The 122,140-nt window shown below is 45.3% G+C and overlaps 3 protein-coding genes across 3 annotated transcripts; 1 reads left to right on the forward strand and 2 right to left on the reverse strand.

Moving 5' to 3' along the window:
* Window positions 1–1,955: 1,955 nt before the first annotated feature.
* nenf (neudesin neurotrophic factor) lies at window positions 1,956–10,707 on the reverse strand. Its single transcript, XM_028820740.2, has 4 exons — window positions 10,496–10,707; window positions 9,217–9,277; window positions 4,343–4,446; window positions 1,956–2,292 (listed from the first exon to the last, which is right to left on the reverse strand). Exons 1-4 carry the CDS (start codon window positions 10,646–10,648, stop codon window positions 2,116–2,118), a joined length of 495 nt encoding a protein of 164 aa, XP_028676573.1. The 5' UTR covers window positions 10,649–10,707; the 3' UTR covers window positions 1,956–2,115.
* A 1,800-nt stretch (window positions 10,708–12,507) lies between these two features.
* On the forward strand, window positions 12,508–27,275 carry pacc1 (proton activated chloride channel 1). The gene is made up of 8 exons (XM_028820562.2): window positions 12,508–12,751; window positions 14,334–14,433; window positions 15,428–15,643; window positions 18,825–18,979; window positions 19,220–19,362; window positions 22,104–22,248; window positions 25,134–25,241; window positions 26,176–27,275. Exons 1-8 carry the CDS (start codon window positions 12,716–12,718, stop codon window positions 26,335–26,337), a joined length of 1,065 nt encoding a protein of 354 aa, XP_028676395.2. The 5' UTR covers window positions 12,508–12,715; the 3' UTR covers window positions 26,338–27,275.
* A 9,742-nt stretch (window positions 27,276–37,017) lies between these two features.
* On the reverse strand, window positions 37,018–106,791 carry ppp2r5a (protein phosphatase 2, regulatory subunit B', alpha isoform). The gene is made up of 13 exons (XM_028820561.2): window positions 105,968–106,791; window positions 74,934–75,130; window positions 71,511–71,612; window positions 66,618–66,710; window positions 55,439–55,569; window positions 52,975–53,034; window positions 50,837–50,945; window positions 48,315–48,368; window positions 45,957–46,007; window positions 44,884–45,003; window positions 42,039–42,166; window positions 38,854–38,955; window positions 37,018–37,937 (listed from the first exon to the last, which is right to left on the reverse strand). Exons 1-13 carry the CDS (start codon window positions 106,113–106,115, stop codon window positions 37,811–37,813), a joined length of 1,422 nt encoding a protein of 473 aa, XP_028676394.1. The 5' UTR covers window positions 106,116–106,791; the 3' UTR covers window positions 37,018–37,810.
* Window positions 106,792–122,140: the final 15,349 nt, after the last annotated feature.

Here is a 122,140-nt window from a genome sequence, read left to right on the forward strand (position 1 = left end):
TAAGTCTTTAAAATCTTTAAATTTCTCGTAGGCCTCCTGGATAAAAGCGGAACCAGCCGGACCCTCGAATCACACAGCTGAGGACACCTAGTGGAGACTTGTGGGAAGTGCACTCGAGGCCAGAACAGGGAAGCATTTCTTGATCCAATCTAATATATAAAGCACAGTCTATGTATGTATGTATGTTTGTTTGTTTGTTTGTTTGTCCGCCATACAAATCTGCACCGGGCGTCCGATCGCCACCAAACTGGGGATGGGGCTCCTTTGTGACCAGGAGGAGGTCATGGGGTATGTTTGGTTGGGAAAAATGGTTGTGGTGAAGCGCAGGGCACCTTTTCACTGACACATCGTTCGGCACCCGTCCTCATACTTATCATCGACAAGATGGCCGCACGTTGCAACAGACGTTAACGGCGGTGCCATCTAGAGGCACGTTTGGTCCCTGTGCATCGCTCTTTACCAATGTTTGTTTAAATTGCCAACAGATGGCGGAAGTGTCCAAGTATGAGAAGGCCGACTGCTTTCATCGCATGAAGGGGAACTGGCGTATGGATGTCAAACATGAATGACCCAGTGCGCGTGACTGGCTTTCCGTATTTGTGGTGCTATTTGCTCGCTTTCCGACTCGCAGTACGATTTCAGTCTTGGTCTTTCTGACTGACTGGTGCTATTTGTTCACTTTCCGACGTATTGTAAATAACATAAATTCATCTCACTCTGGTGCTTATCCCATACGTAATACCATGTAACACATTATAATTGTCCTGCTTTTCGCTAATATGCCCATGCCACCGAAAAAAAGACATAAAATTAGAAAGTCCACTTCCGATGCCAGAAATAAGTCTACTTCAAGGGCGTCTGAAACGTTGCGCAAGATGTGAAGATGTTTTCATACCAAGAATTCCGCTGATTCTGAGTGATTTACCCTTTGATTTCAAACGGCTACAATTTCATGTTCGTTTGGTTTTGCTATGTCAGTTAATAAGAGTCAAGGGCAATCACTGCAAGTTAAACGCATCAATTTGGAAAATCCATGTTTTTCACACGGACAACTCTACGTGGCATGTTCTAGAGTGGGCAATCCTTAGAATTTGGTCATTTTCGCACCACAAGGCAAAACAAAAAATATAGTGTATCCAAAGGCTCTGGAATGAGCACTTAGATTACCTATGACAATAAAATGTTAATCAGAAAACTGTTTGTTCTATTTCTATGTTCTGTTTCTTTCTGGTTACAGATTCCCGGGCAACGCTGGGTACTCCTGCTAGTGGTTTGTATAAATCTGAAACCCAGCAGTGTGACTAGAGGTTGATAGGCTCTAGTGCAAAAAAAAAATAAATTAAATTTTAAAAATGACCACCATTAATGAGATATGTCAAGCACATCAGCCACACTGAGGGCAGCCGTATGGCGCTTTGGGAGTGAGTGACCACACCATTAACATTGTTGTTGAAAGACCAGTGTTGTATTTTTTAAGTTGAAGTTACTTCTTCACAGACATGGCATACTGTATATGCATTTGCCACACAAAACTGCATTGTAAAGTTAAGTGTTTTCATAAATTAAAAAAAATATATATAAAACCAGTCCTGGCATTTTATAATGCAACCTATGAGGCATGAAACGTCACCAGAAAATAAAAGCCTAAACTTCCCAAATACGGCCTCTTTCAAGTAGCAAAAGCTTTGAAATAAGAAAATGTGCCTTCTGTGTTTCCGACGTGTTTGTGACAACAATCGTGGTTAATAACCATATTCCTGGTACTATTTTTCTCGAGGTAAGGATACGTTTTCTATTCACTTGTCTGACAGAAGTGGCCTGCCTGGGTAGAGTTCTCACGTAAATACTTCACCTACAAACAACACGGGGTAAGTAACGGATAACAAGGTCATTTCTGGATGAAACATTCCTTTAAGGAAAATTACAATACAGTGCGTCACACGTGGAGGCATCTGTTGGAAAAAACACACCTCCATTTTAATAATAATAATAATAAAAATCTATCAAAAGGTACCAGAAGAAAGTTAGTGAAAGACTGGCCAGTACATTAGCAGCATCTACCGTCAGGCTGTGCGTTTTAGGACTCCCAGCCTGTCAAAGTGTAAACTGAATCAATCAGAACTCGTCTTTGACGTTGAACTCAGGCTGGTCCTCAGGTTTGAAGTTCTCGTTTGGAGAGCCGTCTTCGTTGAGGATACGCCGTGCCGTGTATCCAACGATGGGGTACTTAGCCTTGTACACACTCACAAAAATGTCGTCGAGGGACTTGAGCTGATCACTCGTCAGTCCGGTCTGTAAGAGAGAATAAAACATAAAGCTGCATTGAAAAGCAAGGTTGGATACCTCTGGACCTACGAAAACAGAACGGTCTTTGAACATTTAACGACTCGTCAAAGAAAAAGTGAATAGCAAAAGGCAAGGCAAGCAAAGGGCAAAATATGTTTTGCCTGGAAGGAAGGAAGGATGGATGGTGAGATAGATAGGAAAGGCACAATATAATTAATATCTAGTTCCTTTTTTTTACCCAAAAGGGGAAATTTAATTTACAGATGCTCAAGAGATATAGAAATGTTGTAACAAAAAAATAACCTCCCTCAAAGCTACACAAGAATTAAACAAACAAAAACAAGATGGTGGGGAGAAACGCCAGTGAGGTGCTATAAAGTATGAAGGAGCCCAGTCGCATTTCTGGACGCCCTTCTGCAGAAGTCCTCGATGCTGGTGTGTCAGAGGATGTGCGCCATCGTTCATAATGGTTTTGTTTTATTTCCTGCTCCACCACTACCTCCAGCGGGTCCAGAGGGCATCCCCGAACTGAGCCGGCCTTGTCGATTCAAAGTGATGTGACTGGCTGGGCACACCACACTGACTGGCACAACATGTAAAGGTCAATTATGACAACTTACACTGCATTGCTAGCGCCTCCCACGTCTTATCGTAGAATCTTAACCCACTTGTCTATCATAGCGCAATGGAAAAATGACATCCTGTTTTACTTAAAATCAGAAAATCACTTCACAAAAGGGCCGCTCATCCATTCTTCAGAGTGTGTCGAGTGTTTACGAAGGCCTCTCTGAGCCTCCAGACCCCCTGCTATCATTATTACCTCTGAGAGGTTACTTCATGGCTGACTCATCTGTTTCCAGTACAATGTAAAACTCTAATTTACTCGTCATAATGGAGGTTTTAAAAATCAATCAATCATTTAAACTAGGTTCATATTACATATTTTAAAGAAACAGATTGGTTTTGACAGGGCACCATATTATTTTAATGACTGTTACCGAGTAATTCATCTGTGGTTAGCGTCCTGAGCTTTCTGCTTTTCTCCATCTTCAGTTCTTGGTGTAAACCTGACAAGGTGGCTCGACCTGCTCACATCAACACTGAAACGTCTCCCAGTTCTGCTAGTTGTTGTTGCTGGTATTTCTAAAAGCAACTGGCAAACGTACATTAAAAATCTAAATACCCAGACTCACACTGACCTGGTAATGGAGCTCTTCTTAATGTATATTATTGTTATTAATAGTTTTTCTTATGTACAGTTGTAAAGTATGAAGTGCTTACGGCTTGTGCACCACTGCGTCAAACGATGTAAGTAAAAGCTCAAACGAATGTGTGATTTGAAGACAGCGGGCCCACTGCCCCCCATTTCTTCATTTTGTGCCATTCTTTGATGGATGTGCCAGTGTGCTTTGCAACACTGTCGAGTTGAGAGATCCATTTCCAGTTTAACTTTCAGTACAATGCCTTCAAATTCTCTGCAAGCCCACTTTGATATGATGCAGCTAACCATAACCCTAACCCTAACCCCTGAGGCTGCAAACAACTCCAGAACATTTCCACCAACACCGCGCTTCACAGTTGCCATCGGGTTCATCTCCTGAAATGCTGTCTTTGGTTTGTGCCAAACATGTCTACTGTTACTGTGGCCAAAAAGACTCTTTATCTTTGATTCATCTGGCCAGAGGACATTGTTCCAGACGTCCTGGTAACTAAAATGTTAACTTCTGTATCAATGCCCGCTTTTCAGTACCAGTACCAAAATGGTTCCAAAGCAACTAACTCCACCGCCTCCCGTAGTGCGCACTGTGTCCCTCTTGGCTCTTGAGAGTCGTGAAGTCCTGAAAACTCATGATGCCAATTTAGAGTTGCTAATGAAGTTAACACGGGGACTCATTTGGAGAACCAGAGAACTCTGAGAAAACCCAAAAGGAGACCGGGCCATGCCAGCCTTACTGATATTCAAGGTCGCCAACTCAGCATGGAGCCAGTCTCCTCAATAGATCTGCTGGTGGTGCCACTCAAGACCCCCAGTTTAAATGTCTGATTTTCAACTTACAGTGTCATGGGTCAGATCTTCGGGTTCAAGGGACATCTTCGCCACCGCTCTCGTGGAGTCTTTGCCAGCCAAAGCATTATATGGTGCTCCTCTTCCATAGTAGTCTGTAATGAATTGGAAAACAAAGAAAGCTTTCAGAGGTAAAAACAGATGGTCAGTTCACAATACCTGAACCTCCAAAATGTGGGGGGAAACTTCAGAATGGGAAACCCACCCTTGGGGATTCACGGCACAGTGGCAGCCATTCAATATTAATCCTCGTTCTTTATTTCTTTAGTAGAATTGTCAATTAATAATATGCTTCCTGCTGCCATAGCTTACTGTATATAATATAATAGTTTGTACCTTCTGCTATTGTCTTTGTACAGTAGGTATAATTATGCTTTCTAAACTGCAAGGGTTAAATGAGTTTGCTAAACAATATTTTTTCCTTCATATTGAAAATTTAAGCTACTGTTTCTTTTCCTGTCCCATCCAGGTTTGGTTCCCCTGGCCGTGCACAATGCTCTCGAGATGGTCGCTGAACTGGACAGACAGGAGAGGAGAGTTTGGGGGGCCTGCACTAACACAGTGTGTTACCGCACCGGCCACGCGATGAACCACCTCAGGATCCTAAATTAGGACCCCAGTGCAACGGGTGACACCTCGGGACCACAGCAGGCTGGTGAGGAAATGAATGATACTTCTATTTACACACCCAGCATACAATTAAAAAGGAAAGGTGCTAACAGCTACTCGGTTATCATTTCCAGACATGTGCAGCGTTTCGTGTGGACCCCATTAACTAATCAGTCGTTCACTAAATCAGACTTCACCGTATAAACTGTGGCTCCTTTTACAGGAACCTCCTAAAACGTGGAGCCCAAATCGCCAGCACCTCACAAATAAGCAGTTCAGTGTGTGCTAATTTGTAACACGATGACCAGCCGCTACAAATCTGTAAGTAATTGCCTGAAGTGACACACGACGTGACGTGAAAGTCACTTACAAGGATAAAAGTGTCTGCTCGGCAAGTAAAAATAAATGACAGCTAAGTCACAACTGCAAAATAAGGAAGAATACAACCCAAAATGAACAGATCCTTATTTAGCAGACACTTTTATTCAAAGTAACATACAAATCACAGGAGTTGCATACATTTGCTCCAACTATGGAAAGCGTGTCTCGCTAAACGTCTCACTTGGTGGTGCAGGCCACGTTTCTTGTGCTTTGAATTGAAGACCTGCCTCTCACTCGCTGGTCGTCAGCCCCGTCCGCAGTCTGAATTTCCTTCACTTCCTTCCTCTACACTCATTTTCTGTATTAAATATTTACTGAACAATATTTTAGGGAAAGAGAATGTGTTTTAGTCTTTGTGAGCATTCATCTGGATCACTGATGCGCGGCTTGTGGAACACGAGTGACATTTTAATATCGTTTGCTGCTGTTCAGCTTTGGCCAACATTGAGGTCCACTCGATCACAAACGCTGTTCTGTCCGTCCTCCCAAGACAACACGAGATGTCAGCCATCACTTCAAACAACGCGGGGTAAGTGACAGATACGAAAACAATCATTTCTGGGGGGAGTATTCCATTATGGTCTTTCACGGCATCTAGAGATGGAAAAAAGTAAATCTAGACACTGTGCCATGCAGCCATCAGAAGCTCTTTCTAGGCGCTTGGCCACCACAGGAACTCTTTAGAAACTCCGTGTAGCAGGAACTCGGGCCAGGATTGTTCTTTTAAACTCCTTCTCCAGGGTATGTGCTTCTCGTTCATCCAGGAACGATGGAGAGTGGGGCTCAGGTGTGTGCTGATTGGTTGACCACAGGCACTGACGCCATCTTACAAATCTGTTAGTAGTTTGGACTTTGGAGAGTTAATCAGTGAAGATGGAGTGCTGCACTTTGGACTGCACCGCTCTTCATAGCCGCCTCCCTGCTGCCATGTGCCATAATGTGCAATAATCTCCTGCATGAAGTTGTGGCGACAAGGTGTGTTTGGGTTGTTCCCACAGTTCTGCAGCGAGTACACAACACATAAAAGTGCCACAGGGCCCACATCACACAGCAGTTCACTGGTTCCTGAAAAACAAAGTTCCTGCATTGGGAAAATGCTATTTTGAGGGTCTGCTTTTGTCCACTAGGACCTTCTACCATCCGTGGCCAAGAAAGGACCTCACTCTTCATGTCTATCATCCAACCTGCTTATTCAGTCCAGAGTGTCAGGGGCATCAGCAGCACCGGGTTGAAGACCAAAACCAACCCTGAATGTAGAGCCAGTCCAGTGCCGCCGGGCCCACTCACTTGCTGTCCGGGAGGTTAGTTCTCCTAACTAGCTGCGAATTTTCTTCACCCCTTTGGGAAATAAAACAACGGCTTTCTTCCGGCATCCACGATGAAGTGTAACTTATGTTAAGTGGCGCCTCCAGACTGGCCTGACTCACACCTGATGCGGTTAGGGTGGGCTGCTCCATGCGTATCTACGGTACAGTCAAGTGAAGTTTACTGTTGTGTGTACATCGTGCCATGAGACTCTTGAGCTGGTGTCACATTACACGACATGCCGGCAGAGGGGATTTCAAACTTGACAACTGCAGTTGCCGAGGATGTCAAATTAAATGACACAAGTCGGAATGGCAGGGGCTGGCACACGCCCCGATGACCCTCCTGCGCCTGTTTGCATTTCACAGGAGTGCTGGGCCTTCACCAGCAAGTCTCATCAGGACAGCTGACAATAACAAGAAACAAAGTACAATCCGCAGTCGACATGTACAGTAAATACTGTATACTGTACATAAACAGGCCATTGTTGTGCATGTAATGACATATTTAAGACCACCTGAACCCCACCTTATTAATCCAGCCCCCTCCATCCCCACCCTTCACCTGCTGTATATCGCCTTTCATTCCTGTGTGGGGCGGCACGGTGGCGCAGTGGTAGCGCTGCTGCCTCACAGTTAGGAGACCTGTGGTTAGCTTCCCGGGTCCTCCCTGCGTGGAGTTTGCATGTTCTCCCCGTGTCTGCGTGGGTTTCCTCCCACAGTCCAAAGACATGCAGGTTAGGTGGATTGGTGATTCTAAATTGGCCCTAGTGTGTGCTTGGTGTGTGGGTGTGTTTGTGTGTGTCCTGTGGTGGGTTGGCACCCTGCCCAGGATTGTTTCCTGCCTTGTGCCCTGTGTTGGCTGGGATTGGCTCCAGCAGACCCCCGTGACCCTGTGTTCGGATTCAGCGGGTTAGAAAATGGATGGATTCCTGTGTGGCTAATCATCTTCCTCTGAGGATGACACCTGGCAGGTTGTGGAAGGTTTAGGAATAAGAAAAACTATTTTAGGATACGTGACTCCTTCTCTCCCTTTGTGAGTCTCTTACTACAGTCGTGCAAAGCGTATCGCAGACATTCGCTTCTGTTCATACACAACTTTATACAATAAGCATTTCATTTATACAGGGTGGTCTACATCTAATGATGCAATTATTGCATTGCATTACAAGTTGCATAGTTAGGTCTGGACCACCCTATACATAAAAGTGACACACATTTAGACAGTGTGTTTATTGATTTACTGTATATCTGAATATGCAGTGTGTCTTCTGTTCACTTTGTTTGGTCCTGCATTGTTTGAGCAGAAGGAGAAAGGCAGCCTTACAGAATGGTGGAGCTCTCTGATCATCCCGTTTGTCTTTCTAAGGCCGTGACTGTTGTGTATGTCCTGAACAGAAGGCAGCAGGGTGCCATGCCACCTTCACCACAGTGGGCAGCACTGGATGTTACAGTACGTATAAAAGAACAGATCTTAATGCTTGGCTGCACTCGGATTGTAATCCGGGTGGTTTGCCATGTGGTGGGTATGGCAAGGCGCTGTAATCGGCACATGCTGCCCATCTCTCTCTCTCTCTCTCTCTCTCTCTCAATGCTTCCCTTGCCTTTATTAGTGAACCAAACATGGTGAGGATAAGGAATTGAGCTCCTAAAGTTACTGCACAGTGCACTCTTTATAGACATGCAAGGGTGGTGTGGCGTACACCATGAGAAGTGACACAATATACAAGATTAACATTTGGGAATGCATATTGCACTGAAATACTGAAAATCCATCCATCCTCTTCTGCTTATCCGAGGTCGGGTCACGGGGGCAGCAGCTTGAGCAGAGATGCCCAGACTTCCCTCTCCCCGGCCACTTCTTCAAGATCTTCCGGGAGAATCCCGAGGTGTTCCCAGGCCAATCGAGAGACATAGTCCCTCCAGCGTGTCCTGGGTCTTCCCCGGGGCCTCCTCCCGGTTAGACGTGCCCAGAACACCTCATCAGGGAGGCGTCCAGGAGGCATCCTGATCAGATGCCCGAGCCACCTCATCTGACTCCTCTCGATGCGGAGGAGCAGCGGCTCTACTCTGAGCTTCTCATCCTATCTTTAAGGGAGAGCCCAGACACCCTGCGGAGGAAACTCATTTCAGCCGCTTGTATTCGCGATCTCGTTCTTTCGGTCACTACCCATAGCTCATGACCATAGGTGAGGGTAGGAACATAGATCGACCGGTAAATTGAGAGCTTTGTCTTATGGCTCAGCTCCTTTTTCACCACGACAGACCGATGCAGCGCCCGCATTACTGCAGACGTCGCACCGATCCGCCTGTCGATCTCACGCTCCATTCTTCCCTCACTCGTGAACAAGACCCCGAGATACTTGAACTCCTCCACTTGGGGCAGGATCTCGCTACCAACCCTGAGAGGGCACTCCACTGAAAATAGAAACGTTTTAATAAACTTCATAAAAATAAAATCCTGGATAAGAGATAACGGAGTCATCTGCCCAGTCAGGAACCCGAATGTGTTTGCTGAATACCAGTGGATAGAAATGTGGCATTGTGGGAAATCGGTGGCGTTTCCATTACCTTTACCAGAAGTGACGTCAAACACAACTCCTTTCACTGCCATGTAAATCGGACTGCCATCCTAAAAAGAATAAGAGACACCAAGTTAAAGTTCCATGTGTGCTTTTGCATGTCCACTGTCCATTCTTTACAAGACTTTCATTTTTGTTTTGTTTTTTTTTTATTCTTCTTCAAGGCAATTAATTTATGAGGACGATGTTCTGTGAGATAATACAGTAGTTTACTCTCGTTTAAATAATGACACCCACAAGTCAGGCCAATGTAGCCCAGTGCTTTTCAGTCCCAGTTTTAGGATTGCAGTTTTTTAGGTTTATTCGCTTAGCAGACAGTTTTACTAAAAATAGACCTAAAAATGAGGTCCACATAATCGAAGGGGTCTGTTTGGCAACACGTATGACAGGAGGCCAGTGTTACAAAATCGAAGAGCTAAGAACAAAAAATACAAGCGAGTTACAACTTCTTGGTGACAAAAACCGAACAACAAATATTAAGACAGAAATTCATTGAACAAGAGGCTCTTCAAACGCTCCTTAAGTCCGAATTTCGAGCGGAGGTGTGCGCTGAGATCTCCACATGAAGAGCCGATCGCCTCGTCTGAGATCGGACACCGCGCAGTACAGCCGAGTGGGCGACCACACAAGTGCTGACCCCCTGTAGACGGCATCAGTGAGTTGTAAGCCGTTATTATCAGACTTTGTTTTATTGTGACCGCCACTTTAGGGAGAAAAAGAATAAATGTGAAGCAAATCAAAGTGCGGCCACCAGACTTGAGCGGCCCTCTGCTGGTCTTTGTGACAGACTGGGCTAACAGCATTTAAATGGTAGACATTCTACGAAAACTAAACTGTGGGCATCAACACATGCAGTAACAAGAACAGACAGACAGTTTATGTATTGTATGAATAGTTTTATTATATGCAAGGCAAGCCACTTGTATCGAGTGTTTCTTGGGTGCGGCATCATAAACCACTGGAGATAAACGAAACCCCTTTAATAAACCTTCTACAACGGGCCACTCTGCCCGGTGACATCCTAAAGAGATGTCACAATGAACAGCCGCTGACATACTAAATTAGTAAAACGGACTCGCTGGAGATTCGGTGAATTTACTTCATTCGCTGAGCGACTACTGCTGCGTCGGTTCTTATTAGAATTTAGTAACATTTTGTCGAGGTTGTGATTGGCCACTGCCGCCTTGTTATTAAGCGGATACCCAATTTGATTCGACGGGGTTTGGCGCCGGTAAAACATGCAGGGATCTTCCCGGCGGCCGCCGTACCTGCTGCCCGTTGTACTTTACCAAATCCTCGTCGGTGAAGAGGCGGACGGGCTTTTTCTCCGCTTGCTTGTATTTCAGCGTTACATACTCTGAAGAGTAAACCACCACAATAAAGTTCAGTAAAGCGAAGCAAACGCTAACGGAGGAGCTCATTTTGCACGTTACGTTTAGACACCGCAGCTTCCTGGTCCCAGCTTGACATCAAACGTCAGTCACACAAATCGATTGCCGTTTGGGCTCATTGTTTCTCTCATTTCAGAAATGCCTGATCCTTAAAATATTAGGAATGCGATGATATGCAACTTAATCTTTTATATTTTTTTTTCCAAGCATAGTGAATGTAAAATTGCACAAAATAAGAACCTGAGTAGGGTTCTAACTCGACGCTCAACTAGGTAAGTCTGAGTCCGCCTCGGGAACATGGGAATTGCAGTTCAAATACTTGACTTCGGACTCATCTTCTTCCCACCCGCCAGTCCTCATTCGCTCGCTGTGGAATGATGAGGTCGATCGATTGCTTAAAACTAGAAAGAGTGCCTTTGAGATGTTTCACGAAACTGGAGTACCCTGAGAACTCTGAGGATTTGAAGGATCATTCGAGGTCCATTACTTTGGGATCTGCCTCGAATCGGGGGCACAGCCGGCATTTGCGCCAAACAACCCACGTTTATTTTATAAAGTGGCACCGATCCGTTATTAAACCAGAAACTGCTGTTAACAAAAAAACTGCAGCCGCTGCGGACCTCCGGGACCAGTGTTGAATACCCCTGCCCTAGACTGATGTGTTACTCGATTATGTTCACCTCCTTTGTAAGTTGCTTTGGAAAAGAGCATGTGCTAAGCAAGTAAAAGTAAAACTTGAAAGCAAATGTGAACCTTATCTGTTTTGCTTATCATTATCACGTATTGCTATATTTGACATAATCAATGAAGTGTAGTTGGACAGTAGCTGCATGATACTTCTGTGTCCACCACAAGCCTGGATTAAGACCCCCACGTGCCCCCGGTTTGTTTAAAGCTCCTTATGGCCACACTGTCAACAGTGCGGAGCGGTGTTTACAGATCTCGCTTCGGGTGCGCGGAGACTCCGTGGTTTCATCGAGCGTGGGGTGCATGTGTTTGGGGAGAAGGGCCCTTCCCACCCCATCAAATGGGACAGTAAATCTGAGATGAACTGATTACGCCCTTTTTTTAAATCATTGAGTAGCCTTGCAGTGTTTAAAAAGCTAATACTGTGGGCCACCTGCAAATTGTCATTAGTTTGGCAAAACCAATTAACGTAAGTACCTTTTGAAGTTAAACAAATAACACGACAGAACCGAACGACAAGTCGACAGAATGAAGCACGTTATTTTTTTCTAAAGCTGATGGTGATGCTGTGGTCGGAAGAGAGCAGGACGGAGCTTTTGAGTGAGTAAAAATAACTTTTATTTGTATTTTTTGTATACATTCAAATCATCGTATACTGAGGGAGTACGGATTTTAGGCTTTGATGCTAATGGGGAGCCAATATTTGTAGCACTTTTTACCTCTGACTGAATCAACCTTAAATTGCTTTTGTAACTTTCCCGAAAACCGATGTATTAACGGAGTTCTGCTGCTGTCTTTTTCACACCACCAGGGACTGCATGTAGCAGGTTCAAAAGTAAGCAACTCAAATGAATTAATATTAGCCCTCGGTTTAAAAAAATACAAATTCTGTATATAGAAAATGACTTCCACATACACCCGATTAACCGACGGCACTATAACGGAGCTGCGGTGGGTTGGCACCCTGCCCGGGATTGGTTCCTGCCTTGTGCCCTGTGTTGGCTGGGATTGGCTCCAGCAGACCCCCGTGACCCTGTGTTCGGATTCAGCGGGTTGGAAAATGGATGGATGGACTATAACGGAGGCCCACTGTCTTAGAAAACTTCCAACACGGTTAGTTAATAAAACCTCGTGAAGCTGCCGTGTTCTCCCTACAGTAGCGTCTACTACATTTCCCAGAATTCCTTGCTCGTTTCCTGTGTGGCGTCCTCGAGGTCGCCTATTGGCTCTCTCCGATTTGCCAGCCGTTCTCGCTGTCCCAGCGGTTTCCATCCGCCTGCCGCTATCCTGAACTCCGAATATGAGCAACACCACAAGTGTGCAGGCACCCTGACCCTCACTCGACATCGCAGGGGGCGACGTTTAAAACTTTCTTCAGAGTGTTGAAGTGGCATTCAGTACCTGGTGGGGATGATCAGGAAAGAAACCAACCGATCTTACCAGGAGGTATGGTGGCATCGCTTACTCGCCGTTTATCTAGCTAAGCAAATGGAAAGGCAAACCTTTTCGCACCCCCGGAGGTGGATTATTTCAGCAGAATCTAATGGTGTGTTTACTCGTAAGGTAAAGGTTTTGTGCGCCTCTTCAATGTTGCAGTATTTCCTGCGGGGTGCCGCGCAGCGTCTTTCGCATCATACAGTAAAACTTCGCCATCCATCTATCGCCCCGACCGGCCGGAAGAAGCACCCCTGTCACTTGACAGGACGCCCCCGCTAACACCCATGCGGATAACAACACATCGTCAGCAGTCTGGACTCTCGCTGCAGACATTCCGCACTTTAAAAGCGCCCGATTGGTGACTGAAAGAAGCGAAAGTTATAGGGGGCAATTAAACGCATTGCAGAGGTGGACGTCCACGCGCGAACAGGACCCGTGCGCACGCGCACATCGCGAGTCTCGCCCACGACAGGTCAAGTAGGCAGTTTGCACGTCACGCGGGAGTTTTGGTCGACTGTGTAAATCGGGTTAGCGGAAACACTTTTTTTCTATTAACAGTTGCATCCTTTCTCGGGTTTCGTAGATTTCCGTGGGAGTGGAATTTTAGGGATTGATGGAGTGAGTTTGGACAAGCGGAAGTCGTCGTGCCACGACAACGTATTGACTGGGGCGTCTTGGTGATAATCGCCCGCCACCAATGAGGCGAGTGTGACAATGGTCATTCTTTATAGACATGCCAGCCTTGTAGAACAGAATTCAGAGGGGTTTGGGTGAGGGGTCTGCATGTGATGGGCACCCTTGGCAAGGGTGGTGGTACTGGTTGGTGGGTCGGTCATCTCCCTTGAGGTTTCTGCACCATTGGCGGTGATACTGGTTGGTGGGTCGGTCATCTCCCTTGAGGTTTCTGCACCATTGGTGGTGGTACTGGTTGGTGGGTCGGTCATCTCCCTTGAGGTTTCTGCCCTTGGACTTTGTAGTCTGCACCCTTGGGGTTTCAAGTAGGGAAGTTAAAGGATTTCAAAGAGACTGCGATTTGCTAATTGATAATCCCAGATCTTGGGAGATATTCTGTCTTTATAAATTTCTGGATGGTTGGCCATGCGTGTCTGTAGAGCGCTCCACCGAGACTGATGGCCTGTTTCCATTTCGGACAACGAAGCAGATGATAGTGGATTGTGGTATGTTAGCCAAATCCAAAGAGTTCTTAAGAAATCGCACACCCTATTTCAAGTTGTAGCAAAGCTGGTGGGTTTCAGTTTCTGCTGTCACGCCAGTACACAAATAGTCAGCAGTGACGTCTGCTTTTCATAAACAAGTTTCGTTGAGTTGACTTTCAAGGGAACTGCATTTCTGCAAAATAAAACTTGGAAAAATAGTTTTAATTATGAATAGTCATTTAGTATTTACATTCATGAACATTGCCAGAGATCAAGAAATCCAGATTTTAAGACCTGGAATGGCTGACCCAAGTTTCAAGGGACTTGTTATTTAAATAGCAAAGCTTTTAAAGTGCTTTGGAATATTTGTATTTATTAGAACTAGTTCTGTCCTATCAACTGTTAAATGTTTAAAGTCCTTTATTGTATTTTAGCTGAGTGAAGAAGCAGAAAGGGTTGCTGCTACTGAGCGCGAGCTACTAGACAATTTGGAAGAGCTCGATTCAGTGTGTGAGGACGGCAGCACTCGGCCAGGTAAACCTTCATTGTACTTTTTCTTTATATTTCTTTGAGTCTTGTTATATAAGTGGGCTTACATCTTTACATGCCTAGTTTAAACGTTTGAGGCTATTTTAACAGAAAAGGTTAAGTACAGTAAACCACAAAAGTACTTCACCCTTCAAACATTAAAATGTGACTCCATGCGTACTTGTCCACTCTTGACTCCAAACATCTCAATGTCTGTTAAGTTTATTCCTTCTCTTCTTGCATGGCGACTCTTCAGTGTTTTCACCACATGCAGATGGATGGGATAAATTGTATTTTATTTGTCCCAAGAAGGAAATGTAGCTTTTACAGAAGCTCAAGTAATATAGAAATATAATAATGAACATCAGCGCTCCTCAACCACTTATAAAATCACAAAAAAAAATCTTAACAAAAAAGAATAAAACATGCAACTTGAGTGAAGATGAGCGAGTAGTCCGCCATTATGAAGGCACATAGCCGTCTGAGGCAGTTTTAGTGGAAGTACGATGAGTGAACTTGTTAGACGTGTACTCCTGACTTTCTTGTTTTTGGTGGTACTTTCAGTCGGTGTCGTTGTTATTTATAGCCCAGTGTTTTCATAATTTATAGACTTTGCATGTTTCTTTTTACTAATTTGATTCATACGCATGTTAATAAATTATAATTTACTCTCTAATTTTACTCTGAAGGTTTTTCAAGCAGGACAGCTGGTCTGTTTGAAATGATATAATACCACGGCCTAGACATCTCAGTAAATATCATGCTATGTTTGACTGGTATTTTGTACAAAAACCCACCAATCCATTTTTTTAACCTGCTTATCCAGTATATGACCATAGGAAGCCACAGCTCATCGTGGTGGCATTGAATGCACAGTAAGAGCTAGCTGGCTGTCTTTGGGATGGCAATACTGTACACCGCTTCCAGGAGTGTTACATGACTTACATTTAATAAATACGCTCGACAGTATTTTAACCGGAGTTGTTTTCATGTCTTTTAGCTGAGGATGATGAAGGAGGGAGCAGCAACCCTTCATTACGATTCAGTAAAGCATGTCTGAAGAATGTCTTCTCGGTGATCCTTATCTTCATCTATTTGCTCCTGATGGCAGTCGCTGTGTTTCTAGCCTATCAGACAATCACGGACTTCATGGATAAACTCAAGCATCCTGTAATGTCCGTAACCTACAAAGAGGTTGACAGATTTGATGCTCCAGGTTTGTGTTGGCGTACCGAAGTTGGGAATTAAGGGCAAGAGCATTTAAGGCTAAAGCCGGGAAGCACTTCTTTACACAGAGTTGTGGAATCTAGAAAACAAATACAGAGTCGTAAAGTTTAAACGGAAAACCTGACAACCACTAAGAAGTATCTGGGTGTGATACGGAGACAAATGAGCTATTAGCTAAAGACTTGAGCCCACAGCACTCAGTTATTCATTCCTCCTCATTTGTTACATTTTTTATGATCTTATATTAAACAAAGTATCCGTTAGTAACTTACAACTTGAAATATCTTGCATTTGTGATTTATACTGTACCATTTACTAAGCTTGATTAATCTTGGCAGGGCAGTGAGGGAGCCAGGCGGCTATCCCAGCAAACACTGAATGTGAGGCCGTGCGAATTCCTGGAGAGAGTGCCAGTCCATCACAGGGTCAACACACACAGTCCCACTAGGGCCATTTAGGCAGCGTCAGTCCATTGAACCTGCATGGCAGGAAACCAGAGCCCCCAGAGGACACCTAGTTGGTTTATCTTCTGGGAAATTACTCTGAAAGATGTCAACTAATGTGAAATGATTAATCAATAAACAATAAAATCAAAGTAGTAAAAAATAAAATCAATATTGTGGAAAGCAGCCCGGACACAGACAGGCGGACATCGTTTTAAGCACCCAACACACGTTTATTTACAGTATTTACAGTTAGTATGAAGCACACACCCAGTGCCACAGCGCCAATCACCCCAAAGTCCAGGCCTCTTTCCTCCGTGCCTCTCTTCGCCGCCTCCACTCCTCTGCTCCAAGACTCTCGTCCACTTCCACCCGACTCCAGCCATCAAATGGAGGGAGGTGGCCCCTTTTAAATACACCCAGATGTGCTCCAGGTGCTTCCTGGCAATCTTCCACCGGCACTCCCCAGTGTGGCAGAAGTGCCGGCTGCTATTACCGCATTTAATTCCCTTCTCCATCTCTTATTTACATAAATATTTATTTCTCCCTTTCTTTTGTTTATTGTTGCCTTATTAAAAAGCCCTAAGCAATTCTCCTTCGGCTAAGCTCTCCTTCTCAGGGGTGGGGTTTGATTTTGTCTTCAATTTTGTTGGGTTATAAATTGATCTATCTGTATGGAATGATTACAATGAAAATTAATAAAATAAAAATAAAATTAAAAAAAAAAAGAAGTGCCGGCTGCAACCCCAGAAGCACTCCGAGTGTCCCTGCTCCTCTTCCCCCTTCCGGGTGTGTTGGAAATGCTGAGGTCCAGGGCTCCCAAGGCACTGGGGCGCCCCCTGGTGGTGACCACGGGCCCCTACAAGGTTGAGCTTCAAAGCTCTGTACCCATGGTCCCCATAGCAACCAGGGCGGTCGCCCCCACATGGTCTGAGGAAGGCATAAGCCCTGTTCTGGTCTTCCTGGGCGTCCCGGCCGGGTCGCCCCCCCAGCCACCTGCTACAATAAATATATATAAATATAAATGTGTGTATGTGAGGGTGTGTGTGTGTGTATATATATATATATATATATATATACACACTGAGAAAAGCGCTATATAAATGTAATGAATTATTATTATTATTATTATTATATATATATGTATATATATAATATATATTTGTGTTTGTGTATGTTTGTGTATATTTGATATATAAATCCACACTCGCATCACTCACACCGTATGGTTCAGTGCCGTTCTTCAGTTCCTTAACACATTTGTTGCAGAGGACAGTGTGCACTGCTGTAGGCCCGGTGAACGTTGCTGCGAGTCCAAGGACTGCTAAGATAAAGCCCCCTAGAAGGTGGGTGGTAGCGTTGGCTATTTCTGGGTCGGCCCACTCTATCTATTTAAGAGCATTTTTTGATGTGGTATGTTTATACAAATACTTTAATTTCTTATTTAATCTTCTCCAATTATGTCATTATATAGGTTTCCTTTTCATCGCATTTCTTGCTAATATTTTGTTTTTTTTTGACCAAGACCCAGGTGGTCAGTCACCCAGAGAGTTTTAAATGCTGGGATGTTGCAAACTGTTCAGTTGAACTGATGAAGCCTCTGAGTTGTGATTTTTCTAAAAGTGATCCAGCAGGTCCAGTTGCCTTTCAGTTATTAATAGGTTATGCGCTGGATCACTGAGAACATTCATTAACACGTAATAAAATGTATTTTTCACAGCTAAGTACTTTTAGTTTGGACTTTAATATCAGTGCGGCACACTACGTATGGACAATTGGTTGTTCCATGTTTACTCCAAGTTAGAGTAGATTGCTTTCTTCCATCCGTCCATCCATTTTCCAACCCACTGAATCCGAACACAGGGTCACGGGGGTCTGCTGGAGCCAATCCCAGCCAAGACAGGGCACAAGGCAGGAACCAATCCCGAGCAGGGTGCCAACCCACCGCAGGACACACACAAACACACCTACACACCAAGCACACACTAGGGCCAATTCAGAATCGCCAATCCACCTAACCTGCATGTCTTTGGACTGTGGGAGGAAACCCACGCAGACACGGGGAGAACATGCAAACTCCACGCAGGGAGGACTCGGGAAGCGAACCCAGGTCCCCAGGTCTCCCAACTGCGAGGCAGCAGCACTACCCACTGTGCCATCGTGCCGCCAGATTGCTTTCTTATTGTTTCCATATTGTGAAACTCTCCATTGCAGCGAGTGCTCCTGTGGTGCAGCGGTTGTGCATGAAGCCCACCTTTAGGACTTGGTCACGCTCCAGTTGGTTAGCCGTAAGTGTATCTTGGAGATTTGACTGACTGCGGACTCTCCTGTCTTTGTTCATTTTGTTAAGGTAGATGATGTAAATACGCACACGTCGATACATTTTTTGCTCTGAATTTGCAACCTTAACATGAGGAAGCATCCAGGATTTTTGAGACGTTTTCAGCGATCGAGTAAATTCATTGTGTGTTTCCCAGATTGCTTCCCTAGTAAAGTTTCACCATAAAAAAGATAATGTTTGGTGCTTGGTGTGTGGGTGTGTGTCCTGTGGTGGGTGGGTTGGCACCCTGCCTGGGATTGGTTCCTGCCTTGTGCCCTGTGTTGGCTGGGATTGGCTCCAGCAGACCCCCGTGACCCTGTGTTCGGATTCAGCGGGTTGGAAGATGGATGGATGGATAGATGGATGGATGTTTTAAAGTTTTTTCCTGTCGTTTTATTATGTAACAGGGATTGCTCTTTATCTTGGTAAGGCCGAACCCCTAAGCTGTAAACATCACTATCATGATCACATTCCTCCTCTGGAGAACCCAGGACAGCAGGGTGCGGTCGAATGCCACACGGAACAAATCAACTACACGGACCCCTTCACTAATCACACCACGGTAGGTGAATTCGCGTCACTGACACTTTTCCTGGAGCCTGTTGTACGACGGCTTTTTAATTAACCTCCTGGTTATGAGTATCTCTCTTCGTTTTGATCTCCCTTTCATTTTAATAAGATCTTAACTGCTTATTCTATTTTTTCATTTCCCTTTGTAAGCATCGCAAACAAATACTGCAAACGTATCACACACTGGGCTTCAACTGGTTTGTCTTTTCTGTTGATTTGTTTTTATTTTTAGAAGCAAGCGTTGATTGTCCGTGGACCTCGGGAAGTTAGGAAAAGGGAGCTGATTTTTCTACAGTTTCTGCAAAACAAAACCGAAGAAGACTTCAGTGCTATTAGCTACTTGCTCTTCTCATCCTTCCAGGACTTTCTGTTAAGGTATGGCGGTGATTTCTAGTATTCTGCATACACAGTTGGCGTAGTGTGAGATATTATCAGTGTTTCCTTTTGTGTTCTATCACCAGAATACTTGAAATCAGCAGTTTAAAGTTTAAAGTGCCCACTGTGAAGTGTACATACCCAGTACTGTTGTTTCACACTTTGGTGTAGTCGCTGTGTTTTCCATTCACCTTCACGGCAATCTCCTCCTTTCTAAAGAGTCATTATAACTAGAGAGTGAGAGGAGGTTGGGAGCTGGCGCAGAATACGGTGTGTGCCACCCCCACCACACGACGGGCCACCGGCATTGAGATCCGAGTGCAGCTGTACAACGGGCGACACCTCCGCACCACACTGAACAGTTTACAGTGGCCAGGGTGCCAGTCCTGCCACCAACCCCCAGGTTTTCCCCGTACGTTTGGAGGACCCACTGGCAGGGCTGGACGTAAGTTAACCCATTAACTGCCACAATCCCCATTTGGGGATCATGTACTTTAAACCGGGAGGAAATCCTTCTCCAAACCAGCCAAGAGTCGTGTTCCTGTTGATATCAGAACCTTTGGAACTGGTCACTACATTGACCGCACAGAAATGGGCAAACAAAGGAAGTGTGCAGTGTGTAAGACTAACGCAAGAAAACAGTGCTGCAAATGTAATGTTGGACTACATGTTGAGTGTTTTCCAGTATGGCACCAAAACTGGGTAGTATGTGTCATGATCCCCATTTGGGGATGGCCAAAATTTTGAAATGTTTGGAAAAAGTACAAATGTTGAGATTCAAAATATATGTTTTCCTTATTAAGCAGATGTTAATCTATAACAATAAAGCGAAAATATTCAGAAAAAAAATTGGCAGTTAATGGGTTAACATCATACCCAGGACGGAGCGACTGCAGGATCAGGGTCTACTGCTCAGGGGGGCGTATTACAGGATTTGAACCACCAGCCTTCTCTAGCCTTAGAGCCACCACTCTGCCTTAATATTAAAACCTATTGTGACATAAAGCGCTCTATAGCGCCCCGTTGAACCATCCGACAATACGTCAGGCACCAGGTAATCATCCAAATATTTCAATTTATTGTAATAAATGTGCACAAAGCACCCTCCACTCCACAATACTCAATAACCAAGCAATAATAATAATAATCACAATCCTCCACTCCCAGCAGCTCAGTCACCCTTCCTCCCAACTCGGCTCAAAATGCTGGGGTGTCCCATCGTCCTTTTAAAGTCCTTGACCCGGAAGTGCTTCTGATCCCTCAGTCCATGTGATTCTTAACTCTTCTGGGTCAGGTGAAAACTCGTGACGGGTTATAGGGCAAACAGCAGTCCCCGGGCCTCCCTGCAGCGACCCCTGGCGGCCCCCATGGTATCCAGCAGGGCTGTGAAGGAAAACTCCAAGGTCCATGATGCCCTGCTGGAATTCGGGGCATCTCTACGTCGCAGGGAGGGCTCCACCTGGCGGCTTGGGGGTATTGGCCGAGATAAGCTGCCGGCCATAGTTCACAATATTTAAAAAAAAAAAAAAAAGAAAAGGATGTGTACAAAACAGAAACCCTGTGCTGGCTGGGATTGGCTCTGGCAGACCCCCGTGACCCTGTGGTAGGGTATAGCGGGTTGGTTGGACAATGACTGACTGACTGACAAAACCGAAATGTCAGAGTTGGAAAGTCTCTCTCTTCTTCTAAGTTGACATTCATTGGAAGTCCCCTTTGTCGACTGCCACTATGTATTCTTTGCCTCAAGCCATGTGTGCCATCTTTGTTGTTGGTGTAGTGGGCTTCTCAGACTGCCACCCTCAAGCCAGACCCTCTCTCTGTTTATTTGACTTCGCTGCTTCAGTGTCTCCTGCACTTCTCTGGTGGGCTCACTGACGCACGTTCTCTCGGAAGAAGGCGCACTGTCTTTGAGAATGCAGCAGTAACGGTGACGTATTTCTGTAAGGTCCCTAACGGTATAGCATGGGCTGTGGACAGTGGGGGGGTCGAGGAGCCGACGGGCTTCCAGCATTTTCACAGCAGGCCAGGGGCCAGCACTCCGTCAGCTGAGCTCTGATTCATTTCGTTTGTTAACAGGCACACTTTGCTGGTAACGATGTTTCTTAGAACAAAGATGTGGGGGGAAAAAAGCGATAAAAGTTAAGAAGTGTCAGCCTCGTGCGATGATTGGAGACACACACAGATAGTCCTCTTAAATATGCCGCGTGTCCCTACTTTGCTCTGGCAATCTGTACAATTGTCGTCCTGATGTTTTGTAAAATGGGTCTCTCTCTGCCAAGAGCAGGCAGTTTAATTTTTAGACTTTCAATGTAACGCCTCGCAGTTCATTTTGACGACGCGTAATTCAGATGACCCGTTGAACACTCGTTCAGTAAATTGAGTGAACACACCGCAGTTTTCTCCAGACACACGTTCACTTTTCGATGAAGCAGCTTCAGTTTCAGATTATTTTTTTTTTCTCTCTCTGAGCCTCCAGTTTTGTTTTTATTTTGATTAACGTGATACTCTTTTAGCCATTTAAGTTAACTATGACAATCTCCAGGTCTGTGTCATCATGAATCTCAGCTCTGTTCCATGGACTAAAAATGTAAATAATTGTCAATGCATCAACCGTTTGAATCCTCGTTGCTGTCGACCTTTTGCATTTGTTACTTTGTTGTTGTGTGTGAGAATTATTGAAAGAAGCTAAGCAACAAATTGAAAACCGTTAAGTAAAACAGAAATCACGATTACACTTTCAGCCAAGATAAAGCTCAGTTTATGAAGAACTGTGAAAGCTCCTACTCCATTTGGACTTTCTCTGGTGGATTTCGAACCTGGGTGAAGATGTCCTTGGTGAAGACGATGGAGAAGGACGGCAGTAAGTCGGTCGAGTTTAGACAAGAGGTAAATGATCAGAGTAACAATTTGTGGTTTTAATTTATCAACATTTTAGTCAAATAAAAAATGAATAAGTGAGGGGGGTTTTGGAAGCATAATTTATAAGCCACATTTTAAATGTATTTAATGTTTTACCTGTTTGTGTTACACTGCAGTTGCTTTTTTATTGATTTTATTAAAATCAAATAACATTCTATACAAATAAATTGAAGTTTTACAAAAATAGGTTCAAAACAAATCAACCCCCGTCTTTTAATGAGATGCAAAGTTGTATATAAATATTAAAATAAAAAGCTGTGCAGTAGACAGAACAGGGAGAAAATATTTGGATGGTAATAATTACAGTTGATACTATGAGGATGACGGTAATACATTTAGAACTGTGATGTTTTACATACCAACTAGCAAATGTCTGGAAACGCTAGCAGCAGCACTAGGCCTGTATAGCGCCTCACGGGCATCAAGACTGGCAAGGCAAAAGTTTTCATACTTTGTATAATTTCTTCCTTTTAGTCGGTTTGTGTTCAGACCATAGTGTGTGTGAATCTATCCATGTATGGAATTCTGACAACTACGCTATCAGATAGAAAGATAGTGTAGTTGGCAGGATTCCATAGATAGAAAGATAGCGTAGTTGGCAGGAGTAGAGAGATAGATAGATTGAAAGAAAGAAAGATAGATAATCTATGGAATCCTGCCAACTACGCTATCTATGGAATCCTGCCAACTACTCCTATCTATCTATCTATCTATCTATCTATCTATCTATCTATCTATCTATCTATCTATCTATCATATAGTGCCTTTCACATCTATCTATCTATCTATCTATCTATCTATCTATCTATCTATCTATCTATCTATCTATCTATCTATCTATCTATCTATCTATCTATCTATATGCACTAAAATGTTTTTCCGTGCAGAAAACAAACGTAACTTGTAGTGCTCCTCTGTCTAACTAAATATTAAACAGTTCATTCAAAATGCAAACAACATTTACTGAATTTACATTTCTGATAACTGATGAAGAGCTTCATATTCTAGGTAGTTTTAAAATGAAATGCTGTCTCTTTAAACTTTATGATATTCGTGTTTTGCACGTCAAGCCGCTCAGTACTTTAGATATCCAGGTATAGAATAGAAGTTTTTGTCCAGTAATATTCAAGGAAAGCTCAAGCACCCGCTAACTGCCAAGCAGCTGTTCTGTCCTACAGACGCATTGTCTTGTGTTTTGTCCACTTTGAACTCTCATTGTTGTTGTCCTGGCTGACCAGTCAATGTGTTTATAATGTTCAGTTTTATTGATTTAATGTCAGTGACACTTGTTGCTAACTGAGTTTCTGACCACTGTAGAACACCTTGTCCCCAGCACAGTCATCCACACAAGTATCTCTGAGGTCCTCCTCAATCTAAAGAAAAACAAGTAAGCAAGTAAACGTGAATTTAAACTCCGTCCTAGTAATAGCAGCAGCCACTCCGCTGTTCCTAGAATGAATGGTGTATATACGCTCTTTCATTTTTCTCTCTTATTTTTTCTTTCTTTAATTGACAAAACAAATCAATAATTCGTTCTGAAGGAAGCTGCAGGGTTACAGGCACAGGCCTAAAAACTCCCAGATCCTGAGCATGTTAACAAGGCACAGATCCAGGCATACGATCACGAGGCTCGTCTATAAGAGCACTGCATGTACAGCACAAGGTGTAAAGTGGTGAGTGGTGAACGCTTTCGTGTTTCTTCATGAACCTTTGAGGTGCACCTCACTTTTCCTTCTGTTTTAGCAATAATGAAGTTTGTCTTGATTCGAGTTTTGTCTCGGCTCAGTGGCTGAATATTCTTCCTTATCCTCCATTTTATATCCTTGAATTAGACATGAAGTACAAGGCTGTGTTCTCAGTCTAACCGTACCCAGTGGCCCGCCGTTGTACTGCTCCACAAGTGTGCACAGGAGGGGAGTATCGAGCTTGTGGAGCTCCGCTCTCGCAGACGTGTGGTGTAGTTGTGTCGACGTGTCGGACATCTAAATAGCAAAGAGAAGAACACGGTGAGGCACGTGAAAGAGTCCCACAGAATGGACATTTAGCTCAGCTCGGTGTTCTGAACCCTGCACTCCACTCACCTTCTGTGACTCACTTTTTTCAGATGAGTTTTTAAACCCTTGTGGGTTTCTTTCAAGAACAAAAACCTAAATGGACGTATCGGCTATTACTAATGTCAGGCTACTGCACACAGTTGAAGCAGTCAAAACACTTTGGCTTACTACGATTGGTTTCTACATTGTTGAGCGTTGACATCTTGGACGTTCTAGCAGTGATCCTCGTGACACGGGACTAATACTTGATGTGTGACATCACCATGAAAAACATCTGCTCTGTCTTGGCCAGAGTGATGTGGAGTAGAGGACAGAAGATAGCAGTCGCCCCAGAAGAGAGACGCGTTTAGGGAGGAGGAGATTGGAATAAGGGGTTTATTTTATAAAGCAGAACAGTCAAATGAAATTTGGGAGCAAAAAATCAGTGCAAATTCCAAGTGGGTCTCGTGTCGACAGGGTGTTCAGGTGTTTCAAATTCCGCTTGTTCTGACCTGAGGGGGATGAAGCATAAGAGTGCTCATTGTTTGGTTAAAATGCCAAGAAGAGAAGTTACTCATCACCTTCATCAATTATATGTCCGCTTCGAATTCCATACAAAAACCATGCATGTGTCACAGAGGCTGCAACTGAACTCATTTCAAGGTGCCACCTCAAAGTGTTGTGCGGGATTCAAGGTGGGCACGTCTGTACTTGGAGGTGTTAATAAAAGTTTGTGAAATTTACAGCCGCAAAAGAGAACAGGGAGGAACAAGTGCAAACAAGAGGACTTTGGTGTAACAGAATTCTCTTTCTCCGCAGTCCAGCGTTGTAAAGTACAACGACAGAAGACCGGAATTAGAAAAAACGGATCAGCTGTTTTTTGTGGTTTTTGAGTGGAAGGATCCCTTCATCCAGGAAGTACAAGACGTAAGTTAGTGATTCCTTACAACAACCACCACAGCATTTATGTGTAGAGCACCAAGATTCCATGTTTTAGAGTTTAAAAGGTTTGCCCCCCTTGCTTCAGACCTAATTTGTGTATTTTTCTGTTTGCTTTAAAAGTTCTCATCGTGTACTCTGAAGTTGTCATCTCCGGTTTCCAACTGAGCATGTTCCTTCACATCTCGACTCCCAGAGCTCTTGAATTATTTTCAAATGACTTTGTACCAAACTCAGCCTTTCTGTCGGCTAGAAACTGAGCACTTGGCTGTTGAAATGTGAAGGATGTTCAGTTGGAAGTCGCGGTTTGTTTCTTTACTAACAGCATTCCCGGTCAAAACTAGTGCTGCTGCCTCCTCATTGGTCCTGGGTCCAAATCCTGGCCAAAGTGCCAGCTCTGTGGAGTTGGCATACTTGCCATTTTCCTCCAGAGAGACGTCAGGAGCAGGCGCTGATTGTCACACCCACCACATGATAAACCAACTCAGGACCCCAGATTAGGAGCCGAGTGCAGCCAAGCCACGGGTGACACCTCGGCACCACACCAGTTCAGAAGGAGTGGAACCAGTGGGAGGAGTGCCAATTCTGCCACCAACCCCCAGGTTTTCAGGACAGAGCAATTGCAGATTAAGGGTCTTGCTCAAGGGCCCAATGAAGTAGAGACCCTTTTGGCATTTACGGGATTGAAACCGGCAACCTTCTGATTACCAGTGCAAATCCCCAGCCTCCCACATTCCACAAATATGAAAGCTAATCGGCACGTCTTATATAAGTGGGAGGGTCCATGAGAGACCCCCGTGAATCTCTCATACTTCTTGTCAGCAGCAGCCCCTGTGACCCTAAGCCGGGAAAAGGGTCCGAAATTTTAAAACGAAAAGAGTGGAAAGAAAAGGAAAATGACGGAATGTTTGTTTCTTTTCAGATCATCACCGCGAATGCTTGGAACACCATCGCCATTCTCTGTGGGGTCTTCCTGGCTTTATTTAAGGCGGCCGACTTTGCAAAGCTAAGCATAAAGTGGATGATCAAAGTCCGAAAGAGACAACTTAAACGCAGGACGCAGGAGATGAATCATATCGGCTGAAGATGGGCCGGGAGTTTGTCTTCTCCATTTCAAAGCCACGTGACGCTGAGCACTGCGTCGTCCTCTTCAGCATAAGCTAATGGGAATCAAACCTCGAGACTGGTTTTAACAGGGGGTGCTGACATTTGGTTTTAACTCATAGATGTTCAGTAACGTTACGTTTTAAGTTTTATTTTCCTGATTTTAATCCAGTAGTTCAGTTCCCGAGTTCATGCCCTGGACGAGTGTGGAGGAGATGAGGGAGACGTAGATTTGACTTTGCACATTTCCTTCAGGCAGAACGTACAGAATGAGATATGGAGACTCCTAAAAACAGGAGGGGGCAGAGGTCACCACGGGGGGGCTGCCATGATCACCGCTGGGCATCGTGAATTTGATAACGCCGATTACTCACACAAGTAGAAGCACTCGAGTTTATTTTGCTTTTGTTTAATAAGTTTAAGCGGAGGGACGAGATCTCCGTCTCTGCAGGTGCAGATTGAATTTCAAGTAGTGGATGAAAGGAAAATGAAAGGGCAGATGGGTAGAAGTCGAGGCAGTCAGTGCCGCGGCTTTGTGACTCGATTAGGGAGGCAAACGATTAACTCTGAAGCTTTGAGGCAAACGCTTCTGAAAACGCCTCGAGTTGTCGTGTGCCTAGTGGAGATGCCGTGACCATTTAATGCGCATTTCAGTTGTACTGACCTGTGGGTGTTTGTGGGTAAAAATGCAAACGACCAGCTATGGCGTCTTTCATTCACACGAGAGGGCTGCAGAGAACAGGAATACATTTAATCGTAGGTGGCTGCGTTTTATGAGTCCACAAACGAAGGGCCCATTTCTATCCACTCCTGATTTTAAGGCCTTAACAGTTTGACGAGCTGCACTGAACTAATCCTTAGCTACCTCACCTTTACATTTGGAAGTTCTCAAGCATTTGTACAATAAATGTAACCATGCTGTATTGCTGTGCTTTGCGTGTTTATTTGTAGGTAGAATATCTGACTAAAGGCGCATGTCTTTAATGTTGAATGTCTCAATCAGTGGCGTTCACTCGCTTGGCCAGGGAGTGTTGTGTGTCGTCACCACAGTGTTTGCCTCACGGCTCCGATTTCTGATGGGCTGATGGAAACGGAAGCAGAGCCGCGTAGGGAATTGTGTGGTTAGAACGTTCAGACATCTCTTAGCAAAGTTGGTTATTTCTGATGATATACGATGAGAAGATGCTTTAGATGTTAAAGATATGCACTGCTTGTTTTTCGTCGAAGCAATGAAAAAGTATTCATTATTGTAACGGTACTTGACTGGAATAATAACTCGGTCACAGGCACTAATTTAGTGTTGGTTTTTATTTCCTTCTTATATTTTCTTAGCAGTTTTCCGTTTCTGGACTCTTTTTGCTCACAACTCTACTAACCCATCTCTGAAAACGCAGATCAGGGCCAACCAGCGGAGTTCTGCTAGGACCCCTGTGGGCCATCGGAGGCGTCCCTTGATTTGTAGAATGTCACTTTGAATGTTCCTTTCCTTTCACGGATGAGTCGCTTTTCTGACTGTGCGGAAATGTGTTGTTCATACGCAGAGCCGCAGGATTAAAACACGGAGGCCATTTTGTTTCGTTTTTTCCTAATGTAGATTCGCCCGAGGGATTCTTACCCTTGTGGTTTCCTGAACATAAATCTACACAAGTATTAATCAGTAGGAGACTTTAATTACATTGATGTCCGCTCCTTGGTGATGGGGAGATTTTCTTGATGTCCCATTAACTGTGAGTGTAGAGAGATTAAGATGGAGGAGACCTGCCGGTGACGCAGGCTAATGAGGTCGGCCTCGGGGGTCTCATTTGCTTGATCCGACTCATCGTGTAATCCTTCTTTTCCGGTCATGCCCGTATTCTTTTATTCCTTCCTTATTTTGGATGGCATAATCACAGATTAAAGTGGCTGACGAGTCTGTTAGAGGGCCCAGATCTCCGTCTACAAACGTGACCAGTTCACTGCAGGTAAGATGTTTGTTTGTACTCTTTAATCCAAAGTGAACCGCTCTGAATACAGAAGGTGCTGACCACTCATCAGTCTCGATTCAGTTATTCAGTCAGCTGTTAATGTCTCCGTTTGTGTCTTTACTGTAATCGCCTTGTGCCACACATAGGAGACGGACATTTCCTTAAGGAGGCCTCATCCAGCCCGTTTTGAGTATCAAAGGAGGAGACGTCACCTCGCCAAACCAGGACTAGAAAATGGTGTGACATTTCTTTTAGACTCGGTGACGGTGCAGCGCAGTTCATGTCTCGGCCTGGTCTGTGTATTTTCAAAGGTGTGGATGATAATAATAATAATAATACATTTTATTTATATAGCACCTTTCCCATGCTCAAGGCACTTACAGAATATAATAAAGAACAGCAGCGTATACAGTATATAGCATTGTACAAACCAGATAAATAAATAAAGAAGATTAAGACAGTGAATTCTGAATGATGGGATAATTTATACAGGGACTCTGGAACTTGGCTCGGTGTGCTCTGTGACCTCCAAGATGCAGGCTCACACGTCAGGACAAATGTCACGATGGCTGCTGAGGAGGCTATAGGACCAACCATAGACGTAGAATTGCTAGATGCCTCATGACCAGCAGCATCGTACGTCAACGGTGCCGCCATATTGTGAGTGGCACTGCTGCAGAGTGAAGTAATTAATAATGTGCTGCTTGGGATTGTACAAACCGCTGTGCGCTTCAAACCAGATCACAGGGATTACATTGCATAGGTAAGGCTGAACTAATTGATTTGGTTATATTTGGCCATTAAAAAATCCCATTTTATAATCTTAACTTTAGCTACGCCAGGCTAAGCTAGTAAAGCAATGCATTTATGTGCTCAAGTGAGCCTCCAAACAACGTTTTGGATAAACGTATTTAGTCACTAACTATGTAGATTGTTGTTAGCTGTTAACATTTCCCAAAGAGATCCACCTCAGGAAGCAGTGGGAGGTCAGGTAGACCTTAGACGGGATTCTGAGAAAGCTGTCCTGTGATGTGTGCCATGCTAGTTTGGTAACAGATGCTGTACCGGCATCATATGATTAAAGCTGCCACTCGGTCACATTAAAAAAACAACGGAGGTCTGATGATTCCTTCTGAGGGTCCAGTCAAGGTGGTCAAAGTAGCTGAGCGTGTTATCTGACAGTCGACATTAGGATAAGCTGTCAGTGGATCTTTGATCACTCAGTTTGTTCGGATGAGATTGGCTCAGATGAAGGAGCACATCGAGGAAACACAATTTGAAATCGACGATCATCATTGTATGCTCATGTCTTTAGTTGTGTCCGTCTTCCACACTCTAAGGCTGCACCATATCACCGGACTGAATACTCGCAAATTACAGAGTGGCAACACACGGAAAAAGCTAAAACAGTTCTATTTCATGGATTTTAGATCCTATCCTGTAAATACTGAAGTAACCACATTGTGTGTGCGTGTGCGTGAGACAGAGAGATTGAGAGAAGGAGTGAAATGTTTTCAGAATTTTATTAAACCAATTTGTATACAATAAAATTGTTTCTTTTTGTCATTGAGTGGATCATTTCACTGTTAAAACAAAGGCCAGACAGCCAGTTGCAGTCTTACTATTTTGACTTTCAGACATTGGTCAAGTTTTCGTCTCAATAATTAATAATAATAATACATTTTATTTAATAGGCACCTTTCTTAGCACTCGAGGTCACCTTACAACAAAATTAAACAACATTACTAAAATTAAAACAAGAGAATGATAAATCAAAAAGCAATAATTAGCAAACAAACAAAGATAACTGGCAGTAACAGCGCAAAATTCACATTTGGTATGCCAGTTTGAAAAGATAAGTTTTGAGGGCAGTTTTAAAATGTGTTATTGAATGGAGCTGATGGATATGAGAGGGAAGAGAATTCCCGAGTTGAGGAGCACTAGGAGAGACGCTCGAGCTCCCAGAGGCCTGAGTTTGATGTGCGGTACAGAAAGTCGAGCAGCAGATGAGGATCTGAGTGAGCGAGAGGAGTGTCAGTCTGGAGGAGATCAGTGAGGTTGTGGAGAGCTTTAAATGTTAAGAGCGGCATTTAGTACTGTAATCGGTAGTTAACAGGGAGCCAGTGAAGCTGAGAGAGAATCGGTGTGATATGTTCAGTGGATTTACAACAGCAGGTTATTATCCTGGCAGCAGAATTTTGAAGAAGTTGTAAGCGATGGATACGTTTTTGTGGGATGCCAGGTAGAACAGCATGACAGTAATCTATACGTGAGGTGACTCGGGCATTAACTGATACTTCAGTACTGTGTTGGGTAAGAACAGGGCGAAGTCTAGAAATGTTTCAGAGATGGAAGAAGGCAGTCTGAGAAATGTTACTTATATGGGAGGAATTTAATAATAATAATAATTATTATTTAATTATTGCCATTATTAGTGTATAAATTGATATAAATAATTGCATTTAAATGATTCGCCAAAATCTGTTGTATGTAAGCGATACTGTTTTAAACATTGTTTTTTCATCAGAAAACCCGCTTTCCACGTCTACCTTTATTAATTTAAATGGCACTTATGCCACTCGCAAATGGCAGACGCGCTGACGTATCGTGTCGACTGGGCTACACAGTGAATGAATAGTCTATCTATATACGTCTATGGGACCAACAGGCTAGAGCTCCGGACCACATGCAGTCAACCTTTGTGCGAGAGGACCAGCGTGGCCTGTCCCTGTGCTTGTTAGGATGTTGTTATGGCAGGATGGCTTGTCAGCTCACTAGCGTCCTGCAGAACTGTCCTTTATCTTCCATTCTTCCCAGGATGCCATGACTTCCTTCCTCAGAAGTCTACTTGGTGGGCTGTGACTGCCACTGTGCCACCTTGATGGCACTCATGGCCCTGGCAATCACAAGCACTGCTGTGCTGATAGGGTCAGGCAGCATCGTTGTGTTCTCTGTAATCTTTCATAAATTGATGTGCGCTTAAAACTCCACGCAACTCCAGAATAGTCCAGCGATTTTTAAACCAGGGTCATGTCGCATTACTGGAGAGATGCTTGATGATGACTGTCATCGATACGCCATGGACAGACTACCACGTCACAGATGGTGTTCAGATGAATTAGCTGTGCGGCGACCAATCGCATTCTGCACACAGTTGCTGGCGTATCTTTGTTTTTTTTCCTTACTGAGAGTTAATTTCTTCAGACGTTGAAACTGTTCATCCTTTGTAAAGATTTAAATGGGTTTACTAATGAAAGTCCTGATCAAATGTCACCAGTACTGGATATAAATAAATTTAGCAGAAGACGAGAATAGACGGGTAACTTAGCAGAGCAGAGACTGCGCATTAAAAGCTTGAGCTGTGGGCTCAAATGCCAGTGGCGGGCACGCGGTCCGTGTGGAGGTTGTGTGTTCTTCTTGGGGATTTTTGTATTTTTTCCTGTAGGTTGTCCATTTTCTGGCATATTCTAAAGGTGTGTGACCCCAACGAAGGACTGGCGCCTCGTGCAGACCGCAGGCTCTGTGATGGACGGCCGTGAGTATACAAGTTTACTTTTCTTTCATGTTACGTAGAACATCACAGGAGTTATGACTGCTTTTATCAGCTTGTGCCATCCCTGACCTTCAGTAGGAAAAACGGGCACAGAAAATGGACGAATGGCTGTTGTGCAGGGCGCTGGGTCCTCATGACGTTTAGACGCCACTGCTGCACTTTCAGGCCCCGCCCCTCCCTGTGAGTAAGACATTTGATTGGCTCGTATCCCACATGTGACAGGGCTGGACAGTACAAAGTACAATTCTGGCAGGAGGGTGGCAGGTCACACCGGGCACCTTAAATGTATGAAGTGGGCTCCCGGGGTGGGCCAGTTTGTTCAAACAACTAAAAGAGAAAAATGCTGAAGGTTGACAGCTTTACACGTGTTGTCTGCAGGGTCATGGGGTCAATAAGCTCCTGCTGGCGTCCTTTTATTATTTTTTTTCTGTAAATAATTGAAATGCATTTTTATTTAACAACGGTGTATTTTTTGTTTAAACAAACTGCACGTCTTATTTAAACAATACAAGCCATCTCGCTACCAACAGCCACGGCCACCCCACCCACATCGTTTGATCTCCTTATTTCATCTGTATCTTGGCAGTGATGGGTGCAAAGCATGGACTCATAACGGAGTGGGACGTCGGTCCATCACAGGGTCCTCTCCATGATGTTCATCCACCTGAGCCCACCTATTCCTTTAAGGGTCACAGGAGCCTCCCTGCTTGTGGCCCATTTGCCCATCAGGACAGCCAAGTTGGGTCCCTGTCTCATCCATATACTTAAAAAGTGTGAAGGTTTCCCCTTGACCAAAAAAGGTCAATGTTAATTCTGAGATTGTTCAGGTAAGGAGGACACCATTTTCGAGGTGTAAGGCTGTTCTAGGGAGTGGGGCCTTGTTGGTTAGCGCGTCCATCACAATCTGACTACACGCGGTATACATGTCGCTAACGACCCTATAAACCCGTGTGACCACACTCAGCATACCGCCTCTAAGACCTGTGACCCCACCTCTGGCTGCCTGTCAAGCTTCTAGCCCTGCCAAGTCAGCTGTCACTCAACTGCTTCTCCCTGCCCCGCCCTCTGCCAATTAAACATATAAATCTCCTCCTCCATGCGGTTTACCTGTAATTTAGGTTGTATGCATTCTTCTTCTTCTTCTTCTTTCGGCTGCTCCCGTTAGGGGTTGCCACAGCGGATCATCTTCTTCCATATCTTACTGTCCTCGTCATCTTGTTCTGTTACACCCACCACCTACATGTCCTCTCTCACCACATCCATAAACCTTCTCTTAGACCTTCCTCTTCTCCTTTTCCCTGGCAGCTCTATCCTTAGCACTCTTCTACCAATATACCCAGCATCTCTCCTCTGCACATGTCCAAACCAACACAATCTCTCCTCTCTGACTCTGACTCCCAACTGTCCCACTTGAGCTGACCCTCTAATGTCCTCATTTCTAATCCTGTCCATCCTCGTCACACCCAATGCAAATCTTATCATCTTTAACTCTGTCTCCTGTGCCACCGTCTCCAACCCATATAACATAGCTGGTCTCAATACCGTCCTGTAGACCTTCCCTTTCACTCTCGCTGATATCCGTCGTCACAAATCACTCCTGACACTCTTCTTCACCCATTCCACCCTGCCTGCAATCTGTTCTTCACTTCTCTTCCACAATCCCCATTTTTCTGTACTGTTAATCCCAAAGTCCTCTACCTTCACCAACTCTACTCCCTCATCCTCATACACATGTATTCTGTCTTGGTGGTCCTACTGACCTTCATTCTTCTCTTATATCTCCACCTTTCCAGGGTCTCCTCAACCTGCTACAGATCACAATGTCATCAGCAAACATCACAGTCCACAGGGCCTTCTGTCTAATATCGTCTATCAACCTGTCCATCACCATTGCAAATAAGAAAGGGTTCAGAGCCGATCCCTGATGTAATCCCACCTCCGTCACTCCTACCGCAGACCTCACCACTGTCACACTTTCCCTTGTACATATCCTGTACAACTCTTACGTACTTCTCTGCCACTCCCGACTTCCTCATACAATATCACAGCTCCTCTCTTGTCACCCTGTCATATGCTTTCTCCAGGTCCACAAAGATGCAATGCAACTCCTTCTGGCCTTCTCTAAACTTCTCCATCAACATCCTCAGAGCAAACATCACATCTGTGGTGCTCTTTCTTGGCATGAAACCATCCTGCTGCTCACTGATCATCACCTCACTTCTTAACTAAGCTTCCACTACTCTTTCCCATAACTTCATGCTGTGGCTCATCAATTTTATCCCCCTGTAGTTACTGCAGTCCTGCACATCCCCCTTATTCTTAAATATCGGCCCACCAGTACACTTCTTCTCCACTCCTCCTCATCCTCTCACTTTTCAAGATTCCATTAAACAATCTGGTTAAAAACTCCACTGCCATTTCTCCTAAACACCTCCATGCTTCCACAGGTATGTCATCTGGACCAACGGCCTTTCCATTCTTCATCCTCTTCATCGCTGTCCTGACTTCCTCCTTGCTAATCCATTGCACTTCCTGATTCACTATCTACACATCATCCAACCTCTTCTCTCTCTCGTTCTCTTCATTCATCAGCCTCTCAAAGTACTCTTTCCATCTGCTCATCACACTCTCCTCGCTTGTGAGTACGTTTTCATCTTTATTCTTTATCACCCTAACCTGCTGCTCATCTTTCTCAGCTCGGCCCCTCTCTGTAGCCCACTGGTCCTTTTCTCCCTCCTTAGTGTCCAACCTCTCATACACCTCATCATACGCCTTTTCTTTAGCTGTCGCCACCTCTCTCTTTATCCTGCGCCTTATCTCCTTGTACTCTTGTCTACTTTCCGCATCTGTCTGACTATCTTGTTTCTTTTTCTTTGCTGTCCTCTTCCTCCGTATACTCTCCTGTATTTCCCCATTCCACCACCAGGTTTCCTTTTCCTTTCTTCCTCTTTCCAGATGTCACACCAAGCACCCTTCTTGCTGTCACCCTTATTACATCTGCTGTAGTTTCCCAGCTGTCTGGTGACTCTTCACTGCTACCCAGTGCCTGTCTCACCTCCTCCCTAAACTCAACCTGGCAGTCTTCCTTTTTCAACTTCCACCATTTGATCCTTGGCTCTGCCCTCACTCTCTTCCTCTTCTTGATCTCCAATGTCATCCTACAGACCATGCTGCTTAACTACACTTTCCCCTGACACCACTTTGCAGTCTTCAGTCTCCTTCAGATCAACTCTTCTTCATAGGATGACATCTACCTGTGTGCATCTTCCTCCACTCTTGTACGTCACCCTGTGTTCCTCCCTCTTCTAAAATACGTATTCACCACAGCCATATCCATCCTTTTGCCAAAATCCACTATCCTCTGACCTTCTTCATGCCTCTCCTTGACACCATACCTACCCATCACCTCCTCGTCTCCTCTGTTCCCTTCACCAACACGTCCATTGAAATCTGCTCCAATCACCACTTTCTGTCCCTTGGGTACACTGCTCATCACTTCATTCAACTCACTCCAGAAATCTTCTTTCTCATCCATTGCACACCCAACTTGCGGTGTATATGCACTAACAACATTCATCATCACACCTCCACTTTCCAGCTTTATAATCATCACTCTGTCTGACACTCTTGACATGCTGTTCCTTCAGAATAACTCCTACTCCATTTCTCCTCCCATCCACACCATGATAGAACAATTTGAACCCCCCTCCAATCCACCTGGCCTTACTCCCCTTCCATTTAGTTTCTTGCACACACAATATATCAACCTTCCTTCTCTTCATCATATCTGCCAACTCTCTCCCCTTGCCAGTCATACTGCCAACATTCAGTTTTTTGGCCAACAGTAGCCCAATTTCCGCCAGTACCCTGTTGGCTAACAGTACTGGTGGCGGTCGTTGTTAACCCGGGGCTCGACTAATCCGGTATGGTAATTTGTATGGTTGTCCGCATATTGATTTGGCAAAATTTTATACCGGACGCCCTTCCTGACGTAACCCTCCCCATTTATCCGGGTTTGGGACCAACACGAAGAAACACATTGGTTTGTGCATCCCCTGTGGTGGGTTTTTAGGTTGTATGCATTGGTGATGACAAATGTGTGCTGAGATTTCTTCAGATCAAGAAGTTCAGGTAGTTGTCCCTCATCCATCACGGTGCCTAGAACGTGGCGACATGTGATGTGCTGATTGGCCCATGCGAGTCTGTATGTGTAACAATTAAATAAAATTAGCGCTCTATCAGCTTAGTGCACACACCTCTAGGATGTGAGAGGAAACCTGACTGTTCTGTGTGATGTGCAAATGAGGGCGAGAAGAACCAAAGGACCCAACCGGCCCACCCCATTTAATGACAGAGGTGTAAAAATCAGCACACTGTAGCACAATAGAAATCGGGCGTAACCGTTGCCTTCCTCAAATCGTTTGGCATTCTAGAGCATGTCTGGGTCGGGGAGTCCATCATGCATGACGGCATTCCTCAGTCTGGGAGCTCTCGAATTTATGTCATTGCGACTGGAAGAGGCATGGGGGCATAGCTTAGGTGCCCTCAAAGGACAGCTTCTTGGAGCTATGGAATAGGCGACAATCAGTACTGCTAACGGTGACACTGGGGTATTCCATATCGTGGCCGAGTTTGGACGGTGATCCTCAAGTGTCCGTGCGTGACACCTGCTAAAACAAGTCCATTGTACACAGCTGGGCCTACATTTGAACCCAGAGCCCGGGCTGCTGCTGAACACACCAGAAGAGTTGATTTGTCAAACCTGCTTAATCCAATTCCGGGCCTACCTTGGCGTTACTGAGCACAAAGTGTGTGCGAGGAACCTCAAGTCATGTCCATCCCTGGCTAACCCTAACCCACTGTCGTTGAACTCGCTTAATCCAGTTCAGGCTTGTGAGTCCCTGACCCGATGCCACCAGCATGAAATGTCAGGAATCGAGCCTGGATGGGCTGACAGCTCACAGAGGCAAAGTCACAAAAGACGGACCCAGGGAGAACATGACGTTGGAGCTGTGAGGGCACAGCGTGATCCCGAGCCCCCCGACACGCCACAGTTTGGTGAATCCTTCACTTGACCAGCCAACACTCCCAATTTGATGGCCTTTTCTGTCAGAAAAAGATGACAAATAAACTGATGCAGAAGTTAAAAACATAAATTTGTTTTTATTTGTGTTCCAAACCCCACAGGAGGTCTTTCATTACAAACATTTTGCACAAAATTGTGAGTTAACAGATTGGAATGGTGCTGTGATGAAATGTTTAAGAGAGAGACTTGATCAAGGAGGAAGATGTAAAAAACGAAAAAAAAAAAGGCAAACTCCCCCCATTTTTATCTTCCCGTAGTGTCGAGATTCCCAGGTGATTGTTTACGCCGAACAGCTCAAAGAGGCCCACCTTTACGTCGTGATCCACACCGGCTATCGATGGCAGCACGCATGTCAAACACTTCACGATCACAAAAAGAACTCGGCCTGAAAATAAATAATGAAGAAGAGGGGGGCCTAAAAGGAGCGAATCTCGGATCTTCTGCCCTTCCTCGGCCTTTCGTCGAGGTCTTTGACGGCCCAGCGCAGGCGCGTTGAGGTCCCAAATCGTCCGCTCGGCTTCTTTAGCAAAGCAACTCAAAAGTGAAGGAACAAATCAGTGATTAGACAAAAGTCACAAACATCCTGTGGCCACGCTGTCACATTCAAAAAATAATCTTCATTTCACATAATCTTATTTATAGGTTGCCAAAAATAGTCCACTTTCAATATATAATTTTATATATATATTTATATGTATGTATACTTTTCACCTATTGGAGTTTGTTGTTTTTTTTTTTTTTTTTTTTTTTTTTTTATATATATATATTTTTTTTTCCACACATTTTAAAAATAAGAGTAGAAAACAGATGCCCATCCAGCAGACGTTCTGGTGCTCTTGTGGTTCCTTTGTCATTTGGCACTCGAGTTGTTGTTGTGGACGTTCGGCCCGCCGCGGCTTTGATTTTGCGCCTCCTTTATCCTGAGCTCTTCCAGTTTCATCCACAGTTCCTCTCGCTCCTGCTCCTTCTTCTTCTCCCTGTTAGTGGTAAAAGCAGCCTGGTGTTAGAACATCACACCTGAGCCCAGCAAGCCTCACCATAGGCTTTAAAAGTCCGCACAGTCCCACAATGCACCACACCTTACTTCCTCCACATGTCTGCGTTTCTAATGTTTGTGTCTATTTTGTCCTTGGCAGGTTTCCTGCTCCAGACCAGCGGCCTTCAACATTTCACACAAGTGGAAACGAACATCTGAATCTGAAAACCACGTAAGTAGGAGCGGACGGAATTCACTTAAGGACGCTGACATCGGGCCCCTGGACTTGAGAGACAAATCGTAACACAAAAGGCGTTTCCATGGTTGTGATGAGCGAGCCTTTTGTCCTGCTCTGGGTTCTCTCGACGCTACATGCTGCCGTCTGGGGACAAGTAAGCCAGGTGCTCGACTTCTTTGCTGACTTTGACATGTGAGGACTTCTTCCTCAGGTCTTCGTATCTCACTGTGAGCCTGGTGTGCTGGTCAGTTACAAGCTTGTCTTGGGTGGGCTCTCCAGCACAATGAGGCCTTCTGGGGAACATACACTTGGTGGAAGCCGTGGCCTCATTGGGCTGGAGAACTCACACGAGAGTGCAAATGTCAGCCTTGGCAAGCGCAAAATCAATATCATCATCCTCGCTATTGTCCTTACTGTGTTTTTGTGCTCGTAGTATCCGTGTGTTTAACTTGCAAGCTTAATACGTGCAAATTGAACTGAGTTTCCATTGTCTGGGATGCCCTCTGGCTCTTCTCCTGCCCTGTCCTGAAAAGGCCTGACTTCATCCCAGCAAAATGACAAAACGTTTATAGGGGCTGAATACAGCAGGATGATTAACCATAGACTGTGTCGGACCAAAACATCAAACGGCTCACGGAATGACAAGTGTTAGGACGCGTCAGATTTGTCAACACATTACCGTTGGCGTTCGGCCTTGTAGGAGGCGGTCAACTCATCAAACAGCGTGCTGTTCATTTCCATTAACGTCTTGAGCACGTTGTAAACCAGGGCTACGATTGTGCTGAAAAGAAAGAAAGAAAGAAAGAAAGAACATGACATTATGTGTTTGTCACACTGGTCCCTCATGACACTGCGGTTTACTTCTGCCCATCGCCCAAGCTGGCCCTGCACTCTCCTGATATTTGTGGTGATCGACACCCACCATGAAGTGCCCACCGGTCAACATCAGGCCTGGCTTAGAGCAGAACCCAAAAATATGAATGCAGTTAAGGGGTAAGCAGCGTCCCCTAGGGGCAGAAGTTCAAATAGCTCTGCTCACAAGAGGTGATCCTAAGATTGGCCAGCAGATCAGTGCATTGGCGGCGGCAGCTCTACAGACTTTGGATGGGCTATGGAGGTAAAGCGGGAGCGTAGTGTACTGACAAATGGTATATTAGTGCTGATCTGTGACATTCTCTACTGTTTTAACTCACACAACTACTGTCACCCTCTTAGGTCTGAGACTCCTCATTTTATTATATTAACTGATGATGCTGAAAAGACCTCGGTTTGAATGGCACTGTGACTCCTTAGCAGTACTGGTCGTCCTGTTATCGTCACCTCTGCCTCGCTCCCTCCATCCATTTTGTGAAGCTGCTCGTTCTACTTCAAGTTCAGGGGGAGTCGGTGTTTATTTCTGCTGCAACAGCCAAAGCCCATCGCGGCCGTGATGTACGTCCATCTCAGTGCACGTAGCCATACTCCTTCACGAAAGGCCAGTTAAACTAACAGGGAGGTAAGAGGAACTGGGGCGGTGAGCAGGCAAACGCCAGATGCGGTGGGCATTGAACCAAGGGGTACCTACGCCTGTATACTGGCCAAAAAAAAAACAAAAACATGAATATATAATACTGGTGTCGCTAATTTTAGAATATCAGGGAGATGTCGTCAGTGACCTTTGGGTCAGTCGCACTCGCCCAGGCAGTCCAGCTGTGCTCACTGAAAGGAGGTGCATTGAAGAAGCTCTCGGCCCCCACAGATCTTCATGGCAGCCCCACTTAAGGATGTGCCCGTGATGCTGTGGCCTGCTAAGCTGTTGTAGACTACAGTGAAAGGTCATTTCGTGGGCCGCTCCTGTCGAAGTTCTAAAGGTTTCATCCGTGAACATTTCATTACAAAAACAGCCTCAAAGACGATGAATCAGCTTAAGGAATAGTAACGTCTGCGCCTCGGCCAACCCACAGCACTTCAAATGACATTCTGCATCACAGGTGTCACCCCAGGTAGGCACATCTGTCCTTTATGTCTGGCCAATCTTTTAACTGCATAGCACTCTGGGTAATATTCTTAAAGTGCTACGAGTTCATACACCAGAACGCCACTTTTAAGACACTAATACACGGACACACAATCTCCTTTCCCTTCTACGTGCACAGATTCGCCGGTTTTTGAAAGGACGTTTTACTTTTAAATGTGTTATCCATCGCCTTTTAGTAGATTGGAAGAGCGCCTTTTTTGTTTTATCGTAATCCATACCTCAGTCAGTTCATTGCCCAGTCCTGGTCTAATGTCACAAGTGTTCTAGGCGACTACTTGGGATCCCCAACCCTAGAGGGGGTCAGTAGACTATATGCACACAGTAGTGCCGACATCTCGGCCTGCTCAGTCACTTTCGTTGGCCTTTTTGTTTAGCGTCGAGGATGTCTGAGAACAAGAAGTTTTAAGCTTCAGCGCGCAGATAACTCTACAGCTGAACGTTGCTGTGTACCTTTATGTCGAGTATCCAGTAAGTACAACAAGGTACTTAAATTTTAGTGCATTTTCCTCCGATGCGGAAACCCAATCTAAATGGATCATCGCTATCCACAGAGAGAGAGAAGAGAGCGCTTTACGGTCAGTCCCCGTACTCGAGTTTGTAGCTGCCATTGTAAAGAAAGGATTTTTGCAAGCCAGGGTCTGAGACAGGGCGACGACTGTTGAAAAAGAGCGCGCTCCCTACATTGTTTGAGTGGAACAATTTCTCCATTCCACTTTCAAGACCAGGGGAAAAAGCAACTGTCAGAGGATAACACACCAGGCGAGGACGAGGATGATGATAAAATCCTCAAGGACCATGACTACGCTCGGCTCCAGATCCAGCAGTTGTCGACCTAGCACTTGATGAAAACACGTCTCTCAGAGAGGAGATCCTCCAGCTGATGAAGTGGCGGTTTGCCATTCGCCGTTTTGCCGGCTCAGACAGACACATTCGCATTTTCACAAGGTAGGATGTCCAGTAGACTCGTGGTGTTGTGTATTGTAGCATTGGGGCCGAACGACACAAGGGATGGATTCTCTGCTGTCTGTGTGGCTGTCTATCCTTAAAAGGTCTGCTTACCTTTTGCCGCTCTAGTTGGTAAAGCGCATGTGACTCTGCAGAGTTGCCATTTTTATTGATTCTCTAACGTCTGCTCATTGTTTTGGGGACTCCTCCTTGGCTGACGTAACTTGTCCAGTGCTGTTGCAGTATTAAGCTTACATGCATATTCACCTGTCCCTCTACAGTTTAATGACGAATTATTGAAATTCTGATTTTTTTTTTTAAAGAAGCCTGATGTAATCACATATTTGTCCCATGTAAGTTCATAGTTGACATGACTTTACAATGCGTCCGGATCTTATCATCGTAATTGTGGATATAGCTTGAAACCTAACGTTTTGAAGCCCTTCTCCTTTTTAGCTCCTGACGTTTGGCACAACGTTTGAATAATGTGACTTATCTGTAAGTTAACCGTAAGTCTGGGCATGTTTTGAAGCGACTGGCTGAAAATTGCCATAGCTGCTCCAGGTCGTTATCGGCGGCTGACGTAGAATGCAGAAGAGAGTGAAGAGTGCCTACTGTAGGGCCAGTTCCGATCAGTTTAGTTTTGAATGGTGCTCTTCAGTGACTGCAGAGGCAGAGTGCTATTGTAGCCGCAGCATACGTGACTATAAAAGGGAGTGGAGTACTGAAATGGGGGCTTTAAAAATGATTACTAAAAAAAAACAACTACACGACGAATATTAATTAGTAAAGCTTTAAGCAACTGCTCAGCCGAGCCTAAATACCCCAGCGCTAAATAAGTGAAACAGTCCGCTAGATGACGAGACAAACACTCAATAGAAACAAATGCAAGCAACACCTACGTGTTCCAGTGCTCTTTGGAGATCCTGTAAAGGTTACCAAACATGATTGGCAGGATTTTGTTGATGTTTTCTTCAATGAGACTCAGAATGTATTCGTTATTCCAGAAGTATAAAGCTCTTTCTGCTACCTGCAGGACAGGAAATAGAAAGAAGGACACATCAGTGCCTGAGCTCCACAAGTTCAATGGTAAACCGCTGACTTAAATGTGTAGAAACAAGCTCAGTGTGAGAGGCACTACATAAAGACTCCTTTACTACTATTTTGTAGGCCACCATGTATTTCAGGATACCGTCAATGCCACTCAACTTCTCCTTCCATCCTTCTTTCTTTCTCACCTCTCACAGGTAAAACAATGGAATCAGTTAAGGAAAAGATCGAGCAGGATCAGGAGTGTGGGTGAGCAGTCAACGTGCGGTTATGTGGGGAGGTGGTGTTTGACTAATATGGTGGAATTGTAAGAGGAAACAATAAAAGCAAACAATCTGAGAACTGCAGATGAGATTACAGATCTGAATTTGCAGAAAGCTTTTCATAAAGAGATCAGTGGTCAAACTAAAAGAAGTGGGAATTCAGGGTGTGTAGGTGGGTACAAAGTTGACCTAAACAGTAGGAGTAAAGGGGTTGTGGTGAGAGAACGTGAGAAGTGTCCAGCAGGGGTCAGTGCTGAGGCCACTGCTCTTTTAAATATATAAAAACGATCTCGGCAGATTTGTAGATTACACCAAACTAGAAGGAGCAGCTGATGACAAACAAACAGCCGAATCCTCACAGAGGCGTCTGGGCAGCACGCAGGCTCGGGCAGATTGGTGGCAGATGAAATGTACTCATATTAATACTTGAAGTATTGACATGTAAAATGTTAGCTCTCAAGACCCAATGGGAGGTCTGAAACTTGAAAGTACACCTTATGAGAAGGGCCTGGGAGTCAAAATGGACTCGTCGTTATTTACATCCAGGCCTCGAGTGTACAGGAGGAGCCATTCAGAAGGCCAATAGGATCTTATCTTATACAGCAGCCCTGACGTGTAAAGTACAAGTAAATGGAAAGTATTCTTAAGCTTTAGAGCACACTAGTGAGGCCTCACCCAAAGTACGGTGTGTGGTTCTGGCGTCCATATTGCGGTGCTGAGAAAGGCCAGAGAAGAGCAATTGGGCAGATTTATGAATAAAGAAAACGAGCAGGAAGGAAAGACTCAGGTCAGCTGGGATTGACTTCTGATTAGAAGAGAGTACTCTGGACCAATCAATGAGGGGGAGAAAGGCTGACCTTCAGTTCAAAAAGTCCTTTCCATGTGACAGGTGTGCTGGTTTTTCTGGAAGTGTTTGTTTAACAATATATTAGTAAAAAATGCCCGTTTTTATCAGCCACTAATAATAATATTGCATTTGATTGGATAACTGACATGTAGAGTATGCAACACGAGCAATGTGAGATTTGATTTTTTTCCACATTGTGTTGTGCTGTATAGCATTGGCTTATATTATTATATCAAACATTTTTTTTTTATTTCCGCTATGCCGGAAAGCATGAGATTAAAGATTTGTCTCAGCCATCACTACAAACTAGACGAGGTCAGTAACACATAAAAAATACGTTTTGGTTGAAGTGTTCCTTTACGCAGTGGAGATTAAGAGGCAACGTTACTGACTGTGTAAATTTATCAAGAGAATTAGCACAGAGGGCCCCGGCCTTTACTTTACTTTGCCAAAGACACAGGGACACTGATTGAAACTGGTCAGGGCAGATTTTGCACAAAGTTTAGAAAGTTTTTGTTGACCCAGTGAACCACAGATACACGGAGCAAGTGACGAGGTAGGGTGGTGGACAGGAGGACCTCTGGGACCCTCACAGCTCAACTTTATGCCATCTTGGAGATCTAGGAGCGGGGAGTTTGTTGGCCCAAATGGCCTTTTCTTCTCAAAATGATTGTACCGTTTACTCAGGTTTGCCTTAACTGGCCTGTTCTGAATTGTCATTTTTATTTACTGAGAGAGCGGCATTGCTGGTGTCATGAACTTTTTCAGCCATGTTTCATTCACATCATTTCCTACTCAGTTTTCTTTATCACCACCCAGCGTGGTTGAGGGACAAAAAAACAGTTACATTCAGGCAGGCTCCCCCCAGCCCACACATAAAGGGCAGTGGTGCAGAGACACGTTGTTGAGGAGACCAGAAATGACTGAAACAGGCCTAGGCCACAGAGATGAGGCGGGTCACTACACATTCATTGGTCTGCTCAGACAGAAATAAAGGGGCAGTCACAAGACGGGGGTCCAAGGCCCATAGCTTGATTGAGTGTGTGTGATGTGAACGTACACATTGCACTAGTTATCCGCAAAAGAGGCCCAGAAGTGATCAGGTAGGAAAAGATCATGTCAGACAAGTCTGCACGCATACATGGAAATTCTGGAATGGCCCACCACTCTCGAAAGGTAAATAACAAAAATGACGCCTCTTAATATAAAAGATAATAACTGGGGGATGTGAAATCTAAAATGAGTTGAGAAATGATAAATGGCTCGAAATACGAGATGAAAAACAAATAAAGCAAGGACACGAGTCGACGCCAGTGAACAGAGAAATGGCAAATGGCGGGGCTCATCGACCTCGTGACTCATTGCTTGGTGTCTCGACAGGTTTTGACTTTTCTTTCTAAAGTGTGTGGTGACCGGTGGTTTCTAGGATCCTTATTGACAGGTGTAGTGACGTAGTGACATACTGTGACATATTATTTACCCAAAGACCTGTGCATTCATTTTCCACCCCAGGTATTTATCCCAAGGCCCCCGTGTCATTTTAATAATACTGAGGTGGCCGTACATGACAACTTAACAGGGACTCACCTGAAAGTGAGGATTGGAGACACACTTGGCTATCTGCTTAAACAGAGGTTCCTGAATTTTTTTAAACTGTGTTGGCTCAATCACATCAAGAACTTCTTCAATTTCGCCTAAAAACATGACCTTTTTGGGAAGAAAAACAAAATAAAAGTCACACATAGTAACAAATCCATCAAAGCCGTCATCAAGTGACCTGTGCGGCCTGACTTGCAGTGCTCTGTTTGAACAGGCCACACCATCACAGACTTTGGAAAATCACATACAATACAAGTGTGAGAATAAGGGGGACACAACTGTGACTTTACAACGGTGTCTGTGTCTTTACTGAAGAAACTGCAGAGGACAAGGACAACAAGAGAAGTGGCCTCAAGCTTGACTGACTTCCTATATCCTACTCTGATGGGATTTTATTTCACCTTTACAGAAGAATTGCACAATGCTATATTACGCCATTTCAGACTTGGCAGTTTTTCTGGAAGTTCTCGGTTTTTCAAATAAATTGGGGAGGTCTCTATTGGCTTCCAAGTAGGCCTCGGAGAATCGATAAGCCTGTGGCTGGTGCCGTTCCATCATAGCAGTCAGTTTTTATAAATTCTTATTTTGCTGTCTTCATGACAAACAGCAGACTGCAATTCTTGTTCATGCCAAGCAAGATAATAAATAAAAAGGGAAGGTGCAGTCGTAAAATATACAAGTGCCAACAAATCTCACATACAAGAATGTGCAGAATGTGGTGGGGAAAAAGTATGACAACAGCCGTTTGGAGGAGGGGGGGTGGTTATGGGGGTTCAAAGAACAGACGTGACGGTTCAGTCAGGCATTTCATAGTACTCACCCTGAAAGAAGGAATGGACGGACCGCCCTGTGCTACGTGTTGATAAACAGACAGCATTGACAAATCACATAGGAGAACATCGGCCCTTATGAGGGTCTAGGGTCTACCTGTGCACCTGAGGAGCTGCAAATTCAGCTTAAAGAGACCATGTGTGGGGTCTGGCCTTAACAATAACAAGGAAACTTTGCTCCCATTCATGTCAGACGTTTACTTGTTAAGATCTGCCATTGAAACCACTTACCTCTTTTTGGCTGCATGTCTTTGGCCAGAATTTTAGGAGCCCTCTTATAACCTGCAGAGTAAAGACATGAGGATAATGTCGGTCATTGTAGGTCACAAATGACTTGTCCTAAGCAGTTTATTATGCATATCTTAACTCAAAGACTGCTTACACGTTGTCCGTACACTTTTTTGTATTTTATGTGTCATGATGAGTACCGGTGTTTTATTCCTGACAGGGGAGGGCAGCAAGTTTGACTGAACTTGTTCTTACCCGAGTCAATGGCCTGGCTATGTCTGACAATTCGTTTAAGGGGCTGCTGAACAAAGTGACCTGTGCATGGGGGCAAATGTGGTGGGGTTGGCTGAGAGCCTTATGATTTAGTAGGTTGAAATGGTAGCCATGGGGTTCATGATTTAGGGTGAAATTAAACCACAGGAGTGAGGATGTTTGACGAAAAGAAACGACAATAACACTAAAGAGTTTAGTGTATAAAATAAACCACATGAATAAATACTTTAAACCAAACACGGAACAATAGTTGACGAAATCCACAATCGCCAGATTAATGGCAGTTCAGGGTGAAAAGGAAACTACAGGAGTACCAATCTTAAAGAGGAATAAGGGCAAAGGAATGCTATTGAACAATTAAGGTTGGTTTTGGGTGCAAAAGAGAATTAAAGATGTACAAAGTGAAGAAGCCAGCAACAATTACTGAAACATGTTAATGATATTAAATAATTAATTCACACTAGACTATCATAAGATTAGTTGATCATTTCAGGCCCTACTCAGATGGGATTTAGTTTTACACCAGGAGGTGGGACATTGGCTGAAGTCACTCTTACTGCAAGACCTCCTGCATGTCCGTCTCAGTAAAGATTTCGGAATCTTTTAACTCCTATAAAAACTTGGTAGAAGACCACAGTTTGAACTTCTCCTGTGCAAATCGACATGTCAGTAAAACTCCATTTCAAAAAACTTGTCCACGTTCTGTGCAACCGACCTCAAACCGCTTTAAGCCACGCCGGTCAAGAAGTCAAATCTGTGGACACAGGAGCTCCAAAGGCAGAATTCTTACTGGACGACTTGTGCTTGCAGCCTATTTAGATAAGTAACCCACCTGAGCCTTATGGATCGAGATACGGGGGGACAACGCCTCTTACTGCAGTCCCTGCACTGTCGTTTCAGGCATTCAGTACACTCACCACATTTTGTTCATCTTCTAAACGATTCCTTGATAGAAGAACATTTCTCACTCAACTCTTTAAATATCCCAAACTGAGTGTTTATGCACCATTTGCTCAGACTTGGTTTGGTGACACCGCTTGCCCCAACCATCAGCGATGGTTATGGAGCTGCAATGTGTGTGTCTGTTTTGAGGTGACAGCACTGCGTAACCACAGAAGGCCTCTGTAATTCTGCCAGATGTATCTCATCCCATGCGAATCCATGGTAAAAAATAAGCAACCCTGTGTGGTGACCGTGACTTCACAGACATGTGTCCTGAAATCCCGACTGAAAATGGCTGGTGGGGCGGTGGGGTTTGTGTGAAACTGCAGGGAAAAAGGATGCGTGTGATGAAAAATTAATAATTAATGATAGTTAATTAAACACACGGTGGTGTTTTAGGGTGAAAAAGAAACCACTGAACTAGGTGTACAAAGTGAGTAATGGTAAATAATTAATGATATTTAATCGAACAATTAATGATAAATTAGGATGAAAAACAAACCAGAAAGGTAATAGTGTTGTAAGGTGAACTAACAAATAAAATGAATGAGAATTAATTAGAGAACGAATTTCACAATATTTTAATGTGAAAGAGCAATTCCAAGATTAATGATAGTTTAGGTAAAAGCAAAACCCCAGGAGTAGGATGATCACACAACAATTATTCACATTAAACAATAAGAGTTTCGGGGAGGGGTGGGCCAAATTGTCAGTAACAGCGGTTACACTGTGGAGCATAAAATCTGGGGGTGTCCGGGAACCCAAGGGGTCTAACACGTGTGAATGACGAACGTTATAAATCATTAATGGTGCGGTACCTCAGCGTCATGGTATTGAAATGTTTATACGCCGTCACAGAATTAATGGCAGGATAGCGTATGAAGACAATTCTGTAATGCTTGAGACTTAAGGTAATAAAGGGACATGTAAAGCAATGTGTGTGTTAAAAATCCACTATGGAATTCACAATTTGCTATGGTGGAAAAGCAAAAGTGGGAAATAAAAGTGAGTGCACACTAATGGACAACAAGAAGCACTTGCCAAGCTAAGGAACGTGGCATCTGCCAGGTGTTTAAAAGTGGATGAGCAGCCATCAGTGAGGCGCTGATGAGTGAGGTGAATGAGATCAGCAGGATGAGTACTCACCGGCTCTGTAAGCGTTGGGTCTTTTTCCAAGAACTGCACTACACAGTAAGCCAGCTGCAAATAAAAAATAAATAAAATGCACATCAGTAAGTGAAAGAACTGCATTGGACAACCTGAACAAGACACTCGAGTCTGCAAAGGGTGTTTCACAAAAGAGCAGACGGATCACATCTGTTCAAAGCCCGGTCCTTGCTTTAGCCAGACTAGTAACGCACAAAGTAAAGTGAGAGTTACAAGAGTAGCACACATAATATGACTGGTAACAGTCTGCAAATATCGCATCCTGGTTTTCTAGAAAATAATGCAGCCGTGGATCCCCTCAGAGGGTCCACTCCCTCGTGTAGCTGACCAGGCCTGTGCACATCCCTTCTACACACTGGCTGCATGTTGTCTTTCTGTCAGCAGAGGGCACTGCTGCTCACATTTCATTATCACTGGCCTTTACTTTTTCTTTGCAGTAATCTTATTAAGAAATATCGTCAGCATATCATCTTTAGAGGTTTAAGAATAAACTATTTATAGTAATAAACCATTTTGAAAGCCCACCGCCACGCAAATCGACATCCTTGAATACACGGGTGTTACCTGCTCTTCTTGTTATTCTTGTTTTTTTTATTTTCAGTGAGACCTAAGGAGCGTATTCTTTGCATCTCGTCCTCTTGTCCTTCTCATAGCAGTTAACAGAGGTGGCCAGTAGCCCAGCAGAATAATCAGCTGAGTGTATGAGAAGATAAAGGACAACACGGATACACAGATTTATCGGGAACTATTGGGTCCAAAAAGACAAGACGCACCTTTGACATTGAAGATGAGCTCCTTGGACTTTCGACTGACATATGAAACTCAAGAACATCCTTCAGTTTTCTGAACATGCGTATCGACTAAATCATGTGACACGGCCATTCACCTACTCTGGGAAGGCGCGTATCGGTGGAAATGGGAAGAAGTGACCTCCGCGCTAGACGTTCATTTGTAGTTTGCATTTACACACACAGGACAGAAATGGTGAATACGGTAAACAAAAATTGTTTTGTTTGGACTGGCGATGAGTTGGAATAATTATTGAGTCTGCGTGAAACGCCGGCTTTACTTAATGCCCGAGCAACATGCAACATGGTGCCATAGTAAACAAGAATGAATGAAAATATGGAGCTTTAATGGGAAACACAAATCTGGGAAGAAACCAAAAATGAAATGCGACTTACTGACGTCTCTGCTCATAGAAGAGTCGCCGGTTGCCGTGGGAGGTGAGCTGGTCATTCGAGCCTCTGCGATTGGCTGCTCACTACACACCAGCAGGCCAGACTCAGCTCTTGACCGATTCTGACTCCATCAGCTGGGTCATTTCATTTATTATCATCATCATCATCTCGGACATGTTGGTGTCAGGCTGTTAAAAAGTGCTATCATCGCCGAAAGGTTTCATAAAATGGAAATATTTAAAAGAACGGAAGGTGAATCGGAGGTTTGGCCGCTGCCTTCTCTTGACATTAATAAGAAAAGCACAGACTGGGGGCTGGCTGTCTGGATTTTCCTTCCACATTGCAGTGATGAATGTGAAGCATTGATAGAACCAGTCTGAGTGTGGACCCTCTGAAGGACTAGTGACCCCATTAGGTGCTGGGGCCCACCGGAGGCAGGTTTCATAACTGCACAGATGGCACAGCAGGTCCATGCTGGTGGAGTTCATATGGGTTTTCTTCAGTTAATCCGCTTCCCACCCTTCCATAAATGGCGTCTCTAAATTGGGCCAGCATGGTTGGTCCAAAAATTCCCAGAATTAAAATAAAAACAAACTTTACTCTAAAACTGACAGCAATTGCCTTTAAGTTCCTGAGGTGTAACACCCTACCCAGCGCTCCTCCTGTTCCTGTACTCATCCTTCATGCCTCCTTTGTTTTTTTTTTTTTCTGAATTTCTTCCATGGTAGGAAATTTTATTCCTTTCAGCCTCAATTTTAATTTTGGGTACAAAAACAAGCCACAGGGAGTGAGATCTGGCAAAAGCAGGAGATACAAAGAAGCCACCAGATTGTTTCTGGTTAAAAACACTTGAAAGAAAACTTGGTATGTGCGGTGCGGTGCGATGTCAGGGAGCTTTGGGTGCTCCAGTTCAGTGTGACGGCGCTGATTAACAGTCTGGCTACGGGGAACAAACGCTTTATGAAGAAGGAGACTGTCATTGCCTTGATGTCCCATTTGTCCTAATGTACAATTTTTTTTTGTCCAAGTCATGCGCACGACTGTAGAATAAATGTCAGTCACTTCAGCACGATGACACTCAGCAAACTGATTATTCAGACTGTAGGCGTACAACATATGATGACAAATTCAATAACCACACTTTAATCCCCTGCTATTGACCGAATGATGGGATTATTGAGTGCCCTATGCCCACATCTTGGGGGTCTGCCCCGAGGATAACATAAGCATTGGCTCTCCAAGACCTTTTAATGCTTAAACCAGGAACAGAAAATGGACTGACTTGTGCAAATGTGGGAAACTGCCATAAGAGGGACTTACCTGAGCGTGAAACTGAGCCAAGCCGCGTGCCGTGTGCATGGGAATGAGCACCTTCATGAGAAACTGCTTGTGCTCCGCTTTTAATGGAAGTGCAAAACCGTTGATGATGCTGCAATGAATCAAAAAAATGAACATTAGCTTAAAGGTGGGAGGATCTACAGTAGAAGACACTTGAGCCGCCCTGCCATTCATCTCTTATGGTACCCCCCCAGTTCTCCTGCATTCAACTCCCAACATCATAAAATTTTATTTATGTACTTTATTTGATCAGGAAAAAAAAAACACAAAAAAAAAATGACTGGGTAACATCCATGAACCAACCTATGAGAGACAAACGAGAAGGTCTGCTGACCAATAAGATGTACAAAATCCAGAAAACAAAGGAAAGACGAGCAGCACAACAGGACCTGATGGCTCAGCACAGGCCTAAGGCATCTTTGGCCATCTCATAGGCCATGTGCAGCCACTGGTGCAGCATCAGAGGGCCCGGTCTCTATGGCTTAACACACAGTGGATTCAGTGCCTATTCAGAGCCCTTCGCTTTCTGCACACTTTATTGTGTTGTAGATTTAATTTGAAATGGACTCATAATCTACGCTCAACAATCCAAAATGATAAAGTGAAAACGTTTTTAGAAAAGCATACAAATGTATTAAAAAAATCAAAGACTGAAGTCTCTCATTTCAAGACGTATTTAGACCCCTAATTCGGTACGTTTGGGAGCCATTCCAGCCTCGGTTTTTCTTGGTTGGTCTGTACAAGCTTGGAACACCTGGATTTTGCCAGTTTATTCCATTCTTCTCAGCAGATCCTCTCAATCTCCGTTAGACTGGATGGGACGTGTCTTTGAACTGCCACCTTTAGGTCTCTCCACACACAACCTAAGTCTGGGTCACTCAAGCACATTCAGAGATATGTCCCCAAGCCACTGCAGTGTTGTCCTGGCGGTATGCTTTGGGTCACTGAGCTGTCACGTCACTCCAGTCTGAGGCGGTGTGTGTGTGTGTATACTCTGAAGCAGGTTCTCTCCAAGGACTTCTCTGCATTCATCCTCCGCTCAATTCTGACCAGCCTTCACAGTATGAATGATATTAAGCAGGAGACGAGCACTGCTTGGTCTTCACCAGACAGAGTACTTGGAGTTCTGCCCAATGACTTCCAAGTTTTGTCTCAGAATCTTTTTCCTCAGCTCTCAGAATCCTTTACTCCGGATTCCAACAGGAGCTCTCATCTCAGCAAAGAACTTCTAGAACAAGGTTAGAGTGACCTTGGGGTTTTTAGTCAACTCCTTGACCAAGATCTTTCTTGCCCACTTTCTCTGTTTGGCCAGGCAGCCAACTTCAGGAAGAGTCCTGATGGCTCCACACGTCTTCCGTTTAACAATTCTCAAGTCCAATGTGTTCCTTCAAACACTCAAAGCTTTAGAAATGGTTTGATCTCCTTGCCCTGATCTGTGCTTCACCACACTTTGATCGTGGAGGTCTACACAGAATGTCGTTGGACTTCATGGTTTGGTTTTTGTCCTGCCGTGCAGTGTGAATTATGGGTCCCTCTTTACACAGGTCCACCTGTGCCTTTCTAAACGACATCACTTTGCCACTGCTGGACCCTAATCAAGTTCTAGAAACTTCTTAAGGAGAATCAAAGCAAACAGGAGGCCCCTGAACACAATCTGGAGTGTGACAGCAAAGGCTCTGAATATTTCTAGGGATGGAAGATTTCAGTTTTTGATTTTTAATAAATTTACAAACCTTTCTGGTCACATGTTGTCACTTTGTCATGAGGGGTTATTGAATGACTGATTGACGGGCAAAATGGCAAATTTATCCATTTCAAGTTAAATGTTCAACACCATAAAGTGCAGGAAGTGAAGGGGACTGAAGACTCTCTGAATCCACTGTACAGAGAAGAATCAGCAGAAACTAGAATAACGACATCATGATTTTACATGATAAACACAAGATGAGAACAAACAAAAATGTTAAAATAGAAAGATAATAAAAAAGAGGAGCAGAGGCCAGGAAAGAGTCCTGGTAAAACTAAGTGTTACAGAATCGCATTTCTCATTGGTAACTCTTAATATGTGAACTTATCAAAATACATGGATGCCTTTCCAGGATTCCGCACGGCCATCATACCTGCCTAAGATTTCCAGCAGCTCCGCTACTCCATTGAAATGTTCAGTCTCGTATATATATCTATCAAAAAAACAAAAAAAAAAAGTCATAGGTAAAAGTGAGTCCCACCCCTGACACAAATACTGAGAGGAAACAAAAGCACACCCGAGGGGTTCATTGAGCAGCCTCGTAAAGTGAAGGATGCCATTGTAATCCTGCCGGTGCTTAACTAAGCGGCTCCGCCATATCTGCCCTGACCTTTCGTTCACATCATCGTCTCCATTCCAGCAGATTACGCCCCAGCCCACCCCCAACCCCCCTCCTCACTTACACAACACTATCTGTAATTAAGCTCCACACTGATTCATACTCGGCTGACCTACTTTTAAGTCGCGCCATCGGCTCCTTTAGCTCCGTGACGTATGCGTGCTGCTCCCACCGGCTCACTTTCAACTGCTGCGGTCCTGCTAGGAGTGAGGGCCGTGTACAATGGGGGTCCTGTAATGACCAAACTGGATTCAGCAGGTTCAATGACAGAGGTGTTGTGGGGGCCTCGATGCCCAAATCCCGTGACCAAGTGACTGTGTGGGTTTTCCTCCCACTTTCCAGAGATGTGCAGATTAAGATAATTTGATACTTGTAAATATAAAACATTATGGTTACGTCTAAATTGGCTCCAGGTGAGTGCACGAGGGTGGTGTGCAGTGTGATGGCCTGGCATCCTGTCAATCAATGCTTGGTCTTGACTTGTGCCCAGTGCTGCCATAATAGGCCTCTGCCTTCAGCAGAACGTTAAGTCATGTCGTAGCCGGCCTGGCTCTAATCCTGTACCCGGCCTCTGTCCAGGAGTGCAGGGATGAATGGTTCAAGTGTGGCTATTTATGCCCTGTTGTGGTGGGCCATAGAGGGCTCCCTGCAGGGTCAACATGGGGATATCATAGAAAGAATGAAAGAAAGATCTGCTCACAGAATAAGAGAGGCAGTAGAAAGAGACCCCCTTGCTGGTGATGGCACAAAAGGGAGGAGTTGGGCTGGAAGGCAGAAGCCAACTGGCAGGGATTTGTCCACCACTGCCAACCCACCGACAAGATTAGGGCTCAAAGCACCCTGGGAAGGTCGGGCACCATCTGAAGACATCATCTCTGGAGCAAAGGCCACAGTTGCTAAAAAGAGTGACACCCTCTTAGGATGTATTTAAGAATGAATTGACCGCATTCCATTTACGTTTGAGACCATTTCTTTATCTTCATATTGTTTCCAAGGCCTTCATGTTCATTGGATTTGAGTAAGTGACACTCCTGCCATGATACCTGCAGACATTCAGCATTAGATGTGGGATTAAGCTTCCGGTTATTATGGCCAGTCAGAAACAAATTCATTTAATCAGATCACGGTTACGTTAAGTCATGTATGCTGACCAGGAGCAGGTGCTGCTGCACAGTCGTGTTTCATTAAGATGGGAGCCACTGTGCAGTTTTTCATTCAGCACAGACTCTCGCACTTCTGCTCCTTTTCTAAAGCTGATGCCCGTGTTGGTAGGACAGTCAGGTGGTTCAGTTAAAGAGCATCAACGCTCTGAGGTCTGCACAGGCTGAAACCTGCGCTGGAGTCTGGGGGGGAAAAGCCACTTTCTGTTCTGGGCCTCAGATATTGGAGAATCAACACTACTGCGTTTTCATTTAAAAATGGTGTTTTTAAAATGAACCAATCACAGTCCATCGTTTACTAAAGTACATCAGCCAATGCTAAAATGATCAAAAATGTATATGGTGTAGACATTCATCACGTGTACATCAGGAGAATACTCCCAGAAGTGACGGTGATGCTGCTGGTCCCGGTCGGGATTCATCACAAAACGGTTGCAACCAATAAATGATTTGCCCTTTTTCTGCACATGTGCAGCACTTGAAGTGTACAAACCGCACTTTAGACGCACACAGACAGCCACTCCTGTATGCCCACTATGCTAGAATGTGGTTTTCTGACATGAACTGTGACCAGTCAGAAAATGAGAAGTCGCAATGAGCTCCCATCTAATCAGGGAAGGGCTACATCAAAAGCAAAAGTAGAGTCAGCGTTTTCAAAACTCACCACATTTATCCATCCAAACCGCAACAGTGAGGTGACGTTTTCAGAAGTTTACGGCACTAGGGGGCATTTTTCAAGTGTCTTTGTGGTCAAAAATGCTGGGTTAGTGTGGACACAAATGCAGATTAATGTCAGTTGACATACGTAGACTCACTTTGGTTGCTTTTACGTTGGCCTTCTAGGTTTACCTGCCTAGGACTCATTTTTGTTATCCCCTTATTTTTTGTTCCTGTTTTTCAATATTTGTTAATAAAACCTTTAAATACGAATAATCATTGTTCTGTAATTGTGAGCCGGGGGCTTCCATTGGCTTCCCTGTCCCTCTTAAGGATTACCAGCTTGGCTCCATTTGGGTGTGCAGGTAGAAGGCCTGCTTGTTTCTAAAAGGCTAACCTACCGTAAAAATATGTTGTTGATCTGTTTCCTGATGAAAGCTCGTAACCCCAGGAACTTCCCATAAATCCGATGAAGTACGGTCTTTAGAAAGTCTCGCTCACGTGGATCTTCACTGTCAAATAACTCTAAAAGCTAAAATCAGATAGAAACAAACAAAAAAGATCCCATCAAATTAAAACAATTCATAAAAGATACATTCAGAGAAAGTTCAAGTTGATGACTGGCGTCCCCGACTTCAGGCTGCATCTTTGCTCGTGTGCTAAAACAAGAAATGAGTCCTTTTTGGATGCCGACACAAATGTCTGCTAAAACTGCAAAGTGGTGTTTAATCTGTAAAGATAACGGCTTAACATTCAAGTTCAGTGCTCCGTAATTATAGGATGTGTTCGCCGTCAGTGACACTCAACTCCCCACTGTGGTGCAGCTGCACAAAGCTACGCTCACATAAGATACGGATATCTGTCTGCTAAAAAACAAAACAAGACAATTATTAAAACATGGATAAAACACGTCAGGTGGAGAGGACCCCCTGGAGGCGAGACTCCTCGCAAGTACCACTGGTAACTCAGGACAGTTACCTTATCAGACGGTTTGGCAGCCGCCCCACCGAGTCTTACACATCGACTCTCATTACATTTCTTGAACACACAAGCAGCTCGCGGTCCAGTTAACATCGTTCTTGTGTTGCTCACATGCACATTAATCCATATCCCCCTTACTGTCATGGAGATAAAGAGAGGATTTTGGGGAAAATTGGACAGTAATGTCCTGTTTGCAGCGGTATGATGATAATGCTACGAGATTTGTTTTACGTAAGGAAGATGGGAGTCACGCTGTCAAATCATAGCACTGGAGGGTAGAGACGTGTTGCATGTTGATTAGCATGTGATCCTACGAGAGAAACGGTGACCTGGGATTAGCAGTCAGGATCAGAACCTCAAGGTCCATGTGATCATGTCCAGATCAAGTCATTAGACATTTCATTACACGTGTGTTTTGTTCTGAGCTCTTCGCTTGTGGCAATTATACCGACTCATAAGAGACAGTAGAAAGGAGATGAAATTAATCAGAACAATCATACCGTAATGATCGGCTAAAGGTCAAAACCAGCACTCAAGGGGATCTTCTGTCAAAGGAAAAACGTGATTGGAGAAGCCGGAGTCGTAAACAAAGGTGGGGGATTCAAAAAACCAGACGGACTGCATACTGAACTTTCAGTGCAGCAAAACGAGCTCGGACATCCTAGAAACATCTGGGTGACCTTCGTTTCACCGCCAGACTGACGTCACAAATGAGCGCACCCAGGGGAACTCTGGGCAAGATCTCCATGGAGATGGCAGAAACACAAACTTAACATAGCAGTTTCCTGAATGGGAAACCAAAATGGCATTGAGACAAAATGGGATTAAAAATAGGAACTTTCTAAAAACAGGTTCTAGATAGAATCGAATCTCATAATAGAATTCCTCGCGTCTCAAAAGCATATCCTTGTACAGATGAATAGGAGCTGCTCAGGAATCCACACAAAAAAATCATTAAAGTTGGACATCATAACAGAGATCGACTTTGTCTTGTCACACCTGCTCCCAAACTGTCCCCCAGACTGAGGTTTACTCGATTATGTTGACCTCCTCTGTAAGTCCCTTTGGATAAAAGCATCTGTTAAGCAAATGAATGCAAATATTCGACACTTTATACCATGAACGAAAAACCCACTGCATGAATGGATGGATGCTATCCTGCCGATGACGCTAGAAGCAGTTTTGGTGTGCTAGACCCTAATTTGGGTTTTCAAAGACATTATGGCATCGGCACTATGACTGCAGCTCCAGTGTCCACATGTTGGAATGCTCACTCACTTTGATGCCGAATTTCGATGAACTTGTCAATCTGTGTTGTAGCAGCTGACATTTATCTTGTTGTTTGCCTGCACCCGTTGATTCTTTCTGCTCATTTGTTTGCATCTGTTTGTAAACTTTGGTGGGAATGATGATAGGGATGCTTGCTTAAACGTTTCTTTTCCGTGTTGCTTATTTTGACCTACAGGAATATTAACACGTCTTTGTTGCGTATTAATAATTTGTTTATGAAGCCGCATAAATACTTTTCAAGCGTGTCTTGTTGCCATTTTTTGTCTCGGCATTTTGTGCCTCCCAAGTGGCACTTCAGGAAAAGACAGAAAAAAATTGCAAAAAAAATTATGAGGAAGGACCAGGAGAAAAGATGAGGTCAGAAAATGAAGCAAAAGGTCGAAAGCAGCGATCAAAGAGAGAAACGTCAATGCCAGCAACACTTAAGGCTCAGGTCAGAGCGGCAGGCTATCCCAACAATTCTCAAAGTAAAGGCACGTTTAATGCGGTCGACATCTCTGTCATGCCATCTTGGAGTAGCATGGGAAGGATTTCTGTGGCAATGGACGACCCTTAAAATGGCAACGGCCAGAAGCAACAAAATACATGGGGAAAAAAATACAAACTTCAAAAAAATTTAGGGTCAAAAAAATGAGCGAAACGATACGCAAGCAGAAAGGAAGTCGACTTCATCAGTAAGAAGAAGTTGGCTATCCGAATACTGGGGCTACCCCAGAGTTGAAGGGAATGCCCTTTATACCAACATTACGAAGGAGTGTGTCCTGGGGAATTCTGGTTATCCGTTTCCATGGAAACAACACCACGTTCTTAGAATGATGGCACCTGCCAACGAAAACAAAATGAACTTGTGGTAGAACATCAACAGATACTCAGCGGTCAGGGGGCAGAAAAATAAAGAAATGGACCTCCGATTCAGTTTCTTGGTTCTTCAAAACCCCACAAAAGGCGCACAACAGCCCTAAACACTCACTAGAACAAACACAACAAATGTGTAAATACCGGCGGCCACAAGTTACACATGAGCTCTACTCAGAGTGGACGTCAAAGTGACGTAGGTCGGGGGGTTAAGGCCCACCACTACCTTCTGTAACAGTTCATCAGGCACCTGGTGACGTATTGGCACAGCTTCTGTACTGGTTACATCAAAGGTGGGCTATCATAACTGGCGTCTCCTGTTGACAGACATGTCTGAGTGTCCTCACGTTTGATGGCACCTGACCATAATGTCTCACAATGCTAGCTTTAAAACGGCATGACGGTTATTTTTGTTTGTTTTTTTTTTTTTTTTTAAACAGGTGGCCAGTATGTCATATCTGACCCTGTCAGCTGACTCCCTCGACCGCTACCTGCCCACCGCTGCACACAAACGCAAAAAAAAACAGAGGAGTTCAGACATCTCAGTTACAGGCCTGCCTTCTGAGAGCCGTGTCAGCATCTCCTGTGAATGGCTGGATGGAAATGGCGGGCACTCAGTTGCCATGGAGACCAAGCCACACTTCTTTTTAAAGGATCGTTTCTAACAAAAGCCCGCTGGCAGCTTGTTTTGTGCGTTTCAGCCTCGCTCTGCCAACACTGAGCATCAAGAGGCACAAGCAGAAGTCACAAAGGTCACCTCAACGGTTTTAAGCAGGCCTGAGGACAGGAGCCACCAGTGGCCTTCATCTTGTTGGGCTTTATTTATTTATTAATTTATTTTATACCTGACAAATTTTACAAACTTTTTTTTTGTAAATGGTCCAGGAGATGGACGTTTACCAAAAACCAGGGTCAGAATACTAGCGGGGTCAATTTAGAGCAAACAGAATTAAGCCCAATATGCCAACGAGTTGAGTAAAAGGCGCTAAATCACAACGAATGAACCACACGAGAAATGAATCTGAAACCATGGACAACCAGGAAGTGGGGGACGCCGACCTTTGGTTATGGGGTTTGATCCTTGGCTCAGATTTGATTTTTGCAATATTTTTGTTGTGTTGGAAATATATTTTAGTAAATTGTTTGTGTTTTCTTTTTATTTTATTATTGCTGACTTATTATCCTTTACTATATATGTGGTTACTGTATTATTTTAATTAAGTATTCATAAATTTTTTTTCTCTCCCTTTTATGTTGGGCCTAGGGGGTGGAGCCACCAGATGCTGCTGCTCTAGACTCCACCCCCTGTGTTATTTAAGACCCCAGCAGACCACAGGATGGTCTTAAATTACAATGAATTCAAATGAACACAGCAACTTCAATACTTAATCGCAGTTATCAAATGAAGTTCTAGCGGCGTGTTTTGCTTCCATTACCCTCCATTAATCACTCTACTGGACGGCCATTTGCCTGCTCTCACGAACCTCACGTGTGATTTTCATCATTTAGGACTCCTGGCTTTCGACTCCTCGCTACTGATTTTGGTTCCTTGTTTCGGCGCAGACATTTGATTAATGAAATTCCTGGTTAGAAGCTCTGGTGACTACATGACTTAACTTCATTATCTGCTCTGCAGATCGATGCTCCACGGTGACCAGCAGCCATACTGTGTGAAGCTCGCGATAGTCTCGAGGCGCAGCAAGATTTCATTGTGAGGGATTCATGTAATCCACCATCCCCTGCGACTTCCTCTGAGCAAACGAGATCCAGCAATTGTGTGTGTGAAGTCGAGTGATGGGACCCCCGGTCTGTGCTGCCCTGGAGCTCAAGACTTCATGCCTTGCTTTAATGGAGACCCTGATCTTTGTGTGCACATCATGGTAAAGAAAAGTCCCGTGTGGGCTTGGGGTCCGGTATCTCTATATCTTATTTCCTGCAATTTTATAAAACAAACCTCAAGTGAATGGCACTCGGTACCAGCCTCCATTACCAGAATGAGGAACTCGAAAAAGACAGAAGCAGCCAGCAGAGACTTTCAGGACGAGTTCCTCTGTGCACACAATGAAAGAAAATAAAATATGGAAGTTGGCCGCCGAAGTGGCAAATAAATCAAAGGATTAAACGGCCGCGCACTTCGCTTGGCTATAAAAAGCTCCACAAGTATGTGAGGGAGATTAGGATGGCATGCATGCCTACTTGTGAAATGAGTTGAAGCGCCAGGCCTTTTAACTTTGCCTTTCATGTGGTTTTTTTTTTTTCATTTTTAAATTTGCCATTAACTGCATTTATGTTTTATAATCCCCATAATCCATCAGTTTCTGACAAAAACGCAGATCCCCGATTACATAAAAGACAATAATTCTTCAGCACCACATGCTTCACACAGGGGTCTTTTGTGGCCTCAGACTCCTTCCTTGTTCGTTTTCACAGAATGATCCGGAATGATTTCTCGACAGGTGGGATTGTGTTCTCGGGATCTCCCTCTTGTTTCAGCCTGCATCCGTTTCACAGCCCAATGTCCGACTTCTACCCCGCCATGTGCACCATCTACAAACTCAGGCCTTGTCCATGCGCACACCAAATTCGTCTTCCTTCTTTTATTCATTTTGGACTCCCATCACAGTTAGGGGGGTTCCCCTAAAAACCCGGTAACTCAAAATGGTGACATTTCTTAAAATACACTCTAAAGATGGGTTATGGAGGCCCACTGCCCTTCCCTCGGTTGGCAGTAGACAGCTCTTGACGTCAGGGCGGGAAGGCAGTGGTCTCTGAATTCTTGACTGGTTAGACGGCACGAGATGTCATAAGGTAGAGTGGGAAGCACATCCTTTGATAAGCCCCTCAGGACGGTTTGGGAAAGAAGACAGAAACGTTCATCGGAAAGGAATAAGCAGAGGAGCCCCATGCGGGTGTCAGTGCTCACCTCGGTGTGACAGCGGTGGCGGGTACCGTGACATCAACCATGCTCACATGCCTCCTGGCGCCGGGTGGACCCACGTTGATCCATTCACGTGCAGATCTCGACCTCTAAGGGCACCACACACCTGTTGTCGCTCAATCTCATGCACCGCCGCTGCTCCGTAGGCCTCTCAGATTTTTTTTTCTGTTGTATGAGCCCATGAAGCGCCAGTAAATCGTGGGCGTCATGAAATAACGAGAAGCGAATCCACGGATATCAAGGATTCACTGTGCCTAACAATTAATGGGACGTACTAAACAAAAAATGAGTACCCCACATAAGGCCATGCCTTCAAAACAACAAGTGCCAACGGGGCACAAGGCACAGGGGGAGCTGATGGACACCACGTGATGGCGACTGGCGTATTTGTTTAATATGCAGATGGTGAGGTGAAAGGATACAGCAGAGCTTTGCTGTTGGCCTCATTCCATCCCTCCCTCACTTTCAAAGCTGTGCCAAACCGTTTCTGAAGTTGTCACCCCTCGAAAGTCGAGCATCGCCACACTGTAATAAAGGCATACCGATGGGCTCTTTCTGTGATGTGTGTGTATGTTGGCAAATTTCTGTATGCTCATTTTTTTATTTAATGGTCATCTCACTTTATGTGTTCTCAGAGGAGCTTAATATGAATCATTAATAATTATTATTGATATTCATTTCATAACAAATTTGTTTTTCTGTTATATTTTTGTGTCATTTTTGATGCCTTTTCTTTTTCCCTGGGCGTCACCATTTTGTGTTGCTGTCGTCACGGATTGCAGTCCCAGAAGTTACGCGGTTGACTTCACATTCAAAGAAAACGAGTTTCCTGCGTTGTGCTTCTGAATTCCTCATTAGGATTCTTGGGTTTTGACGAACGACAGGACTGATTTTAACTTTGGTATCGCAGCTCGCTTTTCGTTTCTTCTCCTGGTCTCCCCCTTTTAGACTTGGCAGCCTTTCCTGGTACAAGACTAACGTTTTGAGAACGCTGTTGCCGTTTCATATTTTTTAAAACCCAAGCCTTACTATGTGTGCCGCTATGAATCTGAATAAGCGAGAACAGGCGGATTTGGATGTCCAAACGGCCTGGCAGGTTGACATGATGTTGGAAGTCGTTTTATGTTTCAGTTTTACTTCATTTTCTTTGATCTCATTTTGCAGTCCTACTTCTTCCAGTGTAAGGTCATGAAAATCACAAGAGCAGCTGTGAATGGGATGGCCCTCACACACAAACACACACTCATGGGGCCACTTTAAACCCACCGATCATCTAAGATGACACCAGGATATCTGGATTGGGACCACTATTGTTGTGCGTAGAACGGCCAGACTCCACACCGATGATGGACAGCGAACTGCTCTGCCGCAGATTCAGATTTACTCACTGACTCCCTACGGCGGGGAGACGGCTGCGTCTCGGCTCACAACAATTCCTGATGACAGGCAGGCCAGGGGGAAAGAGAAGCAGCTTTGACGTCCTGTGGGATGGAAGTGCTGCTCAGGGGCCCTTCATGTGTCTGTCTTTACTGGGGTGTGCAGGTTTAACAGTTCTGCATCCCTGACGATGGCCAACTTTGAAGAAGTGACTTGGGGGAGGTGGTGATGGCAGGTCAGCCTGTTCTACTTTGTGGTTCCTTGTTTTCTGTGGCACTAATATGTCACTTTTTATTGTCATTCTGCCCTTACACAAATGTACAAAAAGAAAATAGAATTTAGTTCCCCTTGGACTCAGGACAAGACACACACACGAAACGAGAGCGCAACAGCAGCACCTCGGCTAACGAATCCTCTGAGAATGAGGCTCCTTTATCATGAAGTCAGCATCAAACACAACATGGCACACGTTCAAGTCTGTAGACTGCTGTGCTCGTCATCACTGGGCGGCCATTGCTCATCACTGAAATCATGCGGGATGGTGTCTGTGGTTCTTTGTGTGAAGAAAAATGTTCTAACATTTGTGCAAACTCTGCTCTTAAGTTTCCCCCCACATCCCCATGTTGTCACTGACAGTGTGTGTGCTGTGGAGCGGGAAGTCATACGTGAGGGCTTCACACACACTTGTGGTTAAACTGAAGAGGAAGACTAAAACGCAGATTATAAAGACAAGAGACGAGCCATGAAGCAGAATCATTGGGTTTACATGAAAGGAGCCGAGGCTGATGTAGAAGACGGACAGACATCACCAAGAGGGGCCACTCCTCTGCTAAACCTCACTGGCCCAGGGGTGGGACCACCAGGAAATCTCCACAAGGATCCTGGCACAGATCATCTCACAGAGCTGAGCAGTGTGTGGTGGCACCAGAGGCCTGAATGTGTAGGCAAGGGATGATACAAAGAAAAGATCATTGCAGCCGCATGGAAGGAGCTGAGGAAGACCATGGAAGATGGGGGCATTTCAGGGCAACCAAGGAACGAGACGGCATAAGCCAAACCATGGGGACATTAAAAATACGCAGCCATACTTCATATGCTAAATATACCTCCAGTAACGAAGTGTCTTGTAACGAACTAAAGCCCTGGAGAGCATCTGCTTCATGAACTGACACATCATCAACGGCACAGCAGCGGGTGATCAGGGGTCCACAGTTCAGTAATCTAAGAGCCTGCGGGAGAAAGCGACTCTTGCGTCTGGTCATTCTTTTGTTTTATGTAACACTAATTTTCAGGGCTGAGGTATAATCATCAGATTATAAGGCATAAAAACAGAGCGTCTCATTCCTGATGTGGTGCTACGAAAAATGAAACGGAAAAAGGAAAGAAAGTCTGAGGGGCTACTTATGGTGAAGCACCGAGAGACAGACAGAAGGCTTTATGTTTTTTGTCCCCAAGAAGAAATTCAGAATTGACAGAAGCTCGAGAAAAACAAGCCAACAAAGAAGCACATGCCGCTCGGCCTCGATAATCCATTCAGCACCACTTTCTACGCCTGGTTAGTTGTCGGCATTCACAGGACCTTCGTCCAAAAAGACAGGACGCCAGCCTAAAGAAACATCATCACAGAGAGAGGAGCCGCCATCGTGCCTCATCATTGTGGGCCTGGTGATGTCGGCGAGTCACTGGAGGCCACGACTGCGACCTTCCGGTACTTTCTGGTACCCTCAGGCCACGTGGACAGAATGGCACTCAGCACTTCAGCCCCAAGCTAGTTACGTCAGTTAAGGCCCCGATTTGGTCCACACCTTTGCCCTGTGACAAGGACCCCAGAAGCGGTAAGGCGAAGGCTTTCTATGTCACTGCTTTGTTCCTTCTCTCCACTTACTGGCCCAGAAGACGTGCAAAGGCCTTCAGTATGCCTGCCACAGCAGTGGCCCCCACAGACTTTTATTTCTGACAATAAACGGCTTACACAGCTGTCTTCTCTCCAGACACGTTGTCACGCTCATTTTAATTCAAATAAAGATTTCTAAACAGTTGGCGTCTTGAGATGGATTCTATAGCGACAGAATTTCTGTGTGTTTCATTTTGTTCTGCAGCGTCGACTGCCTGCCTGTTTAACACCTTGTCTTTACTGACCGCGGTAATGTAAACCTCACGGTGCTGCTGCTGACCAATTGGAGCCTTACGTTTACAGCTGGATGACTGCTTTTCAAATAGCACTCAGATTTTCAGGTGAAATACCTAATTATTCAAACCTTCTCGCCCCAATTTAAATTTTAAACTTGGAGTCTTCACATTTAATCCCAAGCTCTTAGCGTTCAGCAGTTTTCTAACCTGCTTATCCGGTTCACCGTTGAGTGGAGGAGGCCAGTTGGTAGCCACTAGCTTGTCTCTCACACACACAAAAGCACACACGTGAACTCATAGAAGAAGGCAAAAAAAAAAAAACTGAGAACTTAAATAAAAATTAAAATCACAACATATTCCACGCTTTTCACCCCCAAAAATCTTTAAAAGCCCCCAAAAAACCCTCCTTTTACCAAATCTCATGTTTCACCTGTTTAAAGCACACTAGTGTCGAAGAATTATCGTGAGGTAAAAATATAAATAAGACGAGTAAGTTAAGTGAAACATTGAAGACTGACAGGAAATCGGTCAAAGCCAGAAAAGGACAAACGAGAAGGCAACCAAAACGCGACATTAAGAAGTCAAAGGCATAAAAACCAAAACGATCAAAAGCCAAAAAACGAAAAATCTCATTGCAAGCCAATGAGATTTGGAGAGCAGACCAAAGAGAGAAATGAGTCGAAACTAGGAGATCAAAAAGGGCACAATGGACAAGTCGAAAATGAGAGAGAGAATTGGTAGCAAAAGTTCAAAACCAGAGCAACAAAACAAAATAAGAAATCAGCAAGAGGATGTTTGGAAAAACAGATTTACAACTTGGGATGAGGAAATGAACTTTCAGCCGACCTTTCAACAGATAGAGTGATCACTACCCGCAGGTCACGACCTCAGAGGACACGCCACTAGAAACACAGAAGCTGTCTTAACGATGAGTGTCCAATATGGCGGAGGGTGGGAATTAAACAACTAATAGGGTAGAGAAGTGAAAAATAGCAGAATGAAAAAAAAAATGAATGATCGATAGAAAGGACTTTACTTGTCCCCAGGGGGAAATTTGGCTTTTTACAGAAGCTCTTTACATAAAACAAGTGCTACATAATTCGAAATGATTGAGATAGAAAAAATAATATATATATATGGAAGCAAAGGTTTGTGATACGGTTTGCATAATTGCAGCTGGAGATCCACAAAGAGAGAAGATGAATGACGTATCATAAAGTAGTTTTTATTCCTGAATGCATGACGGATCATAAAGTAGTTTTTATTCCTGAGCTTTCAGGAATAAAAACTACTTTATGATACGTCATTTATCTTCTCCCTTTGTGGATCTCCAGCTGCAAATATAGATATAGAAAGATATATAGATGTAATGATTTGGAATCTATCTAACTTGAAACTGAAACTAATTACGCTAGAATTCAAGTTCAAGAAGTGTTACCCACCAAGGGAGAGCCTGTAATGAGACTGCGGCCATATTTATTACATCCTGAGAGGTAATCAACCCAACGGTCAAGTGATGCACAGATCAGCATTGCATTCTGGTGCTCTGTGCCCACAGCCTTAGGGACCACTCACTGTTGGTAGTCACGACCAGAACACACCAGTGGCACAGTGAGATACACTGATCTAGTGGTGCAAACTCAGCTGTTTGAATCATCACTGCTAGCGACAAAAGACTTGAGAGTTTTTAGTGCTGTAAAAGGCGACTGTTCACGTGGCTAAAGCAAGGCCAAAAGTCTACATCAGGACATAATGAACCATTTGGACAAGTCTGGAAGCATGAACAAACCCAGGGTCCCCTTAGAGCATTAAATACCCAGAATGGAATATAAAATGGGCTCCAAAAACCTAGAAACAGGCTGAAGTGACGGGAGCCCCAGCTCAGTCAGCAGCCCAGGTCCCCAATGATATTTTTTTCATCATTCATTACCCAGTAAACCAGCGTCCCCCTCATGACGTTTGCCACAGTTTGACTTTCGTCTTACTAAGCGTGACATGCTGACACTCACCTGCAAAACAAATTTCTGGTCGATAAATTTTTTCGCAATAGTTGGCTGAAAATCCGGATTTTCCAAAAACCTTAAGAAAAATTCGTACACCAGCTGTAAGAACAAAACAAAAAGTCAGGTTAGTGTTTCTGCGGTCCGTTCGCTAAAGCCTGGTCAGATGTCATATCGCAACATCTGGTGATCCACGGGATGATAACAATGCAAAAAATAAAGTGGCAGTTCCTGATACTACAACGGAAGACCAAAATAACGTTAGCAGCAACATGAAAAATAAGGAGAAAAATTCAAAATCAAAATGAAAATAAAAATCACAGGCAGATAGGTGGGGAGCATGAGCTGATAGCGAGTTGCTGCACCCACCACCCGACGGAGCACCTGGATTGGAAGCCCCCACAGGAAAAGAGATGAGTAAAAATAACAAAAGCCCACAATTATAACATATTGTATCAAGGAATTTGTACTCAAGTCATTCTGAAGATTTATTATATTAGATTTTGCTTTTTGTGTTGAGCTCTTTTGTATTCCTTTGATACATTTATTTACTTGAGTTTCTTTGGCCATTTTTGAATTCAGTTCAATATTTCATTTAAGGCTTTGTTACCGTGGACCAGGCGTTTGCCATTTCCCCTTTCCCTGCCTATTTAGGACTTTTTAGAGTATTTTAAGTCGTTAGGAGCTCTTTGAAGTATTCAGGCCTTTCTTGAGTTTTTCATTTTCTTTGCTTTGCAGAACCTCATCTGAGGTCATGGCTCTCATCCAGAACAAGGTGCTGGAGATGAGGTGATACCTCAAGAGGAGGTATTTCAGGTTCTCAATGCCTCATTCATAAGTGGAGGAAGAAGGGAGCAAGAGATAGAGAGACGGATGTACTGGAGTGGGATCGGGAGTCATGTGGACGTTGTACCAGTCAGTCATAGGGTCGACCTACAATCCTACCCTCACCTATGGCTGCAAACTGAAAATGAGTTTCTGTCGCTGGGAGTCTGGGCTCAGCTCTATGGACAGGGTGAGGAGCTTAAAGCAGAGCCACTGCTTGTCCACATCAGAAGGAGCCAGTCGAGGGGCTTCAGGCTTCTGATTATGATGCCTCCCTGGGTAACTGGCAGGAGACCTCGGGGCAGATCCAGGACACACTGGTGAGATGATGTCTCTCAGCTGGCCTGGGAATGCTTCAGTATCCCATCGGAGGAGATGGAGGAGGTGGTAAGAGGTCTGCCCCTGCCACTTGGAGCCAGATAAGCAGCAGAAGAGGGATGGATGGATGGATGGATGGATAGCAGACACTTTTATCCAAAGTGACAAAAGAGGCCAACATAAGCGAGTAAACATCAGTCTGGGGGACTCTTTCTGAGACCTAAATGTGCTCCAGTGCCCTTTATTAGCCAGAGAATCCTGGACTAGAATAACAGGGTCCAGTGCTGAATGAATAATGTGGGTGGGTGACTGTGCCCTACGACATACTCTGGGCTGGTTTTTACTTCACACCGCCACCTCCTCCAGGTGACCCCGTATTTGCAGCACAATGGACCTGTGAATTATCTGCTCCCCACCTGAAGCCGTCTGCCCACTGGAGTGTGACCGAGAAGCAGTGCTGTGCATTCGGTGATTCTGTGTGGATTTCGCAAAAATGAAGTTAGAAAGGCAGCAATAGACATGGTTTAAAAATAATCTATGGTGCCCAAATGGCTTCACATTTGTTTTGCACTTGGCTGCAGGGTTAGGGTTAATGCCTTTGTGAGCACACAAGTCAGCTGATGCCTGGGTGACGTTGATGCGACTCAGAAAGGAAAAAGGGACAAAGAGAGAAAGAGTGTGGCACAAATGAGAGAGGAGGAAAGGGGCTCCACTCATGAGTGTAACTGGCATGTGTTCCTTGGGAGGAGGCGTTTAGACAGAAGGAAAGGCAATGTAAGGGTCTGGACCTCACCTGCATCTCAAACACGTCTCCCTCAACAGCGGCAGAGCATTTCATAAATGAGTCGGACGGGGATCGAACTCAGACTGCTGGGTCGCATGGCCACTTGTTCTGGTGCAGTGCTAAAGCAGGCTGTTGTCTGATCTGAAGGCCCGACTTTCATTCTGCTGCCTCTGCTGGTAGCTGAGCGAGGAAAGGGGCAAATAAAACGAGACAAACAGGTACAGTGGACAGCGTGTCAGGATGCAACTGGACACGGGGGCAACTGATGTGTCCTTCGACAAGGCAGCACAACATGGGGCTACCTAGACCAGCAGCTTGACCTCCATCCCCTGTCCCCGAGGATTATTGCGAGTACTGAAAAAAACAAAATGGAGATGACAAGGAAGTGGGCTTATTGTGGTCAAAAGGCAAGCGAGGTTCAGAATACTGGAGGAGTCAAAGAAGAAGCAGTAAGTGAGATCCAGAACACGAAATCCTACTGCTAGGGCAGTGTGCCCCAACCTTGTGATGTCACAACATGATAGCGTGTTTGTAACCCACCGGGCGGGTGTGCCCTCCGTGAAATTAGTGCAGTCATCAAAGCGGGGGTATCCCACTCGTGACCACTAAAGCGTCAGAAGACTCAAGCGCGATCGTCAATGCTTTTCATCCTTGGTGGTTGTCAGAGCAGGGGTTGGGGTTTCATCCAGGATTGGTCACGATCCACCTGCGATGCTGCGGCTGTATACCAGAGCAGTGGGATTCTACTGGGGTCAGCCGCAGCCCACCTGCATGTTAGGGAACGCTGTGCTACGGCATACTGGACAGAATGCGAACTGTTGGAACAAAGGTTTGTGTACCGTCACCACCATCGTATCTGCCGATGTCACCGGCACAACGGACCAACTCGCCTAAAGTAAGAAAATGAAGATGTTACCAAAAATAAACTTTTCTAACTATAAGACAAAACATGAAAATTATGCCAGAAATAGACTGCCCATGTGTTAAAGCCACAAAATCGACAAAGCATAACAAATGTTAACGCTACACCCCACCACTGTCACCGCCTCAGAGGGGACGCCTTGCCAAGCAGAGACACCAAGGCGTCCAGTTTAACGCCCAACTCGGCGTCTAAAAGTGAAAGATGTGAGGCCCTGTGACGTCGTCTGAATTAGAAAGCAGAACAAACGTGAGATTTAACAAACAGGCTGGAGGTTCAAAGTACGAGATGTCGGGCTTCAAAGCCAAATCTGCAGCTGTCAAATGACAAAGCCACGAAGGGACACAGAGGAGCCTTCAAACATTTTCTTCCCCTACGAGTGTTTGCTTTAATTGTTATGTGACAAACCCTTTGATCAGCGCGGCCCTCAGGCGAGCACCTCCAGGTTTTCTCTTTTCACTGATTTTGTTCACAGCATTCATGGATGTTTGTTCTCCCTAACCCCCTTAATGACTCGGTGATATTCTTCATCATAGTGAGGGAGCAGAGGCAGATGGCAAGGCGAGCTGGGCAGTGTGTGCGACTGGCGATGGAGAAAATACAACACAAGGGAATGTGTGAATCTGCTGGGGTGCTTCCTCCATACTGGTGTGAGAGCTCACGGAAATAGCTTTGTGTTTCTTTGACTATTTGTGTCAGGATGTGCTGTCCGAGTTCTTCTCTTACCTCATCTATTGTGAGCAGCAACGTATCATTCATTATCATCATTATTGTTAGGTGGCAGCGTGACTCTGCAGTTGTCCTGTAATCTCACAGTCCCAGGAGACAATTTGAATCCTGAGCCGTTTGGACGTTCTTCTCGTGCTCAGGCTTCTTCTCCATCCCTAGACATGCATGTTATTTAAATTAGCCTGATTGTACGGCAAGGCAAAGTAAAGGATAAGTTTGGTATTTTCCGAGTCAAGAGTTATTTCTTCATGAACGTGCTATTTACGCATTTGTCACACAACATGGTGTTCTAAATCAAATCCTATAAATCTGAAAAATTACCGAGCCTGTCCCGGCATTTTAAAATGGAGGCCATGGGGCACGGAGCCCGACTAGAAAACATGAGTCTGAAAACTTGCTGAAGGTGTATGTGCACCTTGAAACAGCAACAGTTTTGATATACGAAAACATGCCTTCTGTGTTTCCAATGCTTGTTTATGACAATAATGGTGGAATTAATTGTTTTATCGCCTATTCCTGGTACGGTTTTTCTTGAGGTAAGGATACATTTTCTATTTGCTTGTGTGATAGCATGGGACTTCCTGGGAAAAATTCTCACATAAATACAGGATTAAATCCACACGACACCAAGCACGTGGCACGGACAGATTACTGGGATTGTGTCCTTCGAGAGAAAACCCCACGTTTTGTTATTGAGGAGGAAGATGAGCGCTGATGTTGTGTGCACAGCTGGTCTTCTTTTAAAATGGCTGACTCTCATAATATTGGAGGGGTTTTTTTGTTAAAAATGACATGTACAAGCTATATTATAACGCGTGTGCAATCGCAACACACGTATTACTGCTCAACGAATGCCTTGGCTTGAATAATGGACATATTCGGTAAATTTTAGGGCTTTTGTTTTCCGTTCACTCCCCGTAACTTCCATTATAAAATGCTGGACCCAGTAAACCTTAAATTATATTTAACTGCTTTCAAGATTAAGATGGATGCGTTACTATTATTATTATTATGCAGCCATGTGCCTAATATCTTCACTATAGGCTCCTACTAACCCCAAACTGGATTAACCAAATTGTGACATTGGATGAAAGATAATCATTCATTATTATAATTATTATTATTATGGATCCTGCACCCCTAGATCAGATATACGTAGTTGACTTATTTTTATTATGATTTTTCTACTAACCTACTCTTCCCTGGTTAACCCCCTATGTGTGCCCTCTGATGAACTGGCATCCCACCCCGGTCTTGTTCCACCTGCTCCCTCGTGCCCCAACTTCCCAAGCCCAGGTTGCAATAGGTGGTCTGATTTTGCTCGTACCTGTATATGGGGCCATGACACCTCAAGCGTGGGCTCATCCTCTTCTGGGTCGAAGTCTGGATTGTCACTTGGAGGAAGCGTTCGAAAAATGTTGGTGCTGATCTGTAACGGAGACGGAGGTAAATGAGTGACAAAAGACACCAACGAGAGGACGCCACACCTCTTTGTCAGAGTGCTTGTCCGTTTCTGCCATTTTTCCAGAAGTTCCTCCCTATTGCACCTTCGCTGCACTATCGAGAGGCCAAGTGCTGCACACATTTTAATTATCAGTCCCTCGTATTCTCATTTCTCAACAGCAGCACTGTGACGTAATGGCGACACGTCACAGGTGCACTGATCCTGGCCCAACACTCACACCGGATGAAGGACTCTGTGGACTCAAAGGCCTCCCGCCTCTGCTGTTCCATCTCCCTCCAAGCAGAGCTGTTAGTGCTGCAGCCTCCCTCCTCCATGGACCTGGGGACAAAACCAGGAGGAGAAGGAGGGGCTGAACTCTTTATCCCCAGACCCCTGGCTGGTTGTGATACCCCATGCCTTTGTGTTTTCCCCCCATGTTTTTCTTGCATTCACTGAACACAAATAAACCAACTGTGTTATATAGCGCCTTTAATAGTAAACACCATAGCGGACACTTTTTCCTGTCCTTCTGAATCAGTGGAGCCCAGGCAGCCGAGGCCACTCGACCAGGAGCACCCAGTAAGTCAATAGAGGGACCTAAAATATCACGCTTGAGCTTTACAGTCCACACCTTAACTGCCAGACCATATGTGGGCAAGGGGAGTCACAACTGAAGGCCTAAAGGGCAGCCATCGCCAGTCAGTAGGCACAAGGCTGTCCACCCAGGCACTGTTTTTAAACATACTGCTTTTAATGCCAATAGGATCCACAGCCAGGCATCTTTCAGTGTAAACTTCTCCACTGCCCCCATGGTAATCCGTCTCGTATAAACAGAGTCTCACCTTTGACTCGTCTCTCATTATTACATTGGGGATCATCCCAGCGTTTCCTGGCATTGCAGTTTCTCTTGGATGGCAGGAGGTTCGACTTTGCTCCTCTCCCATGATTAGCATTTTCCCTTTCTTAACGCTGACCTTAGCTGAGGCTGGAGAGGCCTGCAGCTCCTTTAATGAGTCATCAACGTGCCCTTGGGGTCATTTTAGGCAGACAGACTGTTTGGTGTTAATGGCTTTCACCGTCACTTGGGAGCGCTGCAGTCCCAGAACGTTAGAAATGTCCTTGTCACCCATTCCTGACTGGTCACGACTTTCTTCCTCATCTCTTCTGGAATTTCCTTTCTCCTAGAAACGGTTCTGAACTGAAAAGAGTCCCAAATCATGGAGTTCCAACCAAAGACTCAAAATGCCAACTGGAAAGGGAAACCGCCAAGCTCAGCCAGTCACATAAAAATGCAATAATGAATTTTATAAGCAAAAGATTTATTTTCAGAAAAAGCTGTTAGACAGCAAAGCTCCAAAGAGCACAAAAGGCCCAGCCGAGAATGCCTGAAAAGGTGTAAAAATCCAGTAATTCCCAAATAATCAAAGTCAATAAATACAGAAGAACTTCCCCCCACCTTGAGCGCATTCAATGAACCGCAATGGACCGCTTGTTTGCTTGGCTTTTACAGGGCTGAGGGTAGTCAGTCACATGAAGTGATGGGCAGGTGGTCCTGCCTCTTGGGGAACCACCACCAACAAACTACATAGAACCTCGCAGAATACACTTTGACACATGAAAATATACAAATAATCCACACTGAAAACATTAAAAAAGGAACACAACAGACGAAGATGAGCCATTTGAACCCCAGCCTTTTGAGGACAGGAGGACACAACAGAAACCTTGAGGTGACAACTTGTCTCTTGTGACAAGGGTCAGTATAAGGTGTGCTTTAGATTTAACGTGGCTCGGTGGGGTGTTCAGTCAGCTGAGTTGAATTATCAATGAGTAACTGAGGGTGCAATTACCTTTTCACACACTGGTGTTAGATAACTTCATTACGAGAACATATTGAGTAGCAAATTAGAAGTTGTGTTATATATTTACGGTGGCCCCCTTCATGTTCTGTCTAACATGACATTTTGTTTAAAGATCTGAAGCCAATTCTTGTGACAAAAAAACAAACACAGAATAGCAGGAAGGGGGTGAATACTTTTTCACAGCACCGTATTTAATGAACATCTGTTAGGTTTTACATCTTCTACTCTGTGGTGTGCTGGGCCCACTGAACCAACAAGCTGCTTAGCAAGGCAGACTCAGTTTAGGGGTGCACCCCGGACCCCTGGGTGCTAGTGGCGAAGGAGAGAAAGGAGATAAAAGCGAGTGCCGTTATGAACAATGCCGCACATCTTCCCTGTGACAAACTCGCACTGAGGACTTGGAGCAGCAGAAGTGCATCAAGAAATGCGACTGGGGAGTCCACCATACCTTCTGTACGACAACTTCCTATCTGTCCGTCTGTACGTCAGTCACCTTCCACCCACATTCCCATGATACATCACACAAAGCAGCCAAGTCGATTTGATGGAGGTGCCCCCTGGTGGACCACTGATCTCTACACTTTTGTGCCCCTTCTCTCACATTCTCAGACCTTCTTAGGCCCAGTTTGAGGTGTCGGCTGGCCTTGGCATGTGGCAGGAGACATGCCTGATTAGGGTGCCAGTCCGTCACAGGGCTCACTCCCTGTCACACTGGGCCAGTTTACAGTCGTCAGTTAGTGTATCCTACACGAATTTGAGGATGTGGGAGGAAAACAAGAATAAAAAGGAATGTAAATGTGTGGCAGAAGGTGCAGGATTTGAGCCCAGGATGCCAGCTATACAAAGCAAAGTTGTGTGCCCCTTAAGTTAATTAGCAACTCTACATTGGTCACAAATGGACTGGCCCCCCTTCCAGGATTGGCTCCTGCCTTGTGCTTGATGCTGCCTGGACAGGATCTGACTGCCACAACCCAATCACCTGCACGAAAGCCGCCTAAAGGAATGTAAGGACGTGACCTTCTCAGGGTTTCTTGTCAAATTCACCCCTGAATGGCCAAACGAGGAACGCCGTGGCCCCCCTTCACATCGCCAAAGTGAACTAGTGGCACAGGACAACTTTAAAATAGAAACGCGTATAAAAGGAATGGAAAGTCTCGAAGGCCTCTGAAATCTCATTCTCGAGTGTCACATGTCCAGAGTGCAGAACAACTGCCACACGTCCCCCCCCCCCCCCCAGCCCCCCCGTGCCCCAATGCCGGATGCGTCTCATCCTCACGGCGGTGGACTCGTCCTGAAATTCAGTGCCCTGCAAACAACACAAAAAGAATTCCAAAGTACTTTGGCTCGTCTCCTTTCGCTTGCCAAGACGTAACCCGAGATGCCCGGATCAGCCGCGCGCACCGTTCCCTATCATCCATCTTCTGCTAAATTAAGACCTGCTTACCATGGCCGTGATGTCTGGGTAGGATGCCTCGACCAGCACCCCCCGGTTTGTGGACACGTAGTCCACCAGCTCATTCAGGGTGGCCCGCTTGATTTCTTTGTTCTTCAGGTCTGATGCCGAGTCCAGGAAATCAAAGAGCATGCAACACTGCTGAAGCTTCTGGCAGAAGAGCTCCTGCTGCTCCGCTGTCGAGGCATCTGCAAAAAAAAAAAAAAAAAAAAAGGAAAAGTGCTGAAAATGTGGGAGGTCTGGGCACATCAGATGACAGAGCGACGACAAGTCCAGGGTTACCCTCCCGTTGAGGATCGTAGGTCTCCACCCTAACCAGGCCGACCTCCACTCTCCAGGATTATGAAATCTCCTGATTGCCAGTACTGTGGCCAGGATTGAGGACCTTCATCCCACCCAAAAATACCTTCACTGTCCATTGTACCATCATCCCATCCATGGCTACCTCCACTGCTGAGGAAGGTGGACTATCATCTGACATGCACTGTCCACGCCCATGCAGGCCTCACTGACTGGCACCCCTTTCAGGTTTCCCATTATCACGGCCATCATTGTGGGCATACCCCCCCATCTAGGACTACAGTAATCCCTCCTCCATCGCGGGGGTTGCGTTCCAGAGCCACCCGCGAAATAAGAAAATCCGCAAAGTAGAAACCATATGTTTATATGGTTATTTTTATATTGTCATGCTTGGGTCACAGATTTGCGCAGAAACACAGGAGGTTGTAGAGAGACAGGAACGTTATTCAAACACTGCAAACAAACATTTGTCTCTTTTTCAAAAGTTTAAACTGTGCTCCATGACAAGACAGAGATGACAGTTCCATCTCACAATTAAAAGAATGCAAACATATCTTCCTCTTCAAAGGAGTGCGTGTCAGGAGCAGATCATGTCACAGAGATAGAGAAAAGCAAACAAATCAATAGGGCTGTTTGGCTTTTAAGTATGCGAAGCACCGTGGGACAAAGCTGTTGAAGGCGGCAGCTCACACGCCCTCCGTCAGGAGCAGAGAGAGAGAGAGAGAGAGAGAGACAGAGTTTGTTTTTCAATCAAAAATCAATACGTGCCCTTCGAGCTTTTAAGTATGCGAAGCTCCGTGCAGCATGTCGTTTCAGGAAGCAGCTGCACAAAAGATAGCAACGTGAAGATAATCTTTCAGCATTTTTAGACGAGCGTCCGTATCGTCTAGGTGTGCAAACAGCCCCCCCCCCCTGCTCAATCCCCCTACGTCAGGATCAGAGAAAGTCAGCGCAAGAGACAGAGAAAAGTAAGCTGGGTAGCTTCTCAGCCATCTGCCAATAGCGTCCCTTGTATGAAATCAACTGGGCAAACCAACCGAGGAAGCATGTACCAGAAATTAAAAGACCCATTGTCCTCAGAAATCCGCGAACCAGCAAAAAATCCGCGATATATATTTAAATATGCTTACATATAAAATCCGCGATGGAGTGAAGCCGCGAAAGGCGAAGCGCGATATAGCGAGGGATCACTGTATTGAATTATTAACTTATTTGGGATTCCCACCACTATGGGTACACAATTGTAGACCCAGAGATACCCCCATACTGACTGGGATGTGTGGACGGTCATCTCACTCAGGGCTGTCACCACTATGACCAGGACTGTGGACCACCGTACTGTCTATTGCTACCTCAACAATCTGGGTTTGCCAAATATCATCCAGCCTACGGCGACCCCCACTCTCCAGGACTATGGGCTGTCGTTTTCACTCACTACGGCCGGGATTGAAGACCACCATCTGGCCCACGTCTAAGCCCACCGTCCATGATTTTTGGGCTGTCAATCCATTCAGAATTCCCACCACTTTGGCCACAACTGAGAACCTCCTGCCCATGGCTACCCCCACTATCTCATCACACCCAGAGATATCCCCAATGTCCAGGATTCATGGACCCTCATGATTGCCCCCCAGTATGGCCAGTGCCCATGGAGTCGTGTGATTGAGACTCGTCTGCGGGCCTGAACACCTCGAGGCAGCTCCGGCTGTTAGGTGTGATGCACTCCACCTCATGCTTGTGCATTGTGATGCCAGCCTTAACTGTTTCCATACTCTTTTACAAACAGAGGATGACGACAACTGAAGTGACTCACGAGGGTCACACAGCGAACTGCAGAAAGGAACTGGACCGCCACCCCCCGTGTCTCGAAGGCCAGTGCCTTGACCAGGTCAGGCCCTCATAAGGATGACTGCACCAAAGATGCAGATGGTGGAATGCAGAGGGGTTCTTGGCCACAGACGCCATTCATTTTACTTTGCCTGAACTCCCAAGAGTCCCGTCTCTGGGCCCCCAGCTGGTACGTCATTAATGTCTACCGATGACGATTAAGCGATTCAAAAATTGGACTTTTAACAATTTCCAGGGACCACACCAATTGCAATATGATGGAGATGGCAGTGTGCCGGTCAGCAATGTAGTCTCCTGGTTTGAGTTGCCACGTGTCTGGGGTGTGAGAGGAAATCGTAAAAGGCGAGGAGCAGACCGAGGCCCATCCAGGAGATGCAAGCCAACGACACAAAACAGTGAGTCACGACGCACGTCAACCCCAATAAAGCAGCACAGCCACAAAAGTGATAGAAACTGCAACAAAAGGCCTAACTCGCCAGCTCCTGAACCCAACGCCTTGGCCAAAACGCACAAGACCCTTAACTGTTGATACAGGAGGAGATGCCCAAGCGAGACTCAAGACGAAGGTGGGTGGTCACATCAGACACCACCGCCCAGATCTGCAGGCGTCTTCCAAGTTCTGTGTGGTGGCGGCCGTCGCCTCTGCTCCTGAAATCAAAGCTGCGTCTGTTTTTTGGGTCTAATCCCTGTTAATGCGGACAGCTGCTGCCCTCCGTAATGACAGAGCTCTCGGAGCAGGTGTCCTCGCTGCCACACTCCCGTCCAATGGCAGCCATCAGCCCAACTTGAGAAGGCTGAAACGAGGATATAAAAAGCAGCAAGTGAAGCGAGTGTGGCTCCTGTCGACTCAGATGGGGTCGGCCAGAGCTGCGCTGGGCTCTCTGCTGTTTCTTCTGATCATATTCGGTGTGCGCACCTGTAACGTGTCACTCCTCTGGTCTCGTGCAGCGGCAGGCCACCTCGGCCCAATCTAAGTGGCCTTTCCAAAGATCCCCCAGCCCACGTCCTCACGACAGGGCTGTTCTCGTAAACAGTGACAAACTGCAGATACAAACACTTCACAACGCCATGAAGCTGCTAAGATGGCGGAGGAGAGAAAAGTAACTGGCATCCAGTGTGGGGCGAGTCCAAAACCCGACAGCACCTCCAAACCAAACTCCCTTCAACCTCGGAGCAGGAATAAGCCGGTTTACCCAATGAAGGGATGGATGGAGGTTCAGTGTTGTTGGCCCAGCTGCCCAACTCATTTCTAGAGACGTTGCCTCCCACCAGCAGTTTCAAGGATTGACTTGTGGAACGACAGGCGCACCTCAAGAGGAACAACAAGTGCGGTAGAAGTGAGACCCCGTTGGGTTGTAGAAGTCACAGAATCAAAAGGGGTACGAGCCTTCGGGGTGGTCTTGGGGACACTCGTACATTGTCAATGCTGGAGATAGCAAGTCCCTGTGTGCAATACTGGGGAGTGACGGCCATTATGGGCATCACTCCTACAAACATTTGTGTGTGTGTGTTTTTTTATGTTTATTACTTTTGACTCTGAAAAAATAAACTTAATTATGAATTATTTGTTAATGTACCTGTATGTTATGACACCATCTTTGTTTCGATTTGCGCACCTCCTTGTTTACTATACTGGTCATTATGAGTTAATGGACATGGAGTGGTCAGTTTATCGGGTACACCCTCACTGTCACCCACATTCACCACTGATGATGCTGGGGGGGGTGGGGGGTGCAAGGCAGGCTGATATGATGGCAAAAAGGGTGCGAGGCTTCCAAAATAGGCCCCAAAAGCCAGGCTAGCCTACCCATAACAAGGCTCACTCCAGACAGCTTGATCTTAAAATCTAACGGCCTGCTTTGGCCTACACGGGCCTAAAAAATTACTTTTGGCTTTAAAATACTTTAAAACTCCCAAAATATCTCAAAGTGTCTCTCAAGGGGATAGGAAACTGCTAAAAGAAGTTGGCTTGAGAAACAGTCCACAAAAGGAATCTTTATAAACGAGAATACTTATTCAAAAATAGAAACTGTAAGAGACAGCTCAAAAAGGAGTTGCCTGAAAGGTGAAGAAGTCCCAATGCACCATCACCACAAACCAGTAAATCCAATGTGTGTCTTATTGTTATTTTTGAAAGATTATTTTTGTATTTTCTTTGAAGTTATGTCCTTTAAATGTCCGGATAGTCCTTGTGTTTTGCAGGTTGAGCCTGAGGAGGCGGGGCCACCCTGACACCACCCCTCTGCAGCCTGCCCTCTGGCTATTTAGAGCTGGAGCTGAGAAGGCTCGTGAATCGGAGGTCATTCCATTTGTGTTTGGAGTTTTTGTCAGCATTGCTATTTTCGTTTCATTCCTTCTGGTTTTGCTGACTTCTTGTTTCTGTCCAACAATTCTTGATTGCATACTTAGGACTGCCTTGTTGGAAACTCCTTCTGGCTCTTAGCAGGGGTTTACAGTGATCCTCCTCCTTGTGGGGTTTTTGCTTTGTTTTGGGAAATTTTTGTGTACTTTTGCCAGCTCTCCTTGTTTAGCCTGCATGTCATTGTTTTAAGTAAGCTGGACCTCGAGTCATGGCCTTGGCCCGGTTCTTGTTTTTTTTGCGGGGTCAGGGTGCAGAGGGGGGGGGGGGATTTGTCTTCTCACATCCGTGTTTGACATGTTTAGGACTCTACTACACAACACCATGCAGAAGACAATATCCACAAAATGGCTCCAACAATTTCAATGCATGTGATAAGAGGTCTGTGGTGAAGTGCGATTTTTAAATTAGGCTCCAAAGGGGTGTGGGTACGGGTGATTGGGGCATTTGCCTGACCGCGCATTCACATACAAAAATGAGTGGGTCACTCAGGTGCTTCTTTAAAACCTGGGGGGTTTGGTTTGTACAGTAGTACCTCCACCCAATCAGGTAGTGCATGAGTAGCCTGCACAACAGGAGGAAGGAATCAAAATCAGATCAAAGACTGAGGAGATCAGAACAAAGACCACATCTGGGGCCTGCGTTGTCAGCACATCGCCAGTGGGCACAGAAGCCTCAAAACGGGGCTTTAGAGGGGTGGAATAAAGTTGCTTGGTCAGACCAATCCAGGCTTTGACTGAAAGATCAGAATTTGGTGTAAGTACCAGGAGCCATGGAGGTACCACCCTAGCTGGTGTCAATAGCAAAGGCTGGCGGTGGCCTTTTGATGATGAGGGGCACATCAAGACCACTAATACCCACTGAACAGGTCATCCTGTCCTGGCAGGTCAATTCTGGCATCATGATGAGGATGATGATGATATAGCATGTCACGGGGCACACATTGTCACTGAATGCCACACATGACAGCAAACTTCCACGGCTTCAGTAGCCTTCACGGTCCCCAATGTCATCGATGAGGTGCACAGGGTACGGTTGGACTGCATGGCCACCCAATTTACAGCAACCATACGTGGCACATCCTTATAAGTCAATGGGAGAACATTCTAGAGCAACACGTCAAACATCTCGTAAACTCACAGCAGACAAATCTGTGCTGTCCTCATGGACAATGCGCCACTACAGAGGTGCACCCAATAAACTGGCCTCTCGGTGTATAGAGATAATATGCGATGCCCCTGATAAAGGCAGGATCAGAAAATGGCTGTCTAGTTTTGAGCAGTGTAGCCCCCCAGTAATTGGGGTCCAGCTCTGCCCCTGCCAGCTGTGGAGCCACCAAGGAGTTGCTTATCTTGCACCAGTGACTGGTAAGTCGTGTCCTCAAATGGAAAGAGTGGAGAGCAGGAGCCACTTTGGATGACTGGCATGGTATCCCCTGATCCACTTTTAACCCCCCACACTCACTGTTCCAGTTTTTCACCCCGAGTACCGTTGGACTGACCTCACCTCACCGCGCCAACATCTTCAAAGCCGCTGGCAGTCTTCCTATGTGTGCCACCACACGTCTGCCCGTTTTGGAAGCTGACCTCACACTTACTGGCAGCGCTGCTTTGCTGCCGACACACAAGCCCCCTAGCAAGAGACATTTGCAAATGTTAGGAGCCGCTCAGCAGGGACAGGAGACCAGGGAGGAGCTCACATCCAGCTTCAGGACTGGCATTCTCAGGAGTGCCAATGGATATTCATGGAAACAGCTGGTAGAGTCTCTCTTATTCTGCTGTTTGTGTTTCCAGATATGTGGCCTGGTGGAGCCCACTTTTGGGTGTCCATTTATACAGTTACTGTACCCACCCAATCCTGTTACAATGTTATGGACATGGAGGGAGTGGTCAGATTTAGAATTTTAATGGGTACTCACCTTCAGGCCTCTATGAAAGGTATTATTATATATATATACCTATCCATCCATTATCCAACCCGCTATATCCTAACTAGAGGGTCACGGGGGGGATTTTCACCAGTTACTCAAGTTGTCCTCCCAAGTTCCCCAAAGACATGCAGGTTTGGTTGACTGACACCTGCCCCACCCCCCAATGGGACTGTGCGTCCTCTCTGCTTTGTACCCAGTGCTGTCTGGACAGGCTCCACCCCTGTTATGTGACCTTGGTGACAGCCTCTAATTAGGGTCCAGCCTTCCATCACATGACTGGTGCATAGCAACAACAACTGAAGGATTAGACCAGGGGGGCAAAAGAAGGTCAAGGGGCGGAATTTAAGGCTAAATGGACATGGCACACCATAAAGCGGCCCAACTGGACACAGAGTGAAGCAGTGCTGGGCGTATGGGGGCTGGGCTGCCCATCGTAACCCCTTGAGGAGGGTCTGGCGACGAATGCGAATGAGCAGCACGTGGACTCCCGGTGATCACCACAGACACATTCACCTGTGTGACTCACTAATCCCATAGCACCCCACCTTGACATGCTGGTGTGTGTGAACATCTGGGGGGTGTCATTCACTCTGATGAGCCCACCTTAAGTGAGAAAGGCCCAGGACACAAGGTGATCACCTGCTGATCAAGAAAGGGCACACTGGCCTTCAGGAGAGGTGCCATAAAAACAAACAATCACAGGACACAAAAGAGCCCACCAAGGAATGGGGCCAGGCCTGAATGTCAGCTTGTGCCAGCTGAGAGCGTCGGGGGGCTGACAATCAGACCCACCACCTGTATGGATGTAAGGCCTCTTTGGGAACAGATGGCTACCTTCTGGACAAGGGACCAGGCTTCAGTTTCTGCCATGACTGCTGCCAGCATGGAGTGGTCCTGCCCCTCCCAGGGCTTTCTCCGACTACTCCAGTTTCACCCCAGTTTGGTTAACTGGGGACCAGAATACACGCCCTGGATGGGATGCCAGGCCATCACAGGGCACACTCACCCACATGTATACATCCATCTCTACATCACTAGCGCCACCACTGCGGGGTTCAGAGCAGGAACAAATTTGAGATGACCAACCAGCTCAGCTCTTACAATTCCGTCTTTGGTTTGACAAACGTTTCACTTTTCATAAATTGTGTTTTTGTAAGGTTTGTAATTTCATGCCTATCCCTGTCCCTTTCCTGAGCTTCACCTCTTTAGGACTTATTGCTCGTTTTTAGGCCTTTTTGGAGTATTTTGGCCTTTGGTCTTATTTGATCGTTTAGGCCTTTTTTGGAATACAGTGATCCCTCGCTATATCGCACTTCGCCTTTCGCGGCTTCACTCTATCGCGGATTTTATATGTAAGCATATTTAAATATATATCGCGGATTTTTTGCTGGTTCGCGGATTTCTGAGGACAATGGGTCATGTAATTTCTGGTACATGCTTCCTCAGTTGGTTTGCCCAGTTGATTTCATACAAGGGACGCTATTGGCAGATGGCTGAGAAGCTACCCAGCTTACTTTTCTTTCTCTCTCTCTTGCGCTGACTTTCTCTGATCCTGATGTAGGGGGTGTGAGCAGGGGGGCTGTTTGTACACCTAGACGATATGGACGCTCGTCTAAAAATGCTGAAAGATTATCTTCACGTTGCTACCTTCTGTGTGCAGCTGCTTCGTGAAGCGACATGCTGCACGGTGCTTCGCATACTTAAAAGCTCGAAGGGCACGTATTGATTTTTCACTGTTTTGTTTTTCTCTCTCTCTCTCTCTTTCTCTGCTCCTGACGGAGGGGGTGTGAGCTGCCGCCTTCAACAGCTTTGTACCGCGGTGCTTCGCATACTTAAAAGCCAAACAGCCCTATTGATTTGTTTGCTTTCCTCTCTGTTTCTGACAGCCTGTGCTCCTGACGCGCACTCCTTTGAAGAGGAAGATATGTTTGCATTCTTTTAATTGTGAGACAGAACTGTCATCTCTGTCTTGTCATGGAGCACAGTTTAAACTTTTGAAAAAGAGACAAATGTTTGTTTGCAGTGTTTGAATAACGTTCCTGTCTCTCTACAACCTCCTGTGTTTCTGTGCAAATCTGTGACCCAAGCATGACAATATAAAAATAACCATATAAACATATGGTTTCTACTTCGCGGATTTTCTTATTTCGCGGGTGGCTCTGGAACGCAACCCCTGCGATGGAGGAAGGATTACTGTATTTAGGCAATTTTGAAATGTTTAGGCCTTCGGCCTTTTTTGGGGTATTTAGAACTGTGGACCAGTTTGGGCCTTAGTACCGCCAAGCCAAAAATCCTGCGCTCAGCAGGCCCAAACCCTGAATGGGATGCTTGTCCATGATAGCCCACCCTCATCAGACCCTCAAGACCACCAACTTTACTCCCACTAAGCCCACTTTGCATTCCATTCTCCCCCCCCCCCCACTCCCACCCAAGCGTCACCCAATCCATCCACATGTCTTCTGTGGTCGATGATCAAATTCAGATTATGAACACACCCTGGTGGGGATGCCAACCCATCACTGGGCAGTATGAAGTACGAGTACACCTGACCCGAACATGCAAGCTGCTCACAGATTAGGACCCGCCAGGCGTGGAGTCCTACAAGCTGTAAGGTGTGTCACTAGCCTTCCTTTTATATTTTTATGCTTCGTTTCAATTGTGTGCTTTATTTATTTATTTATTTTATTTTTTTCATATAAAAATCGAGTGGCGGAGACCCTGCTCTCCCACATCAGCCGAGCCACCAACATGCGTGCAGGAAGCGCAGATCAAAGGGACGCCTGGCAGGCCGCTTCAGTTTCCATGCCTGTGAAGCCCCTCTGGGCGGACATCAAAACGGGCCGCAGGTCACTGAGGGAGCAGCTCTGAAGACAGACAGGCACTTTATGGCGGCCAGCAGACAACACTCCTCAATCCGAAAATTCAGGCGGAAATCAGAAGGCGTGGGAGCAGGCCGGTGGACTGCAGCGGGGAAACTGAACACTCAGGGAGCCCGGGTTCAAGGCCAGAGAGACAACTGGGATATAGGAGGGGCACCATACCAAAGTAAAGCCTGTGTTAAAGGAAAGGCGTTATATGAAGATACACTGCGTGCCATGTGGGCTTGTTAATGGAGGGGTGCTGTGTAATACTACACAGTAGATGACGTGGCTTTGTGAAAGGGCGCTAAGCCGTGTGCCACCAGGCTTTGATAATCTAAACTGGGGGTTTGTTAACCAAGGGGCGCTATTTATAAACTGTATGTCATGGAGTTTGATTAATGGAAGGGCGCTATATTAAAATAAACTGTGGATGAGGAGGGTTTGCTAGCGGAGTGGCACTATATTAGATAAAAGTGTGTGCCTTATGGGGTTATTAATGAAGGGGTGCCGAGTCTTGTGGCTTTGTTAGTGGAGGGGCTCTGCATTGAACTGTGTGCTGTATGGGTTTGTTAGTGGAGGGGGCGCTATATTAAGCTAAACCCAATGGCATAATCCATTTAAAGTGCAGATGCCAATGGACAGCTGTGAGGTCCTGCCATGCTGCAGTGGCCACGGCGAGGTGACACTGGTGCAGACGTCACGGTCAGCAGTTCAAAAATGAAATGAGGAATGGTGTCACAGTGAATTTACACTCGGAGGTCGCGGCGCACACCAGACCTGCATGGTCGCTGCCGCATTTACCATATAAATATGGAAACGGCACATCAGAGCAGCGGCAGCCCTCCTAGGCGTTGTGCCATCCCTCTTGAGAGACGTGATCAAGACGTACAGCAAACCCCACCATGTCGATGATGGACTCCTTGTTAATGCCATTCATTCTTCAACCACCCCTCTGCTTCTCGAATGGCACAGGATCACAAGAAGCCGCTACCTGAACTGCAGTCCTAGTGTTTTAGAGCAGCAGTGCTAACTGCTGTGCCACCAGACCATGCCTCAGCACAACATCTCCAAACATCAACCCAGTTCAGGACCGTGGGGGGCTGGAGCCCATCCCAGAAGTATCAGGCACGGGCAGGACCCAGCCCTGGATGGGATGCAATTTACCAAATGAGAGCTGCCAATCAACACAACCTGCTGATGTAAAAGAAAAAGCCACACAGACACAGGGAAGACATTCAGAGCTCACACGGGCACCAGCTGGGCATGGGATTTGAATGCAGGACTCTAGAACAGGTGAAGGTGAACCCATGTACTGTACCACCAAGTCAGCCACTCCACTGCCAGGCTTTAAAAGCCTCATTGGCTCTACGCACATGGGGGTTCTGCAAAGTCAGAGTGAAATGTGCCATGCGGGAACACGGACTGGCACTTAGTGGGGGTTAGGGACCCAAGGAGGTGATATCAGGCTGGGGAGGGGAAGACATGGGGGCGGGGGGGGATCTCAGGAAAAGAAACTTCTGGAAAAAGAGCACTGCAACGAGATGGCATGGGTGCAAGACAGGTGGCTTCAGTATGAGACAAGAGAGCCACTTTAGGGGAACACACATGCCGATCATACCCGGGTATCAAGGAGCAAATAGAAAGACAGACATGAAAGGCACAGACAGACAGATAGACAGACAGATAGATAGCGTAGTTGGCAGGATTTTAGAGATACACAGACAGACACACACACACGTACATCAGGTTCACATCTTTACCGGATGGCTGTACAGACAAAGAGGACGAATGGCAGCCTGACATGTCTGCTGTCCCCACCTCCCTTGACCATGGATGGACAGACTGGAGTTGTCAGGCTGTAGCACTAACCACTGAGCCACTACTGTCAAGTGTCCAGAGCTTTGGATTCAAATCCTTATTTAGTTTCCTCAATGGGCAGATGGTTGGCCAAAAGGGAGGAACAACACAGCGGTTTGCACTGCAGCCTCACAGCCGCAGGTTTTGGGGTATAAATGCCTTCCCAATGTTGATGAGGAATGGACAGATGGATGGATGAACAAGGAGCATAATGGTCAGTGCTGAGGCCTCACAGCTTGTGCCTAATGCTACTCAATTGGTGGACCTAATAAACTGGCCCCTCAGGGTATTCTTCGTCATCGGCTGCTCCCGTTAGGGGTTGCCATAGCAGATCATCTTCTTCCATATCTTCCTGTCCTCGTCATCTTGCTCTGTCACACCCATCACCTTCATGTCCTCTCTCACCACATCCATAAATCTCCTCATAGGCCTTCCTCTTCTCCTCTTACCTGGCAGCTCTATCCTTAGCACCCTTCTCTAAATATACTCCTCATCTCTCCTCTGCACATGTCCAAACCAACACCATCTCGCCTCTCTGACTTTGTCTCCCAACCGTCCAACCTCAGCTGACCCTCTAATGTCCTTGTTCCTAATTATCTCCCCCGGTGTCTCACAGTGGGTGTTGAACTGGTGCCACACCACAAGCAGGGGGAAGGCCATCTGGAATCTACCAAGGACTCTGGCACTTTACTAGGTGGGGCTCAAGCATGTGATGGCCGCCAGAGGGAGCTGCAGACAGCCAGCCACAGAAATGCCAGAGGGTTGTTCCCGTTGTCACTGCCTGCCAGAGTTGGAGACAAGGGCTTGGTGGCAGGAGGAGGAGGAGAAGATGACAGAGTAGGCGTGCGAGTGTTGAACTCTGAAGAAAGTCGACTTCATGAAGTTGAATGAGCTTGAAACAAAAGTGCTGCAGAAAACTAAGGAGAAGAACTTGTAGGAACCTGGTCAGCCATAAAGAAATGAGTGAAGTGTAAGCAGGAGAGTAACATTGGAGGCCAAAATCAAAGTGAGGAAACTGTTCAGACATGTCTGTAGGATGAAGGATGGCAGAGTGAGTGCGTTTGTGTGCGCTCCAGCAAACCGGTGATTCACTGAAACCCGCTTTTAAAAATACCACGTGTCACCACACCCGAGATACTGGGCTCGGAGAAAGCCAGTAACACACGTTGATTTCTCTGCCAGTAGCTCAGTGATGTGGTCATGTAAACCCTTAACAGGGTTACAGTTGGAGATCCCGTAGTCTGTCCACCTGCACATGCGTCATACGCACATCCATCAGCCCCAGTAGAGAGCGGTGGACATGTCCACACAGATCAACCTCCAAAGGCAAACGCTTGGCCGATCGCATTGCGTCTTCCCCTGGTCTCAAGATGTTGATGAGTTGAACGTGCAGGGCTAAGCTCAGCTGCATAGCCTCAGGAGACGCAGGTTCGGTGCTTGTTTTCAGATTCAAGTCAGTCACTAATGATGTCTCATCTTTTATTCTGTACGTTTTTATGACACCGGAGCATTTTGCTAAAGGAGAAATCCACAAGTGGACTCGTGCGTGTAAACCGAGTTTTTAAGGAATTGCGTTTCTGCCTTAGCCGGGTTACCCACCTTACCCTGATTTTGTGTGTGCATTTAAATGTTCTTACTGATCAAGACAAGAATACCTGGAAGTGCTAAAGGAACAAGAGAAAGAGGAAGACATAGAAGAAGATAGTTGGACGACATCTGAGAACAAAAACATCAAAAAATATCCAAAGTGCAGTCCACTTGACTTGAGAGGAATGGACCTTGGTCAAGATGGAAGGCTCCCACCATTGAGGGTTCATAGGACTATGTGATGAAAAGAACAAGAAGAAGAGGATGCGGCAGACTCATTAGTACCAGGACAATGCCAAACCAAGGAGCTGGGCAGAGACTAGAGGCACAGCACTCTGCCAGTGCTGTCTACCTTGTAGAGAAGATCAGCAGCTTTAGACTTCTTGTAATGACCAGCACTGAAGTGAACTGAAGTGGGCACAGCACTCCCAGGCTCACCAGTGCCGCTGTTTCCCCAGACTTCTGACGGCAACTCACAGTTCCCCCATCTGTTCTTACAAACCTCTGCAGATGATCGGTGGAGTCCATCATCACTGACCATAGTACATCCTGGTATGGCATCTGCTCAGCTCAAGAGGGTGGTGAAGATGGGACAGAATATGGCCACAAGTTCACGAGACGCATCACACTCACTGCCAGGAAGGATAAAAGAGGGTTAATAAAGACCTTGTCCATCCTCTTCTCACTCCTGCAGTCTGACCCATGGAAGTCACATCCGGAGACACAGGGACAGTTGTGAGATTAATGAAGAAAGTGTCAAGTCATTAAGATCCCCACCACCCCCAACAATTTTGATTTCCAGACTGACGTCTCCATAAGGTTAATTATGGGGTGGATCCACCTATATTTTGCAGAGGTAATAAGGTGGAACTCATCTATCTTTGTGTCAGTCCTTTGTGAAACCTGCCTACCCCCAGGTCGGGGGATGAGCCCACACTTTCTCTGCCCTTTCGTCCACTCGTTTTAAATCCTCTACAAGAAACAAAAAACCACCAACACCCTTAAAGAAACACAGCTACAGAAATGTGAGGAATTCAAGAGCGAGGAGCTCAAGGACATTCGGATTCTTAGGAAAACATTTACCAGGAGCAGTTAATGGAGTGTGCGGTGTAAGGAGCCGAGTTCTTCATTAACTTGAAAAGCAACTTCTCCTCACCAACAGGCTCGCTCAAGTAAGACTGACACATTCAGCGTGACGCCCGCCCGGGTCAGGACTCTCTCGAGCTCTCAGAGGAAGGCGGCGGCAGCAGCCGGAGGGTTGTCTTCTCCATACTTGCCATTCCCGCCTCCTCGAAGTGTGCCGACAGTCAGTCGAAAGCCCCCGGGCCTTTGGCGGCTGACACGAAGCAGAAGCACATTTTCATGTAAAGAGCGATGATCAGCAAGTCAAAACTTCTGTCTGCCATATCTGAGATGACTGCTCGACCACAAAGTGCAAGACGTAGCAGACATGGAGTCGTCCCTGAGCTCGGCTTCAATTACTGATACGGGACTGTAGTTTCTAAGTGTCTACACCTGGCAAAGCGACACGGGCTGAGCAGGGCAAAAGCAACCACTGAGCAATAAGGGGAGACTTCTGTAAAAGACACAAAAAACGTCCAAAATGAAAGCCGTTTGTAACTGATGACTTCTTAGGATTTCTACTTCTCTTATTTGGGAAGGTGTTGGGGTGAGCAATATCAGCAAAAAATTATATCTCGATATTTTCTTGAGGATAACGATAATTAGACAATATTTGGTATCCTTTAAAAATGGGTGTGTAAAAGTCTTACCGATTCAGCTTGGCCTTGTTAATAGGATATTCATTGTAGCTTACTAATTAGATTAATAGAAACAGTTAAGGAACACAGGTCTCAATTATGTACTTAAACCTGAAGAAAACCCTAACCCTAACACAAAAAAAACATTCAAATTGCCAACCCAAGTATTACAGAGATCAAACAGCGCCAGTGTGAGTAAACCATGTCAAGGAGGCCTACTGCATTTCCACAAAAGACCAAGTCAAGCAAAATGACCCCTTTTATTGGCAAACTAAAAAGATGACAATATGCAGGCTTTCAAAGCAACTCAGGCCCCTTCTTCAGGCGAGATTGCATATTGTCGTCATTTTAGTTAGCCAATAAGATGTGTCATTTGGCTCACTACACTCACTCACTACATTCACAATGGCTAACACGGTACAACACCCTAGTCGTCGTTTTCTTCTTTTGGCTGCTCCCATTAGGGGTCACCACATTGGATCATCTACTTCCATATCTTTCTGTCCTTTCCATCTTGCTCTGTCACCCCCATCACCTGCATGTCCCCTCTCACCACATCCATAAACCTTCTCTTAGGCCTTCCTCTTCTCCTCTTACCTGGCAGCTCTATCCTTAGCACCCTTCTCCCAGTATACTCAGCATCTCTCCTCTGCACATGTCCACTACACACAAAAGACTAACAAGACTATTCTAATGAGAGCATTTTAAACAGACACTCAGCCTCGCTATAAACAAGATATGAATCATAATTGAACTACGGGGCCTGAACATTACAGTCTGCCGTAAGGTGAACCGTGCAACATACAAGCAACAACAGAAATCCCACATGCTGTACTACTGAGTAAAAATGCAAAGTTCTGTCAAACACCGCGCAGGATTAAAAAAAAAATAAATAAAAATGATAGCATTTTTAAACAAATTACTAACTCCAACTTCTGCCCAATATTGCACAAAGATACCAGAAAGAATAAAACAATCGTAACATTCTACTTGAGGAAAAGCACCAGTCTGTCGGCCGCATGTGACGTCAGGGCAGCACGGTTACCCGTTACAACACCTCCTCCGGTACGGAGAGCCCACTCTGCCTGAGCTGGGGATGCACAGCCACTTTTTTTGCAAGTTTCCCAATTTAGTGACACGTATTGCTTGTGTTTTCCACCACTCTGGTGGACTGACAGGACTGTCCGCTTCAGGTATCATCAAGCAGCTCCTGATCCCTTTTTCAATGGCAGTGTGCACAGACCCGCTCTTATTTTGAAATAGCTGCCAAAAGACTTCTTTTTTTTCTTTCCTTTCACCCAATCGTGGTCAGTTCAGATCAGGTTGAGAGAATAGTTGGGATTTCCGGGCATTCGTCATTGTTGTACATACTTTATACGCGAGGTGGTACGGATCTGTGCGAGTGTTTTACATATTGACAGAAAAAAGTGATTTGGAATTGAGGACCCCACACCAAAGATGGCTCGCGAAATAAAACATGTGTAACAGGCATATGCTTCTTATGGATATAAAAATGATCAGCAACAGCACTTGGAGGGGTCTGACATAGCTCACATGACTAGAAGTCGCGTAAAGTGACATCGGCTTTACACATTATCCGAGAATTGTATAAAACGATCTGAGATTGTGAAGTTCTTAAAGTGTCTTATTCTTGGTGCGTTCAACTTCTCCTTTTGACTAACGATGCAAATTTGGAGTCAGGTTTTGGGCCTGACCTATGATTTAGGGCAGACGTCTGACTACACTTTGTGCCTGGGTGGTTGGGGTCTCACAGGTAGAGTGACAGGTGGCCCTGCCCCTTTAGGCTCAGCATAAAAACGACAAGGCACAAAACATGACGTACTAATAATATAACGTGACAAAACAATACTCTTGGAACAATAAAACACATAAAAAATAGCAACAAAAAAACAAATTCAATAAAAAAAGTGTACAGAATAAGACTTAAAGAAAACCCACCAAAAGTCAGAGAGGAAAGTGCAACACCTTAACAGACAGACGTGTATCGTGACTGGAGCCCCTCACTGGTGTTTAGTATGTCTTTTGTTATTTATAGCCTTCATTCTTCACCTCCACTGCCAACGTAGAGTTATTATGGGACACACGGAATGACATGCCCTCCACTCTCGGAGGTCTTGTACTGCGGCCAGTGCTGAAAGTCAAGTGTGACCCTGACACGGCTTTGCCCACCTGTGGTGTTACAATATAAAACTGCTGGCAGCTACGCACCCCCTCTCTGCATTTAAGACAACATCTTAAAGTTCTAATTTAATGGCAGCACCGGGGCTTCGGTGGGGGATGAAATTCAAGTCGTCATCTGCAGAAAAGAAAAGTAGCAGAGCAAGCAGGAAGCCAAACAGGATGGGCAAGCTGGGGAATCCGTTGTGTGTCCAACAAAGCACGTTCTACTTGGAAACAGCCATCAGGCAGGAAGGCGCACTGCCATCCACCTCAGCAACTCCTCGAAAGCACGGACTGAGATTTCATAAGGCCTTATCTGGCGGCAGTGGACAAAGGCCGAGCCGTGGGTGTAAACGAAACACTCAACAAACCCCTGACAACTGACTGATTAAATACGATGGGCCGAGGCGCAGGGAGGAGCCGCAAGAGCAGGCACAGGGCGATAGAAAGGCCACAGGAATACAAAGAGAGGAGGAGGAGGCCACTGCGCGCAAGAAATGCAGCTCTGCAGAGACAGATTAGAATATCCATCCATCCATTTTCCAACCCGCTGAATCCGAACACAGGGTCACGGGGGTCTGCTGGAGCCAATCCCAGCCAACACAGGGCACAAGGCAGGGAACCAATCCCGGGCAGGGTGCCAACCCACCGCAGGACACACACAAACACACCCACACACCAAGCACACACTAGGGCCAATTTAGAATCACCAATCCACCTAACCTGCATGTCTTTGGACCGTGGGAGGAAACCGGAGCGCCCGGAGGAAACCCACGCAGACACGGGGAGAACATGCAAACTCTACGCAGGGTGGACCCGGGAAGCGAACCCAGGTCTCCTAACTGCAAGGCAGCAGCGCTACCACTGCGCCACCGTGCCGCCCCAGATGAATCAATAAAAATATACATACACACAGCTGCACCGTCTCACAGCACTTCGTTCAGTCTGGTGGTGCCAATCTCAGTTGCACTGAGTGTAGAACGGGCAGCATGTGTGTAGCTATTTACTGTACGGGTACGCAGACAAACAGATGTAAAAGGCACTTTATAATAGAGAGATGTTTGAAATAAAGGAGACATAGAGAGAGGATATGAAACGTGCTGTAGAATAGACATTTAAAACATGTATACAGTATAAGTGTACAGACAGGCAGATATGAAAGGCTCTATAGAATGATAGATGGAATATGAAAGCAACTTTAACATAGAGATTACCACTAAAGCGGCCCTTTGCCCATAGAGATCGATAGATGGGAAAGGCACTTTATAATAGATATTTGAACTAAAGTAGCCTTTTGAACACAGAGAGACAAAAAAGCAAAGACACTACATAATGATAGATAGGATATGAAAGACGCAATAAAAAAAGATCTTAAAATAATGATAGATAGTTAGAAAGATGTGAAAGGCAATACGGACCGAATTAGGCAGACATTTAAACTAAAGTAGCTTTTCGCATACATAGTGGATAGATGGAAAGGATATGAAAGACACTATACAATAGATTTTACAAATAAAGGGGGACAGAATTATAGATAGATGGGAAAGGCACTATATAATGATAGCAAAGTACATGGACAGGAGATGAAAGACACTATAAAAGCCACATATTTAACATAAAGTAACCTTTTGCCCAGATAGATAGACAGATAGATAGACAGATAGCGTAGTTGGCAGGATTAGATAGATAGATAGATAGATAGATAGATAGATAGATAGATAGATAGATAGATAGATAGATATTTAAAGTATCACTTTGCACATATACTGAATGGATAGACTGAAAGATCAATTGAATGATGCAATATGAAAGGCACTATATAATAGATAGCTCTCTATTATAAAAGAAAATCTTGAGACGAGATGAGCCTATTGCCAAGAGATTTTTTCAAGTCCCGCCCTCCTCTCCATCATTTATGGTTCACGGTCCACGCCCCCTTGTGGTCCTCTCACCTCTCATTGGTGTGAATGCTTTTGTCAAACACACTTCCTGTGCTCTCAGCTCTTATCATTTTTTACGTTTTCCTCACTTTAAGTTTCCAATAAAAGAAGACGTATTATGTCCAAATCTTATTGAAGAATTTCATCCCGAAGGGTTATCAACAGAAGAAATGAGTACACGGGCAATCCTAACACTGACAAACAATGAAGTCAAACAAATTAATACAAAAATTGTTGATCGGTTACATGGCAAATTGGTAAAATGCGTATCAATAGACTCTGCTGAAACAGTTGGTGGTGATGGTGCGGAAGATGAAAACTTCAACTTATAATACCACGTAGGATATCTACAACCGTTAACACCGTGTGGTCTTCCACCGGCCGAATTACTGTAGACAGAAGGACATATCGCAATGTTATTACGTGATTTATGTCTGAGTGATGGGCTGTGCAATAGAACAAGATTAGTTGTATTCAAAATTGGTCAAACAATTCTGACATGTAAAATTTTAACAGGCGACAAGAAAGGTAATGGAGTCCATCTAACATGAGACACCAAAGGAGATCTTGATATTCCATTCGTATTAAAACGTTTACAGTTTCCCATTAGAAGAGCTTTTGCTATGACAATAAACAAATCACAGGGACAAACATTCGAAAAAGTCAGTTTATTTATTTATTAGAGAGAGAGAAAACGATATTCACTCATGGGCAGTTATACGTTGCGTTGTCACGATGAAAGTCCAAACACCGAATCAAAATTTAATGTGATATCAACAAAAAAGTTAATTCCAAATATTGTTTTTACTGAAGTTTTACAGTAAAAGTGTAAGTTTAAAAAGTATTGGTGTGTTAATTTCAAAGCCAAACAGAACAAAATCATATAACACAACAAATAACTCTAACGCAACATGAAACATAATTTTCTCTCAATTTATTATGTTTTACTATTTTTTATTATGGTTAATTACTCGCTGTAATGTCAAATAGTTAGGTCTATTATGCATATGCGACAATTCCCATAAAGATAACAACCTATTTAAATTGTACATCCCCATACACGAGCGGCAGAGCCAGTAAGTAGCTAGCGCGTAGCACCCACCCGGGGTTTGGTGAGTGAAGTGAGTAGGGGGCAGAGCCCCCTAGTTAAAGATAAACTCGCCTTTTGCCCATACAGATAGACAGAAGTGAAAGGCACTATATAATAGACATTTAAAGTAATCAATTGGCTGCTTTATAATTACCGTGGACATCACCTCTCTGGCGCAGTCATTCCTCATTGCCCTCGGACAAACATTCCACAGACATCCAGTCCACGATCTTGCTATGCCAGTATCTCCGCCGGCTGGGTGAGGAGCGTTTCTCGTCTTCCTCCCCAGGCTTTGTACCAGACTGCACAAACGATGCATCGATGATTGTGTCTTTGTGGTCCAGAAGCCAGCTGCAGAAATCCATTTCTGATTTTACGAGTTTCCATCCACCTCTCAGGTTTATGACTTGAGGTTTATGATTAATTTTTTAAGCCTCCCCTGAGGTATTGTCGTTATATGCAGGGAACCTAAATCTCTTACTACCTTCAGACTGGAACTTCCGTTTGAAAGTCTTTTATTCGCTCTTCAGGTGTTGCGATTTTGTGTGCTTTGCGTCAGTGGTTTCCATGCAATTGTATCCCAGGATGCTTTGGGACAGTGCAGCAATGATGTCATCAGTGCGACTATATAAACTTCACTCAGACTGTTCCAATTTATCAGAGATTCGGACAGTTTACTGTGTCCTTTTACAACTCATTTTTGGTTATTTTGGTTTGTCATCCCTGCGTGTTTCTTTGACTCCAACTTCAGGTGATGACCTTCACTTTATTTTTCGACTACATTCTTCTCCAGTTTTCAGTCTGTACATTTTTTTTAATGTCTGCAGAGGCAGTCAACACACTTTTGAGTGCTGTAGGTGTCAGGCCTTTTCTAAAGTATTTAGGCCTTTTTGAGTGTGTAGGCCTCAGGCCGCCTTATGAAGTTTTGGCATTTACTCTCAGTTGTTCACACAGCCTGTGCTCTCCTGTAGTACAACAAAAACGAAACATCAAACAGACATCTGTGTTGGCCCCAGTGTTTGAGGAGCCTCATCTTGGTTTGCTCAGGCCAGAACACTTGCTGTCGTATTGGCTGTTCGTGCTCAGAAAAGTGGCCACCCCGACGACAGAAACTCACTACAAGAAAAATTCCAGCATGTTGACATCATCGGTCACAAAGAGGCATAGTATGGCCTGAATGAGTCACTGGGGGTGTCCCACTGCACAAATGACAGTTGCGCACTGCGACTGTCTACAAGTCGCCCATGATTTTCTTAAGATTATGCAAATGAATGCAAAAACTGGGATAAAAACAAAACAAAAAGAAAAATCGCAGAAAAAACCATGCTGTCATTGTGATTTTTCTAAGCATTTTTTTGTCATTTTAGTCGGATCCATTTTGTGTTTTGGATTTTTCTTATTCCGCCACCACTTTGTGTGTTTTTTGCTTGGTGCAGCCATATTGTTTTCACATTGCTATGGCTACTGCCAGTCACATGGTGTATTTAATAGGCACTTCACACCTATAAAAGATGGCAGCACAGCACGGTCTTCATTTTAATATTGGGATAAGTAAAAACTGCCGCTTGGAATCTTTGGACTTCTTGCTTTGATGTTTTGACTAAGACTTTTGGATTTCGATCCTAATCTTCCTGACTTTTTAGCCAACACCTCAGCATTTTTTTGTTTTACCCTTCTAGAACCCTTTATCAAAACTGCCACTTTCAGGAAACTCCTGCCTCCCGACTTTGGGCAAAAAAACTGGGAGTCGTCGACTTACTGTACTCATTGACATAAAAAAAAAAACAAAACAAAAACCAACTTGGTTGATGGCTCCACTCCCGTGTTTTGATGTGAATTTTCAAAATCGCCCCCTTGGTGTTATTTTCATGTTTATAGTCAGGGACCCTCGATTGGCCTCACTGGACCAACTGCCACAAACAGCACCACAAAAGAAAATCAGGCCATAAACCCCAAGCATCACATAGAAAGCAGTCAGCCTCACAGAGCCAGACGTATAACACAGTTGATACGCGTTGGGACAGCCATGAATGAATTCTGCTGATATGTTAGTGGGGACAATAAGATGTTTCACAATTCAATGTTGCATGAAGGTGGAGCTCTAAGTAGGGGAAGTGATTTAAATAGCAAAGACCACCGGTGCTCTGCTCAGCATTGCTCAACTGTTTCCGACTTATATTAATCACCACACTACAAATAAGACATAGCAGCACTTGAGGAGGACAGCCAAGTGCATCCCAGGACAGAGACACAGACAGACAGACAGACAGACAGACAGACAGACAGACCGGGGAAATTGACATCACAGGACACCTCACTTAGTCTTGAGCAGAGAAGAAGACTGCATGGGCACCTCATCCAGGTCTTCAAAATCCTCAAAGGCATCAAGCGATCAAGTAGATGCAGCAGATTTCTTTCAGCTTAATGGTGAATGATGTACATTGGAGCAGATTAGGCAGCATAGGCTCCCTCAGCCCCAAAGAAGGCACTCAGAGTCTCAGGACAGGCAGCAGAATCGAGATTTATTGTACGGCGCACATACAGACTCAGGTCAGATGTCTTGAGTCCTGAGCCACAGGCATCTCTTACATTTATTACAATTCTTATCATACAAGCCATTATTCCTCCTCATCTGACTCCAATCATTTCACTGCTCTAAACTTGCCTCTAATTAATTTCTTACACAAGGGGGTGTCACAAACCCCTCTGGCCTATCCTTACTCCCTACCAGCTCTTTGCTCTAAGCGAGGGGCCCATCCTTTTCCAGCTCTCCTGCACGTCTGACCTTTGGCTTAATGAACTATTGGTGGTTTCCGGCTCATACAGAATAATAAAAATATGTAGGCAATCCCAACTCTTACATCTCAGTTCTTAGTAAAATATAGTGTCTACTTTTCTCATGTGCTTATAAACCTTTTCTAATATTTTTTTTGTTCTTTATTTCGTCTTATACAATTTCTTGTATTAGGAATTTGTTAGTTTTCGCATACCCCTTGGGGTCAGAGCACAGGGTCAGCCATTGTACAGTGCCCCTGGAGCAATTACAGGTTAAGGGTCTTGCTCAAGGGCCCAGCAGAGTAGGATCTCTTTTGGCAGTGACGGGGATTTGAACCGGCAACCTTCTGGATACCAGCACAGTTCCTTAGCCTCAGAGCCACCACTCCGCCCCATGTACAGATTACCAATTTTAAGAACACATTTTTCTATACGTACTCGAGAACACGGGTGGAAATTAAGGGGATGTGCATTTAGGACTGGAAAGAGCTGGGGAATCTGAAACAAACTACCAAGTCATGGAGCTGAAGCAGAAACTTTGACAACCTGTGGAGATATTGGGACAGATGAGCAATTAGCTAAACCAATGAGAGACAAGTGGGCTGAATGTCCTCATCTCATTTGTCACATTTCTTGTGTTCGTAAGTCTGACCGATAAGAAGTTATGATGGATAAACTTTCCATGGCTGAAAAGTCTCCCAAAAAGACTCCTTTAAAACAAAGAAATGTGTCTCGTGTATACGCAGAATGTATCACACACAGCAGACTAAAACCAAGCACAGCCAGAAAGAAGGGAAAAACCTTTCTGTAAAATCAGATTACATTTGGGCGCTTAAGTACATCACTGGACCGCACTGCTAGCAACAGCAGCGTGTCGCCACACACACACACACACACACACACACACACACACACACACACACACACACAATCAGGTGCAGGTGAACAACTAAATTAAGGCAGGAAACTGCCGTCTTAAAAATTCACGTTTAAATTTGCAAGTAACCTTCTTTATTATTATTTTGCCTTATAAAATTCCAGAGTTCTCCTTTGGCAAAACGCTCAGATGTCATTAAACCGAACAAAAAGCAAGAGAGTTAAATGTCGTCAATGGCCGCCCTGAATCAGAAAATAAGCATGAGGCCTGTGATCATCGTCTTGTGTTTTATAAATATGTTTCGTCTTATTTAAAGGATTGCATGCAGCACACTCTTTTCTGCTTGCTGTGCGACTGAGCCCTGCAATGGAGCAGCAGACCAGTACGTGGGCTTCTTTTCTTACACTCAGTGCTGCTGGAATTAAAATAACACCGGTATTTATACTTCAGTAAGATATGTGTTTGATTACTTTTTAAAATAACAAGTTAACCTGACTACGTCACGCAGGTTACTTTAACGTACTGCCCTAGAGATTGTGTTTTTGAGTTTTCCACTGTACGTTCAAATCATCAACATAAATTTAGCAATTTCTGAAATATTGAAACAGACTGTTTCACCAGGAGAAGGAATGATGGGATTGCCCAAACAGTCGCCTCTGGAAATGTGTTTTCTGGATGCGTCAACCTGTGGCTGCTAATGGAGAGTGAGAAGCAAATGCATGTACAGGCTGAAAGAGTGCAATGGACATGAGCAATGTCACACGTGCACTAGCACTCGGGGACACCAGGGGGCGCAGTCGCTGAGGGTAACATCTCTCTTTTCTCCCACAGCCCTGAGAAACCGCCCACGGAGGAAAAAAAAACAAAACTCCACCCCCTGCGGTTCCCGCAGCTGTCAAAGCGAGGCGCTCCCGGCACGGCGCATCTCATTCTGGAGAGAGCCACCAATGACTCGAGCTCCTACCTGAACTTAATGCATGGGAGAGAAGACTCAAAAATCCTTGTGTTTACTTCCTTTGTTAACCGGTTTCTTGTTTTGCCTTATTTGTCGCGTATCGAGCGCCTGTTTCAGCTCAAGGACTATATAAATATTAAAAGGGGGTGACCCAAGTCGTGTTCCAACACTCCCTCTATGTATTCCCTCTTTCAATGACAACAAATTACAAAATCCTTAACGGTAACCCGGTTAAGGGTTTACATGGCCACATAATCGTATTATTCGTGGAGAAATCTCCCTCTCGTGATCAGGCTTCTCAGAGGCCAGTCACCGAATCTTTCCAAGTTATAGGAGGGTTTACCTGGCATTTTAGAAATTGGGTTTCTGTGAATAATCAGTTTCTTGTAGCCCATGTAAACCCAGTCATGTACGTGCGCCAATGGATCATCCTCCAGACTCTTCTGTGGTACGTACTTCCACCCTGGGTCGAGAGGGGGTGCTGGCACAACCTTATGCTCTTTGTTTCTCCTCTATAATCCTGAGAAGATACCCAGTGCAGGCAATTGACCCACCACTACATATCCCATGATTCCTGGAGGGAAGCATCACTCATTATGAGAATACACCGCAGCATGGAGCTCCTTCCCAACACGACTCTGAGAGGCTTTATCAAGCTAGGAGACTGATTTTTCATTTTCTTTGAACTGCTGTTTCCATTAAATGGGGACGAACGGCTTGGCGCCCCCACATTTCAACTTGTGGACCTGCACTACCTTCCAGTGACTACAACATGCTAAATATTGTTCATAATTAAGAGGCTACAGCTGGAGTCAATGTGAGGTACCAAGAATTGGTAGCTACGTTCATGAAAAAAATAACCGCACTAAACAGCATGCCATCATATCGAGTAAAATGGAGGTGAAGAGAGGCCTTTTTTTCAATTGATAATGAAGAGCCACGGGAGAAGCAGATTTTGGTACACAGTACAGTGGAGACCAGTGACGTGCCGAACGTCACTCCAGCACAGACCGCCACATCCCCTGTAGTCCTGAATCAGCCTAGTTTCTCTTCTTTGGACCTTCTCTTGTGCTGCTATGTCCTATTTGGAGACCAAGACTGCACCCAGTACTCCAGATGAGGCCTCACCAGTGTGTTATAAAGACTGAGCAGAACCTCCTGTGACTTGTACTGTACACATTAAGGCGCTATATAACCTGACATTCCGTTAGCCTTCTTAATGGTCCAGCTGTTGATAATGTCAAGTCCACCATGACTCCTAAATCCTTCTCATAAGGTGGACTCGATTTTCCAACCTTCCATCGTGTATTCAAAACTCACATTTTTCCTCGAAAGCTTGCATATTGTAATCTTTTTAGTTAGCCAATAAAAGGTGTCATTTTGCTTGACTTTTCTCTCCTCCTTCCTACGTGTAATTCTTTACATTTACTGACTTTACATGTCATCTTCCACAAATCTGCCCAAACCTGTCTGCTGTCCAAGTCCCTCTGTGATGATTCAGTGGATTCTCGAATATCTGCCAACCCACCTATCTTGGTATCATCAGCAAACTTAACCAGCTTGTTGCTCGCATTCCTATCTAAATCATTTAGCTGAAGCTTTATAATTTTTGTCGGTGTCAAGTCTTTTGTTCAGTTTCTTTTTCAATTTGTTTCACTTGAGTTTTCAGTTTGACCCCGGACATTTAAAATGCACGGACAGCAGGGGCGAGTTTTTAGGAAAAAATCGTGTGGGCGGATGGAGCCTTTTCAGTGGTGGATTTTACTGCTACTCACTACAAACGATTTAGCGCGTCGTCCCCAGATACGCATTCACATTCGAGAACCCCACGAGAAGGCAACAGAAATCTTTACTTCAAGTTTTACCAGGCAAGTCAACGAAAACTTCAGGACACGAGTGACGCACACTTTACACGTCTTATGCTGCTGGCCTTTTTTTTGTCATAACCTCCACATGCCCTCCACAGTTGCTGCTGGTTTGAAATTTCAATAGTGGTTGACACGATGACATATCAGTCACTCTGTGGCCACTTCACGTCAGCATGTGGAAGAACCTTGGGAGCAAAAATAGCAAGTGGTGTGTCACAAATGACACTTCTTCATGTTACAACAAGCACAGTTAGCCTGACCTGACCCTCCAGTTTGGGAGTAACACTATAACGGGCATAGCCGTGCCAGGCGGCACAGAGGCTTACAACAGGCTGAATGTTAACTTTATTTACTCTGTTTCACTTACAGCCTTAAATCAATCACTTACTGAAACCGCGCAGGATAGCGGAGGGCCCGGCAGTGGGCGACACACACTCACTCACACATCTGTGCTCAGTCATGCCAGGCCAATCACGTCTTTGGAACGCGAGAAGGAAAGAAAAAGAACTCGGACACGGACAGAACGTGTTAACTGGCCAGGATTTGAACCCAGAACTCTGGAGCCGAGGCTGAAGATGCCATAAACCCGGACAGACACACAGGTCCCACTCATCCCTGCAGTTATCCAAAGCGGAGCCACACCAGAGGAACACAGCCATCTAGCATATGAGGTGGGGGTTCGTCTTTGTGTTGCGGCCTCCTTCTGTCCATCGACTATTCCTTTCTCCATAATGAGGAGAAGGGTCCAAATGCTGCCACCTGTTGGCATGGAGGTTTGAAAAGCCTCCTGACAGATCCCAGTGTGCTAGGTGGCCTGCCATATGTCATCAGCAGGACTCTCTGGTTGAGCCCACCTGGTGCATCTGACTAGAAAGCTGCACCAATCTCAAGCTGGCACACCTGTTCAGGGGAGTTTCCTGCCTCGTATTTAGTGCTGGGATAGGCGGGCGTTACAACACACAACATGGGGTCCTAGTGACTCCTACACTGACACCTGATGATGTGGCTTCTCTTGCTCTGCCTCGACTCCCCCATTGGCATGAGAGGAGCTGACCACTGAGGACCAGAAAATCTTCATGATAGGAGCTGGGCATTGAGCTCCATGTGCGCGTGCGTACACACACACACACACACACACACACACACACACACACACACACACAGATGATTCATCACCTTTTATTCTCCCTCTACAATCATTCCCTATAATTTAACATTTCCAGGATCCGCCAGATCCAGGAGCACAGGGCCTTCCAAGAGGTGGACTTCCCTCTCGCCCACCGACCATCCGTCACCTTCACTTCTTAACCCAGTCAGCTCGTCCCTCCACCATCCACCTTGCTCTCCCTCCGTCTTCCTGGTGAGCTGCTTTTCTAAAGGACCCGCTTCTTGCGTTCCTACACGACTAAACATGAACACTCCCAGGGTAAATGATTAAGCCGCCATGCCACCTCAGGCACAACTTCTCAACGCTGGACTGTTTCTGCATTCTTCTCTAAAAAAAGGGGCAGGACACATGCCAAAAAAAAAAAAAAAAAAAAAAAAAAAAAAAAAAAAACCTGCAGGTCTGTCCAGATTTCGAGTCGCTCGTCCTCATGACAGGTTTGATTCAGCCACTGCCCAGTACTCTTAAAGTGGTTTGTTGGCCTCCACCCTGTGAAAGGTGCTATATACAAATAAATGAGAGTAACACCGCTTACAGTAAATGGGCGGCTTGTGGCCCGGAGATTACTGCATCAGGCGGCTGCTCTCATCGTCAGTTGAACTTTCATTTTTGATCATCAGTTCTGCGCTGTGTGTCTGTGATCAGCCGGGGCCACAAACCTCCGCTTAGCTTCTCAGCGACCTTCACTAAAGTCTCTCTTTCATACAAAGTATGTGGTGACTCCTGAAATCCTCTATTTCTGCTTAATAAGCACCAGCAACCCATTCAGGGCCGGACCCTGACTTGCACCAAGTACCCCTAGCACAAACTCCCTCTATAATGGATCAAGAGAGACAAATCAAATAGTAAAGATAGCCTGGCATCTCACCCAGTGTTGGCTCAGCGCTTTTAGGACAAGCTCTGCCACTCTGTGACCCTGGAATGGACTAACTGGATTTAGAAATTGGACAGAGAGATGGATAATAAGAAGAACGACCCTGAAAAGGACAGACATGCCTTCCAGGGTTGACTCCTGCTTTGGACCCAACGTTACTGTGAGAGGCTAATGGATGACACGATTAATAACAGAACATGACTTGAACTCAGAGCTACTGGGACAGACTTGAATGCACCCACAAAAATGGAGGGATGGATACCTTGACATTATCATTATAAATTACAGCAACAACATGGCATCCTATCCAGCTTTGGCACTCAACTTGGACCCAGTGCTAAACTCAAATTAGTGAAGACTCCTGTGATTGACTAGTAGCTGCAGAGAATGGATACTTCTGAATAGTCAGAGAATGAACAATATGGCACTTGCCCTGAACTGACTGACTGCATGTCAGTGTGTCTATATGGTCGCTATGCCTGTGTCATTCCAACATGGGGTACATCAATCATCAACACTGCTTTTACAAATCCCATACAACAAAGACATAGCATTGCATTTTTTCATTCCAACAGATGGCACACCACAAACATTAATGCTGCTTTTACAAAAGCCATACCAAACAGCATAACACAGACATATGCATTACATTTGTCATTCCAACAAATGGCACATCAGCATATAACAGAGACATATGCACTGCATTTTTCATTCCAACAGATGGCACACCACAAATGTTAACTCTGCTTTAATGAATCCCATAACAAATAGCACATAACAGAAACATATGAATTGGATTTTTCATTCCAACAGATGGCACACCACAAACATTAATGCTGCTTTTACAAAAGCCATACCAAACAGCATATAACAGAGACGTGTGTAGCATTTGTCATTCCAACAGATGGCACAAACGCTAACACTGCTTTTATGTATCCCATATCAAATAGCATATACTGTAACAAAGACATATGCATTGTATTTTTCATTCCAAAAGATGGCACATCATAAATGTAAACTCTGCATTTATGAATCTCATACCAAATTGCACATAACAAAGACATATGTATTGCATTTGTCATTCCAACAGATAGCACAAACACTAAGACACTGCTGTTATGAATCCCATACCAAATAGCATATAACAGAGACATACGCATTATATGGTGCACTGCAAACGTTACCACTGAGGTCCATGTTAATTACTTAGATTTCAACCCGTCACAGACAGGTGGCACAGCCAGTTACTTACTGTTTGGCTGAAATCTTTATCCAAAGTGACTTACAACATCTGAGATAGAATTGGTTACATTTCTTTTGTTTTTCCAGTTTGACCACAGGCAAGTGAAGTGACTTGCTCTAGGTCACACTGTGCCAATAGCGGGATTTGCACCCACAACCTCAAGGTTTGAAGTTCAAAGTCAAAGCCTTAACCACTATGCCACACTGTCTGCTATGGTTCTCTTTGATGCTTTCAAAGAGAAAGCCCCATTGACTAACAGGACAGCTCACTTCAGCTGCAATGTAGAAAAATGGCAGCCACCAGAGGAGTATGTCAAACCTGTTGAAAAAGTGTAGTGTTTAAAGACTACTCCTGGCTAATGGTCTAGCAGGTAAGCTGACACAAGGGCCTGACTGGCAAAGACAATTTAGGCTGGAGCAAAAGAGAGACTAATGGGCAAGTGGGTGAGCCACCCTACCTGATAGGCAAGGGCTGTCTTTTTGTTTTGCTCACCCCAATACTTCATGCTCTCCCTTTAGTTATCTCAGATTTTTAGCCCATGTTTTTGAACCTCTTGAACATTTCACTAGCCATGAAGGCAGTAAGACTGGGGGTCCCCAGGACTGCCAGCTCAGTCCTCTCAATTCACCTGTTCCAAGCGCAGATGTGAACAATGCTGCTAACTGCCTACAGGGTCCTGTTCACTGCAGAAAGGCACTTGATTAGATGAAGACTGTCATTGGTACCTTTATAATACTCTTCAATAATGACGCATAAACTGTTTGCCATGTATAGCACCATGTGGTGGTGGGCGTCATGATTGACGCTATACTAACCAAAGACACGAATCCTTAGAACTGGCTTCTAATTCAGAAATTAAATGGAAAGATCAACAGAGTATGACGGAGTAAAGTAGTTGTGTTTTGGACGGCCTGGCTGGTATGCCGGATGAACGCGATGGCTTCACGACGTGCGACGAGCCACTTCCCGGAGACACCGTGCTGCCGAGTGCCCACCCGTCTCGCCAAACAGGGCACGCTGGCCGGGATGGGGCGGGGAGAGTTGTTCATACTGAAGATCGCTTCATTTTTTTTTTTTGTTATACACAGCTGGGGGGTGGCGACGTTACCATCGCGATCGTCTACATTTGCGACCACAACAAAGCGCTACATTGGCAGTAAGTGGAAGAAGCCAGCAACTCTCTGATCGTGCGCTGTTTAGGCAACATTTCAAAAGTTCAAATGTACAAGGAACACTCGACTGGCTCGATGTTATCTTGTAACTGAAGCACAACACCGAGCAGTCGACAGATCTATGAAAGAAACCCTCTTACTAGTACAAGCCCCGTTCGGGCTTCATTTTTTTTTTCCTGCAACCAAATTAAAGTGAGGAGGGGCTTCGGTGACAGTGGTGACAGCACCCGACCGTTGATGTTGGGCGGTCTAAACACTAAAGAAAAAGGCAACTGACGAACAGAACCCCCCACCCCTGCCTTCTCCCATCCAAATCCGGTGCCCGTACGGTTAAGCCCACCCCGAGATCACACGGATTCACCCCCTTCCGAATTCTTTCTTACCTTTCAGCTGCGGAAGAGGACTCAACTCGATCACACTGTTTTGACTCCGGAACTGAGACGAGCCTTGCGAGCGCTTCTGCCTCTGCGCCTTGCGCACGGATTTACGGGTGAAGCCGTCCACCTTCTCGGCCGCCGAGATTGCCGACATTTTCCACCGGGACGACTGTAAGCTTGTCTCCGACTCAGGGCCACCAGGGAAGAGCGCCGTGGAATGCCAAAGTCCACCGCGATTGCCGAGTTCAGGCTCTCAACAGATCAAATGACGCCTTTATAAATCCCCCGATAGCGCCCATTGAGCAGATCCCTGGGGTGGTGGGGGGCTGGATTTGTTTTGATCCGATCCGTACACGTGCGGGGCTGGCGATCCTACACTCGGCCAGTCGCGGCTCTCTTCTTGTCGCCGATGATATAACCGAGATTGCAGCCGCACGACACCGTGACCATATCTCTGCGTGCCAGATCTACAGGTTGCGCGAGCAGATCCTCGGGAGAGCGGCGCGTTTTGGTCAAACCGATTTCCCCTCCTTTCACGTGCGAACGGTGGCCATGTGAACGGCTGCGCGGTGTCCGGATTGCCTGCAGCTGCTGTTTATTCGCAAAGGTCGGAAGAAATTCGAAGCGCAGCCCTCCTCGCCGGCGGCCGAGAGACAACCGGCTCCCTCTCGTAGCAGCTTTTCGTAGACATGCAGCGTCGTTCGCACAGTCGTCCGCTGACAGCTCTTCCTGCTTACTTCCAACTTTGTTCTTAATTAATTAACTTCAAATTCACCAGCGAACGCCAAAGGTCTCCTCCCACTCCGCAAACGAAAAAAAAAAGACGCACAGTTGACACGGAAGCCACAAGCCCGCCCTTCTCTAGCGGCAGTTACGAATGGCAATCAAAGGAACCAATCACAATGAGGTCTTGCAGACAGCGCGCGCGGAAGGCCAATTCGATTCGCAGTTTAATGTTTTCCGGTCTACCCGCCCTTCGCGTTACAAAATGATAGGCAGGCAACCTAACGAATAGAAAGGTAGAAGAAAAGGCGGCGGTCCAATAGAAACTTTGCATTTTGCAGTCGTACAGGGTTGCGTGTCCACACTTAGTGCGCGTGGATGTAAACGACTGCTGTCGCTTTTAATGCCAAACGAGTTTGAGGTTTCAGCGAGCGGTTTTGTGGGTGCCACTCGACAGAGGACTCTTTACATAAGTTTAGCCTACTGGACCTCTGGATGGTGGTCTGAAGCATACGCGTGACTTGAGGCTAAGCAGCGTTTGTGAGGTAATAAAATCCAAACCGCACAGACGGGCTGGGCACGGTAAACACTCCCTAGATGGGGAACACAAACCGCAAGCCATTGTCTCGAATTACCGCTTGGATGGCACCACCTGACATTTGTGGTGTCGCAAACTTTCTGTCGTTACGTTTGTGTTCTTTTCCCCTTTTCGATTGTACTTGATTGTGCCTCTGGCATTACTCTGCTATTAGCAGCACTGTTAAGAGCCATTTTAAGAATTTTGCTGTACGCATTCCATCACCAAACATTCCCGTCGTTCAGGCTCGCGGTAGAGAAGCTCGTCTTCCCGCATTTGTCCCCCTTGGAGATGTTGTGACAAATTCGCTGTTATTTGGCACTCGTTTTCAGCATATGTTTATTTGAAAAGCAAAGCAAGCAGACAATTTTATCCAAAGCAACTTACACACGAGCTCCCCATTATTTAGTAAACGTTAGTCTTGGGGTTCTCATTGGAAAACAAGGATGAGGTTACAAAGTTGATCAGCACAGTTGAAGAGCTCTCAACAAAATACAAGTCGAGCTGCAAAACCTCAGTTAGGCAGGAATTCACCAAAAAAAGAGGGTCTTCAAGTACCCCTTGAACACAATGAGGGAGTCTGAATTTGGAATGGAGGTGGGCAGCTCACTCTGCCAGCTAAGAGCTACACATGAAGAGTCTGGATTGAGATTCAGTGCCACGCAGAGCTTGTATCATCAGATGCTGTTCTGTGGATGACAAGGTGCAGAGGATCTCACAAGTGTCTCCATATACTGTTGTGTATACAGATGCTGACCATTGACTACTCTGTGGGCCTGGCATCACCAATGGAATGATCAGAAAAAAGGAGTGACATGTGCCCGCCTAGGCCGGTATAACACCAGACATGCCACGTCACATCAGTTTTATGGAGTTTGATTTCGTGAAAGTTATAAAAATACAACATGAAAGTAGCCTGACCAAGTAGAGCGTTGTGAAAAAATATTTGGCCCCTTCCTCATTGTTTCTGTTTTTAAGATGGTTACACGCAAAAAAAAAAAAAAAATGGCCTCGGGCTTTTAACAACAACTTTTTTTTTCCTCATCTCTTTTGTAATTTTATTTAATTGAGGCTGACAGGGTGCCTCAAGAGGAGTTGTGGAATGGGTGGAGAAGAGTGTCGGGAGTGATTTGTGACAGACGGGTATCAGGAAGAGTAACAGGGAAGGTCTACAGGCCGGGAGTGAGACCAGCTGTGTTATATGGGCTGGAGATGGTGGCAGAGTTAAAGATGTGAAGATTTGCATTGGGTGTGACAAGGATGGACAGGATTAGAAATGAGGACATTAGAGGGTCAGCTCAAGTTGGACGGTTGGGAGATAAAGTCAGAGAGGCGAGATTGCGTTGACATGGACATGTGCAGAGGAGAGATGCTGGGTATATTGGGAGAAGGATGGTAAGGATAGAGCTGCCAGGTAAGAGGAAAAGAGGAAGGCCTAAGTGAAGGTTTATGGATGTGGTGAGGGAGGACATGCTGGTGATGGGTGTAACAGAACAAGATGACGAGGACCGAAAGATATGGAAGAAGATGATCCGCTGTGACAACCCCTAAAGGGAGCAGTCGAAAGAAGAAGAAGAAGCTTAGTGATCTTCTAGAAACCTTGTAGTGACAACTTCACTGTCATGGCGTGGGTTAATATGGAATGAGCTTTAGATTAACAGTCAGCGGAGTCGAAATATCAATGAACTTTAGTCATCTACCTGAGTGAGGAACTAAGGTGCTGGGTAAGTAATCCAGGTGCTGTTTAACTTTATGACATAAATATGTCAAGTTCTACTCCAGTTCCCTTTATCTAATATTACATTTTTTCTAAAGATCTGAAGCTATTCACTTTGACATCTATTTAAAACAAGGGGATATCAGGAAGAGGGAAAATATTTATTCACAGCACTTTGGAGTGGTCATCCCACAGACAATCCGCTTACTAAAAACGCACCGTATGTCTCGCCGGACAGCCGCCAGTTCATTCACTCTCTAGTGAAGCGGAAGTACGCGTGTGAGGGCGTCTCCAGCCATGTCCCTTAGCAGCGCTCGCTCACTCGCAGTGACGCGTCTCCTCGAGGCACGCTTTGACCTTGCACCTACAAGCATGTCACTCTTGAAAAAGAAAGGAGCTGTGCAAATGCCCCCCGGCGGGCATCTTTGTTCGGCCAGCCAGATCACCTAGACAGATTATTAAGTTCTTTTCTTCGAGATTGTCTTTCACATGTCAACACATGTTGTGTCACATGCCATTTGTGAGACTCACTTGGCTTCTCCTCCAGACGAGTTCTCTACATATTTGTGCACCAGAGATATGAGAGATAATGTAAGCCGTCCATCCGCTTGGTATGAGGTGCAATCCAGATGGAGGTGCAGAAAATCTGCGGTCAGTCCAGGAGCCCCTCACACTTAATGGTCAGCACAGAATCGCTAACAAATAGTAAGACAGAAGTTAAAAGCACTATATAGTAGAGGTGAGTGGGAAAAACACTGTAACACATGGATAAATGTGAAAGGCGCTCTATAATTGATAAATGTGATAGGTGCTACGGAGTACTACATACATATAGATGTGAAAGGCGTTCTATAATTGACATAAGGCATTATATAGTAGGTCGTTACTTCTGAAAGATCCTATATAATAGATGTAGATGGGAATGACACTCTTCCATACACCGATACATGTGAAAGGTGCTCTATGATCGATAAATATGACAGGTGCTTTGGAGTACACAAATACAGATGTGAAAGGCGCTCCATAGTTGACATATGGCAATTTACACTAGTGGGTCCTACATATTAGAGATGTGAAAGGTGCCGTATGATAGACTGAATGATAAATACGAAAGCTGCTATATGACCGATGTAAAAGGTGCTATATAATAGACATGTAACACACTCTAACAGTCGGATAGATGTAAAAGGTGCTATATAGTAGAAGGAAAGATCATTACACATGAAATATATAATATTATAGACAGAAATTGATGTGAAAGGCACTCTAATAGGTAGAAAGAAGGCAAAAGAGATGTGAAAAGCTCCATATTATTGAGCGATAGACAGATGTGAAATGCATGCATTCATAGAGAGATGAAAGGCACTATATAGTGGACAGTTACATTGGATAGGTCTTTTGTGATAGACAGATATGAATGTGAAAGGCACCATATGACTGATAGATACTTAGAAATGAAACGCGCTAAGTAATAAATCTGAAATACACGCCAACAGTCAGACAATAATAAAAGGTCTCAGCTCTTATAGCTTTGGACTGCAAACTAGGGAGAGAAACCATGAGATCTGAGGTTAACCTAAACAGAAATTAATAAATGTATTAAACAATAAAAGTCTCAAGGGAATACAAACCAAGGGTTGGCTACATAATAGAAAAAGGAACTACAAGGAACTGAGGCCAAGAAATACAAAATACACAAGAGAGCAACAAACAAACACATCCAAGAAAATACACTCAGATAAATCCAAAAACTTGTTGTTCAGACATTCCTGGCCTTGGTCAGGGGTCTCTGGCATGTGCTGGGCTTCTGTTGAGGCTTCTCATCTCTTGCTCAGTTGTGTTAGTGCCTCTATCTGAGGCCCTTTGTACTCGACACAGCGCCCCCTAGCAACATGCCATCCCCCTGTATTACCATATTTGCATGTGCAGAGCCTTGCTGCCATAGTGTCCCTCTGTCCTGGAGGCTAATCACAGGACTCACTCCTGCCCTTTACTGTCCGCCCACTTAGGCACGCCTTCACAACAGCTTAGAAACCCCGGCCTATCCATTAGGATTGCCCCTCTGCATTTGCCTTGACTGGTTTGGACCCCTGTCTATCTAGTGGGTGTCTCCTCTGAACCTGCCTTCATATTTGTGATCCCGTCTGTCTATCAGGATGTTCACTGTGGATTAGCCTTGTCAGATTTGGAGTCCTGTCTCTCCAGTGGGTTGTACATTTTTGAACCCCTGTTAATTCAGTAAGATGGATCCTCTAAACCTGCCTCAATACTTTTAAACCCCTGTCTATCCAGTAGGAAGTCCCTGTGGACCTGCCTTGACAATTTGAACTCTGTGTAACTAGTGGAGTGACTGTCCCATTCCCAATTGCCCAATTTGTATCTCTCAACCTCCCGCTTTTCTACCAGTGCCAGTTTGCCCTTCTCCTTTCATTGGCCCCTGTCGGCCTTTAATCCTCATCCCCTCAGCCTTCAAATTGCACCAAATTGGAGCTCCCTCTAGTGGCCTCTGTAGTCCCTGCACCCCAGTCCTTTGGTTGATCTTACAGCTCCAGGTCTCCAAGGCTGTGCCCCAGCAGTCTGCTTTAGGGGTGGTCCTGTGTGTTCCTCTGTGGGACTGTGCGCCCTCTGGTGTTCAGGAGGTGTTGCTCTTTCTTCCATTTCCTTCCTGTCCTCATTTTGTCCAAAACACTAGTCCGGGATCTCTGAGATGTGCTGGGCTGACTGCCCTCTAGTGTCCTGGGGGAGGCATTGCATGCTTCTGATGAGGCTTCAGCTTTCTCATTCAGCTGTGCTAGTGCCCCCTACCTAGCGCACTTTGTGCAGGGCACAGGGCCCCTTAGCGACCTGCCGTCCCTGTACTGGCTTGTGCAGAGCCTTTTACTGCTGCCAGAGTGTCCATCTGTCCTGCAGGTTGATCACAGGAATTGTTCCTGCCTTATACCATCATGCCAGCCGGGCACCCCTTCATGGCAGATTTTGCTGATGTTGTCATGCACTGCTATGACTCTATGCTTTGCTTATTGGCCATCAGCTTTCCCCACGCTGACGGCCCGCTGTATTTGTCTCATTATGTAAGCTCCTTCTTGGCAATGCCAGGCTTGCTAGTCAAATGAAGCTGGAGACAAGGCTATTATTAGAACTTCTGTACGGCTCCAGTCTTTCTCTGCATTGCTAATCACAGGCGTGCGGCTGTCAGGGGAGAACAAGTGGGCACCTCCAGGGCTGGGCGAATGAATGAACACACCATGGGCACCCACACGAGCGCGGCAACATGTTAATAATGACAAGTGGTCCGATCACTGCTCTAATGTCAATGTGCACAGATCCTCGTGTGCATGTGAGCATCCATGTGACGTGACTGCATACATGCAATTAAACACACAGATGCATAGATTATCACGGAAAGCCAGAGAGAGGTACACACACGTGAATGTACACGAGACAGTCAGATCCCGAGCTTCCACCTCAATACATCTGATGTGCACCCAGTGGCCAGTTTATTAGGTACACCTATATAGTGGGCCTTCAGAACGGCAGGGGTTCGTGTGCCCGTAGATTCTACAAAACATGTCATGTGCTATTCAGGAATGCTGTGCCATGCGGAGAAGATGTGCCAAACGCAGTTCCTACAGATTGGATGGCTGCACAATGTTTCGGCCAATGGCCCTGTGCCCCTCATCTCAAAGAAACTCCATTGAGTTGAGATCCGGGGACTATGTAGACCACTGAAGCCAAGTCCAGCAGTGCCAAAGTGCTGACGCACACGTAGCACCAGTTTGGTGTTGTCAGTCCACCTGAGGTGCGTATCTTAGGGATTAAAAGTGGAGGAGCCACATGGACATGGGGAGAACACGGGGACTACATGCAAACAATGACCAGGCACAACGTATGAAGGTAAGATTCTGTGAAGAGGAAGTGCTGAACAGTGCACTATTGTGCCAGCCACACACACCTGCTTATACACAGATACACATAATTATGAACACATCTAAACAAACATGTAACATGTACAGAGTTGTGCAGCAATAATCAGGACTCAAAGGCACATGTACAGGTGATACTGTTACAAACGCATGAACACTCAGAAAAGGAGATAACTAATCTATAGACACACACACACACACATACATACAAGCATGTGCGCAGTCGTGATAACACAGTGACACAGGCGTACACGCGTATGTGATAGTGATACGTACTCTCAAGTATACACGCAAAATGGGGACAATAATCACGTACACTGGGACAGTGCAGTGCACATCTACTCAAATACATCAAAATCACATACACACACATATTAGCATGTAAAGAGCAGTAATCACACACACTGTACTAATACTAATAATAATTATTTATATAGAGCCTTGGCATTGATTTACATGCAACTCGAGGTGCTTTCCACAGATTAATTAACAAAAACAAAGACATGCCACATATACTTGGATTATTATCATTAATTGATACTATGATAATCTCTCTCTCTCTCTCTCTCTCTCTCTCTCTCTATATATATATATATATATATATACTTGCTGCTTGCTTCGCTTGCCAACCCCTTTCCCCCCCAGCCAGCGGCCGCTCCTCCGAAACCCCTCTTAAACGGTGATACATTGAGAAACAAGTCACAGGTGATTTTTTTCACCTCCTCTTTGCTCGATCAGCTGCTGGCTTGCTGCTGCTGCCCTCACGCGTGATCTGCATTTTGTGCAGAGCTTTGAACGTTTAAAAGCCTGTACAGCACCTGCATATTCTATCTCTTTTCGCTGTTCCATTATTTCACCGAGTAATATTTTAAAATTGTTTGCGCTAATGAGATCTTTACTCTCATTTTTGGAGACTTTCGAATTTTCCTACTTCCATTATCTCTAACCTGCTCTGCATTTGTATCATGGGACTTACGTCTGTCTCTCTTCAAAAGATCATGTCTCATCCCCGGGAAAAAGCATTGTCTTGTCGCAAGTTTTTTTTTTTATAATAGAGAGATAATCCAACATATGTCTATCTGTCTGCTTTTCACGAGAGAACTACTGTACTTAACGGATTTAGATCAGGTTTTCCCTATAATTTGCTTGAACATTCCGGTTGATTTTGCGACTTCTCTCATCGCACTAAGAATCAGAGTTCGCTGGTGGCACCAATTTATTCGCACGAATCCGAGAAAGAGGCTGAAGGGAGGAGAGGCAGGACCTCGGGAATAGGGAGTGGGGCGGGACCCTCCTCACTAACACGCCAGCCTCCGTCACTCTACCTCTGACCACGTGTTGGAGCGCACTTCACCTCCACTTAGCTAGTGATGCCCGTTTGTTTATTGCTCTTTAAAGTTTGTCCTGTTTCACTACTTGGCGGGTGGGGCTGCAGGGGACGGCTAGTTTCTAATAAAGGTAGGTACGCTAAATACAAAATCAACCAGGTATTGTTAAGCAAAATGTAATCACTAAAGTGCAAAACAAACCTTCACTCTTACCAGAAAAAGGTTTTCTAATTATAATATTTATACATTGGACAGGATTAGAAATGAGGACATCAGAGGGTCAGCTCAAATTGCACGGTTGGGAGACAAAGTCAGAGAGGCAAGATTGTGTTGGTTTGGACATGTGCAGAGGAGAGATGCTGGGTATATTGGGAGAAGGGTGCTAAGGATAGAGCTGCCAGGGAAGAGGAGAAGAGGAAGGCCTAAGAGAAGGTTTATGGATGTGAGAGAGGACATGCAGGTGATGGGTGTGACAGAACAAGATGATGAGGACAGAAAGATATGGAAGAAGATGATCTGCTGTGACAACCCATCACAGGAGCAGCCGAAAGAAGAAGAAGAAGATACATTAAGGCAGACGATGTAACAACCAGATCTAATTAATATCTACGGTGTGTATCTGCATTCTACCTAGGCATATGTACATGGCAACCCACTGAGCAGAAACAGTTTGATGTTATTAAAGTTAATGAAAAGATACAAAAGCAAACCAAGCAGTCCGTAGCAGTTTCCGTTGGTTCAGGAAGTAGAAGGAGTTCTTGATTCCTAATTGTGATTGTTTGGCCAGCTGACATGGAGGAGAGGAAAACAAAAAACTCCTCCAAGGGGCCATAGGAGAAAAATAAACCTGTGAAGGGGCTCGGTTGGAATACAGAAACAAGCAAATCAAGTAGTTAGGCCTGATGGTAATCGGTTTGTGCATCGTGAAAATCAGAATGACCTCGGCCAGCCGGTCGCCCACCCTCCACTGGGCAATACGTAATAATAACACAAACATATACGTGATATCACATACACACAGAACAGAGCAATAATCACATATGCACACACGTGCATGGCACACATATAAGTAACACACTCGTGCATGAGCCAATACGTAATTCATAAACACACACAAAGCACTGGTACGAATCACACACACGCAGAGACACACAAACTCGTATTAATCACACACACGTTTACAGGTGATGCTGTCACCAGGACCATGTGCACACATCCACATGTGACGATGATTTGCTCGACGATGACACATATCCTGCCGACCCGCACACATCTGTATCTTAAGACTAACTGTTTAGCAGTAATGCATTAAAAATGAACAAATGTGCATTATGTACAGTGATTTGAAAAGTAAGCACCTCACCCCGGTATCAGGACGTAAGTGACAGTCCACTGATCCTCACCGAGTCCTTCAGCTCTGAGCAGATGTCATTGACTCAAATTTACTCACCAAAAAAGAGTATACCTGCAGAAGGTATGTGTGTAAAAGTAAGTGCACCCCAGTGCCTTAGGGCCCTGTAGCCCCTTGAGCTCTTTGATGCCTGAGCTGACTCTTCTTGAGACGTCACTCTCTTAAGGTCCCTCAGTGGGACTGCCGTCTGGGCTCTGAGTAACCCAAGTGTGGTGTCTGTTGTCAAGTGTAGAGTTTGTGCAATGGGGGTGAAGACATTTGCAGGTTGGGGGCTCCAGGGCCCCCACATATGCAGACACGCCAGTGAGTTTAACACAGTCTGAATTGGAACAGTGCCTTTAAAATAACAGAAAGCCCCCCTGGAGTGCCGAGTGCAGGCCCTCCTGTTGTGGCTCATCCCGCTGACCACTGACGGCGACCTGCTGCACACAGGCCCGTCTGGCGGCCTACTGAGCAGAAATACCTGAGCACAGTGGTGCCCTCTGGCCCACCAGGAACTGTTGAGACCCGCTTGTAGAAAATATGTGATGGGCGAGGCCCGACAGGAAGGCGTGGGCTGCAATATCAGGCACATGGGGGCACGTTCTCGGAGAAAGTGAGGAACGGGAAAAAGATCTCAAGTGTCTGGAAAAATGAAAGCCCAGTACCCTCTGTCACTGACTGACATCCCATCCAGGGCTACTTCTTGTCATGTGCCAAATGCTCACCAGGTGACCTCGAAACAGGATGACGTGGAGTAGATCATGGATGGATACTGTTCATCCTTCTGTTGGACTGAATGCAGTTGAAGTTGACTGGGGTGCCCACAAGCGTATTTTACTCTCCTGCCCATTAACAGTCACATTTACCAAGACATGTCTGGAACTTTGAATGTCATTGTCAGGTAAGGTGACAACACTGGCTTCATATGCTGTGCCTAGTTCCTTTGTGTGGTCCACGTCTTCTCCCTGTGGGAATGTGGCGTAGTGGTGTTGGCTTACAGCTGTAAAATCCAGGGTTCAAATCCCAGCTTGCTCACTGTCAGTGTGGAGTTAGCATGTTCACTTGGTGTGTGTGGACTACTGCTGCTGACATGCCTCTGTAAAATCAGGGTACAAATCCCAACCTCTATGGGGCTGGCATGCTCTTCGGGTATGTGAGTTAGTGCGGCTGACTTGGCAGCAGTAAAATTCGGGACTCACATGCCAGCATGGCCACTGTCAGTGTGGAGGTGGCATGTTCTTCTAATGCGTATGGGTTAGTGGTGTTGTGATGCTGTAACACATAATAGTCAAAAATGAACCCAGACCAGAACTTCACTGGTCTGCCTCAGATACGGGCCTCACCCCAGGGAGCTTGGCCCCCAAACGCAACACGCAGGCATTGATGTCTTACACAAGCCCAAAATGGAACAAAAGAAATGTGACAAACGAGAGGTGACCATTCAGCACTTCACATTCGTTTGTTTAGCTAAAACTCTCAAATTCGCAAAAATGCTCTTCAAGGGAGAGGATAATTGGAAAACCTCTGGCTTGAAAAGGCAAACACAAAATAGTATCCCGTTAATTAAAAAAAAAAAATCTTAACAGAAGCACAAAAAGAAAAAAAAACAGCAAAAAGGGTCTGCCTAAAAATGCAAACGCATCCAAACAACAATCAAGTATCAAATCAGAAAACGCAAACAAAATGCGTACAATAAACGATTCCCACTCCACAACTCTCGATGACGCTCTGAGGGACTTGTCACCTCAACCTGAATATAAAGGCTGGGGGCGGACCCTCAATGGAGATATCATGGGGGCCCCGCCTCTCTGAAAGTACCTCCCACAAAACACAAGGAATGTGGTCAGGACACAATTACAGAACACAAAATGACTGAATAATATTTAAATGAAACAATAACTACATCACAACACATGACAATAAAGGGGGCCATTTTGATTCCTAGCTTGGTCACTTGCTGTGTGTTCTTCCCGTGTTTGTGTGTGTTGTTTTTTTTCCTCCAGTTTTCCACCGACATCCAAAACACAGGTATGGTAGACCGATTGGTGGCGCTGTGTGGGCCTTGCGGTGGGTCGGCTCCTGCCTGGTGCCAGTGTGGCCCTGGATGACAAATGGCTCCAAATGGTGGCCCCCATGCTCACACTGTACACTCTGCTGCTCCATTTTTTTGTTTGTCTTCTGCCAATTTGCATCACATGACTGCTAATTGACATGTGTTGTCTAGCAACAGAGCCAGATGGGTGGGGTCAGAGGCTAACTGAAGGGTGGAGCTTAGGCTGTAACGAGAAAAGAGCAATACAAATGAACAGCAGGGTGAAACTTTTTAAAAATGTATTTATTATATTTTTATGTTTATGCACATTATATTTCTATTCTTTCTTATTAGTCTAATGTCAAACAAATGATTTTACAGGATTTCTGAATGACCTGCCAGTTACTACACCTCCTGGTGGCCAGACTGCAGAACTGTATGATTGTAAGTAAAATCCTGGAACCTTCTTAACCCATTTAAAAGAAAAGTTGGAAATGATTATCTCACAATCAGGGCATACATCCATGGGAATCTGTGTCCTTATGTGAAGCGTTCTTTAGCAGTTTTAACAAACGCAGCGCCAGCTCTTATAGCTTATGCCAAACATGGAGACAAAGGCCTTAAAGCTGCACAAGCCCGACTACTCACTTGAGCCAATGGAGTCCTACCCTGTGAGGTGTGAACCGTTTGAGGGAAGACCACCTCTTTAAATTGGTTCCCTGGCCTGGGTTTGCCAAGGAGAGGTGGTGTGTGCGAGGGGTGGACTGTGGCGGAGCTCGTATGGAGCGAGCCCACTGCGTTAGGTATGAGCATTGGCAGCAGACCTCCCCATATGGTACATCCGTGGTCATCCCTGGGGACTCCTGGCAAGCAGCTGAGCTGAGAGCTCCGACATCTGTCACTGTTATGAAAATATTGTAACACTCTGTGTGTGTGTGTACTGTATGCAATATAGCTGTATTGTGAACGGGTGAAAATAGATCAAGGGTACCAATGAAATGTCGGGGTGCCATCCAGATACAAAACAAATACAAAGGCTAGTGCCCTCAGATTTCAGTGGCTTCAATAGCCCAAGGGTACAGCTCTTCAGTGGTTGCTTGGTCTCCATTGAGATCCAGGTCCAAAATGAGCACCTCCTTTTATGGAATCTAGGATGGAAGGGGCAGAGCCTTCTTCCCAAAACTGGTTCATAGGTGTGCATACATGATAACACGGACATACATATATACACAATACCAGAGAGCCTGATAGCAGCTTGAACTGGTGCCCAGTACAGGTCCTGAATGGGGTGTCACACTAAGAGGCCGTCCGCTGACGGTGAACTCAACAATTGTAGTAATTTCATTGGTCGCTAGTGGGCAGCAGCAACACTATCCCATTGCAATAGTTACGGCTCCCCTAAAGGCTTCTGGGAACTGTAGTCTCTGTGCTTCCTGGACTACTGCCAGACGTACTAACCTCATCAGGGCCTCCACCGCCTCACGTCACGTGAGGTCAGAGTCAGGGGAGAAGCAGAGACGAGGGCGCATTTGCAGCGAGGAAGAGGAGGCCAATACAGAAAACAAGACCAAGCATAGTCTATGAACAAACGGGTTAGACAGGCCCATAAGGTTTGATATTTGGTATTGTATGTTGATCCTTCCGTTTTACTCTCCAAATGTTTATTTGATTTCTATAAATTACCATTTGTTTGGGGGATTGCACTGGTCCGGTGTGCTTGGGCTCAGGGAACACCTATATGGTGTAAACCAAGGGAAATGTGGGAAAATTGGCCAAAATATGCGAAGGTAATAAAACAAGAAACGAAATCTGTGCTTCTGAGCGTTCCATCTCAGTCGCTGGTCGTCAACAAAGGGACTGTGTCCTTCCTGTCCTGGTTGGTTTGGTGGTACTGATGCCTGGAAGGGGCGGGTCCTATTGACATGGACCCGGAAGTGATGTCACTCACATTCTGTTTTGAGGTTCTCCTGAACTGAGGACAGAAAGAGAGATTGGTTTACAAGAGTGCCCCCCTCGGGCAGGTGGTAGTGCTTACCAGTGTAGAGCCTTGAGGGTGCCTCCTAATCGCATGTGCCTGACAATTGAATTTCCCATTGGGATTAATAAAGTATCTATCTATCTATCTATCTATCTATCTAATTAATAATGTGTTTGATGTTCAAGGAAATTTAGTGCAAAACAAAAGACAACCGGAGTAAACACAAGATGCCGTTTTGAAATGATCATTTGATTTATCGAAGCTAGAATGTTCTCCAATGCCTTTGTCAGCCACCATAGACCATGCTGTCCATCAGGTACGTCTTTCAGACTTTTGTTTTGTTTTGTTTTTGTCTTTTCTTGTAGTACGCTGATTTCCAAACATGCAGATTCCAGTTCTGAGAACGGTATTCCTGACTGGAATTTATTTAATTTGATTGAGTTGTTCTCGTCAGCATTTTGTGACGGGGTCGCCACTGCGTTACTTGGTAACAGGCCGGAGGAGAGTAACCGTGACATCACAGGGTCATGAGTATAAAGCTCGTGACAACCTCTTCTTCTTCATCGTCAGAGTTCACGTTGTACTTTTGATTGTGTCCTTGCAAGACATGAGGGCGCACTTTGATTGAGAATTCTGATTTTTGGCTTGACGACTGTGTCTTTGACTTCCCGCTTCCAGGTCTTTGCCTGTCTTCTTGTCCGCATATCATTCTTTTTCTAGCAGAACAGTCATAGACACTCAACAACTGACCTCGGGACGTCACTTGAGTTGGAGTCGGCCGTCCATAAAGTTATTTGGCCGTCCTTTGAGCTCCAAGATACTGTAAGATGCTGTTATAAACACGTAGGTTGGATATCCTCCGCCGATGCGTCACTAAGTTCTACTCCTGGTTATTTTTAAATACAACTCATATTTTAAAAAAGACTTCAGAAACAAATATGTAATTATGTGTCTCACTGATGGAGTAAATCAACAAACAATGTCAAAATACCAAAGTCCCCGAATGCACCTGAATGTTACGCCATGCCGACATTCTCCAACTTGTGTGTATGTCAGCTAGTATTCCCCGAGGAAAGAGGGAAAAAATTCCACTATGGAAAGTTTGGGTAACCTTACACCTTTCACAGGCCGTCTCATCATCGTTCGCAGTGAGGCCCAGCTTAGGCTGCGCTTATCGGGGAGCGGGGGATGTGCGCTGGCTTATTGCCGGGGGTCGGCCCGATGGTTTCACATGAGTTTACACGCACTTAATGTACGGATTTCTAAAATAAGTAAACCTGTAGGAACAAGGCCATTGTCACATCATGGGAAAGCGGCTGGACGTCACGCATCACGCCCCTCTCCGTCTCACATCCTCAATACACGTAGACAAAAATCAACAGTTCCCTTGTTCTTTTGGGGTCATCTTGCACTCTAATTAGGGTTTTCAGTAGTGCGAGCCATGAATTCTACGTTAGCTTTTGCAATTACAATTTACTTTTTTGTTATTATTTATTTCATTTTTACCCTTAATGCCTCCATCTTGGATGGGTGTGTTGGACGGCTGTCAGTTTTATGCAAGTGACTTCAGAGATCGTGACATCGAACCAATGACACATTGGAGTCGAAAGTCTCTCAAAAAGATCGCTTCCTTATCCGAGCTTACACATTCCAACACAAACCTTTTTTTTGGCCTTGTGTTTTTGTAATTTGTAGAATCTCTGGTTTTTGATCCTTGCCTGACTTCTAATTTGAGTTTCGTGCTTTGGTTTCCGATTGTTCGCCTTCCCAGTTTTGATCCTTTTTTGGTGCTTTTGACTAACATCTCACTAGTGTTCCTAGCCTAATAGCCCAGCTGCCGCCCTGGTGAGCTTCTGGGTGGGAAGCGAATGTTCATCCAGCTTCACTTAAAGGGAGATTTTCTCTCACTTTGGTGACTGCATCTGTGAGGGTCTTATATCACACGCCGGCGGCAGACTCGCTCGGGTCTCGCCTCCCGTTACACTCACACCCCTCCTAAATGATCCTGGATGAGCCCCCGAAATGTCCCTGGTGAAGTGTCCTGCCTTGATGAAAAGTAGCAGGTGAAGTAGAGTAACAGGACCAGGACGTGGATAAGGTGAAAAATCAAAGTCGTAATTCTAGTTGAGGTTGTAAGCGTAGTCTGTGTTTACCCAAACAAGTACACCCAATACACAGCCCCAAAAGCACACACCCAAGATGGTCCAAGATGGACCACCACCACCACCACGAGCTGTTGTGAGTAACAGCAAACACCAAACGAAGGCAACCTAAAGAGCTTTTTAATTACACTGCCGTGTGTTATTGGTTACCGGAGTCGTTGTTACCTCGTGACAGTTGAACATCATTGGGCCATCACTATTAAAGATGGCGGCTCCATCCACCTCGTTCGAGTCTCTGGACGTTGAAATACAAACGTACGTCTGGTTGTTATTAGTTCTGTATGTTGTGATGATTAGAATTTAATTAACTGATTTTCATTTTACACTTTGACAGTTGTATTTGTAT

This window comes from Erpetoichthys calabaricus, chromosome 15 (genome assembly GCF_900747795.2).
Source record: "Erpetoichthys calabaricus chromosome 15, fErpCal1.3, whole genome shotgun sequence".
In the NCBI taxonomy this organism is placed as follows: domain Eukaryota; kingdom Metazoa; phylum Chordata; class Cladistia; order Polypteriformes; family Polypteridae; genus Erpetoichthys; species Erpetoichthys calabaricus.

Coding starts and splice junctions, on each gene's coding strand:
- nenf (XM_028820740.2), bottom strand. CDS start 10,648: ATGAGCTCCTCCGTTAGCGTTTGCTTCGCTTTACTGAACTTTATTGTG. Junction 4,447..9,216: donor TGACGTCACTTCTGGTAAAG/GTAATGGAAACG, acceptor AATTCATTACAG/ACTACTATGGAAGAGGAGCA. Junction 2,293..4,342: donor AAGATCTGACCCATGACACT/GTAAGTTGAAAA, acceptor TCTCTCTTACAG/ACCGGACTGACGAGTGATCA.
- ppp2r5a (XM_028820561.2), bottom strand. CDS start 106,115: ATGTCGGCAATCTCGGCGGCCGAGAAGGTGGACGGCTTCACCCGTAAA. Junction 71,613..74,933: donor ACCCAGACATCACGGCCATG/GTAAGCAGGTCT, acceptor TCTCCGTTACAG/ATCAGCACCAACATTTTTCG. Junction 66,711..71,510: donor TGTCATGGCCCCATATACAG/GTACGAGCAAAA, acceptor TTGTTCTTACAG/CTGGTGTACGAATTTTTCTT.
- pacc1 (XM_028820562.2), top strand. CDS start 12,716: ATGATCAGGAAAGAAACCAACCGATCTTACCAGGAG. Junction 15,644..18,824: donor TGACAGATTTGATGCTCCAG/GTTTGTGTTGGC, acceptor ATTATGTAACAG/GGATTGCTCTTTATCTTGGT. Junction 25,242..26,175: donor TCATCCAGGAAGTACAAGAC/GTAAGTTAGTGA, acceptor GTTTCTTTTCAG/ATCATCACCGCGAATGCTTG.